At 34.3% G+C, this 140,170-nt stretch overlaps 16 protein-coding genes and 1 non-coding gene across 28 annotated transcripts in view; 9 read left to right on the top strand and 8 right to left on the bottom strand.

Moving 5' to 3' along the window:
• The window catches only part of LOC135139985 (protein takeout-like), a 959-nt gene extending 14 nt beyond the window's left edge, over positions 1-945 (bottom strand). Inside the window, exons 1-4 of the mRNA XM_064070359.1 lie at positions 838-945; positions 542-785; positions 347-486; positions 1-288 (exon numbers count right to left, since the gene is read on the bottom strand). The exon at positions 1-288 is cut by the window's left edge and continues 14 nt beyond it. Of these exons, the coding sequence (XP_063926429.1) occupies positions 1-288; positions 347-486; positions 542-785; positions 838-892 (727 nt within the window). The 5' untranslated portion in view covers positions 893-945. The remainder of the gene's footprint in view (positions 289-346; positions 487-541; positions 786-837) is intronic.
• A 10,685-nt stretch (positions 946-11,630) lies between these two features.
• Positions 11,631-12,108, bottom strand: LOC135139986 (protein takeout-like). Its single transcript, XM_064070360.1, has 2 exons — positions 12,009-12,108; positions 11,631-11,951 (listed from the first exon to the last, which is right to left on the bottom strand). The coding sequence occupies exons 1-2, from the start codon at positions 12,085-12,087 to the stop codon at positions 11,650-11,652; spliced, it is 381 nt and encodes a 126-aa protein (XP_063926430.1). The 5' UTR covers positions 12,088-12,108; the 3' UTR covers positions 11,631-11,649.
• Positions 12,109-16,413: 4,305 nt separating this feature from the next.
• On the bottom strand, positions 16,414-17,972 carry LOC135140101 (protein takeout-like). 2 transcript variants are annotated; one of them, XM_064070512.1, is made up of 5 exons: positions 17,582-17,972; positions 17,339-17,511; positions 17,045-17,288; positions 16,847-16,986; positions 16,414-16,789 (listed from the first exon to the last, which is right to left on the bottom strand). In XM_064070512.1, the coding sequence occupies exons 2-5, from the start codon at positions 17,391-17,393 to the stop codon at positions 16,488-16,490; spliced, it is 741 nt and encodes a 246-aa protein (XP_063926582.1). In that variant the 5' UTR covers positions 17,394-17,511; positions 17,582-17,972; the 3' UTR covers positions 16,414-16,487. The 2 variants fall into 2 exon arrangements, with proteins under 2 accessions (XP_063926582.1, XP_063926581.1); XM_064070511.1 differs by having other exon boundaries at positions 17,339-17,972.
• Positions 17,973-22,951: 4,979 nt separating this feature from the next.
• Positions 22,952-30,967, bottom strand: LOC135139980 (protein takeout-like). Of its 3 annotated transcripts, none has more exons than XM_064070353.1 (4): positions 30,900-30,967; positions 23,771-24,021; positions 23,575-23,714; positions 22,952-23,516 (listed from the first exon to the last, which is right to left on the bottom strand). In XM_064070353.1, exons 2-4 carry the CDS (start codon positions 23,938-23,940, stop codon positions 23,215-23,217), a joined length of 612 nt encoding a protein of 203 aa, XP_063926423.1. In that variant the 5' UTR covers positions 23,941-24,021; positions 30,900-30,967; the 3' UTR covers positions 22,952-23,214. The 3 variants fall into 3 exon arrangements, with proteins under 3 accessions (XP_063926423.1, XP_063926422.1, XP_063926421.1); XM_064070352.1 differs by lacking the exon at positions 30,900-30,967 and adding an exon at positions 24,066-24,644 and having other exon boundaries at positions 23,771-24,014; XM_064070351.1 differs by lacking the exon at positions 30,900-30,967 and having other exon boundaries at positions 23,771-24,644.
• Positions 26,194-27,457, bottom strand: LOC135139983 (protein takeout-like). Of its 2 annotated transcripts, XM_064070357.1 has the most exons (5): positions 27,348-27,457; positions 27,054-27,297; positions 26,858-26,997; positions 26,499-26,800; positions 26,194-26,444 (listed from the first exon to the last, which is right to left on the bottom strand). In XM_064070357.1, the coding sequence occupies exons 1-4, from the start codon at positions 27,400-27,402 to the stop codon at positions 26,499-26,501; spliced, it is 741 nt and encodes a 246-aa protein (XP_063926427.1). In that variant the 5' UTR covers positions 27,403-27,457; the 3' UTR covers positions 26,194-26,444. The 2 variants fall into 2 exon arrangements, with proteins under 2 accessions (XP_063926427.1, XP_063926426.1); XM_064070356.1 differs by having other exon boundaries at positions 26,376-26,800.
• Positions 30,968-31,035: 68 nt separating the features above from the next.
• Positions 31,036-32,203, top strand: LOC135139982 (protein takeout-like). The gene is made up of 4 exons (XM_064070355.1): positions 31,036-31,175; positions 31,229-31,472; positions 31,526-31,665; positions 31,807-32,203. The coding sequence occupies exons 1-4, from the start codon at positions 31,118-31,120 to the stop codon at positions 32,106-32,108; spliced, it is 744 nt and encodes a 247-aa protein (XP_063926425.1). The 5' UTR covers positions 31,036-31,117; the 3' UTR covers positions 32,109-32,203.
• A 480-nt stretch (positions 32,204-32,683) lies between these two features.
• On the top strand, positions 32,684-33,604 carry LOC135140117 (leucine-rich repeat transmembrane neuronal protein 2-like). The gene has a single exon (XM_064070531.1). It carries the CDS (start codon positions 32,684-32,686, stop codon positions 33,602-33,604), a length of 921 nt encoding a protein of 306 aa, XP_063926601.1.
• A 4,341-nt stretch (positions 33,605-37,945) lies between these two features.
• Positions 37,946-38,850, top strand: LOC135140116 (circadian clock-controlled protein daywake-like). The gene is made up of 4 exons (XM_064070530.1): positions 37,946-38,000; positions 38,051-38,294; positions 38,351-38,490; positions 38,549-38,850. The coding sequence occupies exons 1-4, from the start codon at positions 37,946-37,948 to the stop codon at positions 38,848-38,850; spliced, it is 741 nt and encodes a 246-aa protein (XP_063926600.1).
• Positions 38,851-41,773: 2,923 nt separating this feature from the next.
• On the top strand, positions 41,774-42,891 carry LOC135139984 (uncharacterized). Its single transcript, XM_064070358.1, has 4 exons — positions 41,774-41,874; positions 41,926-42,169; positions 42,225-42,364; positions 42,424-42,891. The coding sequence occupies exons 1-4, from the start codon at positions 41,820-41,822 to the stop codon at positions 42,723-42,725; spliced, it is 741 nt and encodes a 246-aa protein (XP_063926428.1). The 5' UTR covers positions 41,774-41,819; the 3' UTR covers positions 42,726-42,891.
• Positions 42,892-45,367: 2,476 nt separating this feature from the next.
• Positions 45,368-100,401, bottom strand: LOC135140217 (carboxypeptidase D-like). Of its 2 annotated transcripts, XM_064070669.1 has the most exons (14): positions 99,860-100,401; positions 92,884-92,986; positions 92,693-92,822; positions 92,117-92,596; positions 91,978-92,069; positions 85,779-86,012; positions 85,493-85,684; positions 85,353-85,438; positions 85,089-85,286; positions 84,357-85,034; positions 47,013-47,437; positions 46,701-46,963; positions 45,894-46,643; positions 45,368-45,840 (listed from the first exon to the last, which is right to left on the bottom strand). In XM_064070669.1, the coding sequence occupies exons 1-14, from the start codon at positions 100,298-100,300 to the stop codon at positions 45,737-45,739; spliced, it is 4,176 nt and encodes a 1,391-aa protein (XP_063926739.1). In that variant the 5' UTR covers positions 100,301-100,401; the 3' UTR covers positions 45,368-45,736. The 2 variants fall into 2 exon arrangements, with proteins under 2 accessions (XP_063926739.1, XP_063926740.1); XM_064070670.1 differs by lacking the exons at positions 45,368-45,840; positions 45,894-46,643; positions 46,701-46,963; ... (4 more) ...; positions 85,493-85,684; positions 85,779-86,012 and adding an exon at positions 86,279-86,597.
• Positions 53,225-54,191, top strand: LOC135140218 (protein takeout-like). Its single transcript, XM_064070671.1, has 4 exons — positions 53,225-53,328; positions 53,382-53,622; positions 53,674-53,807; positions 53,862-54,191. Exons 1-4 carry the CDS (start codon positions 53,265-53,267, stop codon positions 54,161-54,163), a joined length of 741 nt encoding a protein of 246 aa, XP_063926741.1. The 5' UTR covers positions 53,225-53,264; the 3' UTR covers positions 54,164-54,191.
• LOC135139904 (protein takeout-like) lies at positions 62,134-63,014 on the top strand. The gene is made up of 4 exons (XM_064070268.1): positions 62,134-62,194; positions 62,248-62,488; positions 62,537-62,670; positions 62,719-63,014. The coding sequence occupies exons 1-4, from the start codon at positions 62,134-62,136 to the stop codon at positions 63,012-63,014; spliced, it is 732 nt and encodes a 243-aa protein (XP_063926338.1).
• On the top strand, positions 69,983-70,873 carry LOC135140220 (protein takeout-like). The gene is made up of 4 exons (XM_064070672.1): positions 69,983-70,044; positions 70,097-70,337; positions 70,387-70,520; positions 70,572-70,873. Exons 1-4 carry the CDS (start codon positions 69,984-69,986, stop codon positions 70,871-70,873), a joined length of 738 nt encoding a protein of 245 aa, XP_063926742.1. The 5' UTR covers position 69,983.
• A 413-nt stretch (positions 100,402-100,814) lies between the features above and the next one.
• On the top strand, positions 100,815-120,285 carry LOC135140186 (phospholipase A2). Of its 6 annotated transcripts, none has more exons than XM_064070615.1 (4): positions 100,815-101,027; positions 108,557-108,681; positions 119,067-119,510; positions 119,634-119,887. In XM_064070615.1, the coding sequence occupies exons 1-4, from the start codon at positions 101,022-101,024 to the stop codon at positions 119,839-119,841; spliced, it is 783 nt and encodes a 260-aa protein (XP_063926685.1). In that variant the 5' UTR covers positions 100,815-101,021; the 3' UTR covers positions 119,842-119,887. The 6 variants fall into 6 exon arrangements, with proteins under 6 accessions (XP_063926685.1, XP_063926687.1, XP_063926683.1 ...); XM_064070617.1 differs by lacking the exons at positions 100,815-101,027; positions 119,634-119,887 and adding exons at positions 101,382-101,471; positions 119,910-120,285; XM_064070613.1 differs by lacking the exon at positions 100,815-101,027 and adding an exon at positions 101,382-101,471.
• Positions 120,286-125,735: 5,450 nt separating this feature from the next.
• On the bottom strand, positions 125,736-126,532 carry LOC135140115 (paired mesoderm homeobox protein 2-like). The gene is made up of 2 exons (XM_064070529.1): positions 126,421-126,532; positions 125,736-126,379 (listed from the first exon to the last, which is right to left on the bottom strand). The coding sequence occupies exons 1-2, from the start codon at positions 126,530-126,532 to the stop codon at positions 125,736-125,738; spliced, it is 756 nt and encodes a 251-aa protein (XP_063926599.1).
• A 6,195-nt stretch (positions 126,533-132,727) lies between these two features.
• On the bottom strand, positions 132,728-132,868 carry LOC135140272 (U4 spliceosomal RNA). The gene has a single exon (XR_010282244.1). It is a non-coding gene; the product is annotated as a U4 spliceosomal RNA (small nuclear RNA).
• A 292-nt stretch (positions 132,869-133,160) lies between these two features.
• Positions 133,161-135,509, top strand: LOC135140041 (vacuolar protein sorting-associated protein 33A-like). 2 transcript variants are annotated; one of them, XR_010282227.1, is made up of 3 exons: positions 133,161-134,497; positions 134,583-135,243; positions 135,375-135,509. XR_010282227.1 is itself a non-coding variant. In XM_064070424.1 (2 exons), the coding sequence occupies exons 1-2, from the start codon at positions 133,184-133,186 to the stop codon at positions 135,060-135,062; spliced, it is 1,794 nt and encodes a 597-aa protein (XP_063926494.1). In that variant the 5' UTR covers positions 133,161-133,183; the 3' UTR covers positions 135,063-135,509. The 2 variants fall into 2 exon arrangements, 1 of the variants encoding a protein (XP_063926494.1); XM_064070424.1 differs by having other exon boundaries at positions 134,583-135,509.
• Positions 135,510-140,170: the final 4,661 nt, after the last annotated feature.

The raw sequence follows: 140,170 nt of genomic DNA, 5'->3' as shown, positions 1-140,170 counted from the left end.
ACTCATCCTCTGGCACTCTCGAAAACACTCGATTGAAAACTTCCTTTTCGTACTTCCCTATGGCTTCATTGAAAGCTGGAGCCACATCTGCGTACACTTGCTCAGAATTTTCGTTGATCGTCTTTAGGACTTCGTTACTCAACTGTTCGTTCCCGTCAACCAAATTCTCGAAACCAAAAACGACTCTTTTTGGTTTTAGATTGAGCGTAAAATCAGTCACACGTATATGTTTTTGGTCCTTTTTTGTGTACTTTTCACATTTTATGTTGTAGACACCTTCGTATTCATCTGAAAATGACACGATTTTTCAGAGTCAGCTACGACTATAAATTTTGTTGAATCTTACACACGGTATTGTTACATTTCCCTTTGCCGTTTATGGGGAAAAGTAACAGTTTCCCAGTCATTTTATAATCAGCTTCCATTCGGACAAAGTCTGTGTGGCCTTTGAACCGCCAATAGCAGTTTTCATCACCGAAATCCGCCCTAAAATAGTGAGTAGATTTACCAACTTTGTATTATTGTATTACACAATACTCACTCGGAATCGGATATAGTAAAATTCGTTGCTCCAAACAGCTTCAAATTTTCGTACACCTGTCGTACACCAACTGCTCCACCACTTGAATCTCCAAATTCAATTTTTTCAATAACCAGAGGTTCTAGAGGAAAAATTCCCAGGTCCTTGTTACCTTGTTTAAGCCTTCCCGCTGCGTCAGGCACACTTTTAGCCAAACAGTCGCCTAGTTTTGGGTCAGATTTTCGGCATTTTTGGATTTCTGGTGCTGTGAATTGAAAATATTTTGGAAATGGGGAAAAAAGGGTTTCGGTACTAACGTAAACTTTTGCTAGAGACACCAACTAGGACAAGTGATAAAAGTACGATCAGCATTTTTACAAAACTGTCTGAAGAGTTTAGATAAAATGCCGGTTTAAGAAAGAGTTGTTTTATATATTTGTTTAACCATCGACTTTGTATTTTTTGTTCTTATTTGATGACGTACTTTAATGAAGCTGTAACCAAAAAACGTTTTTGTAAAACATGTTTTTGACAAGTCTATGGTAATAGTGCTAGTGGCCACGTGTTTACATTCTCATACAGGGTTCAAGGCGTATACCTATGGTATCTAATTAATTACACTGGTTAGGTAGTTTTCGCAATTCTTGTTTTGCCGGAAAAAGCACAGTCCATTTTTTATACTTCTTGAATAGCTGTGTTATCATTTTAAATTATTTCTTTGTTTTGTGTATTATTAACTTAGTTTTAATGTCCCTTGAACTACTTGTTTTTTTGTTCTTTAAACTCTTAACTAGTTTCTTTAGACGCATTCTTATTTCTATTTCATAAAATAGAGTTAGTCGGTCTGTTTTGTTACCTAGAAGAAATCGTATGCAGGGCCAAAAGCCCTATAAAAGCGAAAACACTGAGTCAAGTCCTGAGGTTGCACTTTGGGAAGTTTCCGAACCGAAACCATTTTGGTATGATCCCTTTACAATAAATAGTTTTTACCTTGAGTTTATCACCTCTCTATATTTACATTTTTTTTCCATCAATTGTTGGTCTGGCGTTTGTTGAACTACCGTACACTGACCTAATCTGACAGCGATCATTTGTTATTGAGTTTTTTATCAAACAATAAAATAATCGATGATTGATTTTCGTTGTTTTTTAGTCATTTATTGACAATCAGTACTATCACACATCTTACACTATCTAGTCTTAACACTTATCCGAAAACACCTGATCCACGTTCTTAATCTCTCTTATTCTCCTGAATCTTCTCCACCAAGGACTTCACCCTATCACACTCGAACAGCGTCAACTTGATCCCGATCCTCTCCAGCTTGGGCAAATTTTCCAAAATCCTCTCCACATTCAAAGAATTAATCTTATTCCGGATCAACTCCAACGGCTTCGAACTATTCAACCCATCAAACTCCCCTTCCGTAAAATTCCTAATACTATTCCCCAACAAATGCTACTCCTCCAACTTCTGCAACTTCTTGAACGTCCCGGGCTGGATCTTCTCCACCTGGTTCGTCGGAAGCTCCATCTTCACCAACCCCGGAAAATTGGGCAACGTATTGGGATCAATCTGCTTGATCTGGCAGTGCTGCAGCCTCAGATTCTTCAAATTCTTCAAACCCTTGAAGTAGTTGGCCTCCAGAGGCCCCAAATATTGCTTCTCGATCCACAGAAACTCACAGTTTTGGGTCAGGTTTTCTGCATTTATTCTGCAACTATTTCGGTACTTATGTAGACTTTTAGTAGAAACCCAAACAAGTGATAAAAGTACGATTAGCATTTCCACTAAATTGTGTAAACAGTTGAAATAGTGTACAGGTTTTAAGAATGAATAAGTCCTCGACCTTGGACTTTTTTTTATTTATTCTATTGACGTAACTTAATCCACATGTTAACAAAAATCAGATCAAATTATAATACTGCCAATAATCATGTTTTTACATTATTTTCGTATATTGTTCAAGGCCTGTTTCTATGGTAATTAAACTAATGCAGTTTTCAAAATTCTTGATTCAATGCAAAAAGTACAGAGTTAAGTACTCGTATTTGTATATCATTTATTTAAAGACGTGAGCATTTAAATATACTCTACACAAAAGGCTCATTATCACGCTAAATGAAATATGTTTTATGTTATACAGGGTTTCTATAAATGACTATAGGGTTTCAATAAATGAATATAGGTCGCAGTAGGTCATGGGAGGGTGCCGCCTAGTACTTTATCACAGCATAGATAACAATCAGTAGGGACAGCTCGTGTCGGCGCCTTTGTTCTTTCTGACCCGAATTTTAAGCCGTCATGGATGGTCGTTGCCTAAACTATTCCTAGATGTCGCCACCCAATTTAAAAAGTATCACTTCATTTAAAATTTCAAAAATTGATTCGTGTACGCAATATTGCAAACTGTGTAGTTTGCTCAAATCGTATAATCATGAATCGCAATAAGAAAAAAAAAGTCGATATTTAAATTATAAACACGATGATTTGTTACAGTTTTTATTTTATTACTTATACAATTTGACAATTCGCACATTCTTTCCCTGAATACTTGAGGTTTAATTATCATTGTAAAAATAATGCAATAAATACATCTAAAAAGAAAGAGGTTTATTTAAGAAAAAATAAATAAATAAAATAAAAATTAAATTACAAAAAGGAAAAAAGTTAATGCTGCCAAATTATTTTTTTTCTATTAATTTTTTCACCTTTGGCATTTGTAAATTTAAAGCTAACATTTACAAATTTTAGTGCATAAAATAATCTCATCCTAGCATACAAAGCAAGCAAATAATCGTATGGAAAGTTTTGGCATGGATGAACAAATGTAGCTTGCTTATATAAATTTAAAAATTTCAACATAGTAGTTGTTTGTAAAATTATATTTTCAAAATTTTCACTAAAAATTTGCTCTAATTCACAAATGTAAAAAAAGAAATTATCGTTTGGCATATATAATTTACCAAATAACTCGCAATTCTTCGTTTGGTAGGCTCTGAAATGTGAATATATGCTTGTGTTGTCTAAACTTTTATGTTCATTTGCATATTTTTCACATTCACTACAACTATGTACTAATAAACATTTCCGAATTAGGTAGCCACAGATATACCTAATTGCGTTTTGTTCAGCTGTGTGAAAGTGATAATCACAATCTTTTAAGGTGGTCTTCTGCATCGTGGTGACTGATTCTTCTTCATCAAAACGACGACCTACATTTAACTTTAAAATTTCTTCCAAATCAGGCTCGCAGTTTTGATTACCTGTGTTAGTTTCATCAAAATAATCTTGTATGATTAATTTTCTAAAAGCCATTTGAAATTGATTAGATGTGGGGTTAATAGAATTTCCATTTTGTTTCCTAATCCATCCAAAACAGTTTTCTAGTGCGTCTTGGCAAAGGCAATGTTAATCCGGAAATGGTACACTTTGTAATGGACCGTAGGTAAAGGAGTATTTTATGAGGACTAAATATTTTTCGAGAATAGACTCTTTTAGTTATTAAAGAAAGTATCCATATTATTTATATATGTAGAAAGCTAAAAAAAAGTAGAGAAATAAACAGACAGGCATGATAATGTAATTATGGTAATTACTTTATACAAGAATAAATATAAAAATAAGAACAGCACCTGTTAAATTGTTTAATAATTTCAAAAATTTTACGAAAAAAACGCATTTTACCTAACAACTTAACCCGTAAGCGTAATATCATATAAAGTAAAATTTTTATTAAAAAAAAAATATTACAAAAAAAAATACATATTTGTCGACTCGCATAAAGTGCAGGCAATTGGTATGGGTCGACGCAGGTAAGAATAATTAAGGAATTCATGAAACCGGAAGTCCATAGGGATTAAGCGAAAAAAGATATTTGACAAAATGTACGGCTTGGGTCATTTTTACCCACGCGCGACTGCTTATGGGTTAAGCAACGTCTCAAAATAAAACTCAAGATTGTGTAGGTCAAAAAAATATATATATATACATGATGAATAAAAAAATTGTTTATTGAGTGAAGGTCTGCTTATATAATTTTTTGTTACGTGTAGTTTGTTTCTTATTACTTTTATATTAAATTTTACCACAACAACGGAATCATATATAATAAATTTTTTATATTTATTTCATAACCACCGTTGTTGTTCGTTTGCGACGACTTTTTAAACAAAAAGTGTGTTATGTTTACTATCTTTTCCAAGAATTTCAAACACGAGGGAGAGAATAAGGCAGGCGCACAACAGGGATCCTGTATGAAAATTCATCGGACGAAGATTTTACCTTTTATTGTGAAAATTACATTTTTATACTATTTGTACAATTCTACTGGAAAAGCAGTCTTAAACAAGCAAAACCGGCAAAAATATTGTAACAAAACTGCCAAATTTCAAATATTTTAGACGTCAGTTGGGCGCCCTCATTCGGTCATAAAGCGAACGACCACCCACGAAAACGGGTCACGAAAAACGGCGAGCCGTCCCTACTGATTGTTATCTATGCTGTGACTTTATTATATGTGCTTTAATAAATGCTCGACGACAAATACCACACGCATCTGTATAACTGTTTGCCTAAGTGCTTCATACCTTATGTTTAGGCTTCGGATTTTAGGTCGTTAAAAATATTCAATATAAGAATGATAGTAAAAAACCATTTTATTTACCGACTAGTTTTAAACATCAAAGTGTTCTGCACAAAACAATTATATTTTCATAAAACACTTTCAAATTAGTACCAGTTTTAATCATGTATGAAGCACCATCTGATACAAACCATTTAACTTTTTTGTGTTCAGTTCCTTTGGCCACAATAAAGCTATAAATTAATAATTAAATAAATTATAATAATTTCAATGCCTAAAATTAACAATAGCACACCCAATGATTGTTTATAAATCTCGAGATTGTGTCGCTATTAGTTTTATCATGCTGCTTCAAAGCTAGTAGAAATGGACCGCCAGCTTCTTCAGAAGATAACTTTCCAATTACTAAAAATGGGCTATGTACCTTTCTAATCTGTCCGTTGTCTCATCGACGCTAATCCAAATATTATTATCGCCAATAGAATTTCTAATTTGTTTAATTACCTGTAAATTATAAAATTTATGTTAAACAGTTTTTAAATAAAAATCCTAGTGCTCACCATATCGTAATATTTCGGTAAATATTTCTTACTCGGAGTACTTTCTGAGGGTAAATGCCTTCCTATATATTTATGCATAAAATTTTTAAACTAGAACAACTAACTTTATTCAATGGAATATCTGCTGCGGTAAATAAACATAAATCGGTGCAAAATTTCGTAAAATCATTGTCGGAACTAATGTTTAATAAAGTCTGTTTACTGGATTTATTCCCGTTCTTTTTATGTGCATCGCCACTGCTGTGTTGTTCGAAGTGTGATTTTTTTTCGCACTTAAACTAGGGAACAAAATGTGAACATAATTCAAGCTTCGGTATTTTAAATGTTTACTTACAACTTTTCCAGACACTTTGCAGAATAACTCATTGTCTTTAGTTGAAGAAGGAAATTGAAAATTTGTGTCCAAATTATTCCCTAACCATAATTTGATTTTATCTTTCATTGATGATTTTACCTTAGGCATTTTGAGGATTCTTTACTGTATGCACAAAAATCAAAATTAGCCCCAGCACACTCACTAACACGCAAAGACACTCAGTATCACGAACAATAAACTTCTAAAATAAAATGCTTTTTCAGCCTCAGCTTCTTCAAATTCTTCAACCCCTTGAAGTAGTTGGCCTCCAGAGGACCCAAATACTGCTTCTCGATCCACAGAAACTCCAGCTTGTTCAGCTGCAGGAACACCTGGTTGTCGAAGAAGCGAAGAGTGGTGAGTTTACGGCAGCAGCCCTTAAACACCCTCGTCGCGATGTTGGGAAAACCGTGGTTGATCCAAATTGTCAAGATCTCCAAATTGGGGAAATTGTGGAAAAATTCGGGCTCGATGTCCGAGATGTTGCTGGATTGTATCACTATGTCCTTGGTTCCGAAACTCGGGTGGAACGTGTCGGCGAAGAATGTCAAAATATCAATTCTTTTGTGAACAATAATGTAAATTACAAAAATTGCCAATAAATTATCTACAAAAAAGATATGACAATGTGTTTATTTCTAACTACAATAATTGTTTAATTAAGACAGCAGCAATTAAATATAAGCATCAACACACGATTTTAAATTAATAAAAAAAAGAAGTTGTTCTAACCTTTTAATGTAATAATGGCTATTTAAATTATAATCCAAATGATGTTATTACAAGACACACTGTTCTTTCCCTTAAATAAAATTGAAAATAAAAACCTATGGCAAAAACAACTCATCCTCTGGCACTCTAGAAAACACTCGATTGATAATTTCCTTCTCGATCTTCGCTATGGCTTCATTAAAACTTGGACCCAGATCTGCATACACTTGCATCGAATTTTCGTTGAGCGTCTTCAGAACTTCATTACTCAACTGTTCATTCCCATCGATTAAATTCACAAAATCAAAAACAATCCTTTTTGGGTTTTAGTTTGATCACAATATCTGTCATGCGTATGTGTTTTTGATTCTTTTTGGTCTACTTTTCGCACTTCATGTTGTACACAATTTCACATTCATCTGAAAATTGTAAGATTTTCAGAATCAATTACGATGAACATTTTTTATTAAAGTTACACAAAGTATTGTTACATTTCCCGTGCCCATTTATAGGAAAAAGCAACAGTTTCCCACTCATTTTATAATTAGCTTCCATCCGGATAACATCTGTGTAGCTTTGGAACCGCCAATGGCAGTTTTCGTCGCTGAAATTCACCCTAAAATAGTAGAAAGGATTACCAACGATGAAAAAAATTGTATTATGCAACACACACTTGGAGTCGTATATAGTGAAATTTGTGAGTCCGAACAGCTTCAAATTTTCGTATACATGTTGTATAGCAAGTGCTCCAGCACTAGAATTTCCAAATTCCAGTTTTTTTATAACAAAAGGTTCCAGAGGAATAATTCCCAGTTCTCTGTTACCTTGTTTAAACTTCTGTATCGATGTCAACGACAGAATTGGCCAAACATTCGTCCGGTTTTGGGTCAGATTTTCGGCATTTTTGGATTTCTGGTGCTGTAAATTCAAATAATTTTTGAAAATGAACGCAATTATTTCGATACTTACGTAGACTTTTGGCAGAAACACAAACAAAGACAAGTGATAAAAGTACGATTAACATTTCTACTAATCTGTGTAAAGAGTTGAGATAAAATGCAGGCTTTCAGAAAGAATAAGTCGTTTTAAATATTTATTGAATGTTCGACCTTGGACTTTTTATTTATTTTATTGACGTAATCTAATGCACATGTAACAAAGATCAGGTTTTTTGAATGCACTTTTTGGACAACTCATTCATAATACTGCTACTAACCACGTTTTTGCGTTTTCGTATACAGTTCAAGATCCATTTCTATGCTAATTAATTGCATTGCTAATGTAGTTTTCCAAATTCTTGATTCAGCGCAAAAAATACAGAATGAACTACTCGTATTTGTACATTATTTATTTAAAAATGAGAGTATTTAAATATATTCTTCAAAAAAACCTTCATTATCATACTAAATGAATTTTGTTTTATGTTATATCGGGTTTCCATAAATGATTAAGGGTCGTTGTAAATCATGGAAGGGTGCCGCCTATCAATGTATATGTGCTTTACTAAAAGCCCAAGAACGCACGAGAAATACCACACGTATCTGTGTAGCTGCTTGCCTAAGCTCTTCATACCTTATGTTATTTAAAAATAGAATTTACAATTAAAATAAACAAATTCATTGTGATAAAACATCACAGTAAATGTTGACCATTTTGTTTAAGGCACTGTCTTTTTCTCATTTTCAAAAATGTTCTGTGACATCCTTTCGTCTGTGCTTTGGATTCATTGTTCAATTTGATGTTGCTACAGGAATTCTTATTGTCAAATAAAACTAACGATTAAGTTACATATGTATATGCATTTATTAACTATCACATATCTAACACCATATAGTCTTGACACTTTTTCAAAAACATTTGATCCACGTTCTTGATTTCAATGTCATTCTCCTGAACTTTTCCACCAAAGACTTCGCCCTATCACACTGGAACAATTAATCTTATTCCCAATCAACTCCAACCAGTTCAAATTATTCAACCCATCAAACTCCCCTCCCGTAAAATTCCTAATACTATTCCCCGACAAATGCAACTCCTCCAACTTCTGCAACTTCTTGAACGTCCCGGGCTGGATCTTCTCCACCTGGTTCGTCGGAAGCTCCATCTTGTTCAGCTGGAGGAACACCTGGTTGTCGAAAAAGCGACAGTCGTAGAGGCGAAGCGTGGTGAGTTTAGGGCAGCAGCCCTTAAACACCCTCGTCATGATGTTGGGGAAGTCGTAGTTGATTCTAATTGTCAAAATCTCCAAATTGTGTATCGAGTCAACGACAGAACTGGCCAAATATTCGCCGAGTTTTGGGTCAGGTTTTCTGCATTTTTGGATTTCTGGTGCTGTGAATTTAAATAATTCTGACTGCTAAGACAATCTTGTCAAGTAATAACTAACGATTAAGTTACATATACGCTGTGGTGACCAAAGTTGAATTAAAATTTCGCGCTGAAAAAAAAACAACGGCGCAAAATTAATGAAGAAAATCGTTAAACATAGGCAACCATATTGCTAATTTAATTCTTTTCAAGTGGCTTGTTTGTTAGAGGGATGAGAAGCGTCACTGTTGCTTGTTTGGTGGAAGTGAAAGCACGCGGTAAGGAAGCTAGATTAAGATTAGTTGGTTTGGTGGTTAATAAAAAGGGAGAGCCTTTGTTTAACGAAAATTAATCGTACCGATTACGACGCCACAGTTTCTTCAACAAGCGTAGCTAATTATTGCTGTTTTTCTAATCGGAAATAGGTGAATATTCGACCGAGGTTAACATTGTGTGTAAATTCACACTTGATGCTAGGAATTTAATCGTCACTGGTTCTTAACAATTTAACAGTCATGAGATTGTTCAGATAAAGGTCTTCCTAGAAGATTTCATGAGATTCACGAAGTCAGGAATCAGAACTCATCCTTGTTTATCAAGTTATAAATAAGGTTTCTGGATGCTTATACTTAAGTGTTACATCATAACACTTCTTAATTCTTAACACGAGTTTGCTAATAGTTCATTTATGGCAGTTAAATCAACCTAATCAAACTCTGGGAAAAGTACCGTGGAAAGTGCGGCAGAAATCATAATATCGTGGACTGAGGGACGTGGGGATAAATTTTTTTCTTCTTAGGATATTCTAACGATGCGCTCCAGGCCGGCAACCTAAGAGTGAGTGATCCCCTCCAGCCGGCGCACTAGTTGGGTTACCCCTCTTCTCACAGTCTGTCACGACTGACGTCGCTGACGTGGCAAGATAAGACCGGTTATAAATGCTCTCTCTGTACTTACGTTGTGTGTTTAATAAATATTTTCCTACCACTAGTGGTTTTCTTTGAAGTCCTGGAAGTGACAGTCTTCGACCGACTACCCCAGCACCGAAAAGGGAAAAAACTCGTTACAATATCATCATCACATCATCGAGACGTATCTCGCGCGACGTGGGAAATTAAATTATAACACCGAGACGTAATTATCGCGACGAGGGATGTACTTTTTGTTTATTTGTTATGCGTTTATTTGGGATAAGCTAGGAACAGTCCACGATATAAACCCCTAAAGCTAATTGTTTTAGATAATTTAACATTTAAATTTCACGAGAGCGTATGGCGAATCTAAATGTTGTTTATTGCTCTTCTTGAAACTTTTACACCTGTTCGATTGTAATTTAATAGCAGAGTCATAGAAATTGTACATTTAAAAGGAATTGAGGTAAATAACACAGGGACACGTGGCGGAAGCGGGGTGTGCGGTTCCTTGTCGAGCTGACGGTCGCGCCAATTGCACAAAAGACGCAGATCTTGAATAGAAGTTAGGGGATGACGTGACGCTGGCAGCTTGCCCCAATAGCCGGGATTTCCAACCATGAATTTACGACCATCACGGCGTGCTCGGACGGCACCTTTCTTCGTGATACAGTAGAATCACCGTCATGGTGGGAGAACAGCCATAACCAGGAGTTCCAAACTCCGCTCCTGAATCTTCTCCACCAAAGACTTCGCTCTATCACACTCGAACAGCTTCAACTTGATCCCGATCCTCTCCAGCTTGGGCAAATTCTCCAAAATCCTCTCCATTCAACGAATTAATCTTATTCTCGATCAACTCCAACCGCTTCAAACTATTCAACCCATCAAACTCCCCCCCAGTAAAATTCCTAACACTATTTCTCGACAAATGCAACTTCTCCAACTTCTGCAACTTCTTGAACGTCCCGGGCTGGATCTTCTCCACCTGGTTCGTCGGAAGCTCCATCTTCACCAACCCCGGCAAATCGTCAAACGCATTCGGGTCAATCTGCTTGATCTGGCAGTGCTGCAGCCTCAGCTTCTTCAAATTCTTCAAACCTTTGAAGTAGTTGGCCTCCAGAGGCCCCAAATACTGCTTCTCGATCCACAGAAACTCCAGCTTGTTCAGCTGCAGGAACACCTGGTTGTCGAAGAAGCGGAAGTTGTTGTCGTAGACGCGAAGCGTGCTGAGTTTAGGGCGGCAGCCCTTAAACACCCTCGTCGTGATGTTGGGAAAGCCGTGGTTGATCCGAATCGTCAGAATCTCCAAATTGGGGAAATTGTGGAAAAATCCGGGCTCGATGTCCGAGATGTTGCTGGATCGTATCACTATCTCCTTGGTTCCGAAACTCGGGTGGAACGTGTCGGCGAAGAGTGTCAAAATATCAATTCTTTTGTGAACAATAATGAAAATCACAAAAATTGCGAATAAATTATCTACAAAAAAGATATGACAACGTGTTTATTTCTAACAACAATAATTGTTTAATTAAGACAGCAGCAATTAAATATAAGTATCAACACACGATTGTAAATTAATAAAAAAAAGAAGTTGTTCTAACCTTTTAATGTAATAATGGCTATTTAAATTATAATCCAAATGATGTTATTACAAGACACACTGTTCTTTGCCTTAAATAAAATTGAAAATAAAAACCTATGGCAAAAACAACTCATCCTCTGGCACTCTAGAAAACACTCGATTGATAATTTCCTTCTCGATCTTCGCTATGGCTTCATTAAAACTAGGACCCAGATCTGCATACACTTGCATCGAATTTTCGTTGAGCGTCTTCAGAACTTCATTACTCAACTGTTCATTCCCATCGATTAAATTCACAAAATCAAAAACAATTCCTTGTGGTTTTAGTTTGATCACAATATCTGTCATGCGTATGTGTTTTTGATTCTTTTTTGTGTACTTTTCGCACCTCATGTTGTACACGGTTTCACATTCGTCTGAAAATTGTATGATTTTCAGAATCAATTACGATGCACATTTTTTGTTAAACTTACACAAAGTATTGTTACATTTCCCGTGCCCATTTATAGGAAAAAGCAACAGTTTCCCACTTATTTTATAATTAGCTTCCATCCGGATAACATCTTTGTAGCTTTGGAACCGCCAATGGCAGTTTTCGTCGCTGAAATTCACCCTAAAATAGTAGATAGGATTACCAACGATGAAAAAAATTGTGTTATGCAACACACATTTGGAGTCGTATATAGTGAAATTTGTGAGTCCGAACAGCTTCAAATTTTCGTATACATGTTGTATAGCAAGTGCTCCAGCACTAGAATTCCCAAATTCCAGTTTTTTTTATAACAAAAGGTTCCAGAGGAATAATTCCCAGTTCTCTGTTACCTTGTTTAAACTTCTGTATCGATGTCAACGACAGAATTGGCCAAACATTCGTCCAGTTTTGGGTCAGATTTTCGGCATTTTTGGATTTCTAGTGCTGTAAATTCAAATAATTTTTGAAAATGAACGCAAATATTTCGATACTTACGTAGACTTTTGGTAGAAACACAAACAAAGACAAGTGATAAAAGTACGATTAACATTTCTACTAATCTGTGCAAAGAGTTGAGATAAAGTGCAGGCTTTCAGAAAGAATAAGTCGTTTTAAATATTTATTGAATGATCGACCTTGGACTTTTTATTTATTTTATTGACGTAATCTAATGCACATGTAACAAAGATCAGGTTTTTTGAATGCACTTTTTGGACAACTCATTCATAATACTGCTACTAACCACGTTTTTGCGTTTTCGTATACAGTTAAAGATCCCATTTCTATGCTAATTAATTGCATTGCTAATGTAGTTTTCCAAATTCTTGATTCAGTGCAAAAAGTACAGAATGAAGTACTCGTATTTGTACATTATTTATTTAAAAATGCGAGTATTTAAATATATTCTTCAGAAAAACCTTCATTATCATACTAAATGAATTCTGTTTTATGTTATATCGGGTTTCCATAAATGATTAAGGGTCGTTGTAAATCATGGAAGGGTGCCGCCTATCAATTTATATGTGCTTTACTAAAAGCCCAAGGACGCACGAGAAATACCACACGTATCTGTGTAGCTGCTTGCCTAAGTGCTTCTACCTTATGTTATTTAAAAATAGAATTTACGATTAAAATAAACACATTCATTGTGATAAAACATCACAGTAAATGTTGAAAATGTTCACCATTTTGTTCAAGGCACTGTCTTTTTCTCATTTTCAAAAATGTTCTGTGACATCCTTTCGTCTGTGCTTTGGACTCATTGTTGTCAATTTGATGTTGCTACAGGAATTCTTATTGTCAAATAAAACTAACGATTAAGTTACATATGTATATGCATTTATTAACTATCACATATCTAACACCATATAGTCTTGACACTTTTTCAAAAACATTTGATCCACATTCTTGATTTAATGGCATTGCTAATGTAGTTTTCCAAATTCTCGATTCAATGCAAAAAGTACGAGTACTCATATTTGTATATTATTTTTTTAAAGATGAGAGCATTTAAATATATTCTACATAAAAACCTTCATTATCACACTAAATGTTTTATGTTATACAGGGTTTCTATAAATGACTATAGGGTGGCAGTAAGTCATGAGAGGGTGCCGCCCTCGGTGCCGCCTATTACTTTATATGTGCATTACTAAATGCTCAAGGACACAAGACAAATACCACACGCATCTGTATAACTGCTTGCCTAACTGCTTCATACCTTACGTTATTTAAATATAGAATTTACAATAAACACAATGAAATTTATTGTTCAATTTCATGTTGCAACAGGAATTCCTGACTGCTAAGACAATCTTGTCAAGTAAAAACTAACGATTAAGTTACATATACGCTGTGGTGACCAAATTTGAATTAAACTTTCGCGCTGAAAAAAAAACCAACGGCGCGAAATCGCATTTAAATAATTTGAATTTGAAAAAAAAATTAATTAAGAAAATCGTTAAACATAGGCAACCATATTGCTAATTTGATTCTTTTCTGATAGTTGGTAGCTCCTCTAGGGGAATTTCTGAAAAGTATCTAGTGAGAGGGTTGGTGGAAGTTGGCTTGCTTGTTAGAGGGGTGAGAAGCGTCACTGTTGCTTGTTTGGTGGAAGTGAAAGCACGCGGTAAGGAAGCTAGATTAAGTTTAGTAGGTTTGGTGGTTAATAAAAAGGGGGAGCCTTTGTTTAACGAAAATTAATCGTACCGATTACGACGCCACAGTTTCTTCAACAAGCGTAGCTAATTATTGCTGTTTTTCTAATCGGAAATAGGTGAATGTTCGACCGAGGTTAACATTGTTTGTAAATTCACACTTGATGCTAGGAATTTAATCGTCACTGGTTCTAACAATTTAACAGTCATGAGATTGTTCAGATAAAGGCCTTCCTAGGAGATTTTATGAGATTCATGTAGCCAGGAGTCAGGACTCATCCTTTGTTTATCAAGTTATAAATAAGGTTTCTCGATGCTTATATTTAAGTGTTACATCATAACACTTCTTAATTCTTAGCACAAGATTGCTAGTAGTTCATTTATGGCAGTTAAATCAACCTAATCAAACTCTGGGAAAAGTACCGTGGAAAGTGCGGTAGAAATCATAATATCGTGGACTGAGGGACGTGGGGATAAAATTTTTTCTCCTTAGGATATTCTAACGATGCGCTCCAGGCCGGCAACCTAAGAGCGAGTGATCCCCTCCAGCCGGGGCACTAGTTGGGTCACCCCTCTTCTCACAGGCTGTCACGACTGACGTCGCTGACGTGGCAAGATAAGACCCGTTATAAACGCTCTCTCTGTACTTACGTTGTGTGTTTAATAAATATTTTCCTACCACTAGTGGTTTTCTTTGAAGCTGGAAGTGACCGTCTTCGACCGACTACCCCAGCACCGAAAAGGGAAAAAACTCGTTACAATATCATCATCACATCATCGAGACGTATCTCTCGCGACGTGGGAAATTAAATTATACCACCCAGACGTAATTATCGCGACGAGGGATGTACTTTTTGTTTATTTGTTATGCGTTTATTTGGGATAAGCTAGGAACAGTCCACGATATAAACCCCTAAAGCTAATTGTTTTAAGTAACCAGTTACTTGGATTAAGACAATTTAACATTTAAATTTCACGAGAGCGTATGGCGAATCTAAATGTTGTTTATTGCTCTTCTTGAAACTTTTACACCTGTTCGATTGTAATTTAATAGCAGAGTCATAGAAATTGTAGATTTAAAAGGAATTGAGGTAAATAACACAGGAACACGTGGCGGAAGCGGGGTGCGCGGTTCCTTGTCGAGCTGGCGGTCGCGTCAATTGCACAAAAGACGCAGATCTTGAATAGAAGTTAGGGGATGACGTGACGCTGGTAGCTTGCCCCAATAGCCGGGATTTCCAACCATGAATTTACGACCGTCACGGCGTGCTCGGACGGCACCATTCTTCGTGATACAGTAGAATCACCGTCGTGGTGGGAGAACAGCCATAACCAGGAGTTCCAAACTCCGCTCCTGAATCTTCTCCACCAAAGACTTCGCTCTATCACACTCGAACAGCGTCAACTTGATCCCGATCCTCTCCAGCTTGGGCAAATTCTCCAAAATCCTCTCCATTCAACGAATTAATCTTATTCTCGATCAACTCCAACCGCTTCAAACTATTCAACCCATCAAACTCCCCCCCAGTAAAATTCCTAACACTATTTCTCGACAAATGCAACTCCTCCAACTTCTGCAACTTCTTGAACGTCCCGGGCTGGATCTTCTCCACCTGGTTCGTCGGCAGCGCCATCTTCACCAACCCCGGCAAATCGTCAAACGCATTCGGGTCAATCTGCTTGATCTGGCAGTGCTGCAGCCTCAGCTTCTTCAAATTCTTCAAACCCTTGAAGTAGTTGGCCTCCAGAGGCCCCAAATACTGCTTCTCGATCCACAGAAACTCCAGCTTGTTCAGCTGCAGGAACACCTGGTTGTCGAAGAAGCAGAAGTTGTTGTCGTAGACGCGAAGCGTGCTGAGTTTAGGGCGGCAGCCCTTAAACACCCTCGTCGTGATGTTGGGAAAGCCGTGGTTGATCCGAATCGTGACAATCTCCAAATTGGGGAAATTGTGGAAAAATCCGGGCTCGATGTCCGAGATGTTGCTGGATCGTATCACTATCTCCTTGGTTCCGAAACTTGGGTGGAACGTGTCGGCGAAGAGTGTCAAAATATCAATTCTTTTGTGAACAATAATGAAAATCACAAAAATTGCCAATAAATTATCTACAAAAAAGATATGACAACGTGTTTATTTCTAACTACAATAATTGTTTAATTAAGACAGCAGCAATTAAATATAAGTATCAAAACACGATTTTAAATGAATAAAAAAAAGAAGTTTTTCTAACCTTTTAATGTAATAATGGCTATTTAAATTATAATACGAATGATGTTATTACAAGATGCACTGTTCTTTCCCTTAAATAAAATTGAAAATAAAAACCTATGGCAAAAACAACTCATCCTCTGGCACTCTAGAAAACACTCGATTGATAATTTCCTTCTCAATCTTGGCTATGGCTTCATTAAAACTTGGACCCAGATCTGCATACACTTCCATCGAATTTTCGTTGAGCGTTTTTAGAACTTCATTACTCAACTGTTCATTCCCATCGATTAAATTCACAAAATCAAAAACAATCCTTTTTGGTTTTAGTTTGATGACAATATCTGTCATGCGTATGTGTTTGTGATTCTTTTTTGTGTACTTTTCGCAACTCATGTCGTAAACAGTTTCATATTCATCTGAAAATTGTACGATTTTCAGAATCAATTACAATGAACATTTTTTGTTAAACTTACACAGAGTATTGTTACATTTCCCGTGCCCATTTATAGGAAAAAGCAACAGCTTCCCGCTCATTTTATAATCAGCTTCCATCCGGATCAGATCTGTGTAGGTTTGAAACCGCCAATAGCAGTTTTCATCGCTGAAATTCACCCTAAAATAGTGAATAGGATTAGAAACGATGAAAAAAAATTGTATTATGCAACACACACTTGGAGTCGTATATAGTGAAATTTGTGAATCCGAACAGCTTCAAATTTTCGTATACATGTTGTATAGCAACTGCTCCAGTACTAGAATTTCCAAATTCCAGTTTTTGTATAACAAGTGGCTCCAGAGGAATAATTCCCAGTTCCTTGTTACCTTGTTTAAACTTCTGTATCGAGTCAACGACAGATTTGGCCAAACATTCGCCGAGTTTTGGGTCAGATTTTCGGCATTTTTGGATTTCTAGTGCTGCGAATTTAAATAATTTTGAAAATTAACGCAATTATTTCAATACTTACGTAGACTTTTGGCAGAAACACAAACAAAGACAAGTGATAAAAGTACGATTAACATTTCTACTAAATTGTCTAAAGAGTTGAAATAAAATGCAACCTTTGAGAAAGAATAAGTCGTCTTAAATATTTATTGAATTCTCGACCTTGGACTTTTTTATTTATTTTATTGACGTAATCTGATGCACATGTAACAGAAATCAGGTTTTTTAAATGCGCTTTTTTGAATGCGCTTTTTTGACAACTCACTTATAATACTGCCACAACTACGTTTTTACGTTTTCGTATATAGTTCAAGGCCTGTTTCTATGATAATTAATGGTACTGCTAATGTAGTTTTCCAAATTCTTGATTCGATGCAAAAAGTACAGAGTAAAGTACTCGTATCTGTACATTATTTATTTAAAAATGAGAGCATTTAAGTATATTCTTCATAATATCTTCATTATCATACTAAATGGATTCTATTTAATGTTATATAGGGTTTCTATAAATGATTATAGGGTCGCAGTAGGTTATAGAAGGGTGCCGCCTATCATTTTATATATGATAGACACAGCTGTACGTGATCGTGCTGTGTGTACACAGGTTTAACTAAAGTTTCTGATTGAAGTGGTATACAACAAAACATAATGCCTCAACCAGTTTGTAACACATGTAATATTGTTATTAAAGAAGAAGACAAAGTAGTTTGTGACATCTGTAAAGATGTATTACATGGAGCTTGTTATGGACTATCTCGTCAAGAAATTGGGTGTCTTCGTAGTGTTAATCGTAAAATACACTTTTTCTGCAAAAAGTGTAATATTGTGGAAGTTGTACATACGCTACAAGCCGAAATTACAGCTCTAAAAACAGAAATCGCCGAAATAAAACAGATACCAAAAAATGATAGTAAGTTGTTATCGCAAACTCTTATTGATGAAGAAATGCTGTTCAATGAACTCGAGGAGAGACAAACCCGTGCCAACAATATAATAATAAGCAACTTGCCTGAATCAGAGGAAAATTTAATGGATGACAAAGTAGCTGATGATCTTAATAAAATAAAAAAAGTACTTAACAACAACAGTATTGTTTCCTCTGATATTGTTAAGCATCATCGTATAGGTAAATTTTCGAATCAAAAAATACGTCCCATTCGTGTGGTTTTCTCATCGTCTAGTATTGCTCGTAATGTCATTGTTAAATATAGGACTTCTGATAAAATATTTATCAACAGAGATCTGACTCCGATGCAGCAAAAGAAGGCTTACAGCATTCGCAATGAATTCAAGAGAAGGATTGCAGCAGGAGAGAATGACATCACACTGAAATATCGCAACGGTATGCCTAATATAAAAAAAAACCAATAACATCCCAACGGATAATTATTGACCAAGTCACCTCAACTAATTTCAATATAATTTATCAAAATGTTCGAGGACTCAACTCAAAGGTAAATGAATTTTATATGAATATTTGTGCAAGTGATGCTGACATAGTTATGTTAAGTGAAACATGGTTGCATGAAGGAGTTGCTAATTCTGAGCTTTTTCCTATGGGATACAACGTATTTCGCTGCGATAGATTAACATCAAGAGGGGGAGGTGTTCTTATAGCTATTAAGGATAAATATTCGGCATGCTGTGTTATTTCTAAATCACCTATTCCGGAAATAGAGTTAGTTGCTGTAAAAATATCTAGCGGTTTACAGAGCTTCGTAATTGCATCGCTATATATCCCACCAGGACTTGTACATAATATATATGATCGTCTATTAGAATATTTGGAAGCAACTATTGCCTTTACGCACCCAGTACTTATAACAGGTGACTTTAATATCCCTGAATTTGTTGACTGTTTAAATGGTATGGGAATGTCGTATCTTTTCAATATTTTTAAACACTTTCTCAGCCTTAATGGCCTCACCCAGTGGAATACAATTCTGAATCACAATGCACGTTTACTTGATTTGGTTGTGTCAACCAAGGATGTTATCACTAACATTTCCAAAGAGGAGTTCCCATTAGTTCGTGAAGATTTACATCATCCCTGCTTAAGTATAAATATTACAGTTAAACTAGTTGAAAGCTCATATTTTCGGAATAACCCAAATTCGTTCTATTTTAATTTTAAGAAAGCTGATTTAGTTGGCCTCTATTCATCAATATCGACGTTTGAGTGGTCTAAAATAGAAGAAATTAAACATGTTGATACAGCTTGCAACTATTTTTATGATGTATTGTTTGATTTGTTCTCACAGTTTGTACCATTAAGTAGTGGCCATTCAAAACGACATAACTATCCTATATGGTTCACTAAATCTATAATCGATGCAATCAAACAAAGGCGATATCATTGGAATAAGTACAAGAAAACTGGTATAATTAATCACTTAGACAAACACAAAGAACTGAGGCGTAAAATTAAGTATGATATACGTAATGCATATTCTTCGTTTTTAAAAAATGCTGAACATTCCATTAAAGATAATCCAAAAAATTTTTGGACGTTTGTTAATAATAAGAAAAATCAAAGTAGGATCCCTGAAATATGATTTCTGATGGTAACACATTCACATCGTCGCAAGACATCGTTGACGCCTTTGGTCACCTATTTGCTGGGGTATTTAGTTCTAGTGATAATCATATATGTGATCAGTATTGTGATAATATTCGTTGTGAATTCTGTGATAAAAAGTGCTGCCCATCTTTACAATTGAAATCTAGCTGTGAATCTTCTTCTGTTCTACATCCTTTTAAAATAAATGAGTCTGACGTTGTTAAGGCCGTTAAAAGAATTAAGTCTAATAACATTGCAGGTCCTGACCGGGTTCCTGCATTTATTGTATCTGACTGTATTAGTTGTTTCGTAGTACCTCTTCTTCATATTTTTAATTTAATCATAAAAACATCTGTATATCCCAGTAGCTGGTTAATATCCAGAGTCTGTCCAGTTTTCAAAAATGGTGATAAGTTTGATATTAATAATTACAGACCTATAGCTATATTATCAAATTTTGCTAAATTGTTTGAAAGTATCTTGTCCAATGCCATATATGCACATGTAGTTAATCTTATTTCGAATGATCAACACGGCTTTATTAAGGGTAAATCAACATCAACTAATTTATTTGAATTTACTCAGTTGGTATCTCAAGCACTGGATAATAGGTTACAAGTTGATGTGATTTACACCGATTTAACTAAAGCTTTTGATAAGGTCCACCATTGTATTCTACTGAAAAAACTGCAGAGATTTGGTTTTTGTGCCAGCTTAGTTTCATTGTTAAAAGCCATGGTTATGAACAGATTCCAGTACGTGGAATATAATGGTTACAAATCGCGTGAATTTAGTTGTAATAGTGGAGTAGCGCAAGGGTCAAATCTAGGACCGCTTTTATTCATTATATTTTTTAACGACATTTCTGAATACATCAACTCCAAATTTTTTGTATACGCTGATGACTTGAAGCTCATTAAGTTTATAAACTCATCGTCTGACTGTTATGATTTGCAAGACAGCATTGACTCCTTTGTTAAATATTGCTCAATAAACTGTCTTGTCATTAATAAATCAAAATGTAAGATTATGTCGATAACCAGGAAAACAAACCTAATTAATTACAATTACAATATAAATGGTAATGTTTTGGAACGTTGTAATCAATTTAGGGATCTAGGTGTTATCATTGATACAAAATTATCATTTGTGCCGCACATTGAATATATTACAAATAGTGCTTTAAAATTGTTAGGTTTTATAATACGTAACAGTTCAGATTTTCGTAATATATTCTCCATAAGGTTATTGTTTAATAGCTTAGTTAGGACCAAACTTGAATATTGCAGTAGTATATGGAGTCCTGCACAACAAATGTATGTTACACTACTTGAAAACGTCTTACGCAAATATTGCAAATTTTTATTTTTTAAAATGTTCGGACAATATCCAGTTCTACATTGTAATCAAAATGTGCTTCTTAATTTAGTTAATGAAAGGTCTTTGGTGAGTAGAAGAAATGTGGCTAGTTTAGCGTTCATTCAAAAAATAGTTAACGGATCAATTAAGAGTGAATATTTACTTAATCAAATAAAAATAGTCGTCCCTAGGGCTGTAAGCAGATCGCCACTTACCTTCTTCTATAACATCCCAAACACTTTTCACCATTACAACTCGCCAATGTTAAATTCTTTCAAATTATGGAATTGTATTCAAAATAAAATTGACATTTTTCATGATGATTTGAGCAAACGTAAGGTTAAGGATCAATTACTTGACTACTATATGCAATGTTAATAGTATATTTTGTTTAGTTGTTATGAGGTTGGAAATTATGTTTATATTGTTATTATTATTATTATTATTAGTTTTAATTATTTTTTCTATTCATTTTTTTTTTTTGCCATTAGTTATCAATGTATGATTCTATCTCTATATGGACCTTGTGTCTGTTGGGAAAATAAAACCTATTATTATTATTATTATTATTATTATTATATGATTTACTAAATGCCCAAGGACGCACGACAAACAGCGCACGCATCTGTATAACTGCTTGCCTAAGCGCTTCATACCTACAACTGGTCGCAAAGATAACTCGTCGCAGTCCCAATTCATCGCAACATAATTCGTCGCAAGTACAACTGGTCGCATGCGACAGTTGATCGCAGGCGAAATTTGATAGCGTTTATAGAGAAAATAAATAATTGTTATGAATGAGAAAAATAAAATAAAGTTAAATTTCTTTTCTCAATTCTCAAAAATTTCAATATTTCTAAAAAAGTGTCAAAATAAATACATACGAGTTCCATAAAAACAGTAGCTATTAGGCTCATTTCCGACTAAACCAAAGTGCAAAAAAGTGAAAATATTGTAAAATAATGTTTTTAATGGTGACACATATTTCGTCGGTATGCTACTGTAATGTTCATTTGGATTTATTCGTCTTATTAATTAGACACTTAAGTAAGTGATTCATGCTTTTCTTCTCAGAAGTAGTTTTCTCGTGACTAACCCTGTATATGTATTTTTTACACCCACATATGATACAACTGAATTTTTCTTCAGTACAATACTAGTCACATAATAATAACTAAAAAGTAAGTTTTTAGTTGCATAAGTACCTACATTTCTTAGATTTCCCGGTAACACAAAATTATTCTTGACGCTCTAACAAAATTTTTTGCAATATATATTTACAATACACGTAAACCTTTCTCAAACCCTGTAAAAGATCCGCTGGAATTTACAAGGGATTAAAATAAGTATTATATCCGTCCAGTGGAATTTACATTCGCTGCACATGAATACTCTAGATGTACCATTAGTTCATAAATTTTATGTTTGGTGATATGTATAAAGACAAGAATAGACAATAGAGGCAATTCTGTATCAAAATGTGTTAAAATTTAAAGGTTGTTAAAAATATGATTTTTTAAATAATTGTATAATAAATCTAGTTAAGAACAATAAACACTTTTTTTTATGTTGAGTACTTATTATAATGAAGCTAGTTCCTATAATATAATAGGTAAAATAAGCAACGACATAAATAGTAACAATCTCTTAAAAAAAATAACCAAAATGACAATTTATGAATACAAAATCTTATGTAACAAGATGTTTACGCTCGTATTTTTTAATTTTTAAAGTGGATCTACAAACTTCGTCACTTATCTATATTCAAATTGTTTTTAATTCGATATTTACACCTTACCTGATTGCTAAATTTATTGCAACTTAAAATTCAGAATACAAAATATTTAGTTTTAATAAAAGAAAATACTTCCCGATGACTTTTACCTTGCGACCAATTGAGGCTGCGATCAATTTACGTGCGATCAATTGTCGCTGCGATCAGTTGTCGCAGTTGTGATAATTTATTGTACAGTGACAACTTATGACAAAAACAGCTCATCCTCTGGCACTCTGGAAAACACTTGATTAACAATTTCCTTTTCGATTTTCGCTATAGCTTCGTTAATAGCTGGAGCCACATCTGCGTACACTTGCTCAGAATTTTCGTTGATCGTCTTCAGAACTTCGTTACTAAACTGTTCATTCCCGTCAATCAGATTCTCAAAACCAAACACAATCCTTTTTGGCTTTAGTTTTAGCACAAAATCAGTCATACGAATGTGTTTTTGATTCCTTTTTGTGTACTTTTCACACCTTGTGTTGTACACAGCTTCGCATTCATCTAAAAATTATACGCTTTTTCAGAGTTAACTGCGATCACAAAATTTGTTGAATCTTACACAAAGTGTTGTTACTTTTCCCGTGGCCATTTATAGGGAAAAGTAACAATTGTCCACTCATTTTATAATCGGCTTCCATTCGGACAAGATTTCCGTAGCTTTTGAACCTCCAGTAGCAGTTTTCGTCACTGAAATTGGCCCTAAAATAGTGAGCAGAGTTACCACATTTGAAAAAATTGTATTATTCAATACGCACTCCGAGTCGTATATAGTGAAAGCTGTGATTCCAAACAGCTTCAAATTTTCGTATACCTGTTGTATAGCAACTGGTCCATCACCAGAATTTCCAAATTCCAATTTTTGTATAACAAGAGGTTCCAGAGGAACAATTCCCAGTTCCTTGTTACCTTGTTTAAACCTGTGCATTGAGTCAACGACTTTTTCGGCTAAACATTCTCCCAATTTTGGGTCAAATTTTCGACATTTTTGAATTTCTGGTGCTGTAAACTGAAAATATTTTGGAAATGAGGCAAAATGGTTTCGGTACTTACGTAAACTTTTGCTAGAGACACAAACTACAAGTGATACAAGTACGATTAGCATTTCTGCAAAAGTGTGTGAAGAGTTGAGATAAAATGCGGGTTTTGAGAAAGAGTAAGTTATTTTAAATGTATATTTAATTATCGACCTTGTTTTTCTTGTTGTTTTTATGTTATAGACGCAATGTAGCACCAGTGCTAGAAAATGTTTATTAAACATGTGTGTCAAGTTCATGTGGCTTATAAATCATGGGAAAAAAGCTTGGTCACGAACGACGAAGAAGCGAATTTTAATGTAAAATTTTGCCAGCCCTCACTAAAGCTCGGGCACAATCTACATCTCCTGTGACGGAACTAATTATTTTGTACTGTACTTTTTGACAATTACTCTCGTGTAATACTGCTAGTAGCCAAGTACGAGTATTTGCATCTTCGTTCTTTTAGTTCAAGGCGCAATCCTGTGTTAATTAAGTGCATTATTAATGCAGTGTTTGCGGTTCTTGTTTCAAGGCAAAAAGTGCATTATGTAATTATTTTATGGTCTTCTTCTAACAAATAGTTTCTCTGTTCTGTTTCTCCTTAACTTTTAACCGCTCATAATCACCCTATATATTATATATATATACACCCTGATTTAGAAAAAAAATGGATTTATTGCACTATGGTAAGATTATTTTAAATTAAATATAAATTGTTATACACGCCAGTGAATGGCACAGAACGACTACGGTTAAGAGCCAAAAAAGCGGCGTACTGATAAGCAACGTGAGAAAACACGAAAAGGGCTAGTCATGTATCAGTTGGTTTGCGTCGTATGTTCGGTTAACTTCTTGATCGGAACATTTTCAAGTGAACAAACTCACTAGAAATATAGGCGTAGACTTGCGCTTTGTCAATGTATTCACACTTTTGGACTAATATAAACAAATTTACAGAGTGGTCGAGGGTTACTTCCAAAGAACTTCCTTCGCCCTTGAAGTACAGTCCAACGAATTCCGCTTTTTTGAAAAATTATAAAAAAAATTGTTTTCTGATAACCTTTATATAGTAAAACCCGTGGTGTAAATGACAAATTCCAAGGAGGTGCCGTCCGCAGACATACGAACAATATAAAATATATTCAAAGCAAATAACCAACGGAAAAGAGTGTATTATTATCAGTGTACATGCTTAACTTCGCTTGTTTATGTTTAAACATCGAAAGAAGTTTGTCTTCTCAACACAGAGAACTAAAATTATTAATTAAACCAGAATCGAACAAAATGCAGTTTTAAACTTCGTACTTTTATTTTAAACAAGTTAATTAAATACTTTTTTAAAAACAACGTTTTCTGAAGTAAACAAATTTTTGTATTTCTTATTTTCTTGACAATCAGAAAACATTCGTACTCTGCAGATAAATAAATATTAAATACAAGATCAAATAAAAATAAAATTTATATGTTTAAAACTAACTATAACTAACAACACATTGGTAAACATGCTTGCTGAGCGTTATAGCTGTTACAGGGCAGTTGGGTCACCTTGAAACAATTCAGTTGTTTAAAGATAACATGATATAATTCGATTCAGTTCTCAAAATTAGTGAAAATCGTACGTGATTCCAAACAGCTTCAAATTTTCGTACATATGTTGCCTCCAACACTAGAATTTTCAAATTCCAATTTTTGTATATGTATAAAGAGGTTCCAAAGGAACAATTCCCAGCTCATCGTGACCTTGTTTAAACTGAGTCAAAGTGTGTTTTTGCCAAACATTCCCCGAGTTTTGGGTCAGATTTTCGCCTCTTTTGAATTTCTGCTGTTGTGAATTTAAATTATTTTGGAAATGAGATATACATAGTTATTTCGATACTTACGTAGAATTTTACCAGAAACACAAACAAGGACAAGTGATAAAAGCACGATTAGTATTTTTACGAAACTGTGTGAAGAGTTTAGATAAAATGCTAAAAGGTTTTGAGAAAGGGTTTATGTTTATGAATGTTTATTTAATCGTCGACCTTGTATTTCGCATTTATATGGTAATTATTAATTAATTACATTGCTACGGTAGTTTTCCAAACTTTTATTTCAACCCGAAAAGTGCTGGATGGAATATTTTTACATTATTTATTTAAAGGTGAGAATATTTAAATATATACTTTATAAAAATCTTTGTTATCATTATATATTTATCAATGGCACACTTAAGTTGCTTTACAACATATAAACTAAGAATCTTGAAGTGACTCACATTATTGGTGAGTTGGTTAGAATAAAAATCCGGGACGGCAGACAGACGGACAGACGGACAAACAGACAGACGGAAACGAAAGACCTATTTCAATGTGAAAAATTGTGTCGTTTTGTGAAAAATAATCAAACTCATAAAATATATACAATAAGTTATCTAAAATGCCATAATGTGATAATTTATTGTACAATGTAAACTGAAAATAAAAACCTAGGGCAAAAACAACTCATCCTCTGGCACTCTGGAAAACACTTGATTAACAATTTCCTTTTCGATCCTCGCTATAGCTTCGTCAAAAACTGGCCCCACATCTGCGTACACTTGCTCGGAATTTTCGTTAACCGTCTTTAGAACTTCGTTGCTCAACTGTTCATTCCCGTCGATCAGATTCTCATAATCAAAAACAATCCTTTTCGGCTTTATTTTCAGAATAAAATCAGTCACACGAATGTGTTTTTGATTCTTTTTTGCGTATTTTTCACACTTTGTGTCGTACACAGCTTCGCATTCATCTGAAAATTATATCTGTTCAGAGTTAACTGCGAATACAACATTTTGTGGAATCTTACACAAAGTAGTGTTACATTTCCCGTGCCCATTTATGGGGAAAAGTAACAGTTGCCCACTCATTTTATAATCAGCTTCCATTCGGACAACCTCTGCGTGGCTTTTGAACCGCCAGTAGCAGTTTGCATCACTGAAATTCGCCCTAAAACAGTGATTAGAATTATCAACTTTAGAAAAATGTTACTAAACGGTACACACTCGGAGTCGTATGAAGTAAAAGTTGATATTCCAAACAGCTTCAAGTTTTCGTACTCATGTTTTATAGCAACTGATCCACCACCAGAATTTCCAAACTCCAATTTTGGTACAACAAGAGGTTCCAGAGGAACAATTCCCAGTTCCTTGTTACCTTGTTTAAACTTGTGCAGTGCGTCACCGACTTTTTCAGCTAAACATTCGCCCAGTTTTGGGTCAAATTTTCGGCATTTTTGGATTTCTGGTGCTGTGAATTTAAAATATTTTGAAATTAGAAAAAATCGTTTCGGTACTTACGTAAACTTTTGCTAGAGACACAAACTAGAACAAGTGATAAAAGCACGATTAACATTTTTACAAAACTGTGTGAAGAGTTGAGATAAAATGCAGGTTTTGAGAAAGATTAAGCTGCTTAAATACATATTTAATTGTCGACCTTCTTTTTCTTTTTGTTTTATTTTATGGTAATTTAAAACCGGTGCCAGAAAATGTTTATTATACATGTGTGTTGTGTAGCTCGCTAAAGCTCGGCCACAATCTACATCCCTTGTAATGTAAATTATTATTTTATATGCACTTTTTGACAATAACTCTAGTGTAATAATGATAATGACCAAGTATTTGCATTTTCGTTCACAATTCAATAATATGGTAATTAATTGCATTATTAATGCAGTATTTGTGGTTCCTGTTGCAAGGCACAAATATAATATAAATTTTCCACATAAAAAAGTTACTACTATTAACTATATTTTTAATGATCAAATCAAGAACGCTACACCTTAATGTTTTATTTTTAGTACTACACTGCACGTGTTCGCACTGCCATACGTGCATTCGTATTTTTAGAGTAATTATTAATCCGTTTCCTATCATGCGAGGACAAGTGCACTCCAGACTAAATATAAACAAGTTTTCGTAATATAATGCGTTTGAATTCATAAAACAAGGTCTAGAAGAATCTTTAAAAAATAATTTTTGTTAATACTCTGGTTCCGTATGAGGAGATAAATACTGAGAATAAAACTAAATGATTCTAGCGATCATAAAAAGGATAGATCAAATTGGTAAACGTGCTAACGGCGCCTTGCGAACCTAAATTAAATTATTTCATTGCCACCGAAGGACGAATAGATTTATTATAATTCCTAGTTAGGGTAACCCCGAATAGACCGAAAGACATTTAGATCAGATCAAAATTTAGACGTATGTTATCCATTCACGGTCTTTATATAGTGTATGCCTTATTTCTTCAAAAACGTCTACACTTTTTTATTTTTTTTTTCTGTGGAGTGAAATTGGGAATTAATTAGAACCTAGGCTGTAAAAAAAAGTAAAAAAAAGTTCTAACGTAACTTGTTTTGTTGCACTACATATTTGCTATAAGATTAATTTTTTATTTATGAAGAAAAACAATGAGAGACCGGGTGGGTGGGCGGGGCTAATTTTGACTTTTTCCTAGTCTTCTATGGGCAAGCAATTAAAAAAATCACAAACAAATGTGGGATATGTGAAAATTTTACTTTTTTTGGACCACATCCAAAAATTATCTAATTTTTTTTTTATTTCGACCTCGAGAAGATAGTTTAGGCCCTATTTCTTCAAAAACTTCCACACTTTGTTCAAAAACTCCGAATAAATTAGGAGTAATTATTAAGATTATTGAAAAAAATTGACCACAAAACCAAATATTCCTAAAGTTTTACTCCAGAACCAGTAACACGTAATTTTTTCGATTCAGTACATCGAAAACTATATCCCAACCAGGTATATAAGGTGTTTTTCAAGCGAAACACCACTATTTGTTTAGAGAGTATGTCAATTGTCAATAAAAGATCTGCCAAAATCAGTAGAATCTTAGCAAGCACTAACCCCACCCACCCGCCCTCTTCTCATTCTAACGATAAGTTTTATGCCGGTTCAGTATAAGTTTCACCTTTCATTTGGAGCAGATACAATTAATCACTAAAATATAGGCGGGTGGGTGGGCGGGGTTAATTATTATTTCTTTTGTAGAGTGGAATTGGGAATTAATTAGAACCTAGGCTGTAAAAAAAAGTAAAAAAGAAAAGTTCTAACGTAACTTGTTTTGTTGTACTTCATATTTCCTATAAGATTAATTTTTTATTTCAGAAGTAAAACAATGAGAGACCGGGTGGGTGGGCGGGGCTAATTTTGACTTTTTCCTAGTCTTCTATGGGCTAGCAATAAAAAAATCACAAAAAAATCTGGGATATATGAAAATTTTACTTTTTTTGGACCACATCCAAAAATTACCTAAATTTGTTTTTATTTCGACCTCGAGAAGTTAGTTTAGACTTCATTTCTTCAAAAACTTCTACACTTTGTTCAAAAACTCCGAATAAATTAGGAGTAATTATTAAGATTATTGAAAAATTTTACTACAAAACCAAATATTTCTAAAGTTTCACTGCAGAACCAGTAACACATAAATTTTTCGAATCGGTACATCGAGAACTATAGCCCAACCCCGTGTATAAGGTGATTTTCAAGTGGAACACCACTATTTTTTTAGAGAGAATGTCATTTGTCAATAAAAAATCTGCCAAAATCAGTAGAATCTTAGCAAGTACTAACCCCACCCACCCGCCCTCTTCTCATTATAACGATAAGTTTGATGCCGGTTCAGTATAAGTTTCACCTTTCATTTAGAGCAGATACAATTAATCACTAAAATATAGGCGGGTGGGTGGGCGGGGTTAATTATTATTTCTTTTGTAGAGTGGAATTGGGAATTAATTAGAACCTAGGCTGTAGAAAAAAAGTAAAAAAGAAAAGTTCTAACGTAACTTGTTTTGTTGTACTACAATTTCCTATAAGATTAATTTTTTATTTCAGAAGTAAAACAATGAGAGACTGGGTGGGTGAGTGGGGCTAATTTTGACTTTTTCCTAGTCTTCTATGGGCAAGCAATAAAAAAACTCACAAAAAAATCTAGGATATATGAAAATTTTACTTTTTTTGAACCACATCCAAAAATTACTTATTTTTTTTTTATTTCGTCCTCGAAAAGTTAGTTTAGACCTCATTTCTTCAAAAACTTCTACACTTTGTTCAAAAACTCCGAATAAATTAGGAGTAATTATTAAGATTATTGAAAAAAATCGACTACAAAACCAAACATTTTTAAAATTTTACTCAAGAACAGGTAACACATAATTTTTTCTAATCAGTACATCGAGAACTATATCCCAACCCCGTATATAAGGTGTTTTTCAAGTGGAACACCACTATTTTTTTAGAGAGTATGTCATTTTTCAATAAAAGATCTGCCAAAATCAGTAGAATCTTAGCAAGTACTAACCCCACCCACCCGCCCTCTTCTCATTCTAACGATAAATTTTATGCCGGTTCAGTATAAGTTTCACCTTTCATTTAGAGCAGATATAATTAATCACTAAAATATAGGCGGGTGGGTGGGCGGGTTTAATTATTTTTTCTTCTGTAGAGTGGAATTGGGAATTAATTAGAACCTATGCTGTAAAAAAAAGTAAAACAAAGTTCTAACGTAACTTGTTTTGTTGTACTACATATTTGCTATAAGATTAATGTTTTATTTCAGAAGAAAAACAATGAGAGACCGGGTGGCTGGGCGGGGCTAATTTTTACTTTTTCCTAGTCTTCTATGGGCAAGCAATAAAAAAAATCAGAAAAAAATCTGTCCGTCTATAGTATGTCGTCTACGTCGATTTTTATTAACGAGATAAAACTACCTAACTGATTATTGTCAAATTTTATATGTATTTTATTACATTTAATTTAACGATTTTGAGAAAATTAATTGTTCAGAACTGTAGTTTTTTATTAAAAACCCAAATATTTACCTACGTTTATATTTCTACGCTCTCAGATGTGTATCATGCGTAAATCCGAACTGGTCTCTCGTAAACACAATTTTCACCCAACCTTCACCCGACTTCTGCCGGCAAGGACTTCGAGTTCAAATCCTCGCTTACCTGTAGATAGTGTATTATTTTTAGTTGTTCCACAACCACCAGTCGTTAACAACAATCTCTAGACATTCAGAATCCAACCGCTGACACAAAATGTTTTTTAAACTCGTTTTCTGTGTACTCTTACACGTTTCTTTATCAAAAATGTTACGTAAGCTGTATTAATTCAAAAATAAATAAATAAACAAATTTTTGGTTTTCCAGCTCCTTATATAGAAAAGTGCAGCAAATCCGACCCCAACTTGAACCAATGTCTTGATAGAAGGGCCACCGACGCTGCTGTTAAACTTCGAGATGGGAACAAAGATCTCGGGATTGTTCCTTTGGAGCCTTTCATCATTACTAAGGTAGATTTAGGCAACGTTACCTCTGGAGCGGTATCAATTCATCAGATTTACGAGAACATGAAGCTGTTCGGAATGACGAATTCCACCATGACAGACTCAGAGTGAGTGTTGATTAAGTGCGTCATTTGATACCTTGATCTAATTTGTATTCAAGTGCTAATTTCTCCGGAGATCAGTGCTACTGGAAATATACGTGTTTAACACCGGCCGTTCGCATGGAGTCTGACTATAGCATGAAGGGACGATTGCTGCTTTTTCCTATAAATGGATACGGGAAGTGCACAAATTATTTGTGTAAGTTTATAATTATTCATTTGGTTTGAGGAAAGACAATTACTAAAAATGGGTGTAGCACTGATGTTATCAGTTGAGGTCATCTTAAAGTCGTACCTGTTTTGCCTGTTTAATCACTTACTTTATCTTCTTTACTTCCAGATGACATAGAAGGTCGTTACGAGGCAACATGTGAACGCTACACAAAGAAAAACAAAACTTTCTTTCGAGTCAGTGACTTCAAATTTCAAATGAAACCCAAAAGGATCGTCTTCGATTTTGAAAATATCATCGACGGCAACGAACAGCTTAGCAAAGAAGTGGTTAAAACTCTTAATGAGAACGCTGAAAGTGTGTACGAGGATGTGGGACCGGCGTTTAACGAAGTGATGGGGACCGTCTGGAAGCAAACTCTCAATCAAGTGTTCAATAGAGTACCAGAAGACGAGTTATTTTTACCCTAGTTTTACCCAGTTTATTTGTGACTAAATTTAGTTTAGGTTTCTTATATCGGACTTCTTTATTGCCAAAGGACTTTCAATAAATTATAAGTAATGAATGGATGTTACTAAAAAAAATATTTAAGTAGGTCATGGCTAAAAATGGATCACTAGTATTATTATACATCAATCAAACATTTATTTGATGATCGTAAATCTACTTTCGTTGTTGACGAAATATGACGTACGTCTGCTATTTTACGCGACTTACTTCGATCGCATTTTTTTTAAATTTCATGGAAGCTACAAAAAGTTCAGGAAAGTTTTTGCGTCGAATGTCGCCAAGCGTTCGTCATATGGAAATTCCCACCAAAGTCCCCTCACAAACACTGTCATTACATTCATAGGGCACAAAGGACAAATTTGTTAAAGTCCTCTTACTTATGCAAATTGTCATTTGCAAAACGCGAATTCTATTACTTAATCATATAAGTACTTATCAAATAAAGAAAACACTTCAGTCCCCATTCGACACTCAAACCCATCTCAAGTAACACACATTCCCATCTCATTTGTCGCCGTTTAAATTTTTCCACAAAATGAAAACCGCCCTAGTCACCCTAATCTTCCTAGTGTTCACCACCCACTGCTGCGAGTACAACGGCTCCGTGGACGAGACCAAATGCAGCTCCATGGAGTTCGAGAAGGGTAAGCCCGTGTCCATGAAAAGATACGGCAAGAAGCTAGACCTGACCTTGATCCGTGGGACGCTCTTCGCCGACACGTTCCACCCGAGTCTCGGAACCAAGGAGATAGTGATACGATCCAGCAACATCTCGGACATCGAGCCCGGATTTTTCCACAATTTCCCCAATTTGGAGATTTTAACGATTCGGATCAACCACGGCTTTCCCAACATCACGACGAGGGTGTTTAAAGGTTGCTGCCCTAAACTCACCACGCTTCGCGTCTACGACAACAACTTTCGCTTCTTCGACAACCAGGTGTTCCTGCAGCTGAACAAGCTGGAGTTTCTGTGGATCGAGAAGCAGTATTTGGGGCCTCTGGAGGCCAACTACTTCAAGGGGTTGAAGAATTTGAAGAAGCTGAGGCTGCAGCACTGCCAGATCAAGCAGATTGACCCGAATGCGTTTGACGATTTACCGGGGTTGGTGAAGATGGAGCTGCCGACGAACCAGGTGGAGAAGATCCAGCCCGGGACGTTCAAGAAGTTGCAGAAGTTGGAGGAGTTGCATTTGTCGGGGAATAGTATCAGGAATTTTACGGGAGGGGAGTTTGATGGGTTGAATAATTTGAAGCGGTTGGAGTTGATCGGGAATAAGATTAATTCGTTGAATGTGGAGAGGATTTTGGAGAATTTGCCCAAGCTGGAGAGGATCGGGATCAAGTTGACGCTGTTCGAGTGTGATAGGGCGAAGTCTTTGGTGGAGAAGATTCAGGAGAATAACATCGAGATCAAGAATGTGGATCAGGTGTTTTCGGATAAGTGTCAAGACTAGATAGTGTTAGATGTGTGATAGTCAATAAATGTATATATGTAACTTAATCGTTAGTTTTATTTGACAAAAAGACTACGCTTACGATTTGAGAAAAATATATATTTTGTTAAAAACTTTTTTATATAAAAACTTTTTCTAAATTGTTAAACAACTGTGATATATGTATACCCGGAACGTTGTTTTTGAATCTACTAACATTTTTTGGGGTGATTATGAGCGGTTGGACGACACAATAGCAGGCTTAGTGAAAACTAGAAAATTAACATTCAATGAAAATATAGGGTTTGTATTTAGTACAACTTAAGTACCAAAAATATATATAAACTTAATAAAAAATACAATATAAACCGTAAAACATGTACAAATAAAAAAAATAACGAATTTTTTTTAGCATTAGAACATCCATAAATATATCTGCACCTAAACAAAAATAATTTTCACCTTATCTCGACCAAAGGTCGAATTTGCGAACGAACATATAAATATATATAAGATAAATCAGTTAAGAGTTTAAAGAATAGAAAAACAAGTAGTGCAAGGGACATTAAAACTGAGTTAAAAAAATTGGTCCAAGGTTACTTCGACAGAACTTCCCTAGCCCTTGAAGTACAACCCAAAGAATTCCGTTTCTTGGAAAAAATATAAAAAATGATTGTTTTCTGATATCGTTTATACAGGGTCTTTAGAATGTATGGAAACGGTTAAATAAGGTATCTTGAGAACCAGTTGTATAAATCAATTGAAATTAGGTACAGGGTACAAGAAGTTCTGCACTAATTATTCGCCACACAAACACATCAAATAAAATAATAACAGCTCTGCAAGCAGCACAACTCCACAAGTACAACTGATACATTTTTGTTGAGCAATTTTTCGAACACACTAAGTGTTACTGTTAAGTACGTGACAAATTGTAAACACATCTAGACAAACAAAGTCATAAAAATTCCTCGAGTCTTTTCGGTGAACGGATGAACCGGCGTCAATAGCACCCCCCAATCCCTGCGCCACGGGAACGCAAATTTCAATTATTATTTTATCCTTATTAAATATCGCCGGGCGCATTCTCTATTTTCAAGAAAATAGGGGCATGGCAAAAAATACAAAACTGGCCATTCGTCCGATGGACTCAATTACTATATTTCCGTACTTTACGCTCAAGAAGTAAAAATTGTTTTGATTTGAAAGAAAAATTTGGACGGTTAGGGAACAATTCAATTGAACCCTCATATTTTAAATAGCTGCCATCATTTTCTACGATGTAGCTTTTTGTCAGTATTTATACAATGTATTAAAGATAGTTGTCGACGCTTAAATCAACAAGATTTATTGCTATTCGTCCCAAAAACAGATTAAGTATTATAACTAGATGGAGACGGATGGGTAGGACTTCTCATTTAGTTTTCTTTTTTAATTAGTAGGTACATTTAGTACACTTTGTATTTTTTCTCGTAGAAAAATAAGGATTTTACAATTAAGCTCCGCCTCTCGTCTTACGATGAATACAAAAAATCATGAGAATTGAGATAGGGTGGGTGGGCGGGGCATATATTTTGCATCCTTTTTTCTTAATATACGTAGCCATCTTTTCACAACAAGAAACTTAGAACATGGCCAAAATGGTAAATTCTTGCAAGAAAATATGGATTTTGCAATTATAGGGCGGAACCTAATTGCGAAATTGATATTTCCTTATACAAATTGTCCATTTTAAACATGTTTTAAGATTCATGTTGTGAAAAGAAGTCTACACATATAAAAACGAAAAAGGAAAATGTAAGCCCACCCACCCGCCCTATCTCAATTGTAATGAACACGTATTGAGTACCAAATTGTTCAAAAAATACCATATATATTACGAAAGGCAAAATATAAACCCCGCCCACCCACCCCATCCCCATTGTGATGATTTTTTTATTCTTAGAATTTAAAACACGTTTAAGATGGTAAATTTTCGTGCGGAAATCTGGATTTTGCAGTTAAGCTCCGCCCCTCGACTTCCGACCAATAAAAAAGTCATCAGAATTGAGATAGGGTGGGTGGGCGGGGCTTATCTTCTACCTTTTTTTTCTTAATATACACAGCCATCTTTTCACAACAAGAAACTTAGAACATGGTCAAAATGGTACAGTTTTGCAAGAAAATATGGATTTTGCAATTATAGGGCCGAACTTAATTGCAAAATTAATATTTCCTTATACAAATTGTCCATTTTAAACATGTTTTAAGTTTAATGTTGTGAAAAGAAGTCTATATATATTAAAACGAAAAAATAAAATGTAAGCCCGCCCGCCCGCCCTATCTCAATTGTAATGATTTTTTTTATTCGCCGTAAACCAAGAGGGCGGAACTTAACTGCAAAATACTTATTTCTTTACTTATAAGAAATTAAAAACACGTATTGAGTATCATGTTGTTCAAAGAATACCATATATATTACGAAAGGCAAAATATAAACCCCGCCTACCCACCCCATCTCAATTATGATTATTTTTTTCATTCTTATAAACTTAAAACACGTTTCACATGATAAATTTTTGTGAGGAAATATGGTTTTTGCAGTTAAGCTTCGCCCCTCAGCTTACGACCAATAAAAACAAGTCATCAGAATTGCGATAGGGTGGGTGGGCGGGGCTTATATTCTGCCTTTTTTTTTCTTAATATACACAGCCATCTTTTGACAAGAAGAAACTTAGGACATGGTCAGAATGGTAGATTTTTGCAAGGGAATATGGATTTTGCAATTATAGGGCGGAGGTTAATTGCAAAATCGATATTTCCTTGTACACACATGTTGTGAAAAGAAATCGACACATATTAAAACAAAAAGGAAAAATCTAAGCCCGCCCACCCACCCTATCTCAATTGTAATGATTTTTTTTATTCGCCATGAACCAAGGGGGCGGAGCTTAACTGCAAAAAACGTATTTCTTTACAGGAAATTTAAAACATGTTTTTGAGAATCGTGTTGTTCAAAGAATATATTGTATATTAAGAAAAAAAGGCAAAATATTAACCCCGCCCACCCACCCAATCTCAATTGTGATGATTTTTTTATTCTTAAAAACCTAAATAACGCTTAAAATGGCAATTTTTTGTCGGGAAATATGGATTTTGCAATTAGACTTCAACCCTAGTTTTGCCAACGAATGAAAACTTCATTACTATTTAGATCAGGCCAGGTAAAGGTAGGACTTAATCTTTGGCTGTAATTTTTTCTTAATATATGTACATAGTATTTTTTTAATCGCACTATACCCAAAAATATGTCTTACATGGTAATTTCTTGTAGAGAAATAATAAGGATTTTACAATTAAATTTCGCCCCCTTGGCTCTCGACGATAAAAAAAAAATCATCACAGTTGATACAGGGCAGCTGGGTGGGGTTTATATTTTGTCTCTATTTTATTAATATTCGTAATCGTCTTTTCAGAACTTAAAACATGTTTAAAATGGTAAATTCTTGTAACAAATATGACAACGAATAAAAAATTTATCACAATTGAGGATTGAGGTTGGGGCAGGTATGGGTGGAGCCTAATTTTTGACTTTATTTTTTTCTTAATATACATAATATCTGTGATAATATTCTTTGAACAACACGATGCCCAAAAACATATTTATAATTTCTCGTAGAGAAATAAGGATTTTGCAGTTAAGCTCCGCCTTCTTGGCTCACAACGAATAAAAAAAATCATCACAATTGAGATAGGGCGGGTGGGCGGGGTTAATATTTTGCCTTTTTTTTCTTAATATGTGCAGACTTAATTTCGACAACAAGAAACTTTAAAATGGTAAATTTTTGTAGTAATCAACTGGGAATGGCAACTGCAACGGCAACTTCAACGTCGACAGCAAGTTTTTAAATCCCAAGTTACAAAATTTGACAACTCGGTCCAGCAGTTTCGGAGATTACGTATTTAATAAAAACAGCTACACACAGAGAGAGAGACGGAAACGGGAGACTACTTTTTTCGTACTGTATGGGTCATGAAACGTCGAGAAAACATAAAAGTGGCTATTCGTCCGATGGACTCAATTAGGTACTACTTACGCTCGGGAAGAAAAAACACGAAACAGATAAATAATTTACTTTGATAACACAGGTTTTTTGTGAAGTAGGCATATATTTAAATTTCCTCGCCTTTAAATAAATAATGTAAAAATATTTCGTCCAGCATTTTTTGCGTTGAAATAAAAAATTAAAAAACTACCTTAGCCATGTAATTAATTCCACAAAAACACGAAATACAAGGTCGACGATTAAATAAACGTTCATAAATATAAACTCTTTCTTAAAACCCTTATTTTATCTCAACTCTTCACACAGTTTCGTAGAAATGCTAATCGTGCTTTTATCACTTGTCCTTGGTTGTGTTTCTGCCAAAAGCCTAGGTAAGTATCGAAATAAACAATCTCATTTTCAAAATAATTTAAATTTATAGCACCAGAAATCCAAAAGTGCCGAAAATCAGACCCACAACTCGGCGAATGTTTGGCCAAAACGGTCTTTGACTCAATACTTAGGTTTAAACAAGGGTACAACGAACTGGGAATTGTTCCTCTGGAACCTCTTGTTATACAAAAACTGGAATTTGGAAATTCCAGTTCTGGAGCAGTTGCTGTACAACATGTGTACGAAAATTTGAAGCTGTTTGGAATCACGACTTTCACTATATACGACTCCGTGTTTGTATTGTGTACTACAATTTTTTCAAAGTTGGTAATTCTGCTCACTTTTTTAGGGCCAATTTCAGTGACGAAAACTGCTACTGGCGGCTCAAAAGCTACGGAAATCTTGTCCGGATGGAAGCTGACTATAAAATGAGTGGGAAACTGCTGCTTTTTCCTATAAATGGGCACGGAAAATGTAACAATACTCTGTGTAAGTTTCAACAAAAACTATCATCACAGTTGATTCTGAAAAATCGCGTAATTTTCAGATGAATGCGAAGCTATGTACAACACAAGGTGCGAAAAGTACACAAAAAACAATAAAAAATACATACGGATCACAGATTTTGTGTTCAAACTAAAACCAAAAAAGGTTGTTTTTGATTTTAAGAATCTGGTCGATGGGAATGAATACTTGAGTAATGAAGTTCTAAAGACTGCCAACGAAAATCCTATGCAAGTGTATGCAGATGTGGGTCCAGCTTTTGATGAAGCCATAGCGAAGATCGAAAAGGAAATTGTCAATCGAGTGTTTTCTAGAGTACCAGAGGATGAGTTGTTTTTGCCATAGGTTTTTATTTTGAATTTTATTTAAAGAAAAATGCAATTTGTCTTGTAGGAATAACTTTTCAAGTATGATTTAAACTGCCATTAAAGAAGAATGTTATTAAAAATTATAGCAACTACTTTCATGATGGTGCTGTTTTAATAAACCATTATTGTAATTAAAAATAAATTGTTCACAAAACAAAACAATCCATATTTTGACTGTTCACACCTTCAGCTTCTAGCCTGTAAACCAGCTTAGTAAGCCTGCAACTCGTCCTGACTTATCGTCCTAGTCACCCTAATTTTTCTAGTGTTCACCAATCACTGCTCTCTTTTTTTTTTGAGGGTATGTCGTTTACCAAAATCAGTCTTATCTTAGCAGGTACTAGCCCCGCCCACCTGCCCTTTCTTTTTCTTTTAGAGAATATGTCATTTGCCAAAATCAGTCTTATCTTAGCAGTAAACATAATACATATACTAAAAAATACAATATAAGTGATACCTGAATATAAGATATACATATGATCTAAAGTAACAAACGGCATTTTTAAACATTACAACATCTAATGCTAATTACCTGCGTCTAACTTACAAAATAACGAAAATCAATAATCGAATGTTTTATTGTTCGACAAAAAACTCATCAGCAAGTGATCAATGTCAAGGTATTAACACGTGTAGATTAGAATCCAGATCACCATTTACTAAGAGCAAAATTTACATTTTCTTATAAAATTAAGAATTCACTAATACGAGAAGAAAAATAAAATAAAAAACCGAAACAGAATTATGAAATATAATGTGAAATGATTTAAAAAAGAAAGTATGAGAAGATCAGTGTTGGGGACATATACTTTTAAAAGTATCTAGATACAGATATAGATATATGGAAGATAAAAGTATCTAGATACAGATTGTTTTCGATTTTTTCGAAATGTATCTAGATACAGATACAAGAAAACAGATACTTTTTGAAGCTTTGGCGAATAAAATAACTGAAAACATGTTTATGTATTTTTTTATCTATTGTTTAATCAGTTTTTTTTTTAAATTAACAACATTTCGAACGTATTGTCACCTAAATTATTTTTTCTTGGTGTCAGAATTTGGTTTCCGCTACTAAACACCCGTTCCACAGGTGCAGAAGAAGGGATTATGGTATTAAATTTAAAAAATAAACATTTTACTGTAGCATAGTTATTCAAGACTGAAAAATCTTTTCTTTTTTCCTGCAAATAGCTCATCGCTTCGCTGTTTGATATGTCGCAAATTGTGCAATATTTATTACGTACCTACGCTTAAAAAGAATATTTTTTTTGTTTTTATTCCCATACTACAGTGTCCAAATTGTGTTTGAGTATATCTAATAATTATCTCCAGCATTAAAATTAATATTTCAAAAGAATACGGGAAATGATAATTCTGTGCTGAAGGTCTGTTGTCGGCAACCTGTCATAAATTATTATTTTTCAATATCGGCTTACGATGTTTTTATGACCATGTCCGGTAATCGTCTATCCCGGTGCGGCAGGTATATACATATTAGGAAGAATTGCTGGTTCCGTTTAAGGCAAAACAAGTACAATTTCTTAGATAGGTATTTAAACCCCTTATAGGATCAAAGTCTGCCTGGCAGGCCGAAATCACCAGAGTGCAACTTTAAATTTTCAGATTTTTGTTGAAAATCATTTTATTTTAATCTCGTTTCACGATTTCTGAGAATATATCACGATAAATTATTCTATGGAGGGTTGTAAAAATATCAATTTTATTGCCCAAGATTTCCACTTAAACATAATCTGCACATTCTAGGGCAAAACGGACCTGCCAAGCCCGGCTCGCGTTAGGTCCAACAATGAAAAAGTGAAGAAATCACACATGTGGCAACAGGAAAAGATGCTACATTTGTCTGAAAAAGAAAGATATAAAACAGTAACAAATATACGATTTATGCGAGAGAAATGTATGTATTGAACATTCGATTAGTCGATTACAGAACTAATTTGTGCTAATTGAAAAAATTAATCATTATGTAACACGCAATTATTATTTTCTAAAAATAATGACATACCTTAAACAAATATTTTTACTATTAAAAATTACTCTTATTTAATAACACAAATACTCCGGACCCGAGTTACTCAGGTACAGAGATAAAATGCATTGCCCTGATAAGCGTAAAACGCAGTGAATAGTGAATTGTGGTTTATGGTTTTTAAAATACCATCTTACCATGGCTTAGATTTATTACCCCTCAGGAATATATTTAAAGATGTATAAGTACTGAAGGCTACAATATAGGAAATGATGGTATTTAAAATATGAAAATTTCCGTCACAGAACACTATTAGTGGACCTCTTACGTCTATTTTTGTTTATGTGGATAAAATACCAACATGAAGTATCAAAAATTACTACTAGTATAACTCAACTAATAACTACTGAAAAAAAAGTGAAATAAAAAAATGTATCTGTATCTGAGCCATTAATTTTGTATCTAGATACAGATATTTTGTGTTTAAATTCAATTTTATCTAGATACTGCCCAACACTGCCAACAATGCACTTTTTACCTTGAAACAAGAACCGCGAGAACAACGTTAATAATTGTAATTATAACTACCAAAGAAATAGGTAAGTACTCCTTGAACTGTGAATGAAAATGTAAACACATGAACATGACCCCTACCAATAATACAAGAAAGTTATTGTCGAAAAAAGTGTAGTATAAACTGGTTATTTATATTACAAGGAATGCAAGTGATCATTAATTTAATTAAATTTCTTCCTTCGTCGTTCGTGACTAAGCTTTTTCTCCCGTGATTTAGGCATAAACTACATAATTATGTTTACCTAATAAATTCTTTATAGTACCGGTATTAAATTACGTGTATAAAATAAAAACAAAAAAATACATATATATACATTAAAACAACTCACTCTTTCTCAAAACGTGCAGATTATCGCAACTCTTGACACAGTTCTGTAGAAATGTTAATCGTACTTATATCACTTGTCCTCGTTTGTGTTTCTGCCAAAAGTCTACGTAAGTATTGAAACAACTGTGTCCAATTTTTAAAGTAATTGAAATTTATAGCACCAGAAATCCAAAAATGTCGAAAATCTGACCCACAACTCGGCAAATGTTTGGCCAAAACTGTCGTCGATTCAGTGAACAAGCTTAAACAAGGTAGTAAAGAACTGGGAATTGTTCCTCTGGAACCGCTTGTTATACAAAAACTCGAATTTGGAAATTCTAGTGCTGGAGCAGTTGCTATACAACAAGTGTACGAAAATTTGAAGCTGTTTGGAATAACGAATTTTACTATATCCGACTCTGAGTGGGTCTTCTATAACACAATTTTACAAAGGTGGTAATTCTACTCACTATTTTAGGGCGAATTTCAGTGACGAAAACTGCTACTGGCGGTTTAAAACCCACACAGAGCTTATCAGAATGGAATCTGATTATAAAATGACCGGGCAACTACTACTTTTTCCCATAAATGGCCACGGAAAATGTAACAATACTCTGTGTAAGATTCAACAAGAAATTGTAATCGCTAGTAACTCAGAAAAATTCTATACTTTTCAGATGAGTGTGAAGCTATGTACAACTTAAGGTGTGAAAAGTACACAAAAAAGAAACAAAAACATATACGTGTAACTGACAGTGTGCTTAAATTAAAACCAAAAAGGGTTGTTTTCGATTTTCAGAATCTGATCGACGGAAATGAACAATTGAGTAACGAAGTACTGAAAACGATTAACGAAAATTCTGGGCAAGTGTACGCAGATGTGGGTCCAGCTTTTGACGAAGCCATAGCCAAGTACGAAAAGGAAATTATCAACCAAGTGTTTTCCAGAGTTGCAGAGAATGAGCTGTTTTTGTTATAGTTTGTGCCCGCAAAATAGTCATGACGTCATTTTAACATTTCTACCGAAAACATCCAGATTTTTAAGAAGCTAAAATTAAAATATGTATCTAGTATTTGAGTAAAGATAAAGAAACGTGCCAATCGTATTTTAAAAGTGAGTTTTTATATCAGTTTAGGTAGATGCATTGTAGTACTAATAATAAAAGTATTATTGTTATTCTTGAATCGTGATTTATAATAACCAATAAAATAACGAAACAATTTAACCACGTCTGCCGTATGTAATAACAGAGGTGCGACTGAAGACTGAACTAAAAATCATTTATGGTATTCATAATTTAAGACAAATAGCAATAACACTTATCAACTTGTAGACGTGAGAGTGAAAGAGAAACTAAACAAAAGAGGTTTTCTACGAATTGCCGACGGTCCAGACTTTTTTATTGCTCTGATTTCCGCTTATTGAATAAAACACTACATTTTTATTTTGATTTTCGGTGTTGTAATTCACATTTGGTTAATTATAACATGTCTAGATCTAGGAGAGGCTCAGCATCCCCTAGACTCCCCCTAGCTACAGCCTTGCCTAGGGGTTATGAAATATCGAGAAAATATGAACGTACCAAATTGCCCGATGGACTCCATTACTGTACGTCCTTAGGTTATCCTCGATAATAAAAACAACTCGAAAGTGTTTATGTTTATACATCCGAAGAATGTCACGTAGAAATTAGTTTGATTTGAATGAGTTCGTCCCCTCAAAACAGGCGATCAAAACTATTAAGTAGTAAACTGCAATCGACAAAATGTTCTGAATATCATTATTATAATTCTTATTAAATAAAGACATTTGTATTTTCACAGTTTCGGTAAAATGGTTTAACGCGTTCTTAATTTGATCAATAAAAAATATGAATGCAATACTGAATCAGAAATAAAACTCATCATATTTTGCGCATTTTGGATGGAAACTTATTCCGCAAAATTTTGAGATAACATCATTTTTTTGGGGCTAATAAACAGATTTATTTAAGATAAGACAGATTTTGGCAGCTGACATACTCCCTAAGAAAATAAGGGGCGGGTGGATGGGCCTAGTACTTGCTGAGATAGACTGATTTTGGCAAAGATATATTCTCTAAGAAAATAAAGGACGAGTAGGCGAAGTTAGTTTTGCTAAGATAAGACGGATTTTGGCAGATGACATACACCCGAAGAAAATAAAGGGTGGGTGGGCGGGGCTAGCACTTGCTAAGATAGACTGATTTTGGCAAATGGCATATCCTTTAAGAAACATGAGACTAATTTTGGCAAATGAACACTCTAAGAAAAAATTGGTCTAGAGAATTTAGACAGTACTTCCCTCGCTGTCGGAAACATGACAACGGCATGCCTATTATGTTTTTTTTTCTCATTACATACATAAATTTCGACCGCCCAACTTTATTTATAAACAACGACGTCATAGCAAAACGCACCTGTGCGAGATGTTCGACGTCCCGCATGCTGTTGAATGCGCCAAGGTCATCAAAAAAGCTTATGAGGGCAAAAAATGTATTTACAGCACATTATCAACGGGAATACATTACATCGGAAGAATGTCACGTAGACATTTGTTTGATTTGAATGAGTTTATCGCCCCAAAACAGATGACTAAAATTATTCATAAGCCTCCATTGAATAAAATATTATGAATATTATTATTATAATTCTTGCCTTATCATTATTTTATTATTATAAAGACGAGCGTATTCTCACATTTTCCAGAAAATGGGGTGGCTCATTCTTAATTTGATCAATAATAAATTGACTGATTCATTAATTTTTTTGAGTCACCTGTTTAAGCAAATCTAAGCAAATATATTTTGACCAAAAATTTACCATGCCTATGATAACTTTAAAACATCTCCAAGATTTCAAAGCATTCGGTTTTGTAGTTCCTGATTAAATCAATACAATAAATTTACGCATTCATTAATTTTTTTGGGTCACCCTGTATATGCAAATCCAAAAAATATGAATGGAATGATAAATCACAAGTATTGTCTCATCATATTTTCTACATTTTAGATAGGATTTATTCGGCAAAGTTTTGAGGTGACGTCATCAATTTTTTGGAGGGGACAAGTAAATATATTTTGAATAAAAACTTATCATGCTTATCATAACTGTAAACCATCTGCAAGATTTCAAGGCAATCGGTTTTGCAGATTCCAAATTAAATGTCAAAATGTTGTTTCCTAATTTTGATTTTTTTTTTCCAAAAATCTGGACGTTTCGGGTAAAATCTCAATTCGGAATCATAAATTACATGTGTAAGACTATGTTATTTGATACCATTTAAAACCTATTTACTATGTACAATTTTGAAGTGACTCATCACATTAGTGGTAGGGATAATTAGACAAATTTTGGTTAGCGTTTTATCATCTACATGATATACCTAATATAAATACAAAATTTGACAACAATCGGCCCAGTACTTTCGGGAATTATCTGTCTAATAAAAATGCGGGACGACAGACGGACAGACAGACGGAAACGGGGGACTTATTCAGAAAAGGTCGAAAAAATAATTGGGGTTATTTCAAATACAAGGAAATTAAACAACTTAAAAAAATCAGTCTGGTTATATCCGTATTTTGACAAAGAAAACCACTATTAAAATTGCACTGTTTATTATTTCTTTTTGACTACTTAAAACACTACTATAACGTTTAGGTAAAAGTAAATGTTATTATAAATATAAAATAATCATTCTAGTGATGTCAATTATAACACAAAACGGAATGTCGGACAAGATGCCCATCAGTTAACAACGACAAAGTTCCAAGCTACCAATGAATAGTCTAAATCCGTATATACAAAAATCTTCCTTATAAAAAATATAGTCAATTTTTAACGCTACGCGATCAAAAATACTACCGACAATAAATCTTTGCTCCGATTATTTAAATAAAATTTTAGTAGTATGGAGATCACAAACTACTTTTTGGTCCTACTGTCAATATCACTGAAAAATAAGGTACTCTATTGTTTCGATTGCAGCAACACAATGTCGTCCTCATCGTCCGAGCTCACATCAGCGTCCGAAAAATCGTCGTCGTCGAAATACGGCCTCGTCACTGGTTTCTCTACAAACAAAAAACAAACAATCTTGACTTGTTTCAACCCCAAACAAAACTACCTGGCAGCGGCCTACTGAACAACTCCTTCTCCTTCGACTCGTCGAAGTCCCTAAAATCCTCATAGAACGCATTCTGCGACAACAACCCATACTCGCTCCTCTTGCGACACCCCAGGTAACACAACAACCCCAACCCCAGCCCCATGAAACACACGAAGCCCATAAAAATAACAAAAACTAATCGCGGCATCCCCCACACGCTCGTATTCTTGACTAGAGTGAAGATCACGATGTGCGGATTGACGGAAACGTCGTCCACCGACATGTACTTGATTTCTTTGTGGTACCCGGAGGCGCTCACCTCCAACGTGTACGTTCCAGGGGGGACGGGAACGCCGTACTTGCCGTTATCGTCCGACAGTACGGTCACGTTTTGTTCGACTACGGTAACCAAGGCGGCTGGGATTGGGTGGTTGAGGTTGTCTTTGACGTAACCTCGAATACCCGAGGTCACAGCGCCGTCTACCACCAAGGGTTTGGTCAATTCCGTGTCGGTTTCCACGTTGATGGTGGTGGATTTTGTTAAGATGACACGGACGAATGACAGTTGGCCTTGGACGACGGTGACGCCAAGGGTGGTGGTGGTGTAGTAGTGGCAGGACACTTCGAAAGTGTACTGGCCAGGGGGCAACATGATTTTGAAGTGGGCGCTGGTTTTAGTGACATCAAAGGTGCGGTCAAGGCCGTTCACTTTGACAGTTGCGTTGCGCATAGGCGCCATCTTTTCGTCTTGGACGAACCCTTGGACTCCTGAAATTTTTTAATTTGACAGATCACTAGATCTACGACTTATTAAAATCAACCCACCTGTGGTTGTAAAGGTCAGAACTGTCATAAGCGGAGCCAGAGATTGTCGCCATATATACGGAATATCTCCGACGAATGGGTAGTCACAACAACTCACTTTAGCAGTGAGCACAGGCACATTATACTCTCGGTAGAGGGCGCTGGTGATCTCATCGTCCGTCCCTTTCACGTTCCTCTCACACTGAACCCCCCCTTTCGCCGACTTTAAGTACGCCTCCGCATACACCCCATACAATTCAAATTTGGCGCCAGTTTTCGGGTATCTACCACAAATCATTATCACACCTTACCAAACCGTCAATCTCTACTTACATTATCCCCCCGCTTCCCCCCTCAATGTTCAACACCAAGTCGAACTTCTCCTCCATCAACATGTGCTTAAACGCGGTGGCAACTGACTTAAGTCCTCCGTTGACGCGAACGCCACCTATGATCTGGTCACCGACTTGTTTGAAGTCGGCCGTGATGTTGTTGCAAGTGTAGAGGGTGGGTTTTTTCCAACCGGTGGTGAGTTCTTTGGGGTAGTCGCCCCATATTTGTTCGAAGGCCGTGTCTATTACGGGTATGACGTGTATGACTGTGTTGTTTAAGATGGTGAGGATTTGGGGGTCGCCGATGGAGTGGCCGTGGATCAGATGGCGCGCTAAGTCGATGGTGATTTCGCGACCGATGGGTTGGGTGGCGTAGAGGTTGCCCATGATGGCCACGTGGAATTTGGTTTCTTCAGATGAGTCAATCTTGAATGTAGAAAATAAAGTTTTTGTTTTATTATTGTTGTTAAAATGTCAAAAATTTCAGAAATGTAACTTTTAACTTAACGACGGTCAGGTCAGGTCAGGTCAAATTGTGCAAACGTGCCATTAATGAAAGAAGATACACCCAAAGAGCCATTAAAATACGATCAAAGACAGCTATGAGTTTTTGAGTGTTGAAAATTCAACGATCAAAGACAAATTTTCAAAAATTCATGGTTGTTTTTAACCCTATTTTTTACTGCTCTCTGTGTATTACATTTCATCACGAATCTCATAAAACTTATTAAGTTTGGTAAACTGGGACCTCACATAGTTTTGTTTAACTCTAGTAACAAAGATATTTATTGATTTGACGTGTGCAAGGATAAAATCTGTACAAACCACGTTAACGAAAGATGTTCGGTTAGACAGTTTTTTTACTTCTCGAGCGTAACCAAAATCTGTCTAATCATCTAGACCAGTGGTTCGCAAACTTTTATTATTGATGACACCCTAAAATTTTAAACAAAATTTGGCGGCACCCCACCAAGAACAGTTTTAATTGTAACTAATTTATTATCAAAAACACTTTATCACATGTTTGTATAATATGTAATTGATGTTAAGATTGTTTTATAAATATTTGTTAGCCATCTTACTTCAGTATGAAGAAAATTAACATGTTCAGAACACATTTTCCATTACTGAACAGTTGTACCATATTAATAAAATCAGATCATCAATTATTATTTTTTAAAGTTGGTTCTGTGCTTATATTTATAAACATCATTATAAAATTTTCGCGGCACCCTCTTGGGGGATCCGCGGCACCCTAGTGTGCCGCGGCACCCAGTTTGCGAACCACTGATCTAGACCAACAATCTTATGACGTAGGCTCAACATTTTGCGGAGTAAAAGATATTCAGTTTTATGAAATAATGTACATCTGTATTTGTGGTTTATAAATCCACCTTGATTTTGTTTATTATTTTTATGATTTTTATTGTCAATCTTTGTTGTGCGTTGGAAAATTTCATACCCACCAACAATTTGATGACGTCATTTCAAAGAATTCTATGTTTATTCGATTTAACTGTTATACAACAATATAGTCCTGTACGAATCCGCTTTGAGTTTTTCCCGAACCGTCCAAATTTTTGCAAAAACATAATGCACGGTATAATGACAGTTTACCATTATCGTAAGGCAAGGTCGTGGTGTAGTGGTTACGAGTCAGGATGCGAACCGGATGTCGCCCGTTCGATTCCAAACTTTTCGTGTTTTTTTTTCTTTTTCTCTCGCATTGTGTTATGTTTATGACATTATCACAATTTTTTTATTGATGAAATTACCCCACTTTCTCGAAAAAAAAATTCGCCCCTCTTTATTTAAAAATGTAAAACCTCGGGGGCGCCAAATGTGCAAACGTCTTTAATTAAGAATGTGAAAGCTTCTCGGAGGTCCCTATTATCTTTTCAAAAAATGTAAAACCTTCTCGAGTGCGCCAAATGTATTTTTTTTTTTTTTAATATGAAACCTCGGGGGTCTCAACTGTCTTTTTCAAAAATGTAAAACCTTCTCAGGGACGCCAATGTATTTTTTTATGTGAAACCTTCTCGGGGGTCCCAACTGTCTTTTTTAAAAATGTAAAACCTTCTCAGGGGTCCTAATTATCTTTTTTAAAAATGTAAAACCTTCTCCGGAGCCCCAAATGTATTTTTTTAAGAATGTTAATGAACCTTCTTAGGGGGTCCCAACTGCCCTTTTCAAAAATGTAAAACCTTCGCAGGGGTGCCAAATATACTTTTTTAGGTGGAACCTTCTCACGGGTCCCAATTGTCTATTTCAAAAATGTAAATCCTTCTCAAGGGCGCCAATGTATTTTTTTTTTTAAACCTTCTCAGAGCTCCCAACTGTCTTTTTCAAAAATGTAAAACATTCGCAGGGGTGTCAAATATATTTTTTTAGGTGGAACCTTCTCACGGGTCCCAATTGTCCACTTCAAAAATGTAAAACCTTCTCAGGGGTCCCAACTGTCTTTTTCAAAAATGTAAAACCTTATCGGGGACGCCAAATGATTTTTTTTTAGAATGTGAAACCTTCTCCGGAGTCCCAACCGTTTTTTTTTAATGTAAAACATTCTCAGGGCTCCCAACTGTCTTTTTCAAAAATGTAAAACCTTCTCGGGGACGGCAAATGTTTTTTTTTTTTTAGAATGTGAAACCTTCTCCGGAGTCCCAACCGTCTTTTTTAAAAATGTAAAACCTTCTCAGGGCTCCCAACTGACTTTTTCAAAAATGTAAAAGCTTCTCGGGGACGCCAAATGTTTTTTTTTTTTAGAATGTTAAACCTTCTCCGGGGTCACAACCGTCTTCTTTAAAAATGTAAAACCTTCTCAGGGGTCCCAACTGTTTTTTTTAAAAATGTAAAACCTTCTCGGGGACGCCTTTTTTTTAGAATGTGAAACCTTCTCCGGAGCCCCAACCGTCTTTTTTAAAAATGTAAAACCTTCTCAAGGCTCCCAACTGTCTTTTTCAAAAATGTACAAGCTTCTCGGGAGCGCCAAATGTATTTTTTTTTTTAATGTGAAACCTTCTCAGGAGTCTCAGTTGTCTTTTTTAAAAATGTAAAACCTTCTCGAGCGCGCCAAATGTTTTTTCTTTTTTTTTAGAATGTTAAACCTTCTCCGGGGTCACAACCGTCTTTTTTTAAAATCTAAAACCTTCTCAGGGGTCCCAACTGTTTTTTTCAAAAATGTAAAACCTCCTCGGGGACGTCAAATGTTTTTTCTTTAGAATGTGAAACCTTCTTCGGAATCCCAAACGTCTTTTTTAAAAATGTAAAACCTTCTCAGGGCTCCCAACTGTCTTTTTCAAAAATGTACAAGCTTCTCGGGAGTGCCAACTGTATTTTTTTTTAATGTGAAACCTTCTCAGGAGTCTCAGTTGTCTTTTTTAAAAATGTAAAACCTTCTCAGGGCTCCCAACTGTCTTTTTCAAAAATGAACAAGCTTCTCAGAGGCGTCAAATGTATTTTTTTTTAATGTGAAACCTTCTCCGGAGTCCCAACCGTCTTTTTTAAAAATGTAAAACCTTCTCAGGGCTCCCAACTGTCTTTTTCAAAAATGTACAAGCTTCTCAGGGGCGCCAAATGTATTTTTTTTTATGTGAAACCTTCTCAGGAGTCTCAGTTGTGTTTTTTAAAAATGTAAAACCTTCTCAGGGGTCCAACTGTCTTTTTCAAAAATGTACAAGCTTCTCGGGGACGCCAAATGTTTTTGTTTACAATGTGAAACCTTCTCCGGAGTCCCAACCGTCTTTTTTAAAAATGTAAAACCTTCTCAGGGCTCCCAACTGTCTTTTTCAAAAATGTACAAGCTTTTCGGGGGCGCCAAATGTTTTTTTTTTTTAATGTGAAACCTTCTCAGGAGTCCCAATTGTCTTTTTTAAAAATATAAAACCTTCCCGAGGACACCAAATGTTTTTTTTTTATAATGTGAAACCTTCTCCGGAGTCCCAACCTTCTTTTTTAAAAATGTAAAACCTTCTCAGGGCTCCCAACTGTCTTTTTCAAAAATGTACAAGCTTCTCAGGGGCGCCAAATGTATTTTTTTTAATGTGAAACCTTCTCAGGAGTCACAGTTGTCTTTTTTAAAAATGTAAAACCTTCTCAGGGGTCCCAACTGTCTTTTTCAAAAATGTACAAGCTTCTCGGGGACGCCAAATGTTTTTTTATTTTAGAATGTGAAATCTTCTCCGGAGTCCCAACCGTCTTTTTTAAAAATGTAAAACCTTCTCAGGGCTCCCAACTGTCTTTTTCAAAAATGTACAAGCTTCTCGGGGGCGCCAAATGTATTTTTTTTTAATGTGAAACCTTCTCAGGACCCCCAATTGTCTTTTTTAAACATGTAAAACTTTCTCGGAGACGGCAAATATTTTTTTTTAGAATGTGAAACCTTCTCCGGGGTCCCAACCGTCTTTTTTAAAAATGTGAAACCTTCTCAGGAGTCCCACTTATTGTTTTTTAAGTGTAAAACCTTCTCGGGGACGCCAAATGTATTTTTTTAAGAATGTGAAACCTTCTCAAGGGTCCCAACTGTCTTTTTCAAAAATGTAAAACCTCTTCTCAGGGGTGTGAAATGTATTTTTTTTTATGGGAAACCTTCTCATGGGTCCCAACCATCTTTTTCAAAAGTGCAAAACTTTCTCAGGGGTGCCAAATATATTTTTTTTAGGTGAAACCTTCTCAGCGGTCCCAACTGTCTTTTTCAAAAATGTAAAAGGTTCTCGGGGGCGCCAAGTGTAATTTTTTTTAATGTGAAACCTTCTCAGCGGTCCCAACTGTCTTATTCAAAAATGTAAAACCTTCTCAGAGGCGCCAAATGTATTTTTTTACTGTGAAACTGTCTTTTTTTAAAGGTTAAACATTTTTTTTTTATTACATTGTGAATAGCACATTCTATTTGGTTTTTACTACATACAAGTTATCACGAAACAAAATTCCCTAAAATCAAATTTCATAATTTTTCGAAGAAACAGGATTTCCTTTTAGGAGTGCTGTCGAAATAATAGTGGAGATTTTTTTCTTCTGAAGTAATTTTGAGATGAATTATTTTGACCCGAGCTTTTCCCTGAGGGTTACTTAATTGAGATCAAACTCAATACCAACAATATGGTACAAACTTTTTTCCACGACCATTTAACTAATAAAAATATCTATCAAAATTGGAAAGGAAATGTTACAGTTGCTGTTAAAAAAAATGCTTTGAGTTTATTTAGAGAACTTCCCTTGGCCCTGAAGCATAATACAACAAATCCACCTTTTTCGAAAAAAAGAAATATTTTTTTTAGTCGTTTATAAAATACAAAACGCTATTATTATGGTTATTGTTATGGTGATAAAAACTGCAATTATATTTTCGTTGTATAACATAGCATTATGTAACTTATTTATTCTATAACACGATTACTTGACACGCAAAAAAGTAATCCATCTGCTCAATATAATGTTAACAAATGCGTGTCTCGAAAAACGCGTTTTAATTGTCGAATGCTCATCACAATCAAACTATAGTTCGTTCACCAAACAGATGGAGTAATCACGTGCGCTTCACATACTTAAAAAATGAACGTCCACAAGCAAGATCACGCACTTTTACAACTCCATCTGTTCGGTGAACGGAATATACACTAAACATTTGGAAAACCGATCTCAAAACAGTGACTTTGTCGTGTCATTTTGCAATTTTTAGAAGGCCACAAAAACAAAAGACCTCCGATAAACCGTCCATTTCTCCGAATCGCCAAGCCTTAATTTAATTATAACGACGAAAATCTTAATTAAAATTTAATTACTGTTTAATCTGCGGTAACTAATTGCACCTGACTAAACCCTGGACTAGACAAACAAGTGAATAACCACTACATTACATAATGCTAATAATGGTCGTTTTTCTAAATTGCTACCTTCTTATTAATCATCGTTATTTCATCCATTCCGAACAAGATACTTATCTTATATGAGCACCTAAAAGACTGACAGTAATTGTTTTTAATTACACAAGCTTATTCTCTACGCGTAAAAATCACCCAACTTAAGTCACTTCCACTCATTAGCATGCAAGCTAAAAAGTAATTTGCTTTAAAACAATCGAACAAAAACAACAAAGAACAGTTTAACTTTAAACCCGTTCAACTTTGATTGACACTTAGTAAACATCGGAAGGACGCACCAGCAAATTAGTTCTTAACAATATGGGTTTTTTGTGACCCCTCTCCGCTATAAAAGAAAAGTTCCGCCGCCAGTGACCAGTAGAACCACCACCACCACCATGAACAACGCAACGAAATTAATTTGCTTAGTCGCATTGTCTGTATGCACTTGTACAAAGCTGCGTAAGTAATAGTTGCTCAATCAGACAAAATTAGGAACAATAACTCGCTTATAGCTCCATCTTTCAAAAAATGCAGCCGAAGCCAACCCGACCTCAGCGACTGCTTGTCCAAAGCCGTCGACGATGCCATCAAGCAGCTGGAACAACCCTTCAAAGAAGTCGGGCTGCCGACTCTGGAGCCCCTGGAAATCCCGGCATTGACCATAGGCGCCGGCACCGGCGCCGTGGGTTTAGTACAAAATTTCCAAAATGTGAAGATTTACGGCTTTACGAAGCCGGAGTTCACCAAATTTGAGTAAGTATAAAGATAAATAGTTCCAGAAAGTGTGAAAAATGGGGTTTGTAGGATGGACGTGGAGAAGAAAACGGCCCGAATCGAATGCACTTTCCCCAAAGTCAAAATTTTGGCTGATTACGATGTCAACGGGAAGATTTTGCTGCTGCCGGTGTACGGTAAAGGCCCGGCTACAATTACTATGGGTAGGGTAAATTTCGTGGAAAAAATCATCACCTAAAGTTTTTAATTTTTTGTAGAAAATGTGAATGGTTTTGAGACTTTTGCTTTTGAGGAGTTTGAGAAAAAAGGGAAGAAGCATTTCAAGTTGGTTGAAGGGAAATTGACGCTGACGCCGGGAGGGGTTACCTTCAATTTTGAGAATTTGTTCGACGGGGATAAGGCTTTAGGGGACAATATTAATAAGGTCTTGAATGAGAACTGGTTGGAAGTTTTCAGCGATGTGAAGACGAGCTATGAAGATGCGTTTGGGCAGATTATAATGAGGCTGTTCGATAATGTGTTGTCGAAGGTTTCGCTTGATGATTTTTTCGATGAATGATTTTTAACAATAAATTGTTTATATAATATTTTCAATTAATTAATTTTGTTGTTTGGGACTTAAAATTCTGGAAGAACAAAGTTGTATTCAAAGTTATTTAACACCATTACTGTACGTCCTTAGGTTATCCTCGATTAAAAAAAACTTGAAAGTGTTTATGTTTATACATCGGAAGAATGTCACGTAGAAATTAGCTTGATTTGCATGAGTTCGTCCCCTCAAAACAGAGAATTGAAACCATTAAGTAGTAAGCTACAATCGACAAAATGTTCTGAATATCATTATTATAATTATTCTTATTAAATAAAGACGTTGGTATTTTCACATTTTCGGGAAAATGGGGTGACTCGTTCTTAATTTGATCAATAAAAACTATGAATGCAATGATAAATCACAAGTAAAAACTCATCATATTTTGCACATTTTGGGTAGAATTTATTCGGCAAAATTTTGAGATGTCTTCAATTTTTTGAGGGGAAAAAACACATTTATTTTGATTATACTTACAACGACTTTAAAACGTCTGCAAAATGTCAAAGCAATCAGTTTTGCAATTCTTGATTTAAACAATAAAATAAATTGACACAATCATTAATTATTTTAAGACACCCTGTATAAGCAAATCTAAACAATATGAATGCAGTAATAAATCACAAGTAGAGACTCATCATACTTTGCACATTTAAGATAGGATTTGTTCAGCAAAATTTTGTTGTGACGTCAACAGTTTTTTAGGGGGGATGAGCAAATACATTTTGATCAAAAATGGTTAATTAACAATTTTCTTTAATCATGAACAAAAAAACTTAGGAGTGTATTTGAAGCCTTAACTTTTCAAATACATAGATAGTTACCTACAGCAAATTTTAGAAATGACAAATCAATGTAATTTGAGCAAATAAATTTAAATTTTCACGCCACAAAAATTAAAACAATTGTGACAGCAGTTGCTATGATAGACTGATTTTGGCCAATGATATATTCTCTAAGAAAATAAAGGGCGGGTGGGCGGAGCTATAGATCGTGCGGCCAAAGAATGACATGTTGGGCGGGCCTAGTACTTGCTAAGATAGACTGATTTTGGCAAATGATATAGTCCCTAAGAAAATAAAGGGCGTGTGGGCGGTGCGAGCACTTGCTAAGATAGACTGATTTTGGCAAATGACATCCTCTAAGAAAATAAAGGGCGGATAGGCGGAGCTAGCACTTGCTAAAATACACTGATTTTAGCAAATGGCATATCCTTTAAGAAAATATAGGGCGAGTGGGTGGGGCTAGTACTTGTCAAGATGAGACTAATTTTAGCAAATGAATACTCTAAGAAAAAAAGGGGAGTCTACCACTTCACATGTGCTCACTGCACTTCATACTCCTCAAGCTGATTAAATTTTAAATAAAAAATTAAATTTTTGATAAAAATGTATTTGCTCATCCCCCCTGAAAATTTGACGACGCTGCCCCAAAATTTTGCTGGAAAAATCGTATCTTAGATGTGCAAAGTATGATGAGTCTATGCTTGTGATCTAGCACTGCATTAATATTTTTTAGATTTGCTTATACGGGATGTCTGAAAAAATTTAATGACTGAGTTCATTTTTTTTTGTTGATTAAATCATTGATATGTACTTTGAAATCTCGACGTTGTGAAGTTATTGTAAGTATGTTAAGTTTTTAATCAAAATCTGTTTATCAACCCCAAAAAATTGATTACGTCATGTCAAAATTTTGCCGAATAAATTCTTTCGAAAATGTGCAAAATATGATCAGACTAGACTGTAAGTTATCATTGCATTCATATTTTTTAGATGTGCTTATACAGGGTGACCAAAAAAACTAATGAGTCAGTCAATTTATTAAAGAAGGTGAAATCTTCTCGGGGTCCCAATTGTCTTTTTTAAGAAGGTGAAACCTTTTTTCTATTAGACTGGACTAGTGCTTTCTATATTGTTTTACTTCAAAGTACAAAAAATTTAAATTCCTCAAAATCAAATTTTATATTTTTTCAGAGAAGCCAACTGTACTTCAGAAGCTAAAGAAGTTCTGTCGAAACATTTTTCGACCAATTTTTTTAAAAAGATGAAACCTTGGAGGCCCCACCTGTGTTTTTTTTTTTAAGAAGAAACCTTCTCGGGGGCCTCAAGTGTTTTTTTTTAAGAATGTGAGACCTTCAAACCCCCGATCGTAAGCTAAGGAAGTACAATAGTAATCGAGTCCATCGGACGAAGTGCCACTTTTATGTTTTCTGAATGCCCCTACAGTACGAAAAAAGTAGTCTCCCGTTTCCGTCTGTCTGTTTGTCTGGTGTCTGTATCCATTTTTATTAGACAAGTAATCTCCAAAACTGCTGGACCGATTGTTGTCAAATTTTGTGTGTACAGGGTGACTGCGAAATAAGTGCAAATATTTTAACCACAGCATCCCCCACCCTAGTTGAGCCGAAATATAGAAAAAATAAATTAAAAATCTAATGGGGCAAAACCCCCATGAACCACCCTCGATACGAAGGCACTGAGCCACCTTGTAAACAGAGTTGGAAAAACGTTCGAATAAAAACGACCTAAACACTTTCAGTTTCAATTAAAAGTAAAACCGACTTTTTGCTGCTTATCATTCGTTCATTCATTTACTCATTCATCGTTAAAGGTCAGTGTGAAAGTTTTTTAGTAATTTTGATTCTGACGGATGTTTGGTCCTTGTCACAACGATTTTACATTGTTTATTGGAACAGAAATAAGAGCAACTTAGAATGCTACTACCTTTTTACAAGAAATGTTGAAAATGTTGTCCTTGACTAGCAATACAGGCGTCAGAGCGTCGCAAGAGGTTTGTTGATAGGTAAAAAAACACCGGAGTAGCGGCTGCCACTTTCACTTGTTGAAGCTCTTCGATAATTTCTGGACACTGTTGATTTCCACAAACGAATTGTTTCATCCAACCAATACACGTTTCTCGAAAATCGTCTCTTGAAATCGTACTTGTTGACGACTATGTGGAGTTCCATCGGACAAAAAGTGAGTTACAAAACGTGGACAATCAGCGGGCTCCAAACCGTGCACTTTGTCAACATGGTATGGTTGTGACCGTGTACTTTTAATGTAGGATGCACTACAAGCTGCGAAAATCCAATTTCTTCTTTCTGTCCCATCACGACCACGATCGTGAGTTTGAGGTTGAAGGTACCATGATCTCGGAGATGCTGTACCACTGATGCAAATTACCATATCGACACACTCTGCATTGGAAAACTGGACCATACACCGATTTCAACGACCGCTCGATAATGACTGGCCCTTTTCGTATTTTTCACGTTGCGATTAAAAAAGTGCCTGATAAAGTTACTTTTTTGGTTCTTACTCCGAGTCCCCTACCCATTCATTGCAGTAATTATGTAGGTCACGAAACATTACCAGCGGCGCGTATAACAATTTACATTTAATTTCAAATAATTTTTTCTAGACACTGCTACCACTTAGGACCGTGAATTTTTGCCAGTGACATAATCATATTGTGAGCTATTCCCCATTTTTTTTTTTGCATGTATTTCGCAGTCAACCTGTATATTAGAAATATTATGTAGATGGTTACATACTACCCAAAATTTGGATAATCATCCCACCAACAATTTAATAACGTTATTTCATTGAATCATATCTTAAAATAATTTTAATGTTATATAAAAATATACTCCTATACTTGTAGTGTACGAATCCATTTTCAGTTTTTCGCTAAACGTTCATATTTTCGCAAAAATAATTCGAAGGTTACGCTTATATTACCAAGTATTATCCATGTTGATGACTTCATTACCAATTTTTTATTGGTCAAATTAATAACGAGTCACCTCATTTCCTCGAAAATGTGAAAAACTCGACTTTATTAATAATAATGATAAAATAAAAATTATAATAATCAGATCATTTTGCGCGATTGTGGTTTAATTCAAATCAAACTAATTTCTACGTGATATTCTTTCGATGTATAAATATTAGGGATGTACCGACTAGTGGCCGACCGGTCGGATAAGCCGACTATTCGGCCGTTTTTCATCGTCGGCTGCAGTCGGCGACTGGTCGGCTAAACAGCCGATCGGTCGGCTTTTTTTATTAAAATTAAAATAGTATATAAAACAATTAAACCCGGTTTACAGAACCTCAATTAAATATTCAATTGCGATTTAATTACTGAAAAAAAATTAAATGTTAAAATTATCCAAACAAATTTAACACATTTTTTGGAAAACAAAGTGTAGGAACAACCGTTCCCACAAAATCAGGTGTTCTACCTGAGCGCATTCATAATAATTGTAAAAATGTAAATACTTCCTATCCTTCGTCTACCTGCCCTCCTACATACTTTCTCTTTTCGCTTCTAGAATTTTCTAAACCCTTCTTTACCTACTTCCACCTCTTCGAAACCGAGCTTACCTGTGTACCATTTTAAACACCCTTCCTTCTTCTCCCTGGCACTCTCGAACAGTAAGGAACAAAATAAAATCTGAAAACCGTACCGTCGCTTTTAAATCACCAACAATACCCACAAAAGAAACTTTAGTTATTCCTTTTATTAAAATAAAACACATTTTTAAGGTAGTCAGAGAAATAGAAAAAAAAAACACACTGTCTGTCGCATTTATAAACCGGTTTTAGCAAAGCCGAACAGTCGGCCGACTAGTCGGTTTTTACTGGCCGAATAATCGGCTAGTCGGTTAGTCGGCCAGACCTACAGTCGGTACATCTCTAATAAATATAAATAAACACTCGGAAATGCTGCATATGTTCATTGTACCTACTTTAGGAGCGAGGGAAGTTCTGTCGAAACAACTTTCGACCATTTTTTTTTTAAGAATGTAAATCCTTCTCGGGGGCCCCAACTGATCTTTTTTTAAGCAGAAAAAACCTTCTCGAGGGTCCCGAGTGTCTTTTTTCGAGAAGGAGAAACCTTCCCGAGGATCCCAATTTTCTTTTATTTAAGAAGGAAAAATCTTATCGAGGGTCCCAAGTATCTATCTTTTTTTTTAAAGAAGGTGAAACCTACTGGGGGCTCCCAACTGTCTTATTTTCAAGAATGTAGAACTTTTTCGGGAATCCCAGCTATATGTTTTTTATAGAAAATAAAACCTGTATGGGGCCTCAAAGGGCTTTTTTTATGAAACTTTCTCGGAGCTCTCAACTGTCTTTTTTAAGCAGGAGAAACCTTCTCAAGGGTCCCAACGTCTTTTAAAACCTTCTGGGGGGGGGGGGGGTCTTTTTTTAAAAAAGGTTAAACCTTCTCGGGGGCTCCATCTGTCTGTTTTTTAAGAATGTAGAACCTTCTCGGGGGCATTAACTGTTTTTTTAACAAGGTTCAACCTTCTCAGAGGCTCTCTTGTAAAATTTCGCAGAATTAAATTTTATACTTTTTCAAAAAACAGGATTCGTTGGACTGTACTTTAAGGGCGAGGGAAGTTCCGTCAAAATAACTTTCGACCAATTTTTTAGATTTGCTCAAAAAAACAATGAATCAGTCAATTTATTTTATTGATTAAATCAGGAATAGCTTACTCCATTTTTCCGAAAATTTGGAGATACAGCACTGTTATTATTAGTATTACATTGCACCAACCCAATTTGATAGACACAAAATTTTGTAATGTAAAAACTCGTTTGAAACATACGCGTAGCACGCTTATTTACATTTACTTTAACATTACAGACGTGCATTTTGTTGCGCTGACTAGATTCCGTGAATGTGGTATACACAAGTGAATTACACCATCAAAAATTGGTCTAAAGAGTTTAGACAGTACTTCCCTCGCTGTCGGAAACGTGACGACTGCATGCCTATTATGTTTTTTTTTTCGCAGTGGATTTCAAAGAATTCGGTTTTATAGTTCCTGAGTAAATCAATAAAATTAATTTACGCATTCATTAATTTTTTTGAGTCACCCTGTATATGCAAATCCTAAAAATATGAATGGAGTGATAAATTACAAGTACAGACTCATCATATTTTGTACAGTTTAGATAGGATTTATTCGGCAAACTTTTGAGCTGACGTCATCAATTTTTTGGAGGGGATAAGCAAATGTATTTTGACTAAACACTTATTATGCTCTTTATAACCTTAAAACATCTTCAAGATTTCAAAGCATTCGGTTTTGTAGTTCCTGAGTAAATCAGTAAAATAAATTTACGCTTTCATTAATTTTTTTGAATCACCCTGTATATGCAAATCCAAAAAATATGGATGGAGTGATAGATCACAAGTACAGACTGATCATATTTTGTACATTTTAGATGTGATTTATTCGGCAAACTTTCGAGCTGACGTCATCAAGTTTTAGGAGGGGATAAGCAAATATATTTTGACTAAACATTTATGATGCTCTTTATAGCCTTAAAACATCTGCAACATTTCAAAGCATTCTGGTTAGCAGATTAAAAATTAAATTTCAAAATGTTGTTTTATAATTTTGATTTTTTTTCCAAAAATCTGGACGTTTCGGGTGAAAAGTCGATTCAGAGTTGTAAACTACATGTGTAGGACTATGTTATTTTATACAATTGAAAACCCATTTACTATGTACAATTTTGAAGTGACGTCATCGCATTAGTGGTGGGGATGATTAGACAAATTTTGGTTAGCGTTTTACCATCTACATGATATTCTTAATATAAGTACAAAATTTCACAACAATCGGTCGAGTACTTTCGGAGATTATCTGTCTAATAAAAATCCGGGACAACAGACGGACAGACGGACAGACGGACGGACAGACGGACAGACGGACAGACGGACGGACAGACGGACAGACGGACAGACGGACAGACGGACAGACAGACGGAAATGGGAGACCTATTTCTTCGTCTTCTAGGGGTCATGAAAGATCGAGAAAACGTAAAAGTAGAGAGTCGGCCGACGGACTCGATTACAATACTTCCTTTGCTTACGCTCGGGAAGTAAAAATTAAAATAAAATCCAATGTTTTATATAATAAGCGGAAGTCGAAGCAATAAAAAAGTCTGGACGACCATCGGTATTGTTTGCAGTTTCTCTGTTTGACGCTCACGTGTACAATCTCAACAAGTGTTACCGCTTGTTGTCTTAAATTAAGAATGCTTATACATAAATTATTTTGAGTCGCCTCTGCTAATACACGCGGCGTACTTGAGTAAACTGTTTCGTTATTTTATTGATTATAAATCAATATTCAAGACAACCAAATTCATTTTCTCGAAAATTTGGGAATACAGTACTTTTATTTCTAGTATTACACTACATCTATCCAAACTGATATACGAAATTTGCTTTAAAACTTTACTCACATCTTTTGGTGTGACACGTGTATTACTTGTACTCATTTTAATAGGAAAATATGAAAACACCGAGTTTTTTCAGTTTTCAACCTATTATAAGACCGAAAAATATAACTTTCAAACAAATCAATTCCATCAAATAAAATTTAACCATATGTATAGTACAATATGTCAATGTCAATACTGTAGGAATATATTTCAGCAAACACGTAGTTTGCAAACTTCAGTTTTTCTGATAATTACCCGTAGTAAATTTATTAAATAAAGATTCATTTTTATTTAAAAAAAAACACTCTCCTTTTTTTTTCAAACCACGAAATTTTGATGCTTGTCCACTTTATTCAATCTAACTGTTTACGGATTTTGAAAAAATTTCAATCGATACAAAAGTTATATTTTACTTCTGGAACAAATATTACATTATTTATACTACTTGTTTTCATTATCCTCATTATATAACGTAAAAAATTAATTAAATCAAAACAACATATCAAACAAAAAATAAAGTAATAAATATGGAAATAGAGGCCTCTACACACAAAGAAATTCCTAAAAACTAGTAGGCAATTTTAATTTCGACGGAAATCGAGACCAGTTTAACCTAAACAATTTTTTTGGTATGTATCTCTAAGGTTATAAAAGAAAATTTCCGCGCCAAAACAACAAAATACCACTATGAATCCAGCGATTTTCGGTTACCTACTCCTGCTCAGTGCCTGCACTTGCACTAAACTGCGTAAAACAATTTTTCACTTTATTTCTCACCTCACTAGTAATATTTTATTGCAGCCCCCACTTTCAAAAAGTGCAACAGAAGCCAAAAAGACCTCAACGAGTGCTTGTCCAAAGCCGTGAAAGACGCAATCCAACAACTGACTCGGCCTTTTCGAGAAGTGGGTTTGCCGTCTCTGGAACCGTTGGAGATTCCACAACTGACCATTGCGGCCGGAACGGGGGCCCTCGGATTGGCACAAAATTTCAAAAATATGAAAGTGTACGGATTCAGCAAACCGGAAGCTACCAAATTCGAGTAAGTTTGTCATTGCGTGGAAAATGAGTGTTAAAAGTTCGCTGTTAGGCTTGATTTAGACAAAAAAGTGGCGCTACTGCATTGCACTTTTGCCGAAGTCAAAATTGTGGCCGAGTATGACGTTAATGGGAAAATTTTGGTGCTGCCGGTGTATGGTAAAGGGACCAGCACGATACTTATGGGTATTTTTTTGAAACGAGGTTAACCAGTTGATGTTTTTTTTTTGTTAGAGAATGTTACAGCTTTGCAGACTTATATTATGGAAGAATACGAAAAGAAGGGTCAGAAATATCTAAAAGTGGTTGAGGGTAATTTGGTTTTTACGCCAGGTTTGGTCAGATTTAAATTGGAAAATTTGTTCGACGGCAATAAAAGGTTAGGTGATAACATCAACACGGTTATGAATGAAAACTGGCAAGAAGTTTACAACGACGTAAAGAGCAGTTATGCGGAAGCCTTCAGTCAAGTTCTGGAGATTGTATTTAATAATTTATTGGCAAAAATTCCTTTCGACGAACTATTGTAATCGAGCTATTAATAAAAATCTTTTTGATTTTTTCCTGGTTTTCTGAAAAAACTGATTTCCTGCACCAGCTCTCGACATTTCAGTAAAATGTCTCCCTAACTTTGGAAAGCGTCTTATTGATTCGAAAATGAGAACAGAACTCCCGTTATGAATTTCTCCAAGTACTTCACTGATATCATTGATAACTAATCCTGAATCCCACTTCTGGCACCAGTGTTACGATTTACGGAAAATGTTAAAATAAAAAATAGTTCAGTGTACCTGAAACATTGCAAATATCAGACGAACAGTTTTTTATTTAATTCAGAAAATTAACTGTTTCATTAATTTTTTAACACACTATACAGGGTTATGATAAAGTAATGCACAAAATTAGTCAACTTTCCTATAAAGTAATTGTAATTTTCGTTATTGAAGAAATTTTTGCAAAATTTAAAGTTTTCGAGGCTTTCTTTTTGGAATATTTTATTTCAAAATTGGAAACTTTATATCATTTCGAAATCTGTAAGTTCTTCACGGTTTTGTTTTAGGATGCACCGGCCGCATCAAAAAAGGTTATGAGTGCAAAAAATTTATTTACAGCACATTATCAACGGGAATACATTACATCGGAAGAATGTCACGTAGACATTTGTTTGATTTGAATGAGTTTATCGCCCCAAAACAGATGACTAAAATTATTCATAAGCCTCCATCGAACAAAATATTATGAATGTTATTATTATAATTCTTACCTTATCATTATTTTATTGTTATAAAAACCAGCGTATTCTCACATTTTCCAGAAAATGGGGTGGCTCGTTCTTAATTTGATCAGTAATAAACTGCCCGACTTATTATTTTTTTTGAGTCACCTGTTTAAGCAAATCTAAAAAATATGAATGCAATGATTAAAAGTCTGTTCATATTTTGCACATTGGCGAAAGAATTTATTCGGCAAAATTTTGAGATGACGTAATCAATTTTTTGGGGTTGATAAACAGATACATTTTCATTAAAAAGTTACCATGCTTACAATAACTTCAAAACGTCAAGATTTAAAAGTATTCAGTTTTGCAATTCTTGATTCTTCTTAATTTAATTCAGTGATAAATCACAATTGTAGACTCATCATATTTTGCGCAATGCACATTTAAGATAGCATTTTTTCGGAAAAATTTTGGGGTGGTGTGATCAGTTTTTTAGGGGGGGGGATGAGCAAATATAATTTGATCAAAAATTTATCATGCCTATAATAACTTTAAAAATCTCCAGAAGGTTTTACATTTTAAAAAAAGCTAATTGGGAGCTCCGACAAGGTTTCACATTGTTTAAAAAATACGTTTGGGGCCCCCGAGAAGATTTTACATTTTTAAAAAAGATAACTCGGAGCCCCGAGAAGGTTTTACATTTTTAAAATAGACAATTGGGATCACCGAGAAGGTTTCACATTTAAAAAAAAATACATTTCGGGCCCCCGAGAAGGTTTTCCATTAAAAACAACAGATGGGACCCCCGAGAAGGTTTCCCATAAAAAAAGAGACATTTGGGGCTCCCGAGAAGGTTTTACATTTTTGAAATAGACAATTGGGACCACCAAGAAGGTTTCACATTATTAAAAAAAATCCTTTGGAACCCCCGAGAAGGTTTTATATTTTTAAAAATGATAGCTAGAGACCCCCGAGAAGGTTTTACCTTTTAAAAAAAGGTAATTGGGACCCCCGGCAAGGTTTCACATTGTTTAAAAAATACGTTTGGGACCCCCGAGAAGGTTTTACATTTCTAAAAAAGATAATTGGGAGCCCCGAGGTTTCACATTCTTAAAAAAATACGTTTGCGGCCCCCGAGAAGGTTTTACATTTTTAAAATACACAATTGGGACCACCAAGAAGGTTTCACATTATTAAAAAAAATCTTTTGGGACCCACGAGAAGGTTTTATATTTTTAAAAAAGATAGCTAGAGACCCCCGAGAAGGTTTTACCTTTTAAAAAAAGATAATTGGGAGTCCCGGCAAGGTTTCACATTGTTTAAAAAATACGTTTGGGACCCCCGAGTAGGTTTTACATTTCTAAAAAAGATAATTGGGAGCCCCGAGGTTTCACATTCTTAAAAAAATACGTTTGGGGCCCCCGAGAAGGTTTTACATTTTTAAAATAGACAATTGGGATCACCGAGAAGGTTTCACATTTTTAAAAAAATACATTTCGGGCTCCCGAGAAGGTTTTCCATTAAAAACAACAGATGGGACCCCCGAGAAGGTTTCCCATAAAAAAAGAGACATTTGGGGCTCCCGAGAAGGTTTTACATTTTTGAAATAGACAATTGGGACCACCAAGAAAATTTCACATTATTAAAAAAAATCTTTTGGGACCCCCGAGAAGGTTTCATATTTTTAAAAAAGATAGCTCGAGACCCCCGAGAAGGTTTTACCTTTTAAAAAAAGATAATTGGGAGCCCCGGCAAGGTTTCACATTGTTTAAAAAATACGTTTGGGACCCCGAGAAGGTTTTGCATTTCTAAAAAAGATAATTGGGAGCCCCGAGGTTTCACATTCTTAAAAAAAATACGTTTGGGGCTCCCGAGAAGGTTTTACATTTTTAAAATAGACAATTGGGATCACCAAAAAGGTTTCACATTTAAAAAAAAATACATTTCGGGCCCCCGAGAAGGTTTTCCATTAAAAACAACAGATGGGACCCATGAGAAGGTTTCCCATAAAAAAAGAGACATTTGGGGCTCCCGAGAAGGTTTTACATTTTTGAAATAGACAATTGGGACCACCAAGAAGATTTCACATTATTAAAAAAAATCTTTTGGGACCCCCGAGAAGGTTTTATATTTTTAAAAAAGATAGCTAGAGACCCCCGAGAAGGTTTTACCTTTTAAAAAAAGATAATTGCGAGCCCCGGCAAGGTTTCACATTGTTTAAAAAATACGTTTGGGACCCCCGAGAAGGTTTTACATTTCTAAAAAATGGGAGACCTATTTCTTCGTCTTCTAGGAGTCATGAAAGATCGAGAAAACGTAAAAGTAGAGAGTCGGCCGACGGACTCGATTACAATACTTCCTTTGCTTACGCTCGGGAAGTAAAAAGATAATTGGGAGCCCCGAGGTTTCACGTTCTTAAAAAAATACGTTTGGGGCCCCCGAGAAGGTTTTACATTTTTAAAATAGACAATTGGGATCACCGAGAAGGTTTCACATTTTTAAAAAAATACATTTCGGGCTCCCGAGAAGGTTTTCCATTAAAAACAACAGATGGGACCCCCGAGAAGGTTTTCCATAAAAAAGGAGACATTGGGGGCTCCCGAGAAGGTTTTACATTTTTGAAATACACAATTGGGACCACCAAGAAGGTTTCACATTATTAAAAAAAATCTTTTGGGACCCACGAGAAGGTTTTATATTTTTAAAAAAGATAGCTAGAGACCCCCGAGAAGGTTTTACCTTTTAAAAAAAGATAATTGGGACCCCCGGCAAGGTTTCACATTGTTTAAAAAATACGTTTGGGACCCCGAGAAGGTTTTGCATTTCTAAAAAACATAACTGGGAGCCCCGAGGTTTCACATTCCCAAAAAAATACGTTTGGGGCCCCCGAGAAGGTTTTACATTTTTAAAATAGACAATTGGGATCACCGAGAAGGTTTCACATTTTTAAAAAAATACATTTCGGGCTCCCGAGAAGGTTTTCCATTAAAAACAACAGATGGGACCCCCGAGAAGGTTTCCCATAAAAAAGGAGACATTTGGGGCTCCCGAGAAGGTTTTACATTTTTGAAATACACAATTGGGACCACCAAGAAGGTTTCACATTATTAAAAAAAATCTTTTGGGACCCACGAGAAGGTTTTATATTTTTAAAAAAGATAGCCAGAGACCCCCGAGAAGGTTTTACCTTTTAAAAAAAGATAATTGGGAACCCCGGCAAGGTTTCACATTGTTTAAAAAATACGTTTGGGACCCCCGACAAGGTTTTACATTTCTAAAAAAGATAATTGGGAGCCCCGAGGTTTCACATTCCTAAAAAAATACGTTTGGGGCCCACGAGAAGGTTTTACATTTTTAAAATAGACAATTGGGATCACCGAGAAGGTTTCACATTTAAAAAAAAATACATTTCGGGCCCCCGAGAAGGTTTTCCATTAAAAACAACAGATTTGAGCCCCGACTCGTTCTTAATTTGATCAATAACAAATTGACTAATTCATTAATTTTTTTTGAGTCACCTGTTTAAGCAAATCTAAAAAATTTGAATGCAATGATTAAAAGTCTGTTCATATTTTGCACATTTGCGAAAGAATTTATTCGGCAAAATTTTGAGATGCCGTAATCAATTTTTCGGGATTGATAAACAGATACATTTTCATTAAAAAGTTACCATGCTTACAATAACTTCAAAACGTCAAAATTTCAAAGTATTCAGTTTTGCAATTCTTGATTTAATCAATAAATAAATTGACTCAGTCATTAATTTTTTTCACACACCCCGTATAAGCAAATCTAAAAAATATTTATGCAGTGATAAATCACAATTATAGACTCATCATACTTTGCACAATGCACATTTAAGATAGCATTTTTTCGAAAAAATTTTGGGGTGGCGTGATCGACTTTTTAGGGGAGGATGAGCAAATATATTTTTATCAAAAATTTACCATGGATGACTTTAAAACATCTCCAAGGTTTCAAAGCATTTGGTTTTGCAGTTCCTGATTAAATCAATAAAATAATTTTACGCATTCATTAATTTTTTTAACTCACCCTGTATATGCAAATCCAAAAAATATTAATGGAATCACACGTATTGCCTCATCATACTTTGCACATTTAAGATAGGATTTATTCAGCAAAATTTTGACGTGACGTCATCAATTTTTTAGGGGGGATGAGGAAATATATTTTGACTAAAAATTTACCATGTCTATGATAACTGTAAAACATCTCCAAGATTTTAAAGCAATAGATTTTGCAGATTCCAAATTAAATGTCAAAATGTTGTTTCCTAATTTTGATTTTTTTTTTCTAAAAAATCTGGACGTTTCGGGTAAAATCTCAATTCGGAGTAATAAACTACATGTGTAAGACTATGTTATTAGATACAATTTAAAATCCATTTACTATGTACAATTTTGAAGTGACGTCATCACATTAGTGGTGGGGATGATTAGACAAATTTTGGTTAGCGTTTTACCATCAGTACTTTCGGAGATTATCTGTCTAATAAAAATCAGTGACGGCTGACAAACAGACCGACAGGCAGACGGAAAAGGGAGACCTATTTCTTCATAGTCTAGGTGTCATGAAAGGTCTGGAAAACGTAAAAGTGGAGAGTCGGCCGACGGACTCGATTACTATACTTCCTGAGCGTAAGCGGATTTTTTCATTAACAGTTTTCTTTAGTCACAGAAAACTCAGAAGTGTATTTTAAGCCTTCACTTTTCAAATATATACTTTGGTGTTCTATTTTTGGAAAATTCTGACCTGACCTGTTTTTGAGTTAATTTTAAGACCCTTTTTTTTGAAAAATTTAAAACAATCAAGTTCTACTCCTGTTTGGAAAGAATTGGACAGTATTTTGGAGCCCCTAGTGTCTTTTCTTATAAAAAATTAATTAAATTTCTCAGAGAATATATCATTTGCCAAAATCAGTCTTAATAGGTACAAGCCCCACCCACCCGCCCTCTCTTTTCTTAGAGGGCGGGTGGGTCATTTGACAAAATCGAACTTATTACCTTTTTGAAACTTAAAACATGTTTAAAATGGAAAATTTGTATAAGGAAATATCGATTTTGCAATTAGACTCCGCCCCATAGTTTCAAAATCCATATTTCCTTGCAAAAACCATTTTAACCACGCTTTAAGTTTCTTGTTATGGAAAGATGGCTATGTACCTACATTTAGAAAAACATGGCCAAATATAAGCCCCGCCCACCCGCCCTGTCTCAATTCTGACGATTCTTTTTTACTCGTCGTACGCTGAGGGGTGGTGCTTAATTGTAAAATCCTTATTTTTCTACGAGTAGTTATCTACAGTAAATTTTACAAATGGCACGTCAATGCAAATACATTTAAATTTTCACGTCACAAAAGTTAAAACAATAGTGCCAAGATAGACTGATTTTGGCAAATGATATATTCTCTAAGAAAACAAAGGACGGGTGGGCGGAGCTAGTATTTGGTAAGATATGACGGATATTGGCAGATGACGTATTCCCTAAGAAAATAAAGGGCGGGTGGGTGGGGCTAGTTTTGCTAAAATAAGACGGATTTTGGCAGATGACGTATTCCCTAAGAAAATAAAGGGCGGGTGGACGGGGCTAGCACTTGCTAGGAAAGAACAATAAGATGGTAGAGTTTTCAAATTTGAAAACTTTATTTTTCATTTGTAACATCTTCACATTTCTTGTGACGATATTTTATTTTCCAATCTACAGAATTTCAATCGATACAAAAAGTTATCCTTTACTTCTGAAACAAATCTTGCATAATGTATACTACTTGTTTTTATTATCCTTTTTATATAACCTAAAAAATTAATTAAACAAAAACAACATATTAAAAAAGCAAAAAATTAAGTAATTAAAATGGAAATAGAATATATCATTGACATTTTAGACATACAGGGGGTTTCATACCAACCGTATGTCAGAATTGCTGGAAATTTTTACCTACGCACGTAATAAAGTGAGTCAAAATCGACAATCAACAGTCAACAGCACTGAAATTGAATGGTACTATTTATCGTTTAACATATACAATGTGTTTCATTTCAAGTGTCTATCTAAAAATTCGAGCCAAAATGCAAGTACAATGAAATGAAACACCCTGTACACATATAAAATGGGATAAATTTGCTAAAAACTAGAAGGACAATGTCAACTCTTACGCAATTCGAAACTAGTTCAACTTAAGTTGTTTTCTTGTTGTTTTGTCGGAATATATAAAAGAAAAATCCCGCAATACATAAAACTACAAAATATTTACAACGATGAATAGCGCTATTTTCGGTTACTTATTGCTGCTGAGTGCATGCGCTTGCACTAAATTGCGTAAAAAAATTTTCGCTTTCTTTGCCATTCGCTAGTAATACTATTATTGCAGCCCCCACTTTCAAAAAGTGCAACAGAAACCAAAATGACCTCAACGAGTGCCTGTCGAAAGCCGTGAAAGACGCAATCGAGCAATTGAATCGGCCTTTTCGGGACGTGGGTTTGCCATCTATGGAACCGCTGGAAATTCCAGAACTGACCGTCGGAGCCGGAACGGGAGCTGTGGGATTGGTGCAACATTTCAAAAACATGAAAGTGCACGGATTCAGTAAACCGGAAACCACAAAATTCGAGTAAGTTTGGCATTGTGGAAAAAGTGTGTGCTAAAAGTGTGCTATTTAGGTTCGATTTGGGTAAAAAAATTGCTCTACTACAATGCACTTTTGCCGAAGTCAAAACGGTGGCCGAGTATGACGTTAATGGGAAGATTTTGGTGCTGCCGGTGTACGGTAAAGGGACAAGCACGATAAAAATGGGTATTTTTAACGAATTTGACTAGATTATATACATAATATCTGTATTTTCAGAGAACGTAACAGGTACGGAAACGTTTATTATGGAAAAATACGAAAAGAAAGGTCAGAAATATTTAAAAGTGGTTGAGGGTAAATTGGTTTTAACACCCGGTTTGGTAAAATTTAAGTTGGAAAATTTGTTCGATGGCGATAAAACTTTGGGTGACAACATCAACTCGGTTATGAATGAAAATTGGAAAGAAGTTTTCGCTGATGTAAAGAGCAGTTACGAAGAGGCATACAGTCAAATTGTGGAGACTATATTTAACAATTTATTGGCAAAAGTTCCGTATGACGAACTTTTCGAAAAATAATTTCCCCATTATGGTAACTGATACTGTTAATAAAAATCTTTCAGAAAAAAATAATTTTGATTTTATCCTAAATTTTCTGTAAAAATTGAATGACAAGATTTAGGTTCTTCACGAAAAAATTGGTCCAAGGTTTTAAAGTTATGGTAAACATGGTAAATTTATTTTGTTGAGTAATAAGGGCCGGTTTATCAATGCGCAGTTAAGTTAAAGTAACTGGCAGTTAAAGCTTTTCTGTTAGTTAACCTGTTTGTCATTACCTGCTAGCTCAAAACTAGTGGTCAAAGTGCCTGATAAATTAACTGACAGTTCAAACTGTCAGTTAAAGCGGTATCCACCAGTTAGTGGCAACATAACCTAACAAATCCAAATAAGTCTGTTATTAATTTAACAATATTTTGATGAGGACTATGTTGCGGAACAAATTGACAGAGAAAAGATGAGAAAAAGACTTATTATTAGCTGATTATTTTACAGGTCTAATGTAGCTACCAAAAATTAAAAAACCTATCTAATAATACCGCGAGATAGAAAAAGAAATTAATCGAAGTTGGCCATGCACGATAAGCCGTTTGTCGTAATTTAAATTTTTTATTAAATGTCAAATTGACAGTTTAAAACACATAAAAATGAATCAAAATCACCGTTTTACAATTTTGTCCAAAATTTATCCCATTTCTGAAGTAAGATTCTAATAACAAAAAATTGGTCTAAAGAGTTTAGACAGTACTTCCCTCGCTGTCGGAAACTTGACGACTGCATGCCTATTGTGTTTTTTTTTCTCATTACATTTTTGTAGTGGGAATTTAAAAAAAAAATTGCGATGACGTCATCAACATTTTTGCAAGGACACGTATATCAGTTGGGATAGATGTAGTGTAATACTAAGAATAAAATTATTGTATTCCCAAATTTTCGGGAAAATGAATTGGGTCGTTTTGAATATTGATTTGTAATAATCTATAAAATAACGAAACAATTTACTCACGCATACGGCGTCGGCGTGTACTAGGAGAGGCAACTGAAAATCGTTTATGTATAAGCATTCTTAATTTAAGACGACAAGCGTAACATAGCATACGTGAGAGTCAAACAGAGAAACTGTAAACAAAACCGATGGTCGTCTAGAGATTTTTATTGCTTCGACTTCCGCTTATTATATAAAACATTGGCTTTTATTTTAACTTTTGACGGTGGAATTCACAATTGGTTGATTATAAACATGTCTATACTACATTCGCGGAACCTAGTCAGCGCACAAAACAAATGCACGTCTGTAATGTTAAAGTAAATATAAATAAGCGTGCTACCCTTATGTTTCAACCGAGTTTTTACTTTACAAAATTTTGTGTCTACCAAATTGGGTTGGTCCAATGTAATACTAATAATAAGTGTTGCCTTTAATTTAATCAATAAAATAAATTGACTTCATTAATTTTTTTGAGCCACCTCTTAAGCAAATCTAAAAAATATGAATGGAATGATAAATCACAAATACGAACTCATCCTATTTTTTGCATTTTAGATAGGATTTATTCAGCAAAATTTAGGGGTGACGTCATCAATTTTTTTAGGGGGGATGAACAAATACATTTTGAACAAAAGTTTACCATGCTTATGATAACTTTAAAAAATCTCCAAGATTTCAAAGCATTCAGTTTTGTAATTCCTGATTAAATCGATAAAATAAATTCACGCATTCATTAATTTTTTTGAGGCACCCTGTATATGCAAATCCAAAAATATGAATGGAATGATAAATCACAAGTACAGACTCATCATGTTTTTAACATTTTAGATAGGATTTATTCACCAAATTTTAGGGTGACGTCATCAATTTTTTTAGGGGGGATGAGCAAATAAATGTTGATAAAACATTTGCCATGCTTATGATAACTTTAAAACATCTCCAAGATTTCACAGCATTCGGTTCTGTAATTCTTGATTAAATCAATAAAATAAATTGACGCATTCATTAATTTTTTTCAGTCACCCTGTATATGCAAATCGAAAAAATTTGAATGGAATGATAAATCACAAGAAGAGACTCACCATATTTTGTACATTTTAGATAGGATTTATTCAGCAAAATTTTGTGGTGACGTCATAAATTTTTTAGGAGGGACGACCAAATACATTTTGATCAAAAATTTACCATGCTTATGATAATTTTAAAACATCTTCAAGATTTCAAAGCATTCGGTTTTGTAGTTCCTGAATAAATCAGCAAAATAAATTTTGCGCATTCATTAATTTTTTTGAGTCACCCTGTATATGCAAATCCAAAAAATATGAATGGAGTGATATATCACAAGTACAGACGCATCATATTTTGATAGGATTCATTCAGCAAAATGTTGTGGTGACGTCATAAATTTTTTAGGGGGGAGGACCAAATACATTTTGATCAAAAATTTACCATGCTTATGATAATTTTAAAACATCTTCAAGATTTCAAAGCATTCGGTTTTGTAGTTCCTGAGTAAATCAATAAAATAAATTTTGCGCATTCATTAATTTCTTTGAGTCACCGTGTATATGCAAACCCAAAAAATAAGAATGGAGTGATATATCACAAGTTCAGACGCATCATATTTTGTACATTTTAGATAGGATTTATTCGGAAAACTTTTGAGCTGACCTGGACGTTTCGGGTAAAAACTCAATTCGGAGTTGTAAACTACATGTATAGGACTATTTTATTTTATACAATTTAAGACCCATTTACTATGTACAATTTTAAAGTGACGTCATCGCATTAGTGGTGGGGATGATTAGACAAATTTTGGTTAGCGTTTTACCATCTACATGATATTCCTAAAATAAGTACAAAATTTCGTAACAATCGGTCCAGTACTTTCGGAGATTATCTGTCTAATAAAAATCCGGGACGGCAAACAGACGGACAGACGGACAAACGGACAGACGGGCAGACAGACGGACAGACGGAAATGGGAGACCTATTTCTTCGTCTTCTAGGGGTCATGAATGATCGAGAAAACGTAAAAGTAGAGAGTCAGCCGACGGGCTCAATTACAATACTTCCTTTGCTTACGCTCGGGAAGTAAAAAGCTTTCATTTCGTTTGATAACAGTGCAAATTACTTTTGTCAACGTGACGTTGAATAAAAAATTATTTTAAACTAAGACAAACGGCTTTTCGTGCATGGCCAACTTTGACTAATTTCTTTTTCGATCTCTGTGTATTTATTTATAGGTGTACCTACTTGTTTCATTTTTAATTTCCAATACTGTTTTTCTAATGCTAAATTTTGCTTTTTCATGATTGATCATGTGAAACGCGATATACAATCGTTGCATATCTGATGGAACTTTAAAGTTCGGGGTAGTTTTGAACTGACCAATCACAACTCATTTCCAGTGGGGTCAGCGTTACCAACTTAAGAGAGTAACAGCTAAACTTCGAGCTACGAAACTGGAAGAAACATCGCGCATTGATAAACACTTTACCTCCGTTAACTGCCAGTTATACTTATCTGACAGTTACTTAATAGATACTTTTAACTGAGCATTGATAAACCGGCCCTAAATCAGGAACGGCTCACTCCATTTTCCGAAAAAATTTTGGGGACTACAAATACTACAATACTGTTATTTTTCAATTCCCATTTTATACTAAATAAAATAAGTCAGTGAAATGGAGCAAGGACTCGGCGGGGCTAAATGTAGCTGTTTTCTAGTTTTATGAGCAAGCAGTAGCCCGGCCCACCCACCCCTTCTTCGTTCCAGTGATTACTCTTAATATTGTTGAGTCCTACTTTAGCAAATTTTAGCCCCGTCCCCCCACCCTTTTTTTTTCTTAGAAAATATGTCATTTGCAAAATCAATCTTATCTTAACAAGTACTAGCCCCGCCCACCCACCCCTTCCTCATTCCAGGGACTACTCTTAATATTGTTCAGTCCCACCTTAGCAAGTTTTATCCCCGCTCACCCACCTTTTTTTTCTTAGAAAATATGTCTACTAAAATCAATCTTATCTTAACAAGTACTAGCCCCGCCCACCCACCCCTTCTTCATTCCAGGTACTACTCTTAATATTGTTCAGTCCTACCTTAGCAAGTTTTAGCAACGCCCACCCATCCTTTTTCTCTTAGAAGATATATATACTAAAATAAATCTTATCTTGACAAGCAGTAGCTCCGCCCACCCACCCCTTTTTCATTCCAGTGATTACTCTTAATATTGTTCAGTCCTACCGTAGCAAATTTTAGCCCCGCTCACCCACCCTTTTTTTCTTAGAAGATATGTCTACTAAAATCAATCTTATCTTGACAAGCAGTAGCCCCGCCCACCCACCCCTTTTTCATTCCAGTTATTACTCTTAATATTGTTCAGTCCTACCGTAGCAAATTTTAGCCCCGCTCACCCACCCTTTTTTTCTTAGAAGATATGTTACTAAAATCAATCTTATCTTGACAAGCAGTAGCCCCGCCCACCCACCCCTCCTTCATTCCAGGAGCTACTCTTAATATTGTTCAGTTCTACCTTAACAAGTTTTATCCCCATCCACCCACCCTTTTTTCTTAGAAGATAAGTCTACTAAAATCAATCTTATCTTGACAAGCAGTAGCCCCGCCCACCCACCCCTTCTTCATTCCAGGAACTACTCTTAATATTGTTCAGTTCTACCTTAACAAGTTTTATCCCCACCTACCCACCCTTTTTTCTTAGAAGATAAGTCTACTAAAATCAATCTTATCTTGACAAGCAGTAGCCCCGCCCACCCACCCCTTTTTCGTTCCAGTGATTAGACTTAATATTGTCCAGTCCTACTGTAGCAAATTTTAGCCCCGCTCACCCACCCTTTTTTTTCTTAGAAAATGTCATTTACAAAATCAATCTTATCTTAACAAGTACTAGCCCCGCCCACCCACCCCTTCTTCATTCCAGGGACTACTCTTAATATTGTTCAGTCCTACCTTAGCAAGTTTTAACTCCGCCCCCCACCTTTTTTTCTTAGAAGATAAGTCTACTAAAATCAGTCTTATCGTGACAAGTATTAGCCCCGCCCACCCGCCCTCTATTTTTTTAGAAGATATGTCAATTACCAAAATCTATCTTATCTTAGCAGATACTAGCACCACCCACACACGCTGTACTATTCTCAATCCAACGCTTTCATCTCTCTTCAATTGAGATTCACCTTCCATCCGGACTTTATAAAATAAATCGCTGAAATGGAGGCGGGGTGGGTGGGCGGGGTAAATTATATGTTCTTTGTAAAGTGAGAATGGGAACTAATAGAACGTAATTTTTTTGTTATATTAGTTATTTGCTATAACATTTATTTCCTTATTCCTGAAGAAAAAAAAGAGAGGACGGGTGGGTGGGCGGGGCTAAGTTTAACTTGTTCATACAGAATCTCTTATAAGCAAGCAATAGCCCCGCCCACCCACCTCCTCTTCATTCCAGTGATTACTCTTAACGCCTTTTCCGTTCAATCATTTACCAAAATCATTCTTATCTTAACAAGAATTAGTAATGTAATTTTCCACAGTTAAAGTCTCTCTCGTAAAGTGTACTCGCCCTTAAGAACATGATTTGTTCCTTCAAATGCGTTGTTTGTGCTAGGACTTCCTAAGCAAGTTCTTCAAACCAGTTTTTTTTTGTTATACCATTTTGAAAATACTGTGTTGACATTTTTCTATTATGTCACATTTCACTCTAACCTCACATAACAATGAAAACTGCGCATGCGTGGTGCGAAGAAACTGTTCGAAGTTGCATTTGTTTGAATTTCTGCGCATTTACTTAATTTAATGCGTTGTTACTTACTGCCCATTCACAATGGACATAAGACATAAGAACGAGCGCATAACATAATTTACGTTTTTGGTTTGTGTCTGGCTTATGCTTATCTACGTTCACAATGGACAGAGTGAACTCTGTAAGAATTGTTAAACTGCGCAAACGCAGAACGGAATAACTCCCGGCCAAACATAGAAACTGCTAACCTCAAACTGAGTCAATCAAAATATCTAACCTACAATTCCATACGATATTCGAACTTGACAACTCGCAGTACAGAACAGACTCGCAGTGTGAAGCTTTGATTATAATTTATATAATTTAATCAAAGGTGTGAAGTGCCAAGTGCCAACTGTCAAAGGGAATTCAATAGCAGCATTCAAAAGTCCCTAGATTTTAACATAATTTTGACGTAATTCGTGCACAAAGTTGAACTTATTGTTTCAACTTTGTGTACGCACACAAGGATTACATAAAACGTTCATAAGCATAAGAATTACGTTCGTCCACTGTGAACAGGGGTACACGTTTTCCATCGTTTCAACTTTGTGTATTTATGTAAACTTTATGTACTTGTTATGCCTTATGTCCATTGTGAATGGGCAGTTAGACCATTGTTCAAGCCAACATATACATTTTTTTTATACACAAAACAGTTAAACTTATGAGTGACAAATTATCTGCTGTCGTTCTATGTTATTTGCGCACAATAAAGCATTTTGCATTGCCACTTTTACCAGTTAATGAATTATTTTAATGAACAAGTTACTTAATGGTGTAGATAGTACGCGACATATATGACGTGTTTTTTTTGCATACTTTTTGTGTAGTTTGATTAGAGATATTCACTCAAATGACGCACACGGGATTTAAAAAAGTTCATCTAAAAAGCGTTTGAGGTCGTTGTAACAATACCACATTAGGTGAATCACCTGTGTGATCTTAGACGTTATTATCCACTGAAATCTTATGGCGTGAGTAAGAGATTGTATCTCTCTTCAATTGAGATCCAGCTTTCATTCGGATTAGACAAAATGAATCACTGAAATGGAGGCGGGGTGGGTGGGCGTGGTGAATTATATGTCCTTTTGTATGTATGCGTTTAAAAAAAAGCGTTAATCGTAATTTTTTCGTTATACATACTACTTATTTGCTACAACATTTATTTCTTATTTCTGAAGAACAAAATGAGAGAACGGGTGGGTGGGCGGGGATAAGTTTAACTTTTTCATGCAGAATCTTTCATACGCAAGCAATAGCCCCGCCCACCCACCCTCTCTTCATTCCAGTGATTACTCTTAATATTGTTCAGTCATTTACCAAAATCAATCTTATTTTAACAAACACTGGCTATACCCACCCGCCCCCTATTTTCTTCCTTGCAAAATTGTGTCTGATAACCTCTATAAAGTAAAATCCAGTGGCGTAAACAACGGTCCCACAGCTTTTTTAACTTGAATTTTTCAGTTCTTCAATCTTTCATTTTTTCGATTTCAAATTTTTCGAGTTTTCAATTTTTGTAATTTTCAATTTATAGATTTCGCAATTTTTGGAATTGAGTTTTCGAGTTTCCAATTTTTAATTTCTCCATTTGCAATTTTTTGTTTCAGTTTTTTTATTTTATTTATTTTTCCAATTTTTCAATGTTCCAATTTTATATTTCTTAAATATACGCCTGAAGAGAGCCTTACGTTATTTTCGGCCGAAACACATGTCGCAATAAAATCAAATAAATAGGGTTCGAACGACAGGAATACTTTATTCTTCCATATTCCAATTTTATAATTTTTTGTTTTCTCAATTACACTTTTTTTCAATTTTTCGTTTCGTCAATTTTTCCAATTGCAATTTTTCAATTTTTTATTTTTCTTTTCTACAATTCTAAGATATCGAGTTTTCATTTTTAAATTTTCCAGTTTTCCGATTTGAAATTTCATGAGTTTTGAGTTGAGAATTAAATTTTACATTTTTCAGTTTTTCGAGAAAAACGAGAAAGTACAAGTTATTCTGGCTTACATTAGAAGCACAGCCCAAAATTATTGAATAATAAATTAACACTGTTTTTTATTATAATATCTCTTGTTCTTTGCGCCAAAAAATTATTGAAAGAAAACTATGTACATAAAGAAAAAAAACAAAGATTAAACAACGATGAATAAAAAATTCATCACAATCGAGATGGGGTGGGTGGGCGAGGCTTATATTTTCTCTATTTTTTCTTAATATATGAAGTCTTTTTTCCCAACAAGAAACTGAAAACATGTTAACCATCCTGTTGTTGAAAGAAAACCATACATATATTAAAAAAAAAATCATAACCATTTCAAAGCATTCGGTTTTGCAGATTCAAAATTAAATTGCAAAATGTTGTTTTATAATTTTAGGCAGATAGTCCTAATTAAAATCCAGAGACGGCAGACAAACGGACAGACAGACAGACAGACGGACAAAGAGACAGAGAGACGGAAACTGAAGACCTATCTCTTCGTATCCTAGGGGTCATGAAAGGTCGAGAAAACGTAAAAGTAGAGAGAAATGAACACCCGTTATCTTTATTTTAACTTACAAGGGTTATGAAAAAATAAAATCCGAAAATCAAATCTTATAATTTTGCAAAAAATTTGGATTTATTGTATCGCATTTCAGGTGCGAGGGCTAAATTGGGCGAAATAACCTTCGACCAATTTTTTTCAGTATATTTTAAATGTACTAATTAATAAAATTTCGTATAATTAAAGCGAATGTAGTTTTCATTATTCTGGAATTTTTTGTATAATTAAAAATTTCAAAGTTCACAGGAATATTTTATTTGAAAATCGAAAATTTTATTAATTTTCAAAATCTGTAAGTCCTTCACGTTTTTGATTAGGTTTTTGTGGAGACGTAATATTTTCTGTCCCACAAAATTCAAAAACCGTCCTTAAATTCTCACAAATGTACGTCATTTATCGTATTAGTTTCTCCTACCCATTCTAAATAAGTGCAAAAAATTAATTAACAAAACCAACACAAAAAAGCAAACAAATTAAAGTCATTAACATTGGAATTGAATGCACTGTTAATCGTTTAACATATACTGTGTTTTTATCACAACTCATCAGAATAAACAGAAATTAATGCTACGTCTCCTTTTTTTGTACTAAAAAGTTATTCAATAAATTTCCAATGCCACTAGCTTAAAAAAAAATCTAGGCGCAATCGGATGCAGATTCGCTAAAAACTACAAGGACAATTCCAACTCTTACGTAAATCGAAACCAGTTCAACTTTTGCTTTTTTTTTTGTTGTTTTGCCGAAATTTATAAAAGAAAAATCCCGCACTAAAGAAAACGACAAAATATTTACTACGATGAATCGTGCTATTTTCGGCTGCTTCCTGCTGCTCAGTGCATGCACTTGCACTAAACTGCGTAAAAAAAATTTCGCTTTCCTTCTCACCTCGCTAGTAATACTTAATTCCAGCCCCCACGTTCAAAAAGTGCAACAGAAACCAAAAAGACTTCAACGAGTGCTTGTCGAAAGCTGTGAAAGACGCAATCGAACAACTGAATCGTCCTTTTCGGGACGAGGGTTTGCCGTCACTGGAACCCCTGGAAATTCCAGAATTGACCGTCGGGGCCGGAACGGGAGCTGTGGAAATTAGGTGATAATCTCAACTCGGTTATAAATGAAAATTGGAAAGAAGTTTTCGGTGATATAAAGAGTAGTTACGAAGAAGTATTCAACCAAATTGTGCAGACTATATTTAATAATTTATTGGCGAAAGTGCCTTTGGACGAACTTTTCGAAAAATAATTCTCCTACCATTGAAATTGATATTGTTAATAAAAATCGTTTAGAAAAATTAATTTCGCTTTTTCCTCCAAGTTTCCTTTAAAAATCAAATTTAAAGGGGTTTATGTTTATACATCGGAAGAATGTCACGTAGAAATTAGTTTGAATTGAATGAGTTCGTCCCCTCAAAACAGAGGAACAAAACTATTACGTAGGAAGCTACAATCGACAAAACGTTCTGAATATCATTATTATAATTCTTAAAAATTGGTCTAAAGAGTTTAGACAGTACTTTTCTCTCACTGTCGGAAACGTGACGACGGTATGCCTATTATGTTTATTTTCTGGTTACATTTTTGTAGCGGAGCCTTTTAAAAAAAAATTGCGATGACGTCATCAACATTTTTCCAAGGACACGTATATCAGTTTGGATAAGCACAGCAAAACGCTCAAATGCTGTTGAATGCGCCAAGGTCATCAAAAAAGGTTATGAGTGCAAGAAATTTATTTACAGCACATTATCAACGGGAATACATTACATCGGAAGAATGTTACGTAGACATTAGTTTGATTTGAATGAGTTTATCGCCCCAAGACAGATGACTACAATTATTCATAAGCCTCCATTGAACAAAATATTCTGAATGTTATTATTATAATTCTTACCTTATCATTATTTTATTGTTATAAAGACGAGCGTATTCTCACATTTTCCAGAAAATGAGGTGGCTCGTTCTTAATTTGATCAATAATAAATTGACTGATTCATTAATTTTTTTGAGTCACCTGTTTAAGCAAATCTAAAAAATATGAATGCAATGATTAAAAGTCTGTTCATATTTTGCACATTTGCGAAAAATTTATTCGGCAAAATTTTGAGATGCCGTAATCAATTTTTTGGGGTTGATAAACAGATACATTTTCATTAAAAAGTTACCATGCTTACAATAACTTCAAAACGTCAAGATTTCAAAGTATTCAGTTTTGCAATTCTTGATTTAATCAATAAAATAAATTGACTCGGTCATTAATTTTTTTCACACACCGCGTATAAGCACATCTAAAAAATATTTATGCAGTGATAAATCACAATTGTAGATTCATCATACTTTGGACAATGCACGTTTAAGATAGCATTTTTTCGGAAAAATTTTGGGGTGGCGTGATCAATTTTTTAGGGGGGGATGAGCAAATATATTTTGATCAAAAATTTACCATGCCTATGATAACTTTAAAACATCTCCAGAAGGTTTTACATTTTTAAAAAAGATAACTGGGACCCCCGAGAAGGTTTCACATTCTTAAAAAAATACGTTTGCGGCCCCCGAGAAGGTTTTACATTTTTAAAAAAGACAGTTGGGACCCCCGAGAAGGTTTTACATTTTTAAAAGCACAGTTGGGACCCCCGGGAAAGTTTTACATTTTTAAAAAAGACAGTTGGGACCACCGAGAAGGTTATATATTTTTAAAAAACACAGTTGGGACCCTCGAGAAGGTTTTACATTTTAAAAAAAGATAATTGGGAGCCCCGAGAAGGTGTTACATTCTTAAAAAAATACGTTTGGGGCCCCCGAGAAGGTTTTACATTAAAAAAAAAAAGACAGTTGGGAACCCCGAGAAGGTTCCACATTAAAAAAAGGGACATTTGGGGCTCCCGAGAAGGTTTTACATTTTTAAAATACGACAATTGGGATCACCGAGAAGGTTTCACATTTTTAAAAAAATGCATTTCGGGCCCCCGAGAAGGTTTTCCATTAAAAAAAAAACAGATGGGACCCCCGGGAAGGTTTCCCATAAAAAAAAGAGACATTTGGGGCTCCCCAGAAGGTTTTACATTTTTGAAATAGACAATTGGGACCCCCAAGAAGGTTTCACATTGTTAAAAAAAATCTTTTGGAACCCCCGAGAAGGTTTTATATTTTTAAAAAAGATAGCTAGGGACTCCCGAGAAGGGTTCACATTTAAAAAAAAATTAAGTAAATCAAATTAAACATAGAATTTTTTGATATGACATCATCAAATTGTTGGTGGGGATGATTAGCAAAATTTTGGTTGGTATTTAACCATCTAGATGATGGAAGACTACTTTTTTCGTATTCTAGGGGTCATGAAACGTCCAGAAAATATAAAAGTATCCATTTGTGCGATGGACTCGATTACTATACTTCCTCGGGAAGTAAAATCAAAGTAATTATATTATTTTCATTCTTTTATATTATTGTTACTATATGACGGTAAACCTCGCCTACGGCTCGGTCTCAAAGCCATACGACAACCCGCACACATGCAAGAAACTCAAAAAGTCAATTTTGCAATGATATGAGAATAATTCGTTCCTTTGGAGACTGAAAACGTCGGGTAATTAAAAAAAAATGATTCTAAAGTCCTCAATATTTTTTCTCAAAAATTAAATCAATTCCATTGTTAGTTTCCGATATTTTTTTTCTTAAGAAGGAATCGTTTTACTGAATAGTAAATTTTGCCTGCAGCTCGATTTAAAAAAAAAATAGAATGAATATACTTTGAGAAGTTTACACCAATAGCGAGGTTCGTCATTATGCCGGGTGTCTGGAAAATGGCCAGTTGCTACGTTTTCCGAGTGGAACTTTCGGTCTATTTTCAGAATTTAATATCTCCGTTATTAACAAACTTATTGTTTTGAAATTTTAAATATATGTTGTCCATGAAATTTTTGGATTACGTATTTTTAAAAATCAATATCTCAATTATTAAAGGAAATTTCAGAGCACAGTTTTCAACACTGTTTTCAGCTTACAAAACTCCAGAAATCGTACTTTTCGACTTTTTTTGTTAGAATTGATACGCGTTGTCCTAGAAGTTGCTAACTTTTATTTTAACTATATCTCAGTCCCAGCAAATAAAGTAAAAATAGACCCGGTACGATTTCCAAAGTTTTGCAAACTGAAAACAGTGGTGAAAACCCCGTTCCAAAATTTCCATAAATAACTGAAATATAGATTTTTTTAAATTACATGATGCAAAAACTTCAACAGAATTTAAACAATATATGATAATAAATTGTTAAAAAAAAACTACCCTCACAGTTATGTAATGAAAGTTGTGGATAAGTTACATTTAAAATTTCATAACAATAAGTGTGTTAATAATATTATTATTTTTGAGTCAATTTTGGGACCCCGTTTTTTTTTTTTTGAAAAATGTAAAACAACCTCGAGGTTCTCGATATTCCTGTTTGGAAAGAATCTGAAAGTGCTTTGGTGCCTCTTGTGTCTTTCTTATAATAATTTAATTAAATTTTTTAGGATACTGTCGTTTAAGTCATATCTCATTTGCCAAAATCAGTCTTATTTTAGCAGCTACTAACCCCGCCCACCCACCCTCTCTTTCCTTAGCGGGTATGTGATTTGCCAAAATCAGTTTTATCTTAGCAGATACTACCCCCACCCACCTGCCCTCACTTTTCTTCGGGGTATATCATTTGCCAAAATCACTCTTATCTTATAAAGAACTACCCCGCCCACCCACCCTCTCTTTTCGTATGTCATTGGCCAAAATTAGTTTTATCTTAGCTAGTACTTGCTAAGATAAGACTGATTTTGGCAAATGAGATACCCTCTAAAAAAAAAGAGAGGGTGGGTGGGCGGGGCTAGTACTTGTTAATGTATGACTGATTTTGGTAAATGACTCGTTACAATTTATTATATTTAGGATTTATTCAGCAAAATTTTGAGGTAACGTCATAAATTTTTTAGGGAAATCAGCAAACTAAAAAAAATTACTTTCGCAAACAAAAAAGCCTGCGTTGCATATCGTTTACCCACGCTAGCTTGAAACTATATCCTCACATAACTTGAGCTGAACTGACATGACGTCACCAAAAACGACTTCAGTTGACTTGATATGACCTGACTTGACCGTACCCAACCCTAGCCCTCAAAACCCCAAACTAAAAAACTACTCACCTCGTGCGTGATCTTCAACGACCTCACCGTCATGGACACGAAATCATCCCCGCTCTGGAACGCTGCCACATCCGAGAACCTATTCTCCATCCCTGCCAAGATCTCGTACACCTCCGCATTACTGTGATATTTCGGCCTCAACACGTTCTCGGTGATGCCGAAGTCGTACCCATCCGCCCAGTGCATCGGGTCGTCCTTCATCAAGCTCACGTTGTAGTCCACGCTGCCCTCGCGCGGCACCACCACCTCGTTGGTGTAGCTCTCGTAGCCGGGCGCCTCGATGGTCACGTTGTACCTCCCCGGCAACAGGATCCTGTAGTAGTCGCCGCCCTTGTGCGACTTCACGTAGTGGCTCACCCCCGCGACCAGGATCTTGGCGCCCTCGATGGGCTGGCCGATGGTGCTGCGCACGAACCCGCGGATGCCGCGGTTGGTCTGCTCCATGTAGGTGAGCAGGGCGTCGCGGTTGTCGAGCCAGTACCTAGGGAGCTCCTTGGCGTACGGGTATTTATAGCACCCGATCTCGATGGTGAGCTCCATGCAGCCGGCCACGAGGTAGTTCCAGTCCTGCATGCCGCCGCTGACGGAGTACCACTTGGCGCCGTTGGTGATGCCGTCCTGGAAGCGCTCGTCGGGGAAGAGCGGACACGCGGCGCCCTGGTGCATGGACTTGTGCGCCTGGGTTTCAAGACGCATTCATAAACCACAAATACAGAAGCACTAGAAACTTACATCTGAATATGAGTGCGCTAGGAACTTAAAAACAACATCGTCTGGAGACAAATTCTCGCCTGCTTGTCCCGGTGGATTATCATCATATGGGTAATTAGCAACCAAAGCCCCATTGTGAAGGTTTGCCGATAAAACGAAAGGTTCCGACAATATCCAATCCATCACAGCCTTCGTTTCCGGTTGAAGAGCACGATTAAACTAAGATAATAATAACAATAATAACAGTAATAACACCACAAAATTTAATATAAATAAATAAAATACCTCATTAATATAATACTGATCTGGAAAATTCCTGTTCAAATCTACATTATTTGCATTACCCCTTCCTACGGCACTCGAATCATCCCCTAAAGCATTCAGTTCACTCACTAACATAAAGTTACATAAAATAGATAACGCACCTTCATGGCTCCTTTCGTACCCATCGGGGTTCATACTGGGCATTAAATGAATCCTTGTACCATCCAAAAGCCTGGTCACTCTATCGTCAACCCCGTAATGCTCGCACAAATACTTCATCAAATACAATAATAATTCTCGACCAACTATTTCATTCCCGTGCATATTCGCTATATACTTGAACTCAGGTTTACCTAAATAACCCCAAAAATTAATCATATTGAAGATCCACCAACGCCGCACTTTATTCCATTTACTTTTAATACGCGAAAGACAACAATGACTCACCTGGGGTGTGTTTCATAGGGGTGCTACTTATAACCATCACCCACAAATCCCTCCCCTGCACCGACTTTCCTACAGAGTGCAAATGGGTGATGTTGGGATAGGAGTCATTGATCTCCTTAAGGAACTCCACCATTTCGTGGTAGTGGTGGTGCTTGAACAAGTCACTATCACTCGACAAGAAACCGTAAACGTCGAAAGTCCGCTGGGTTTGATTTAGTAAAATTTTATAGTCATCTGCAACAGTCAACCACACAAATTTAGTTTGAGGGTTTTCACAAAAACAAGCATGGTTGGTTAGTGCGCAGAATGTGATGGTGCCAGTGCCCGGTGAAGAGAAGGCTGTTTATCCACACTAGCTTGAAACTGTGCGAAACTGACGACCGATGATTACGCTGGCACAACTCATTTCGGACCACAATTTAAAAACAATTTCAAACATACAGGGTGTTTTTGTAAGTCACGTAAAAAGATAAAATTGGTTGGGTAAATATTTCACACTCTCACAATTATCAGAGGATTTTATTTTGTCTTTTGTTACATCATAGCATTGGTATCCAATTCCACATTTTTTACGTTTGTTTTTAACAAGTTTTGGCTGAAATTTAATACTTTTACAGATAAAAATGACTCATTTTATTCGTGGTCACATAGTGTCGACGTTCTTCACTCTCCACTTATTAAGATGATATTTTTTCGTATTAAGTGCCTCAGAAAGACTGACAAAGCCAGTCCAGAGCCAAACGGGAAGTGAATCCACAGGCGAACCCGATGAATACACCCAAAAGGGAATGATGAGTAATCCCAAAAGAGAACAACCAGCTAAACAAAAGATAACACAATAATTAAAAAAGATTGTCTATAACAGTCTGGCGTTTCCAACAGTTACGAAGACAACTGGGGTAAAAAAAAGAAGCACAAAAGGAAAATACTAATTCTAACGACACTACATTAAAGGGAAAAATAAAATTCAAATAAAATGTCTCACTGGTAAAACAATGTCAATCGTATTAAAAACACAATAAATAAAAAATGCAACAAAAAACGCAAACAAATTAAAACCCAGACCCAAACACACATCAAACGGATTACGAAGCAGCTGGAACCAAAAACGACGAAAAAGAAGTTAATAAAACCATTCATTTATTTTTTTTTTGTATTATCTTTATTTTTCTACTGATTTCATTCTTTTAGTAGTGTGATCTTAATGTAGTGCTTATGGTTTATTGTGTTTAGCTGCCACACAGACCGTGAACAGGTTATGGGTCCAGCAAATCCACGGAAAAATCGTTACTGTTACCGATACTCTGGAGAACACCGTCTAGATCACTTTTCCGAAAACAGAAATGCAAAACAAGGAAAAAGAAGAAAACTATTAGAAAATATCCAGTTTTTTTACAGTCCAAGAAATGCCCCTTTTTTAAAAAATTACAATTTGATTTAACGACATTTTATTTGTGATAACCTCCATATATTAAAAATAAGAAATACCAGCGAGTGTGGACAATATGAAATGTAATTGAAATAGACAACCAACGGGAAAACAGGTTTTCTCAATGTTTCAGTACATGCCTAACTTCGACTGTTCATGTTCACATACTGAAAGAATTCGACAATTAGCACGTTCCGATAACAAACATCTGCGTTAAAAGAAAATGAAATTTGACTGATTTTGTCTTCACAAACAGAGGATAAGACTGATTTAATTACGCTACCTACAATGGAGAAAAACGGGCCGAACATAATTTTGGGCGAGCTGTGATCATAATTATTTTATTGTTATTCGTACATTTTCGAGACAAAGGGGTAAACCGTTTTTGATTTGACAAAAAAAAGTAGGAGCGCGAGCGTTTCCCATGACTCGAGGGGAAGTGTTGGAGCGTCACCTATGCGCCAACATGCGTGTCCCAAATATTTTATGTGTACTTGGTGCCGCCATACTGGTGCTCATTCCTTTCTCTCTGTGACCACCGTACGTTACAGACGTACTGAGCTGTGTCTGGGGGAATTTTAGACTTTACATTTCTATATTTGGCATTTTTTAAACTATGTTGATAAAGTAGTTACCATTATAATGACGGTAAGTAAAAGGAAAAATGGTGTACCTCCCAAATCCTGTGCCTGTCGAAAACGATGAAAGTCTAGATGGCGAAGAACAAGAGGCCGAAAACGAAAAAGCCGTCACAAATCCTCAACGAGAAATTGTCAAGAGAGGACCCGGAGACCCAAGTTAGTCAGAACAAGACAACGAGGTCGTCCACGAAAAGTGTACAACTAAATCCGCAAAGAAACGAACGTAGCTGAGTTAATTAATTATACGTGTGCAGCATATTCTGCCCTCGTTCTTCATCGACCGATCAAATGTACTTAACACTTACCAAAAGTTATGAGTGCAAAAAATTTAATTACAGCGCATTATCAACGGGAATACATTACATCGGAAGAATGTCACTTAGACATTTGTTGGATTTGAATGAGTTAATCCCCCCAAAACAGATGAGACAGATTCATACGCTTCCATTGAACAAAATATTCTGAATGTTATTATTATAATTCTTACCTATCAGTATTTGATTGTTATAAAGACGTATTCTCACATTTTCCAGAAAATGGGGTGGCTCATTCTTAATTTCATCAATAATAAATTGACTGATTCATTAATTTTTTTGAGTGACCTGTTTAAGCAAATCTAAAAAATATGAATGCAATGATTAAAAGTCTGTTCATATTTTGCACATTTGCGAAAGAATTTATTCGGCAAAATTTTGAGATGCCGTAATCAATTTTTTGGGGTTGATATACAGATACATTTTCATTAAAAAGTTACCATGCTTACAATGACTTCAAAACGTCAAGATTTCAAAGTATTCAGTTTTGTAATTCTTGATTTAATCGATAAAATAAATTGACTCAGTCATTAATTTTTTTCACACACCCCATATAATCAGATCTAAAAAATTTTTATGCAGTGATAAATCACAATTATAGACTCATCATACTTTGCAGAATGCACATTTAAGAAAAAATTTTGGGGTGGCGTGATCAATTTTTTAGGGGGGATGAGCAAATATATTTTGACTAAAAATTTACCATGCTACTAATATGTGATTTGCCAAAATCAGTTTTATCTTAGCAGATACTACCCCCACCCACCCGCCCTCACTTTTCTTCAGGATATATCATTTGCCAAAATCAGTCTTATCTTATAAAGAACTAGCCCCGCCCACCCAGCCTCTCTTTTCTTAGGGATACGTCATTTGCCAAAATCAGGCTTATCTTAACAAGTACTAGCTAAGATAAGCCTGATTTTGGCAAATGAGATACCATCTAAAAAAAGAGAGGGTGGGTGGGCGGGGCTAGTACTTGTTAACAGGCGCGGATCCAGGGGGGGGCAATGGATGCAATTGCCTGACACACGACCGAGGTCCTTTATTTTGACCAATTTCAAAATTTTGAAATCATATTTCATTTTGTAAATACAGTACAACCTCTATAATCCGAACTCACGATTGTCTCAACATCCAGTAATCCGAACAGAGGCTATTTGAAGTCGATGCCTCTTTAATCCGAACAAAAACTCTGCAATCCGATCTGAACTTGAAAACATGCATCTACTTCCAAAAATGACGCAAGATCTTTCTGCATATGTTGGATGGAATATTTTGAAATTTTTAAAAATTGCGATATTTCAAACCACTGAATTAATTAACTAATTCTGGAAAAACGGATGAAGTTATCGGAGACCCGAAATCTACAAGAGAAAGTATTTAGTTAAATTTCGAAAATCGTTGAAAATGAGTGAAAATTTGCATGAGAAAAATTTCATTTTCGAAAAAATTTTCTAAAAGTTCTCAAAAAATTCAGAGATATATATCCCGACGTGTTGATTCCAAAAATATACCATGTTTATGGTAACGGAGCAATATTTCCGGAAAATTCGCTGTGAAATTCGAATTTTTCGAAATTTTTAAAAATTGCCATATTTCAACGATTCTGGAAAAATGGTTTAAGTTATCGAAGAAATGAAGCCAGAAATGACTTCTGAGGTCCAAAATCTACTAGAAAATATATTTAGTTAAATTTCGAAAATCGTCGAGAATGGTTCGAAATTTGCATAATGGAGGTAATACGAATACATAATGGAAAATTTCATTTTTGAAAAATTCATTTAAAAATTCTGAAATATTTCAAGGTATAGATCCCGGGGTGTTTATTCCAAAAGATAGCGTGTTTATGGCCACGGAGTAATATTTTTACTTCCCGAGCGTAAGCAAAGGAAGTATTTTAGAATGTATCCATTATCCATTGTTGCTTAAGAATTCTTTAATTTTTGTTTAATAAAATTTAGGTTTATTTCTTGAAGTTTGTTTTCAGTTGTGTATGAAGTTGTTATTCAATTCCCTTTCAGAATTTTGGGAAAATTGCTGATCCAAACAAATCGTTAATCCGAACACAACTTTTTCCCAATTAATTAGGATTATCGAGGTTCTACTGTACACTATACGTGTAATGAAAAGAACCAAATGTCACCCATGTATACTAGCTAAAATTGTATAAATTTTCTTATTTAGAACGAATTTCTGTAGATAGGTAAAATTGCACAAAAATTGCCCCCCCCCCCCCCCCCCCCCAACGAAATCCTGTATCCGCGCCTGCTTGTTAATGTATGACTGATTTTGGTAAATGACATACTCGTTACAAAAATAAAAGGTGGGTGAGTGGCGCTAGTATTCGCTAAAAAGGATTTGGTTTTGTAGTTCCTGATTAAATCAATAAAATAAATTTACGCATTCATTAATTTTTTTGAGTCACCCTGTATATGCAAATCCAAAAAATATGAATGGAATGATAAATCACAAGTATTGGCTCATCATACTTTGCACATTTAAGATAGGATTTATTCAGCAAAATTTTGAGGTGACGTCATCATTTTTTTAGGGGGGGACGAGGAAATATATTTTGACTAAAAATTTACCATGCCTATGATAACTGTAAAATATCTCCAAGATTTTAAAGTATTCGGTTTTGTAGTTCCTGATTAAATCAATTAAATAAATTCACCCATTCATTAATTTTTTTGAGTCACCCTGTATATGAAAATTCAAAAACTATGAGTGGAATGATAAATCACAAGTACAGACTCATCATATTTTGTACATTTTAGTTAGGATTTATTCGGCAAACTGTTGAGGTGACGTAATCAATTTTTTGGAGGGGATAAGTAAATATATTTTGAATCAAAAGTTATTATGCTTATCATAACTGTAAACCATCTGCAAGATTTCAAAGCATTGGGTTTTGCAGAATCCAAATTAAATATCAAAATGTTGTTTCCTAATTTTGATTTTTTTCCAAAAATCTAGTCGTTTCGGGTAAAATCTCAATTCGGAGTCATAAACTACATGTGTAAGACTATGTTATTTAAATACAATTTAAAACCCATTTAATATGTACAATTTTGAAGTGACGTCATCACATTAGTGGTGGGGATGATTAGACAAATTTTGGTTGGCGTTTTACCATCTACATGATATTCCTAATATAAGTACAAAATTCCACAACAATCGGTCCAGTACTTTCGGAGATTATCTGTTTAATAAAAATCCGGGACGGCAGACAGATGGACAGACAGACGGAAACGGGAGACCTATTTCTTAGTCATGATAGGTCAAGAAAATGCGATCACCTTAAATTATTATTAGTGTTGTTCTTAATTAATTCTTAATTCTGACGGACCCATCATTAGTCGTGAATCACCCTGTATACTATATTGATCTAAACTTCAAACATGGTGTTTTCGATGTAAAGTAGCATAAAACTCGACTTTTTCCTATACACTTTTATAACACCTAAAATGTGGTTTTGCTTGAAAATACAAATTCCTCCTCGACAACTAGAAAATATTTCCGCAAGCTGAAAATATTCAAGCGTATTTACCCCTTGCTCCGCGTCGAAAAAGCTCCAGCGTTTCAACCTCACATAAAAAAAAAGTGATCAAGTCGGGCGTGTGGATTAGGCAAAAAATACACATGCTTATAAGCACTTCTTTATTTCGTCACACTTAAAACTAGTTTACACAACAAAGAACAGCATATAAACATATGTATTTGCACAAATTTAGTAAGCAACCCCAAGGACAAACAAAGCCAGTGCAACTACCACAACCACTGTGAATTAAAGCCATCAAACGAGCCCGCGTTACCTTTCTCTGCCGACGACCGCTCCATGCTGAAGTTCTGGATGGTGGTGCGGTCGGCCTCCACGACGACTTTGACTAGCTTCGACGGCTGAAACCTAGACAAACCGGTGAGCGGCGTTCAGACGAGCGCGCTGCGACTCACCCGTAGGCGGCGGCGTACATCTCGTACTCCCCCGGCAGCAGCAGCCGCCAGTACTCGCCCCGGTTGGAGGTGGTGATGTTGTGGCGGACGCCCACCACGACGACGTCGGCGTCGAGGACGGGTTCGCCGTTTCGGTCGGTCACCAGGCCCTTGACGCCCCAGTGGCTGGCCTCTATGAACTGCAATATCGACTCTTTGTTGTTGGCCCACTCCGTGGGGAGGGTTTCTGCTTTCGGGAATTTGCAGCAGCTGAGCTCGAAGGTCACTTCGAAGCAGTTGGAATGGACGTAGTTAAAGTCTTGCATGCCGCCTCTGACCTCGTACCAGAAGGCACCGTTGGTGATTCCTTGGTCGAATTGGTCGCTTCGGCACGCTCTACCGCCCTTCATGAGAGGGTGGTTCTGGGCGTAGGTGAGAGCGAGCTTTTTGAAGAGAGCGTCGTCGGGGGATTTGCTTTCGCGGCAGCATTGGCGCTTGGAACTGGAAAAAAGGGGTTCCATTTAAAGCGCGAATTGCCGCCTACCATTTATTTTGAACTCATTGATTAATAAAATAATAGTATATTTCTTTCCTTACCCTGAGTCGTCAAAGGGGTAACTTGCAACGACAGCGCCCCCATGTAGATTCCCCGATAAGACGAATGGCCTCGATATGATCCAGGTCATGAGAGCTATTGTTTCGGGCTGGCGTCCCGCCAATATGGTCCCTAAATTGCCAAAATAACCACATTTCAGACGTTAAAGTAACCAAAAATGTTGAGTTAATACCGGTACGGACAGAGTCGAACTGATCCGGAAAATCGCGATTCAGGTCCTTGCTATTCTCGTTTTCTCGACCTGTATAACCGGGTTTTGACTCGCACATGCCTTCCTGTGTATATAAAAAAAAAGATTAAAAAAGTGAACACAAAAAAAACACCAAATAGAAGAGGGTGTGTAAGGTTGTATTTTCTGCAAGTGCAGTGTCTACTTGCTACGTCTAGCTACTTTTTCTACTAACATTTGAAGTAAAAATTGTCAAAAATTTGCGTTATTTTATATATTGATGGAAAAATAAAGAAAAGTAAAAACAAGTGTGGCTTAAGTAATGTGGTGAACCACTTACTGCTATATAGTGTAAGCGCAGAATTAACTACAAGGTCGCAAAAATTGAGAAAACAAATTAAAGGTGTCTGAGAAAAAAAAATCAGTATTAGTCTGGTCGGAACGAATGTTTATACTGAATCTGAACATTGCAATTGATTTCAAAGGTCTCTTCAATCACATTTTTGTTGAAAGCACAGAATTTGCTTGTAATACAATACAGAGTGAAAAAAGCTGCAACAAAAAATTAGATTTGCAAAAAAAATTACATGACGTCATCAGTTTTTTGAAAGAGGTGAATACATAAAGTTTTATACACGTACTGTCAAAACACGAAGATATTTCTCAAGACTTTTAAAAATTTTTGAGTTGACGTCATTAAATTCCTGAAGAGAACAAATAAATGATAAAATTTCCAAAAAATTTATTTAAGACAAATTAAAATTTCATTTAAAAAATTTATTTTTTCTACGTTAACTTAGATGCGTAAAATTAAAGTTTGAATACATTAATACACCACAAATAAATTTCAAGAGAAATTTTTGGTGGAGATGGGTAAATAAATTTTTGTTGGAGTTTTACAATCTACACGAAAATGTTAAAAGTAGTTTGGAAGAAATACGGCTTTTGTAAGGAAACACGAAAATACGTTGGTTTTTGACGTTTATTCGACGTAAAGTAACGCGTGACAGGGTAACGAACAACATGTACATTGTCCTTAGTAACTTAAGGGAACTCGTTGTTACTTGATAATTATTGCTAAACTTTTAAAGTTGCTACGTTCTAGTAACGTTAAATTGACGTAAAAAAATTCTACTGATCTACGTTTAAGTTGAAACTAGCTTCTAGACTTTGTTCTTAGATGCAGTTTGAAAAAGAAATAGCTGAGTTACGTTTATTCAACGTAAATTTTAGTTTGATTTTTTCAAAGTGGAAAAATAATTCCTCTGGTTTTTGAAGCTCATTAATGGTTCAATTTAGAAAATAATACAATTTATTTGATATTATAAAAAAAGGTGTGAAGTTCGTATTTCTTGGTAATCATGAGATAGCTTCCAATTTTTATCCTTATGTGTGGTTTGAATAAGCAACACCTCTAGATAGAACAGACAAAGTTCTTTGATGTTTCAGGTCAGTTACAAATTTATTACGCTACTATTTAACGTTTACTCAATGTAAAATAATACGAACACAAATCATGCAACATTACAGAAAAACCATAATGTTGAATTTGTTGACTTCAAGAAAACTGAATTTTGTATTAGGCATTTTCGTTTCAACGAGTAACGTTTTTTCCTTATAATAACGTAAAATCAACGTCGATCAATTTTTCTCTTCTTTAACAAAAAACGGATTTTTATAAGTTTAAGTTTGGTTTCTTCCAAGTGGAAAAATAATTCTGTGACGAAACAAATCAGTAAAAAAGTTAATACGCTGATATTTGACGTTGACTCAACGTATATTAATACGTATATAAATGACGATTCACCACAGAAAAACAACAATGTTGAACTTATTAACTTAAAGAAAGCTCAGTTTTCTACTAAACATTCAATTCAAAAGTTACAATTTTCTCCTTATAACAACGTAAAATCAACGTCGGCAAATTTTTCTTTTATTTAATAACAAAGAGATTTGTAATATTTTGAGCTTGATTATTTTAAAGCGAAAAAATAATTCCCTGATTCTTAAAGTTTATTCATTGTAGTAAAGAATAGTTCAGTGTATAAAATATCAAAATTTATTAAAAAAAAAAAATAGGTTGTAAAGGTAGTCCTTTCTACCAATGATCAGCTAGCTTCCAATTTTTGTACTTATGTATAGTTCCCATAAGAAATAGCTGTATACAGAATCAGATAAAATTCTGTGACGAAACAGATGAGTAAAAAAGTTATTACGTTGATATTTGACGTTGACGCAACGTATATTAATACGTATATAAATGACGCTTCACCACAAAAAAACAACAATGTTGAACTTATTAACTTAAAGAAAGCTCAGTTTTCTACTAAACATTCAATTCAAAAGCTACAATTTTCTCCTTATAGCAACGTAAAATCAACGTCGGAAAATTTTTCTTTTATTTAATAACAAAGAGATTTGTATTAGTTTGAGTGTGATTAATTTCAAGCGAAAAAATAATTCCCCTGATTTTTGAAATTTATTCATTGTGGTAAAGAATACTTCCGTGTATAAAATATTACAATTTATTAAAAAAAAACATAGGTTGTAAAGCTAGTTCTTTCTACCAATGATCAACTAGCTTCCAATTTTTGTACTTATGTATAGTTCTCATAAGAAACAGCTGTATATAGAATCAGATAAAATTCTGTGACGAAATAGATAAGTAAAAAAAGTTAATACGTTGATATTTGACGTTGATTCAACGTATATTAATACGTATATAAATGAAGCTTCACCACAGAAAAACAGGAATGTTGAACTTGTTAACTTAAAGAAAGCTCAGTTTTCTACCAAACATTTAATTCAAAAGTTACAATTTTCTCCTTATAACAACGTAAAATCAACGTCGGCAAATTTTTCTTTTATTTAATAACAGAGAGATTTGTATTAGTTTGAGTGTGATTAATTTAAAGCGAAAAAATAATTCCCCTGATTTTTGAAGTTTATTCATTGTAGTAAAGAATAGTTCAGTGTAGACAATATTACAATTTATTAAAAAAAAAAAAATAGGTTGTAAAGCTAGTCCTTTCTACCAATGATCAATTAGCTTCCAATTTTTGTACTTATGTATAGTTCCCATAAGAAACAGCTGTATACAGAATCAAATAAAATTCTGTGACGAAACAGATCAATAAAAAAGTTAATACGTTGATATTTGACGTTGACTCAACGTATATAAATGACGATTCACCACAGAAAAACAACAATGTTGAACTTATTAACTTAAAGAAAGCTCAGTTTTCTACTAAACATTCAATTCAAAAGTTACGATTTTCTCCTTATAACAACGTAAAATCAACGTCGGTAAATTTTTCTTTTATTTAATAACAAACACATTTGTATTAGTTTGAGTGTGATTAATTTAAAGCGAAAAAATAATTCCCCTGATTTTTGAAGTTTATTCATTGTAGTAAAGATCACTTCACTGTATAAAATATTACAATTTATTAAAAAAAAAAAAAATAGGTTGTAAACCTAGTCCTTTCTACCAATGATCAGCTAGGTTCCAATTTTTGTACTTATGTATAGTTCCCATAAGAAACAGCTGTATACAGAATCAGATAAAATTCTGTGACGAAACAGATGAGTAACAAAGTTATTACGTTGATATTTGACGTTTATTCAACGTATATTAATGCGTACATAAATGACGTTTCACCACTGAAAAACAACAATGTTGAACCTATTAACTTAAAGAAAGCTCAGTTTTCTACCAAACATTCAATTCAAAAGTTACAATTTTCTCCTTATAACAACGTAAAATCAACGTCGGCAAATTTTTCTTTTATTTAATAACAAAGAGATTTGTATTAGTTTGAGTGTGATTAACTTAAAGCGAAAAAATATATCCCTTGATTTTTGAAGTTTATTCATTGTAGTAAAGAATAGTTCGATGCATAAAATTTTACAATTTATTAAAAAAAAAATAGGTTGTAAAGCTAGTCCTTTCTACCAATGATCAGCCAGCTTCCAATTTTTGTACTTATGTATAGTTCCCATAAGAAACAGCTGTATACAGAATCAGATAAAATTCTGTGACGAAACAGATCAGTAAAAAAGTTAATACGTTGATATTTGACGTTGACTCAACGTATATAAATGACGATTCGCCACAGAAAAACAACAATGTTGAACTTATTAACTTAAAGAAAGCTCAGTTTTCTACTAAACATTCAATTCAAAAGTTACAATTTTCTCGTTATAGCAACGTAAAATCAACGTCGGCAAATTTTTCTTTTATTTAATAACAAAGAGATTTGTATTAGTTTGAGTGTGATTAATTTAAAGCGAAAAAATAATTCCCCTGATTTTTGAAGTTTATTCAATGTAGTAAAGAATAGTTCAGTGTATAAAATATTACAACTTATTAAAAAAAAAAATAGGTTGTAAAGCTAGTCCTTTCTACCAATGATCAACTAGCTTCCAATTTTTGTACTTATGTATAGTTCCCATAAGAAACAGCTGTCTACAGAATCAGATAAAATTCTGTGACGAAACAGATCAGTAAAAAAGTTAATACGTTGATATTTGACGTTGACTCAACGTATATTAATACGTATATAAATGACGATTCACCACAGAAAAACAACAATGTTGAACTTATTAACTTAAAGAAACCTCAGTTTTCTACTAAACATTCAATTCAAAAGTTACAATTTTCTCGTTATAGCAACGTAAAATCAACTTCGGCAATTTTTTCTTTTATTTAATAACAAAGAGATTTGTATTAGTTTGAGTGTGATTAATTTGAAGCGAAAAAATAATTCCCCTGATTTTTGAAGTTTATTCATTGTAGTAAAGAATAGTTCAATGCATAAAATTTTACAATTTATTAAAAAAAAAATAGGTTGTAAAGCTAGTCCTTTCTACCAATGATCAGCTAGCTTCCAATTTTTGTACTTATGTATAGTTCCCATAAGAAACAGCTGTATACAGAATCAGATAAAATTCTGTGACGAAACAGATGAGTAAAAAAGTTATTACGTTGATATTTGACGTTGACTGAACGTATATTAATACGTACATAAATGACGCTTCACCACAGAAAAACAACAATGTTGAACCTATTAACTTAAAGAAAGCTCAGTTTTCTACCAAACATTCAATTCAAAAGTTACAATTTTCTCCTTATAACAACGTAAAATCAACGTCGGCAAATTTGTCTTTTATTTAATAACAAAGAGATTTGTATTAGTTTGAGTGTGATTAATTTAAAGCAAAAAAATAATTCCCCTGATTTTTGAAGTTTATTCATTGTAGTAAAGAATAGTTCAGTATATAAAATATTACAATTTATTAAAAAAAAAAGGTTGCAAAGCCTAGTCCTTTCTGCCAATGATCAGCTAGCTTCCAATTTTTGTACTTATGTATAGTTCCCATAAGAAATATCTGTATACAGAATCAGATAAAATTCTGTGACGAAACAGATGAGTAACAAAGTTACTACGTAGATATTTGACGTTTATTCAACGTATATTAATACGTACATAAATAATGCTTCACCACAGAAAAACAGCAAAGTTGAACTTATTAACTTAAAGAAAGCTCAGTTTTCTACTAAACATTCAATTCAAAAATTACAATTTTCTCCTTATAACAACGTAAAATCAACGTCGGCAAATTTTTCTTTTATTTAATAACAAAGAGATTTGTATTATTTTGAGCTAGATTACTTTAAAGCGGAAAAATAATTCCCCTGATACTTGAAGTTTATTCATTGTAGTAAAGAATAGTGCAGTGTATAAAATATCACAATTTATTAAAAAAAAAAATAGGTTATAAAGCTAGTCGTTTCTACCAATCATTAGCTAGCTTCCAATTTTTGTACTTATGTATAGTTCCCATAAGAACCAGCTGTATACAGAATCAGATAAAATTCTGTGACGAAACAGATGAGTAACAAAGTTATTACGTTGACATTTGACGTTTATTCAACGTACATTAATACATACATAAATAATGCTTCACCACAGAAAAACAGCAATGTTGAACTTATTAACTTAAAGAAAGGTCAGTTTTTTACCAAACATTAATTAAAAAAAAAAACAATTTTCTCGTTATCACAACGTCAAATCAACGTAGGCAAATTTTTCTTTAATTTAATTTATTTTTTTACGTTAGCTTACAAGCGTAAAATTAACGTTTGAATACATTTAATAAACCACAAATAAAAGAATATGTAGTAATATAAACTTCAAGGGACATTTACTTGACAAAATTTTAAGATGACGTCATCAAATTTTTGGTGGAGATGGGTAAATAAATTTTAGTTTGAGCTTAACAATCTACCCAAAAAGTCTAAAGTACACTAGAAATTAAACATATATTATCAAAACGCAAGCTTATTTTCAATAAACCTTTAATAATTTTTGACAACTTCCTAGATGGGGAAAAATAAATACGTATTAAATCAATGTCAGTATTTTGCCAAAATTACTCACTTAGCACACACTTAGGAAGTAAAAAAATATCATATTATATAAACACAAAAACACTGATAACTGCATCATCAACAAATATTTATTTTTGAAACCACAAGCTCATATCAAGGAATCCCACCAATTAAATTCCATCTAATCATTCCCTTGAAACCCAAAAAACCCCAATTTGTGAATAGCAACATGATAAAAAAAAATAAAACATCATTAAAATATAATTCAACGTTTATATTAACACAAAATCATTGGTAACTGCATCATAAACAAAGATTTCTTTGAAAACCACAATTTGATTTCAAAAAATCCCAACAAACAAATATGAACCTACTCATTCGTCAAAAACCTGGAAACCCCATAACCCCATGTCCATTAAAAAAAAAACAAAGCAAGAAAATAAGCCACGTTAAATGTACCGCGACCAACAATATGGGTTATTGTTTCCCACTTCCAATACCAGTATTTACCCAATCACTTATCGCCCACCATCACCACCTCAAGGCCACATTCATCTCCCATTTACCCAATCAATTACCACCAACCTCTGAGTTCTCGTACCCATCCGGATTCATAGAAGGCATGAGATAGATATCCGTGCTGTTCACCAGCTTGGTCACCCTCTCGTCCTTCCCGTAGTTGTCAATCAAATACTGCGCTAAATATACCATCAACTGCCGCCCCACGGTCTCGTCCCCGTGCATATTCGCCACAAATTTGAACATGGGTGTAAGCAACGTCCTGTTTGCCACATTGCTGTTGATTTCGAGCGCCCACAAATCGCGGTTCTTCACAGATTTGCCCACACTTCTCAATTTGGCGATTTCCGGGTGTTCCGCCTCTAACTGTTTAAACAAATTCGTCAATTCGTCGTAATTGAGGTAACGAGGGTTATTGAGGAAGGATTCGTCGGCGGGATTCGAACGAATCCTGTGAGATTCACTAGACACTATCACTAAAACGAGGAATATTGCTTTCAGATACATTATTGCGTGGTTTGTGCGGGAAATTAACTAATAATTAGAGCATTTTCGCGATATTGATATGACGACAATGACGTTTGTTTGGAAACGTCAACGCGAAATGTCAAGCAATGATTGCCAACAGTGGACAAAAATCCCCAGATTTTCGAAATTTTCCAACAATAAATTATTAATTTTAATAATCTTGCAAACATTAACAACAAAACGCGAACCCACAACGAACAAATAAACAAGTTCAAGTAAATCTCCCAAAGGAATGTCAATAAATGCCATAGTGTGTCACTTCGTGAAAACATGTTTCCAAGAAGCTCAAATTTTAATAAAAGCGAGATTATTCATTCTGCGAATGCTTCATTTGCATTTTATCTCCCTATTTAGCATATTCGAATCAATAAAACCCCATTTTTTTCGCATACGGTTGCGCATTACCAGCCCTTCGCTTGTGGCGTATTGCTGGTTGCCTACCCCTCCCCGTAAATCAATGCCACTGTTTCATTGAAGAATTTTCAGTTTCAGGTGGTGGGGTCCGGGTAATTTTATTCAAATTTGCTTGAGTGAGCACCGCATTTAAAAAATCTGTGATTTCAGTGCTCAATCATGTTCGAATCAACCGAAAATTCTGAGTGATTTCCCGACGGTTTTTCCTTTTTCGGTCGAGATAGAGTTTGCGGTTTTTTATCTTCCAGAAGTTGTTCGAGAAAGAAGACTTAATTGAAGAGGAATCATGAAAGTGAGTATAATTGCGTTATTTTGGTGTAGTTATGTCGATTGTTACTTAATTTTCGAGATTTGCATAAATTAGAGTGGTGTCAGATTGCGGATTTGGAGTTTTGACGAGAGGTTTAATTAGTAAAGTTTTCCTTCACCTTGGCTCTTTTCTTTTTTCGAGAAGGTTGTGTTTGATTCGGTAATAGATAATGATAGGTGTTTAGGCTGCCGGTGTTTGCTGAGTGGTAATCAAAAATTGCTAATTATAATTAGCGATTTTTTTGTGATGAAATTGTGTACAGATGCATTAATCGAAGGTAAATATTGAAACCTAGTTTTTATTATAACTATAAGTGTTATCCATGACTTTAATGATGGAACAGTGTACTCAGTGATTTGTAATTGACTTTGTACGTACAGTGTAATTAACTACTTGTGTACCTACAGGATGTTTAAAAGCGTAAAGGTTGAATTTATTTTAATTTATTTATTTATTGGTGTTTTTCCAAAAAAATTTAATAAAGTTTAGCTCAAGTCACTAATTTTTTGAGGTAAACAGACAAAATTTAACCGATATTTTGTGAACTGTGAAATTTTGCAAAATTTCGAAAAAAACAAATGTAATGCAATTAATTTTAAAAATAATTTTGAAGCTTAATAATTACATCTTTTAAAATACTCCTATCTGGTATCAGCAGGGATTAAATTGACTTAAGATTTATCCAACACAAGTTAAATTGATCTCAGTTTTCCGGAATTTTTGAAATATCTGGCCAATAAAATCGCCAACAGATAGAAGCAAACGGCAAACCCGCGTTTTCGTATTCTGCAAGCTACAAAAAAACGCTAAAAAAACGTTTTTATCAAAATGGCCATATCACAATACTTACTGTATCTATCACTTGGTAAGTAAAAAACTTTTTTTTTTTTAAATTGGCATAGTGATCATTATAACCACTATAATGAAGACAAAAAATAAAAAAAAGAGTGGATATAAAGAAAAATAAAACCGAAATCACTGAATCGACATTATTAAAAAACACAGGAACAAATTTAAACAAGTTTGTTCCAAGAATTTCCCTATTTTTCACCGAAATTATTCAATAATTTTGTTTTATTTTGCAACTTTAAGATCCAAATGAAAAGAAAAATAAAGACAAAGAACAAATAACAAAAACTATTATTAAAATGAAAAAAAATAAGAAAAAAAGAGAAAAAAAAAAGAAAAAACAAATAATAAAATATATGATAAACAGAAACAACATAAATTTAAAATAAATAACGTTCTAAGGAGTCCCATTATAATAAAGGCATATTTTAAGTTATCTACCATATGATCGCAAAAAATCCTCTATAGTGGGCTATAAAATTTATTTTTACAATAATGATATTTGACACTTTATTTGACCATAACTGTCAAACTAAACAAAGAACCCGTTGCCAACATAATTATTTTGAAAATAAATTTCATACCCTACTATAGTACTTTTTTTGATCATATGGTATTGTCACATATTTTTTTATTCTATTTAGACTAATTTAGAGTGCACTGTGTTGTCGAAATAAGTCTACACATATTCAGAAAAAAGGGCAAAATGTTGCCCCGCCCACCCGCCCTACCTCAATTGTGATGACTTTGTTTTATTCGTCGTGAGCCAAAGGGGTGGAGCTTAACTGCAAAAACCTTATTTCTCTACGAGAAATTAAAAACATGTTTTTGGGTATGGTATTGTTCAAAGAATTGTATGTATATTAAGAAAAAAATAAAGCCAAAGATTAGGTCTCATCTATACCCGCCCCCATCTCAATTCACAATTGCGATGAATTTTTCATTCGTTGTCAGATCGAGGGGTGGGGCTTAATTGCAAGATCCACATTTGTCTACAAGAATTTACCATTTTAAACATGTATTAAGTTTCTTGTTCTGAAAAGATGACTACGTATATTGCGAAAAAAGGCAAAATATAAGCCCCGCCCACCCACCCTGTCTCAGTTCTGATGATTTTTTTTATTCGTCGTGAGCCAAGAAGGTGGAGCCTAACTGCAAAATCCTTATTTCTCTACGAGAAATTAAAAAGATGATTTTAAGTATCGTATTATTCAAAGATTACAATGTATATTAAGAAAAAATTAAAGCGAAAGATTAAGCTCCACCCATACCTGCCCTGATCTAAATAGTAATGAAGTTTTCATTCGTTAGCACAACTAAGGGCGGAGCCTGATTGCAATTTTACCATTTTAAACGTATTTTAAGTTTTTAAAAATAAAAAATCATCACAATCGAGATGGGGGTGGGTGGGCGGGGTTTATATTTGGTCTTTTTTACTTAATATACACAGTATTCTTTGAATAACATGATACTCAAAAATATATTTTTGATTTCTTCTAAAGAAATAAGTATTTTTCAGTTAACTTCCGCCCCTTTGCTTAACGGCGAATAAAAAAATCATCACAATTGAGACAGGGCGGGTGGGCGGGCTTACATCTTGCCTTTTTGTTTTAATATGTGTAGACTTCTTTTCACAACATGAAACTTAAAACATGTTTAAAATGGAAAATTTGTATAAAGAGATATCGATTTTGCAATTACGCTCCGCCCCATAACTGCAAAATCCATATTTTCTTGAAAAATGTACCATTTTAACAATATTTTCAGTTTCTTGTTGTAAAGAGATATGTATATTTAGAAAAAAAGATGCAAAATATAAGCCCCGCCCACCCGCCCTATCTTAATTCTGATGATTTTTTTTATTCGTCGTGAGCCAAGGGGACAGAGCTTAACTCCAAAATCCTTATTTCTCTAGGAAAAATGAAAAACATTTTTTTTAATATCGTGTTGTTCAAAGAATTCTATGTATATTAAGAAAAAATAGAGTCAAAGTTTAGGCCCCACCCATACCCGCCCCAACTCAATTCTCAATTTTTCATTCGTTGCCATATCGAGGGGCGGAGCCTGATTGCAAGATCCATTTGTGTCAACAAGAATTTACCATTTTAAATATGTATGTCTAAAATTTCTAAGAATAAAAAAATCATCACAATTGAAATGGGGTGGGTGCGCGGGGTTTATATTTGACCTTTTTTTCTTAATATAAACAGTATTCTTTAAACAACACGATACTAAAAACATATTTTTAATTTCTTCTAAAGAAATAGGTATTTTGCAGTTAAGCTCCGCCCCCTTGGTTCACAGCGAATAAAAAAAATCATCACAATTGAGATAGGGGAGGGGGGGTCTTAGATTTTGCCTTTTTGTTTTAATATGTGACTTCTTTTCACAATACGAAACTTAAAACATGTTTAAAGAAATATCGATTTGCAATTAGGTTCCGCTCCATAAAAATGTACCATTTTAACCATGTTTTAAGTTTCTTGTTGTGGAAAGATGGCTATGTATATTAAGAAAAAAGGGACAAAATATAAGCCCCGCCCACCCGCTCTATCTCAATTCTGATGATTTTTTTTATTCGTCGTAAGCCGAGGGGCGGAGCTTAAATGTAAAATCCTTATTTTTCTACGAGAAATTACCATACTATGTTCTTAAGTAATCATGTTATACAAAAAAAAAAACTAAATTATTAATTAAAAAAGAAAACCAAAAATGAAGACCCACCCACTTCAATCGTGATGAATTTTTCATTCGTTGCCAGACCGAGGGGCGGAGCGTAATTGCAAAATTAATATTTCCCTACACAAATTTACCATTTACTTGTTTTAAGTTTTTTGTTGTGAAAAGACGACTAACTACATTAAGGAAACAAGACAAACTGTAGCCCCGCCCACCCACCCTGTCTCAATTGTGACGACTTTTTTTTTATTCATAGTGAGCCAAGGGGGCGGAGCTTAACTGCAAAATCCTTATTCTTCTACAAGAAACAAAAAACATGTTTTTGAGTATCGTATTGTTCAAAAAATACTATGTATACTAGGAAAAAAAACAATCCCAAAATTAAGCCCCGCCCCTATCCATCCCAAGCTCAACTGTGTGCATTTGTTGTCAAACCGAGGGGCGGAGCCTAATTGCAAAATCGATACTTTCCTACAAAAATTTACCATTTTAAACATGTTTTAGCTTTCTTGTTATGAAAAGAAGACTACACATGTTAAAAAATATTTAAAAAATATATATAAGAAAACGGAAAAAGAAAACATTTTTTTTAATAATTAAAATTATGACAAAAATATTGAACTTGAATAATTGGCTATAAATATTTAAAAAATAAATAATAAGAAATTTACGACTTCTGTATTCCCAAATTTTCGGAAAAATGGCGTGAGTTCAATAAAATAAATTGTCTCAGTCATTAATTTTTTGAGTCACCTTGTATAAGTAATTCTAAAAACTACGAGTGCACTGATAAACGTCATCAATTTTTTGGAGGGATATATTTCGATTAACGATGTACCATGCTTACGATAACTTTAAAACGTTTGCAAGATTTCAAAGCATTTGGTTTTGAAATTTCAAAGATAAATACCAAAATGTTATTTTACAGTCCCGATTTTTTTTTTCTCAAAAATCCGGATTTCTAGGGTAAAACTGAAGACGGATTCATAAACCGCCGCTGTATGTTACAAATTTTAAATAAAATTTGGTGGTGGTGATGATAAAATAACAAAATAAAAAAAATATTTCTTGTGAGAGAAAAAAAATTGAGAAACAGCATAAATTTAAAATAAATAATGTTTCATAACAAAGGCACTTTTTAAGGTACCATCTGATCGATCTAGCGGGTCATGAAATTTATTTTTAAAATAACCATCGCAGTTATTTGACACTTTATTTGACAGTTATTTGACTGCCAAACTATGCATAGAACACGTTGGTGTTGCCAACATTATTATTTTAAAAATAAATTCATGGCCCACTGGAGGATTTTTTTTAGATCAGATGGCATTATCAGAATGCAAGAAACATTTGAAAAGAATAAAAATTACAAGTATGTTAAATCTACTTTTACTATTATTAAAATGAAAAGGTTCTAATCTAAGGACAAGTTTTAAAGATATCAGCAGAATGTAAAAAATATATATAAGGAATCCCTTTTTAATTATTATAGAAGAATAAATAATGTCAAAAAAAGATGTATTTAATATTTTTTTTAAGTGACGTCATCCATTTTTTGGCAGGCAACACCAAATAAAAATAAACCAAGCTTTTGGTATTACAGTTGTAAAATAAAAATTCAATGAATAAATTTCAACATCCACATTCGAATGAGAGAGAAAAAGATATATCGCACTGTGAGAGCAATACCCACGTAAGTCAAAATTTGCCGAATTCTGAAATTTATCATTAATGCATAAAAAAGTTAATGTAGTTTTAGTATATAAAAGTATAAATGGTTTTTAATAGTTACGCAATGCTCAAATTCATCAAAATGTTTGTATTGCATTTCCGAACATTACGTGTGCGCTTAATGCAAGACTGCCGTATCTCAAAACTAAGTGAAATGCACGTAAGCTATGAAGCTATGAGATTTCCGTCGATGTTGATAATCTGATACTCCTACTAATTTAGGTACAAATTGAACACAACAAATGCACAATGTCTTCTGATATAGTTAAAAATTGACCGAAAACATGGAAATCAATTTTTCTTTGAATAGGAAAGGTAGGAAAGTTAATTAGAGCGAAATGAAAAAATTAAAATTTGTGAAAAACTCCGTTGGAATTTTGTAACTTCGTATAGAAAGGAAGTATAAAATATATCAGGAAATAATAGTCAATCAATTCCCGAACATTACGACAATGGCGCATCAGACTTAAATGAAAATGATTAAACAATATGTATGAAGGTCCTTGAGCAATACGTAAAAAAATTCGATGGACTGAATCAATTATGTATAAAAAAACGAAATAAATAAAATTATAACACATTTTATAACAATTTAGCCATAATACACTGACCGGCAAAAAAACCGGCCACCCTGAAAATTTCGCAAAACGAAGCTTTAAAAATTATTAATTTAACTAGTGATCGTTATTTTATTAAAGAACCATTCACTATTGACATATAAGGTATAAATTAGCAAAAAAAGACGCCAATTAAACGCAGAATTAAATTTAATTTAACAAAATAACAGAAACAGAGCGACGAAAGAAGTCTGTAAGAGTTAACGGAATTATTTTCACGTGAAAACGTTTATTAATTGCCAAATTTATAATCAAACGATGAAAAACACTATTTACAACAACAGCCTCCTTTATTGTTTTTTTTTTTTTTTTAAGAAAATATCGTACTTGGTCTGTTTCTGTTATTTTGTTAAATTAAATTTAATTCTGCGTTTAATTGTCTTCTTTTTTGTGCTAATTTGTACATCATGTGTCAATAGTGAATGATCCTTTAATAAAATAACGATCACTAGTTGAATTAAGTTTTAAAGTGGTTTTGCGAAATTTTTCAGGGTGGCCGGTTTTTTTTGCCGGTCAGTGTAGATGTTGAATTAATTAATACTGTGATTGTTTTGTGTTTTGTTACATTTTTTTCATTACAATGTGTTGCTAGTTTGCTCTTGTCTTAAATTTATTAACACGCAAGCCAAAATATTTGATATGGTGTAGCAGTGCAATAGTCACGTAAGTCAAAATTTCTTGTTTTCTATAACGAGTAGAAGGGTCTACTCTAAAGGAATAAAAACACGATTAATAATAGATTGACAATACGACTATAATGTATTTCGAAGCCATTGGTATTTAAGATACAAATAATATATAATAACTTGGGAATTTTAAATCATCATTACTCGAAACACGCTGGTTTTGAGTTACGTGAGTATTGCTCTCACAGTGCGATATATTATAATATAACGTTGAAATAAAACAAATGTCCCTGAAGACGAACTGGAAATTATACACACCTATGTACCTATACAATGTTCCAACAAAGAAAAACCAGCAATAAATAACAAAATCGTGAAAAAAATGCAAACATTCAACTAAAAAAACAAAGTCCACCTAGACCTTGACAGCTTCCTGTTAAATTTTTTCGACATTTGCGAATAATTTCCGTAAATGTCTTCCTACGGCTACCAGAATACAAACGACTTCATTTCTACCGGTACTAAACCAACTTCCTCAACTACGCTCCTAAAACCCATTGATGGTTCACTGACTTTCGATAGACACATCCCTTGCAATAAAATCGCACCCAACCCATCAAAACAAAACCCCGACGTGGGTGCGGAGGTTATCGAACTTCAAACATTTTCAAACGAAAGTAAAAGCCTCTGAACATTTAGAGTAACCTTTCATCACCGACCTCCTTAAGATTGCAGCTAATGTGTGCCAAGTTTATCCAAATACTGGTCGCCTGTGGACCAAAAGGAGGCCAGGAGCACCGCCGAAATTGTTTCTGAAAGCTGTGTGCAAACACCTATGCGCTTACCTTTTCGAACAATATTATAAATAATGAGTGAAAATATCTAAATTACACACCTTCATACGTACAACATAGCATTAACCGAAGTTAACTTGTTAGCCAAGACCGCGTTTTGTGTTTCTTCATTAAAACGGGTTTTATCACATTACTTGCATAATTGTCTTGTTTAGGTTCCAATCGCCGTTTTGCTCTTCGTGGGCCACGTCACGGCGACGGTGCTTATCGCTGATAACACGATGTCGAAGATGCTGGAGTTGACCACGAGGAGGCCTTTTTGTCACGTGCATACAGACAGGTGTGTAGTGTAAATAATAACTTAGGGTAATCCGGGAGGAATAATGAGTGAAGATGCAACCCAAAATACATTTGTAATGTACAATATAAATCCATACTACTGTATACATTGTAAATACGATTTATCCTGAAAAATTTTGAGGTGACGTCATCAAAATGTTGGTGGGGAGTCATGAATCGTCAATTGAACTAAAATTAACCATTACTTACGTTCGAGACTTGAAAAATGGAAATATCAGCAAGTACAAGATGCTTTCGCATGTGAGGATTGAAATTTATTGTTAAAAGAAGGATCTGCGAAACAACTAATTTAGGGGAGATTTTTAATCTTCGTCACCTAATTCGAAATAACTTTCAAACATCGTGAAATGTCAAATTCGTGTATATAATCTCATATTTTGTATGTACATGATAATTATTCAGATTGTGTCGACTGAAGTATTTTTAACGTTCGTTTTCATTATTATTCCACGTGGAATTAATGTATGGCATTATAGTGCTAAAATCGCGCATATAATGCATATTTTATTTATTTTGTGGTATTTAAATTAAGAGGGATTTTCTGCAAAATTTTAGTTACAAAAAAAAAACTACAAACAGTTCCAAGAAAATAAATTCATAGCTTTTCAAAACTCTACAACTTATTTATTTTTTGTTTTTTTATTTATCAAAACCGGCACAAAACTCTGTCTTTGGAAGTTCCACTAATTATGAATTCAGTAACCGCAGCATTTCCATTGGAAATAAATTTCTTACCACGCATGGGTTTTTATTAGTTTAACAGTGGTAAACACAAAGATTATTTCAAATACCGGCTGATTTATTAACGATTGAAGCAAATTTTTGAGTTGGCAATTCTGAATTATTGGCAGCATGTCTGTTAACAGTTGTCAATTTTGACATGATGCTTAAAAACCATTGAGAAGTTTGCAGCTACTGAATTGATGCCCATAATTTGATTTCGAGTGGGGTATTTCATCATAAAATTTTAAATGTGTTACCAACCTGACAAAAAAATGACAAGATTAAAAGTCACTATTTTCTCTGAATATTTTCCGATGCCTTACTTTTTTTCCACACTTAAGTAATTTCTGTTGTCGTATCAGCTTTTTTCATTGTTCTGCTAATGTGGAATATGCTACGAAAAATAAAGCTAGGCACTTAATTAAGTTTTCACTTCTTTTTTTCTTTCTCTATTTTCCGAAAATTTGAAGGCGGATTCATAAACCACAAGTGCAGGAGTATTTCTAAAAAATGTACAAAACTTTGAGGTGACGTCATAAAAAGTTATCTCCACCAACTTATAAACATCACCTCAAAATTTTGCATGATAAATGTTATGTAAATTTTATAAAATAGCGTAATCTTATAGTTGTGGTTTATGATTCCGCCTGGAATGTTTACTATACGATTTCAGTTTTTCCCAAAAAAAATACATTGTGTAAAAAGATTTTATACCAGAATAAAATAATCACAGGTTAGTAAAAATGCTTTCCACCTTTTTTTCTAAATTCTAGTTGAAGTTTTGTTTTATCTTCACCTATTGTGTATATTTACGCTTATTATCTGTTCCCGATATAATACACAGTTTTCTTGTTTCACTCAAATACATCGGCTACCTGGAAAGACATATTTGAAATTTGAAAATGTCAATTAACACAAGAAAAAATTTGGTCTCATATTATTAGACACAGCATAAAACATATTAAATCTGATAACAATCAATCCGATAGTTTCGGAGATGAGCTATTTAATAAAAATCGCACACAGTCGACAGACGATAGAAAGACGGACAGACGGAAACGGGAGACCTATTTTTTCATTCTCTAGCGGTCGTCAAACGTTGTGGAAACATAAAAGTAGCCGTTCGCCCGATGGATTCTATTGTAATATGCTTTCATTGCTTACACTCAGGAAGTAAAAACGATAAAATGAATACATCATCTGTGCTTTCGCCGAAAATGACATAAACTGTTTTCAAAAAAAAAACAGAAATTATTGTACTAGAATCCACAAGAAATGGCGAATACAAAAGTGATAAAAATAAACACCAAAAGTAGCTACAAAAAGCGACAAATAAAGTCACAAAAAAGGAAACTGAAAAATGATAAAAACACAAAAAGTCCACAAAAAGGCGCCAGAAAATGTGAAAACAGAAGACAAAAAATACATATCTACAAATAAGAAAAAACCGGTACAAAAAGTCACTAATAAAGGGGCTCAAAAAACGACATAAAAAAATGTAAAAAAGTGTCAAAAAAATATATACACAAAAAACAACAAAAAGTCCATGAAAAGACTGCAAAATAGTAGACAAAAAATTCAAATGGAAACAACACAAAACTAGAGCAACAAAAAATCACAAAAAAGAAAAACACTGGACAAAAACTTGACAAAAAAAGCGCCAAAAAGTCCGGAAGAAGACTACAAAATCAAAGGATAAAAAAATTCAAGAAGAAGGGCGAAAAGGCGACTCCAAAGAGTGAGAAAGAAAGTCGATAAAAAAGACCAAAAACGCAACAAAAAGGAACTAAAACGCAACAAAATTCGGTCGAAGGTTGTTTCGACAGAACTTCCCTCGTCCTTGAAGTAAAGCCCAATAAATCACCTGACGTGGAAAAAGTAGTTATGGAATTTGATTTTGAGATTTTTGTTTTTTACCGCTATAAAGTAAAAACTTAGGGAGTAAATAGAAAACTCCGAAAAATCTAAAAACAGAAACATTGATAAATCAAGTATCGAAAATAAAAAAAATGTCGAATTCGACTTTTTCTGGATCTTTTAATGTTTCGATTTCTCGATGGTTTAATTTTCAGTTGTTAGCTGTTTTGAGTATTCTTGGTTTTTAGATTTTTCGACTTCGATTTTTCGATTTTCCAATTTTTTGATGTTTCAATTTTTCAATTTCTCGATTTTTCAGTTGATTGATTCCTCAATATTTCGATTATTCGATTCGTTTTTTTTTTTAATTTCAGATCTTACGACTTCTCGATTTCTCGTTTTTTGATTATTCAGTTTTTCAATTTTTCAGATTTTCGTTTTTTTAAATTCCCCATTTATCGATTTTCAATTTTTCCATTTTACCATTTTTTAATTTGTTTAAATTTCCGTTTTTCGATTTTTCAAGTTTTTCGTTTCTATATTTTTCAGTTTATTGATATTTTAATTTTACATTTTTCGGTTTATCGATTCCTCAAATTTTCGACTTTTCGATTTCTCGATCTTTTGATGTTTCGATTTCTCGACGTTTCAATTTTTCGATGATTCGGTTTCTCGATTTGGAGTTATTTCCATTTTTCGACTTTTCGGCCTTTCGATATTGCAAATTTCCAATTTTCAAAATTTCGAATTTTAGATTTTTCTATTTACCAAGTTTTCGGTCATTCAATATTCGTATTTTTTTAGTTTCGACCTGACCTGATTCGTTGAATTTTCGATTTTTCAATATTGGAATTTTCCTTTTCGATTTTTCGACTTTTAGTTTTTCAATTCATCTATTTTCCAAACTTTCGAATTTTCGCATTCCCGATTTTTCAATTTTTCCATTCTAGTTCTTTGACTTTTCAATTTCTTTGCTTTTCGATTTTTGGATGTTCCAATATTCAATTTTTTTACTTTTCGACATCGCAATTTGGATCATTCGAAAAATCGAAAAATGATAAAACTGAAAAATTTAAAAATTTAAAAACCAAGAATTGAAACATCGAAAAACCGAAAAATCAAAAAACGAGAAATCGAGAAATCGAAGAAATTAACATAACAAAAAATTGAAGAATCATGATTGAAAATTCCCAAAAATCGACCTCCAAAAATTGATCAATCAATAAATCGAAAAATTGATAAATCCCAAAATTGAAAAAGAAAAACCGATATATCGAAAAATTGCAAAATCGAGAAATCGAAAAGTCGAGGAAGAATCGAAAATATGAAAATGGAAAAATCGGTAAATCGTTAAATTGAAAAGCTGAGATGCTGAAACATCGAAAAATTGAGCAGTGGAGAAACAGCAGAATCAAAATATCCAAAAATCAAAAAAATTATTTATCAAAAGGTCGAGAAGTCGAAAAAACCGAAAAATCAGAAAGCCTAAAAATTGAGCAGCCGAGGAATGGGAAGATCAAAATATCTAAAAATCCGAAAGTCGAAAAAGTCAGAAATGGAAAATTAGAAAAATCACAAAATCGAAAAATCGAAAATTTAGAAACGCCAAAAACTGGGATATTATAAATCGAAAAAGTGAAGACTCGAAAATTTAAAAATCCTACAACTCGAATATCGAAAAATGTCTAAATCGAAGTAAAATTGAAGAATAAAACTGAGAAATCGAAAAGTCGAAAAACAATTGAAAATTCAAAATATCGAAAAATCAAAACATCTAATAGTCGAAAAGTACAGAAGTCGAAAAATCGATGAATCGGAAAGTCGAAAAATCAAAAAATCCAAAAACCCGATTAATAGAAAATTAGAAAATTTAGAAACACTGGAATATTAAACAATCGAAAAATTTAAAAATCGAGAAATTGAAGAATCGAAAAATTAAGAAATCGTAAAACTGAATTATGGGAAAATAGAGAAATCTAAAAATAAAATCATCGAAAAATGAAAAATTGGAAAAATCGAAAAATTTAATAGTCAAAAAATTGGTCGAAAGTTGTAAATTTTGACTAAAAGGTTACCATGCTTACAATAACTTCAAAACGTCTGCAAGATTTCAAAGTAATTTTTCTGCGATTCTTGATATTGAATCAATAAAATAAATTGATTCAGTCATTATTTTTTTTTTGAGACACCCTGTAAAATCAAATCTCACCATATTTTGCACATTTAAGAAAAAGTCCACAAAAAATGCGAAAACGGAAGACAAAAAAATGCGAAAAAAAGACACTCCAAAAACAAGGGAGCCAAAAACGGGACAAAAAAGAGGATACAAAACTCGACAAAAATTTCACAAAAGGAGCGCCAAAAAGTCCGAAAAAAGACTACAAAATCGGAGGACAAAAAAAAATCAAGAAGAAAAGCGAAAAGGCGACTACAGAAAGTAACAAAGTAAGTCGAAGAAAAAACAAAAACACAACAAAAAGGAACTAAAACACAACAAAAACATGTGACTAAAAAAGGTAGTCAAAAAAATAGTTATCCAAAAAGCGACAAAAAAAGGATTAAACAACTACAAAAAACGCCACAAATTTTACACAGAATGCAAAAATGGCAAACTCTTAAAAAAAAGACAACAAATGCGAAAACAAAGGATAAAAAAATGACCAAAAAAAAAAAAGAAAACAAGAAACGCCAAAAAAAAAACAACGAATAGTCCATGAAAATATTAGAAAAAACTCAAACAGAAACAACACAAAACTAGAGAAACCAATAAAAAATTACAAAATTACAATTTTTCCATTCATTAGTTCTTAGACTTCAATTTCTTTGCTTTTCGATTTTTCGATGTTCGAATTTTCAATTTTTTTACTTTGAGATCTTCAGTTTTTCCGTTTTTGAGTTTTTGAAATTTGGATAATTCGAAAAATCGAAAAATGATAAAAAGAAAAAATTGACAAATTCAAAAACCAAAAAATTGAAACATCGAAAAACCGAAATATCAAAATATGAGAAATCGAAAAATCTAAAATTTAAGAAACCAAAAAACTGAAATATCAAAAAACCGAAAAATCAAAAAACGAGAAATCGAAGAAATTAACATAAGAAAAAATTGAAGAATCATAATAATTGAAAAATCCCAAAATTCGATCTCAAAAAATTGATCGATCAATCGATAAATCGAAAAATTGAAAAATCCCAAAACTGAAAAAGAAAAACTGAGATATCGAAAAATTGCAAAATCGAGGAAGAATCGAAAATATGAAAATGAAAAAATCGAGAAATCCCGAAATTGAGAAGCCGGACGCTGAAACAGAAAAATTGGGCAATGGAGAAATGGGAGAATCAAAATATCCAAAAATCGAAAAATCTAATAGTCAAAAGGTCGAGAAGTCGAAAAACTGAAAAATCGAAGAACCAAAAAATTGGGCAATCGATGAATGGGAAGATCAAAATATCGAAAAAGCGAAAAGTCGAGAGAAGTTGGAAAAGTCGAAAAATCACAAAATCGAAAAATCGAAAATTTAGAAACACGAAAAACTGGAATACTTACAAAAAAATCGAAAAATTGAAGATTCGAAAATTAAAAAATCCTAAAACTCGAATATCGAAAAATTGAAAAATAGAAAACTGAAAAATTTCAAAACTCGGACATCGAAAAACTGAGATAGAGGAAAATTAAAAAATCGAAAAGTCGAGAAACAATCGAAAATATGGAAATCGAAAAACTGAGGAGTGGAGACACCGAAACACGGAAAAATTGAGCAATCGAGAAATGAGAAATTCAAAATAACGAAAAATCAAAACATCCAATAGTCAAAAAGTCGAAAAATCGATCGATAGAAAATTTAGTAACACCAAACAGTGGAATATTAAACAATAGGAAAATTTATTATTAAAAGAAATTGAAGAATCGAAAAATTGAAAAATCGGAAAACTGAAATATCGGAAAATAGAGAAATCGAAAAATAAAATAAACGAGAAATTTAATAATCGAAAAATTGAAAAATCCCAAAACCCAAATCGATCCCACAGTTTCGAAGATACGCTGTCTAATAAAAATCGCACACAATTGACAAACGATAGAAAGATGAACAGACGGAAACGGGAGATCTATTTTTTCATTCTCTAGAGATCGTTAAACGTTGTGGAAACATGAAAGTAGCCGTTCGCCGGATGGATCCTATTACAACGAGTAGCTACATCACTGTGCTTTCGCCGAAAGTGACATCAATTTTTTTGACAAAAAACACGATCAAAAATGGGCCAAAAAAACGCAACAAAAAATGTCTACAAAAATGTAGTTAAACAAGGCGACCAAAAAATGTGACAAAAAACACCAAAAAGAGAGCTACAAAAAGCGACAAATAAATTCACAAAAAATGAAACTGGAAAATGATAAAAACAACAAAAAGACGCCAAAAAATGCGAAAATAGAGGACAAAAAATACATACAAATAAGAAAAAACGGTGAAAAAACAAAAGGGGTCAAAAAACGAGACTATAAAAATGTAAAAAAAGTCGACCAGAAAAAGAAAACAGAAAACAAAAATTTGATACAATACACAACTAGAAAAAGAGACAAAAAATCACAAAAAAAAAGAAAGTAAAAAGGATAAAAATTCCACAAAAATGCGAAAAAAGGACACTCCAAAAACTGAGTAAAAAAAGGGAGCCAAAAAGAGGACAAAAAAAAACCGACAAAAATTTCACAAAAGGAGCGCCAAACACCTTGCAAGAAATCTACAAAAATGACAAAAAAATACGATAAAAAACACCAAAAACAACTACAAAAAGCGACAAATAAAGTCAAAAAAAAGGAACTGAGAAATGACAAAAACAACAAGAATTCAAAAAAATACGAAAAAAAGGACACAACAAAAAATGAGTAAAAAAGAGAGCCAAAAACGCAACAAAAAAATGCGATTAAAAAAAGGGAGAAAATAAACGACAAAATAATGGTCACAAAGAATGCGACAAGAAACAAGATAAAAACAACTCGACAAAAATTTTACAAAAGGAGCGTCAAAAAGTCCGGAAAAAGACTACAAAATCAGAGGACAAAAAAAATCAAGAAGAAAAGCAAAACGTAACAAAATAAGTCGATAAAAAAAACAAAAACAACAAAATTGAAATAAAACACATCAAAAACAAGTGAATAACAAAGGTAGTCAAAAAAATAGTCATCAAAAATGCGACAAAAAGAGGATTAAAAAAACACAAAAAACGTCAAAAATTTTACACAGAATCCAAAAACGACAACAAATGCGAAAGCAAAGGATAAAAGATCTCACAAAAAAACACCTTGCAAGAAATCTACATAAATGACAAAAAATACAATTAAAAACACCAAAAACAACTACAAAAAGCGACAAATAAAGTCACAAAAAAGGAACTGAAAAATGACAAAAACAACATGCGAAAATAGAGGGAAAAAAATACATGCAAATAAGAAAAAACCACTACAAAAAGTCACTAACAAAGGGGGTCAAAAAACGAGACAAAAAATTTTTAAAAAAATGACAAAAAAAAACAAAAACCGCCAGAAAAAAAACAACGAAAAGTACAAGAAAATATTACAAAAGATTCAAGTAGAAACAACACAAAACTAGAGAAAGCAACAAAAAGTCACAAAAAAGAAAATAAAAAGGACAAAAAAGTCCACAAAAAAGAAAATAAAAAGGATAAAAAGTCCCCAAAAAAGTAATAAAAAATGCGAAAACGGAAGTCAAAAAATACGAAAACAAGGACACAACAAAAAATGAGTAAAAAAGAGAGCCAAAAACGCAACAAAAAAATGCGATTAAAAAAAAGGAGAAAATAAACGACAAAATAATGGTCACAAATAATGCGACAAGAAACAAGATAAAAACAACTCGACAAAAATTTCACAAAAGGAGCGTCAAAAAGTCCGGAAAAAGACTACAAAATCAGAGGACAAAAAAAAATCAAGAAGAAAAGCAAAAAGTAACAAAGTAAGTCGATAAAAAAAAACAAAAACACAACAAAATTGAACTAAAACACATCAAAAACAAGTGAATAACAAAGGTAGTCAAAAAAATTGTCATCAAAAATGCGACAAAAAGAGGATTAAAAACTACAAAAAACGTCAAAAATTTTACACAGAATCCAAAAGAGACAACAAATGCGAAAGCAAAGGATAAAAAATTTCACAAAAAAAACGAATAAAAACACCTTGCAAGAAATCTACAAAAATGACAAAAAATACGATAAAAAACACCAAAAACAACTACAAAAAGCGACAAATAAAGTCACAAAGAAGGAACTGAAAAATGACAAAAACAACATGCGAAAATAGAGAGCAAAAAATGTAAAAAAAAAAGACCAAAAATAAGAAAGCAAAAAACGCCAGAAAAAAAAAACAACGAAAAGTACATGAAAATATTACAAAAGGTTCAAGTAGAAACAACACAAAACTAGAGAAAACAACAAAAAGTTCACAAAAAAGCAATAAAAAATGCGAAAACAGAAGTCAACAAAATACGAAAAAAAAGGACACAACAAAAAATGGGTAAAAAAGAGAGCCAAAAACACGACAAAAAATACGACAAAAAAATCAAAAAGAAAGACGACTACAAAAAGGAATAAAGAAAGTCGATACAAAAAGACCAAAAACGCAACAAAAAGAAACCAAAATGCAACAAAAATATGCGACCAAAATGGGAGTAAAAAAAATGGTCATAAAAACGGGACAAAAAGAGGATTAAAAAATTACAAAAAATGACAAAAATTTCACACAAAACGATAAAAATTCCACAAAAAAAAAACAAAAACATGGGACAAAAAATTCAAGAGACAAAAAGACGACGACAAAATGCGAAAAAAAAGTCTTGTAATAGAATCCATCCGACGAATGACTACTTTCATGTTTTCTCGACGCTTCACGACTCCTAGAATGCGGAAATGTGGGTCTGCCTATTTTCTCTCTGTATCGATATGTATTAATGATGATAATAATAATAATAATAATAATTTTATATTTATGTTAAAAATATCGTGCAGAGCATAAAATGCTAAGCACAATTTGTGTACTCATCCCCACCAACAATTTTTTGTACATGTTATATAAATTCTATGAAATAACATACTCGTGGTTTATGAATCCACCTTGACTATTGACCCTAGGCATTAAAATTTTATAATAAGATTTTATAACAGTATATCGGAAATGTAGACCTGCGACAAATAAAGAAATATTAGACAATTAGATAATTGAATTTTACGTTTCCTTTTATATTTCTTTTATTCTATAAGTAATTGTTATCGGTTTATGCATTTTTTTCGTTTTTCCTTCTTTTCATGTGTGTTCTTCTTCTTTCTGTTCTAATTCTGATCTCATACTTACTTCTTTCCTAATTTTGCAAACGATAATTTCTTTAACACTCTTCTATTATTTTACCTCATATTTCAAATTCCATATTTTCAAGTAGTTGTCTCTTTATACTCCCTGTTTTTCATATTTTTTCATATTTATCGCTACCAAAAGTCTTTTTCTCTTTATTTTTTTTATTTCAATTTTACTACTTGTACAAAAGTGTCAATCTACCATTTCCATGATGACTAAAACTAAGTTTGTTCATCCCCACCAACAGTTTGTTGACGTCATCTCCAAAGTTTGCTAAGCAAATCCTTTGTAATTTTATATAATGTAAAAGTCTACGCTTGTAGTTTATTAGTCCACCCTTAATTTTACTTTAGAGAGTAAGAATTTTGTAAAAAGGTTCAAAATTTTACAATTTATCTATATATCAACTGTCATTGTAACTTCAGAGGCAAAATCCGCAACATGCTACTCAGCTCCGACCCCCGCCGAGTCCGCCAGATCTCCGACGAGTCCATCTCCAAACTAGTGGAAATGTGCCAGAACAACCAAGTCCACTCATCCCACCAAGGCGGCTTCATCTACCCCGGAACCAAATGGTGCGGCCCCGGAACCATCGCCAGGAACTTCACCGACCTGGGCTACCACACCAAAGAGGACATGTGCTGCAGAGACCACGACAACTGCCCCAACAACCTCCTGCGAGGCGAATGCAGGCAAGGAATCTGCAACGACTCGCCCTTCACCAGGTCCCACTGCGACTGTGATGCCACCTTCAGAAGGTGTTTGCAAAACGTCAACACGGAAAGTGCAAACACCATCGGCGCCATTTTCTTCAACATCGTCCAGGTGATTTGTTTCAAGGAGAGGAGTCCGTGCTCACAGCTGCAGAGGTAAGAGCGAGCGACAATAACAACTAACGTCAGGCGGCGATTTATGTTGGCTAAAAAAAAAAGTCCCTAGACACTTTGACGTTTATTTATTTAGTTTTTGTTTTTCTTTTATTTTGTTTTTAGTAATAACACGTCCAAAGACTATCCCGACATCGACGTTCGCTTTCAAGCTGAAGAAAACGGCGACGGCGAAACCAAAACTAGTATCAACTGTACGCTAGAATTCGTGGTTTTTGGTCGGTACATAGGTAGTCGTTTCCCTCGTTTCGACTGGAGGAGCAAACACGAGTTCTTCTTCAACATAATACTGAGAAAACTAAGACTGTTGTAGTATTTTTCCACTTTTTTACTTTTGTAGTAAATAAATTTTGACCGAATTTTTTGTTTGTTTCTTTCCAGAAATGGGTACACTCAAGCAGAAAGTGATGAACTGTGTTCGCAGTGGAAGTACAGACCGTCGGAAAAGTACGTTCCCCTGATGTCTCGGTCTTTCGAATAATAATATACAGCGTGATTGCATTGCCAATAATTTTCGAAAATTATCAACGATTTGGTACAATAATGGTAGATTATAGTAAACAAAGACCAACGAGCTAGCGATTTAATAAATAGCTTCTAGTTTACGATTACCAACAATAAGTACAATTTGTGATATTTTATTATCGTAGCTTGGAAAAGATTTAGCAATATTTTCAAATATTTAGAATTTTAGAAAGTAAAGCCAGGGTCTAGTCGTTTTAGCTTTACCCATATCAGATTAATATACTTTCTTTCAATAAAGTTTCTTATTGCAAACAAATGGGTTTGTTTTATTTTTCTCCTTCCTGTAGGTGCTTGTTTAGAACATGACAAATCAGATATTAACAACAAAGCAATTGTACAAAAATGCAAAAAAAACGACTAAGAAAGGAGAGTCAAAAGCTACAAAAAGGTGACTACAAAGTGACCAAAAAAAAAGTGAAAAACGCGACAAAAAGAAGTAACAAACAAGACATTAAAAAAATGGCAGAAACTCCACAAAAAACAGCGACAACAAATGCGAAAACAGAGAATAAAAATCCATGAAAATAGACAAAAACCATTACAAAAAGTGCGAATAAAAAAACCCAACTAAGTGATAAAAAATCTTACAAAAAAGGAACCAAAACACCCTTAAAAAAATTGACAAAAATCAACAAAAAAGGCGACTCCAAAACTGATAAAAAAGACGCAACAGAAAAAATCCACAAAAATGCACAAAAAAAAAGTGTCAAAAATAAACACCAAAAACGACTACAAAAAGCGACAAAGTCACAAAAAAACTAAAAATGACAAAACAATAAAAAGTCCACAAAACGGCACTAGAAAATGTGAAAACAGTAGACAAAAAAAAACATAGATATAAGAAAAAAGCCGGTGCACAAAGTTACTAACAAAGGGGACCAAAAATGAGGCAAAAATGTAAGAAAAGCGACAAAAAAGAGAACAAAAAACGCTACAAAAAAAGCAACAAAAAAAAATTCTAGTAAAAACAACCCAAAACTAGAAAAAGCGAAAAACGACAACAATTTCACAAAAGAAGCCCAAAAAGTCCGAAAAAAGACTACAAAAACAGAGGACAAAAAAATCAAGAAAAAGGCGACTTCAAAAAGTGTTAACCAAACAACATAAAACTAGAAAAACATAACAGAAAGGGTAAAAATAAATGAAAAAGGAAAACATTTCTCAAAAAAACAAAAAAGACGAAAAGAGGGGACAAAAAAAATGCTAAAAAAATGCCCATGAGAAAAAGTGAGTAACAAAAAAAGCGCCAAAATGGAAAAAAGGGGTGCAAAAATAGTCATAAAAATGCGACAAAATAGAAGATTAGAAGACTACAAAAAAGTCAAAAAATTCACTAAAGAAAACGCTAAAAATTACTTACAAAAAATCTACAAAACGCAGGACAAAAAAATTCAAGAAAAATGCGAAAAAAAGGGAACACAAAAAGTGAGTAAAAAAAACAAACCAAAACTCAACAAAAAGAAGGGAGTCAAAAAAATTCCGCCAAAAAAATGGTCATAAAAAAAGCGACAAAAAAAAAAGGATTAAAAAAAATCTCCAAAAAAATCACAAAAAGTTCCAGAAAATAAACTACAAAAAGGGGACAAGAAAATCAAGTACGAAAGGCGAGTATAAAAATTGACAAAAAAAGGACCAAAAAAACGCAAAAAGAAAGTCCACAAAAAATGCGACAAAAAGACGACTAGTGAAAGTGATGAATAAACAACACAAAACTTGAAAAATGACAAAAAAACACAAAAAAAGGGAAAATTAAAAGAGAAAAAACAACAAAAAAGGCCAAGAAGAAAAAAGTAAATAACAAAAACAGGGTCAAAAAAATATTCATAAAAAATACAGCAAAAAGGAGCATTAAAAGATTACAAAAAATGTCAAAAATTTCACAAGAAAAAACGCTAAAAATGACAAAAAGACTACAAACAAAAAAAATTCAAGAGAAATGCCAAAAAAGGCAAAAGTGAATATAAAAAAAGAACCAAAAACGCAACAAAAAGAAAGGATTCCGCCAAAAAAGAACATAAAAGAGGCGACAAAAAAAGATTATTATTATTTAAAAAATCTCTACAAAAAAAAACAAAACGACAAAAAAAATCACAAAAAAAGCCGCAGAACGTTCAGAAAATAAACTACAAAAACAGAACAAGAAAATCAAGTACGAAAGACGACTACAAAAAGTGACAAAAAAACGACAAAAAAAAAAGGATAGAAAAAGTACAAAAAAGGCACAAAAAAGAAAATAAAAAAAAATGAAAAAAATGAGAAAAAAGCCCAAGAGAAAAAGGGGACGAAAAAATATTCATGAAAAATACAACAAAATAAAAGACTACAAAAAACGTCAAAAATTTCACAAAAGAAACGCTAAAAATTACGCAAAAAACTACAAAAACGCAGGACAAAAAACTTCAAGAGAAATGCAAAAAAAGGGCACGACAAAAAAATGAGTAAAAAAAACGAATCAAAAACGCAACAAAAAGGAAGTCAAAAAAATGCCACCAAAAAAATGGTCATAAAAAAGCGACAAAAAATTCACAAAGAAGCTGCAGAACGTCAAAAAAATAGACAACAAAAACAGGACAAGAAACTCAAGTGCGAAAGGCGAATACCAAAAATGACAAAAATACGACACAAAAAAAGGACAAAAAACGTAGGAAGAAGTCCACAAAAAATAAAAAGAGATAAATAAACAACACAAAACTAGAAAAAAAATTACAAAAACGCACAAAAAAAGAAAATAAAACAAGGAAAAATGAGAAAAAAGGGAGTCAAAAAAAGAAACGTCAAAGATTGCACAAAAGAAAACCCTAAAAATTACGCAAAAAAAAACTACAAAAAGGTAGGACAAAAAAATTCAAGAGAAATGCGAAAAAAGGGCAGGACAAAAAATGATTTAAAAAAACGCGCGAAAAACGCAACAAAAAGAAGGGAGTCAAAAAAAATCCGCCCAAAAAATGATCATAAAAAAGCGACCAAATAAAAGAGATTAAAAAAAATCTTTACAAAAAAAACGACAAAAGATTCAAAATAAGCTCCAGAAGCTCAAGAAAATAGACTACGAAAACAGGACAAGAAAATCAAGTATGAAAGGTGAGTACAAAAAGTGAGAAAAATATCATTAAAAAAAACAAAAAGACGACTATAAAAAGTGATAAATAAACAACACAAAACTAGAAAAAAATGACAAAAAACCACAAAAAAAGAAAATTAAAAAAAATGAGAAAAAAAGGCGAAAAGAAAAAGTGTATAAAAAAGGTGGTCAAAAAAATATCCATAAAATAATACGACAAAAAGTCAAAAATATTACAAAAGAAAACGCTAAAAATTACACAAACACTATAAAAACGCAGGACAAAAATAACCAAGAAAAATGCGAGAAAAAGGGCACGACAAAAAATTAGTAAAAAAACAGACCAAAAACGCGACAAAAAGAAGAGAATCAAAAAAATTCCGAAAAAAAATTGTCATAAAAAGCGACAAAAAATTCACAAAAAAGCTGCAGAACGTCCAGAAAATAGACAACAAAAACAGGACAAAAACCACAGCAAGAAAGTCCATAAAAAACACGACAAAAAGGATGACTATAAAAAGGCTAAATAAACAACATAAAACTAGAAAAAAATTACAAAAGGGTACAAAGAAAAATAAAGAAAGGAAAAAATGAGAAAAAAGCCAAAAGAAAAAGTGAATAAAAAAAGAGGATCAAACAATGCGACAAAACGACAATCGACACAAAAAGTGACAAAAAAAACATATAAAAAGCGAGAAAGCAGACGTTAAAAATTCAACAAAGCACGACTACAAAAAGTTACAAGAAAAGGGCAAAAACCCAACAAAAAAGTTCATAAAAAGTGATTACAAAAAGTGACAAAAAAAAACAACAAAAAATGGCTACAAAAAGAAAAAAATTAAATACAGAAGTATGTTATTTTAGAAAATTCAAATATCAAGTACTACGCAAAATGTTAATACGACGTCATCAAATTGTTGGAGGAGCGGACAAATTTTAGTTAGCATGTTTCCATCTACAGGATATCCGTAATATACGTCCAAAATTTGACAATCAGCTCAGAAGTTTCGGAGACTATTGTCTGTCTAAAAAAAAACGACAGATAGGACAAACCGAAACGGGGGAAAAGTAGGCATTATTTGGAAGACTCCTGTTACAATATTTCTCTACCTTACGCTCGGGAAGCAAAAATAAAAATTTTTCTCGTACTTACCGGACAGTCTGTATGTTATACCAACACTTTTTGTGCTTAATTTTTATAAGTTTCGCTAGGATACAGAATTTTTATTGTTTTTATAATTCATAATGCGATACAGAATAAAGTAAAAATAGTAATGTAACTACAGTTATTTAGACAGAACTTTCCTCTCCCTGAAATACACTCAAACAAATCTACCTTTTGCGAATATTTTTTTTGTGATAAGTTAAACGTATGTTTCAAGTGAATTATTCATAACAAAATTTTGTACTTACTACGACCAAGTAATAATATCCAGTAAAATTAGTTACATTACTTAAATTATTATTAATTATATTACTGCTAATGCAATAATATAAATGATAATAATTTAAATTTTGAGATGACGTGAGGATGAACAGACAAGTTTTGTTTGTTTTGTACCATCAATAGGTACACATAAAATTTCGTAACACGTAGATTATCTGACTAATAAAATTGCCAATGGACTAGCTTACGCTCGCCTATTTACCCGTATTTACCTATTTACTTTCTTTATGTAGTTTACTTTTACCGATTTGTCAACGTTGACAAAGAGATAAGTTACATAAATCGCATGCTGTAGAAGATGTTATAAAGAGTACATAAAATAGCCTGATACAACAATAATGTGTCTTGTAAAAGTAACAAAAGACCATTTAGAGATACTTAAACTTAGGTGATTTTAGCGTTTTAATATCTACACGATATCTGTCTAATATATAATTACGACACAAACAACAGGCAGGCGGAAATGGAAAACCCATTTGTTCATACTCTAGGGATTATGAAACGTCGAATACTATTACAATACTTGCTTAGCTTACGCTTGGAAAGTAAAAATAGATCCAGGAGTTTATTGTGAACATCGAAAATATTAAATTGTCTTAACTTAAGCAAGCACATGGATGAAGTGTGTAAAACAAAACAAACAATAATGTAATTTTAATCCAATTGTTAATTTGGAAGGAATTTTTATTGCGTGCTAATCATTTTAAGTGCTTTGTAATTCTTACAAAAAAAAAAAAAAACATTTTCATTTTCGATTTGCTCGATATCTCTCTTTTTTCTATTACGACACACAGGTAAAACACAGCGTCCCAAAATTACTCACAAGTGTATATTTTTCACACCATAGATAACAAACCTTTGAGTAAAAACCTATCTAATCACCAACGTAACAAACAAACACACCCCGCCCCTTAAAAAAACCACCATTACATCACTTACAGATACTTAGATAACAAACAACCAAAGATTAACAACTTCACCAAAATTAGGCTAACCTTAACAAAATAACAAAATTTCCAGTTATTTCACAAAGTGCACTTGCATCATTTTCTCGTTCCGAATGCACTTTATTAATAAATGCACGCCCATTCGGCATTATTAAATACTGCTCCAAAAAACCGAAACTCGTCAGACTTAACAATAAAGGATATGTAGGTACTATAATTGGTATCAATTAACATTCATCACCGCGGACACTCCTTGATGGTTTCAGAGTCAATAAATCTGGATCAATGCTGATCTCGTTGTGTGGACCTTGAATCAGATCCAGGTTAGCTTCGTCCCCCAGCAGAATAGCATCCCCGATGACGCTGGTCTGAAGACCTGCCACCCTGTCAGCGATCTGAACAGCCGTGTTGATGTCAACGGGTTGCTCCAGGCCGTTAGAAAACGGGACTTGCGGGGGCACCGAAGGCCACTCCATACCCAGGAAGAGGTTCGTGGGGCTCTGCTCGGGCGCGAAGTTGAGCAAAGGGCTTTCCATGGGGGCTGCACACGCTGTATTGATATTCAACGCCGTTTGCACCCCTTTGGCGCCCTTCTCCTGCTTCCTCCACTTGGCCCTCCTATTCTGAAACCACACCTGCACCCTCGCCTCCGTCAGATCAATCCTCAGCGCCAGCTCCTCCCGGAAAAAAACGTCCGGATAGTGCGTCTTGTGGAAAGCCCGCTCCAGCTCCTCCAACTGGTAGTTGGAGAACGTGGTCCTGTACCTCCTCTGCTTCCGCTTGGCCCCGGCGCCCCCTTCATCCCCCTCGCACTGATAAGCGTGCCCCGTTTCGCCCTGATAATCTGCATTCAAACTCAATAAGCACAAATCTAATTAACAACAAATTCGAACTAATTCGATTTGGACTCACCAGACTCCTCTTTCTCTAAATTTAAGTTGGTCAGGAAGGCGTTGAGGGTGTAGGAGGTGCCGGCGGCGTCCAGGGACGACAGCTCTGGGTGATGGTCGGGCTTGTCGTCCATGGGTTTAGGGCGCTTTTTTAATAACTGGACTTTTCATCGCGAGTGCGGGGTTGGAATTAGAGCGCGTGTTACGTGGGGATGAAGCCATACGACGGTGGAAGCGTTTTCGTGTGGAGGTTTTTGTAAGTTTTAGGGCTTCGGGCGGGTCGAAAGCTGTGTTTTATGCGTTTGATGCGGGTTTTGAGTTGGAATAATGGGCACGTACCTGGCAGGTGCATGTATATAATATTTCAGAAACGTCATTTATAAATCAGCTTGTCAGAGCAATTAGTTTTGTTGTTTCTACATTCATAAGGTTACAAACAGGCGTGGGTTAATAATAAATTGCAAGTATAAAAGTATATTGTTTGAAATCTAGGCGATATTCTTAATAAACATCTAAAATTTAACAACAATCAGTCCAGTAGTTTCGGAGTTTTTCGTTATTATTAAAGAGCAGTGATTGGAACTACTTTTAAAAAATGATTCATTACAGGGAAGGTTTCACATTCTTAAAAAATCTTAATATGTTAAGAAAAAAGGCAAAATATAAATGAATAAATTTCGACCACCAGCTTTATTTATAAACGACGTCATAGTAAAACGCATCTGTGCGTGATGTTCGACGTCCCGCATGCTGTTGAATTCGCCAAGGTCATCAAAAAAGGTTATGAGTGCAAAAAATCTATTTACAGCACATTACCAAGGGGAATACATTACATCGGAAGAATGTCACGTGGACATTTGTTTGATTTGAATGAATTTATCGCGCCAAAACAGATGACTAAAATTATTCATAAGCCTCCATTGAACAAAATATTATGAATGTTATTATTATAATTCTTACCGTATCATTATTTTATTGTTATAAAGACGAGCGTATTCTCACATTTTCCAGAAAGTGGGGTGGCTCGTTCTTAATTTGATCAATAATAAATTAACTGATTCATTAATTTTTTTGAGTCACCTGTCTAAGCAAATCTAAAAAATACTAATGCAATGATTAAAAGTCTGTTCATATTTTGCACATTTGCGAAAGAATTTATTCGGCAAAATTTTGAGATGCCGTAATAAATTTTTTGGGGTTGATAAACAGATACATTTTCATTACAAAGTTACCATGCTTACAATAACTTCAAAACGTCAAGATTTCAAAATGTTCAGTTTTGCAATTCTTGATTTTATCAATAAAATAAATTGACTCAGTCATTAATTTTTTTCACACACCCCGTATAAGCAAATCTAAAAAATATTTATGCAGTGATAAATCACAATTATAGACTCATCGTACTTTGCACAATGCACATTTAAGATGCCATTTATTCAGCAAAATTTTGAGGTGACGTCATCAATTTTTTAGGGAGGGGGGATGAGGAAATGTATTTTGACTAAAAATTTACCATGCTTATGATAACTGTAAAACATCTCCAAGATTTCAAAACATTCGATTTTGTAGTTCAAATAAATAAAATATATTCACGCATTCATTATTTTTTTTTAGTCACCCTGTATATGCAAATCCAAAAAATATGAATGGAATGATAAATTACAAGTACAAATTCATCATATTTTCTACATTTTAGATAGGATTTATTCGGCAAACTTTTCAGGTGATGTCATCAATTTTTTGGAGGGGGCAAGTAAATATATTTTGAATAAAAACTTATCATGCTTATCATACCAGTAAACCATTTGCAAGATTTTAAAGCATTCGGTTTGCAGATTCCAAAATAAATGTCAAAATGTTGTTTCCTAATTTTGATTTTTTTCCAAAAATCTGAACGTTTCTGGTAAAATCTCAATTCTGAGTCATAAACTACATGTGTAAGACTATATTATTTGATACAATTTAAAACCCATTTACTACGTACAATTTTGAAGTGTCGTCATCACATTAGTGGTGGGGATGATTAGACAAATTTTGGTAAAACATGTTTAAAATGGTAAATTTTTGTAGGAAAGTATCGCTTTTTTAATTAGGCTCCACCCCTCGGTATGACAACGAATGAAAAATTCATCACAATTGAGCTTGGGATGAAAATGGGTGGGGCTTAATTTTTGGCTATACATAGTATTCTTTGAACAATACAATACCTACTCAAAAACATATTTTTATTTCTTGTAGAGAAATAAGAATTTTGCAATTAAGCTCCTCCCCTTGGTTCACGACGAATGAAAAAATCATCTTACATTTTGCTTTTTTTCTTAATATGGGTAGTCATCTTTTCACAACAAGAAATTTAAAACATGTTTATAATAGTAAATTTGTATAGGTAAATACGGATTTTGCAATTACGCTCCGCCCCTCGGTTTGATAACGAATGAAAAATCCATCATCGTTGAGATCGAGAGGGTTTTGCTTTTCGATTTTAATTAATACAATATTAGGGAAATATGAAAATTCATCACGATTGAGATCGAGACGGATGGGTGGGGCTTCCCTTTTGGTTTTCTTTTTTTAATTAGTACATTCGTTTTCTTTGTATAACACGATTACTTGAAAACATATTTAACAAGGTAATTTCTCGTAGAAAAATAAGGATTTTACAATTAAGCTCCGTCCCTCGGCTTACGGTCAATAAAAAAATCATCAGAATTGAAATAGGGCGGGTGGGCGTAAGTTATAATTTGCCTTTTTTTTTTTAATATACATGGGCATCTTTTTATAGCAAGAAACTTAAAACATGATTAAAATCGTTTTCGCAGGGAAATATGAATTTTGCAATTATGGGGCGGAGCCTATTGCAAAATCCAAATTTCCTTATACAAATTTTCCATTTTAAATATTTTTTTTAGTTTCTTGTTGTGAAAAGAAGTTTACACATACCTATCAAAAAAAGCAAAATGTCAGCCCGCCCACCCGCCCTGTCTCTATTGTGATGATTTTTTTTATTCGCCGTGAACCAAGGGGACGGAGCTTAACTGCAAAATACTTATTTCTTTACAAGAATTTAAAAACATGTTTTTCAGTATCGTGTTGTTCAACAAATACGATGTATATTAAGGAAAAAGGCAAAATATAAACCCCGCCCATACATACACCCCATCTCAATTGTGATAATTTTTTTCTTCTTATTATTAGAAACTCAAAAACACGTTTAAAATGGTAAACTTTTGTAAACAAATATGGATTTTGCAATTAGGCTCCGCCCCTAAGTCTGCCAACGGATGATAATTTCTTGTAGAGAAATAATAAAAATTTTGCATTTAAATTCCGCTCCTTTGGCTCTCGACGATTAAAAAAATCATCACAATTGAGACAGGGCGGGTGGACGGGGCTTATATTTTGCCTTTTTTCTTAATATGTGTAGTCGTCTTTTCAGAACAAGAAACTTAAAACATGTTCGAAATGGTAAATTTTTGTAGGAAAGTATCATTTTGCAATTAGGCTTCGCCCGTCGGTCTGATAACGAATGAAAAATTCATCATCGGTGAGATCGAGACGGATGGGTGGGGCTTTTCTTTTGGTTTTCGTTTTTAAATATTACATTTAGTTTTCTTTGTATAACACGACTACTTAAGAACATATTTCACATGGTAATTTCTCGTAGAAAAACAAGGACTTTACAATTAAGTTCTCCCCTTGACTTACGTCGAATAAAAAAATCATCAGAATAGAGATAGGGTGGGTGGGCGGGGCTTATATTTTGCCTTTTTTTCTTAGTACACAAAGCTATATTTTTATAACAAGAAACTTGAAATATGGTTAAAATGGTTTTCGCAAGGAAATATGGATTTTGCAATTTTAGGGCGGAGCCTATTATAAAATCGATATTTCCTTATACAAATTTTCCATTTTAAGCATGTTTTACGTTTCATGTTATGAAAAGAAGTCTACACATATTTAAAAAAAGGCAAAATGTAAGCCCGCCCACCCGCCCTGTCTCAATTGTGATGATTTTTTTTATTCTTAGAAACTTAAAACACGTTTAAGATGGTAAATTTTTGTGAGGAAGTATGACTTTTGCAGTTAGGCTCCGCCCCTCCGCTTACGACCAATAAAAACAAGTCATCAGAATTGGGATAGGGTGGGTGGGCGGGGCTTATATTCTGCCTTTTTTTTCTTAATATACATAGCCATCTTTTCACAACAAGAAACTTAAAACATGGTCAACTTTTGCAAGGAAATACGGATTTTGCAATTATAGGGCGGAGCTTAATTTTAAACATGTTTTAAGTTTCATGTTGTGAAAAGAAGTCTACACATAGTAAAACAAAAAGGAAAAATCCAAGCCCGCCCACCCGCCCTCTCTCAATTGTAATGATTTTTTTTTATTCTCCGTAAAAAACGGGGCGCAGCTGAAGTGCAAAATACGTATTTCTTCACAAGAAATTAAGAACATGTTTTTGAGTACGTGTTGTTCAAAGAACACAATGTATATTAAAAAAAAAATTCAAAATATTAACCCCACCCGCCCACCCAATCTCAATTGTGATGATTTTTTTTATTCTTAGAAACCTAAATAACGCTTAAAATGGTAAATTTTTGTCGGGAAATATGGATTTTGCAATTAGACTTCGCCCCTAGTTTTACCAAGGAATGAAAACTTCGTTACTATTTAGATCAGGGCAGGTAAGGGTAGGACTTAATCTTTGGCTGTAATTTTTTCTTAATATATGTACATAGTATTTTTTGAATCACACTAAACTCAAAAACATGTCTTCCATGGTAATTTCTTGTAGAGAAATAATAAGGATTTTACAATTAAATTCCGCCCCCTTGGCTCTCTACGATTAAAAAAAATCATCACAATTGATACAGGGCGGGTGGGAGGGGTTTATATTTTGTCTCTATTTTATTAATATTCGTAATCGTACTTACGTCGAATGAAAACATCATCAGAATAGAGATAGGGCGGGTGGGCGGGGCTTATATTTTGCCTTTTTTTCTTAGTACACATTATTTTTATAACAAGAAACTTGGAATATGGTTAAAATGGTTTTGTGGTGATTTTTTTTATTCACCGTGAACCAAGGGGACGGAGCTTAACTGCAAAATACTTATTTCTTTATATGACATTAAAACATATTTTTAATTTCTCGAAGAGAAATAAGAATTTTGCAATTAAGCTCACGACGAATAAAAAAAATCATTACAATTGAGATAGGGGTGGTAGGCGGGGCTTGATTCATGTAACATGTTTAGCTCAAGCCTTAAGTTTAGTAGCTGAAGTTATCCGGGATCAATATGAACATGTCAATGGTTTAATTTCCCAGCTAAATAAAATATATATTTCTTAAAACTTAGGAGTATTTGACAGCCAAGCCTCCTCCAGAACTGATTGTAACAAGATGGGGTTCATGGATTGAAGCAGAAATATATTATTGCGATCATTTTGAAAATATAAAAAAGGTTCGGTGATTGCTATTGATAATTTCGTTGTGTAATTCTAAATTAAATGAAACATTTTAGATTATTATGAAATTTGACTCAACAGTCGAAATGCATCGCCGATGACTAATACGATTTCCAACAAAGACATCTCAAACGTAATTTAGCTTATATAAAAACCCAATTTACCACCTTAAAAACAAATACAACTAGATTGGAAACCAGTGGGCTGACCTTAAGTCAGTTTGTGGATATACTTAGTACAGCAATTGTATAAAAACGATTGGAAGATAACCCGGGGACAGTACGTGAAATGACATTTAAATATCTGCAAGATACTACTTTACAAAAAAATACAGGCTACCAAGAACTAAAAATTGTCAGCAAAGAAAATGTAGATTTAAAAATGAAACCCTGAAATTTCTTATTTTAAATACTTCCCTTTAACATCGTGAGATCCTTCTCTAGGTATAAAAATATCCTAACAGACAAAAAGAAATTTTTTTCTGCCGAAAATTTAGAAATATATCCAATTTGTTATGCAAATTTTAACGAAAATTAATACAACCGCCTAAATCCCCGTTTTTGTCGCCCATTTTGGCCTATAATCAGCTTCTTAATCAATACTATTAGATAGAAACTCAGAAACCATGCAAGATCAACGTTCAAGAAAAACATTGATCATCAGAATCAACAAATTATATCCCAGATCAACGTTTAAAAAATTAATTGATTTTAAAGTCAAAAACCATTCAAACGATTTCAAACATCAACTATTGAACTTGAAAATCAACGTCATCGCAGTAAACGTTTACTAAACCGTTGTTCAAGTTCATCAATCGATTTGATTGAAGTTGAAAATTATGTTTTTATTTATTAACAAGCCCCCGTAGAGGCTTCCAAAAATTGCCTTAGCGCACGGTATTTCACGTGCACATGGCGGGGTATTGGTTAAAGTTTTCAACTAGCAATAATCGCACCTCGGATGAACCTCATCGGTTACGATACTGCCACTGCGCAAAGCTGACGACCATTTGTCCTTATTGTCCTATATGATCCAACAGAACCGCAATCGCTGGTAACTCGTAGGAACCGACGCCATCTCTTAAACTCTTATGTAATCACAATTTGTAAACAAACGAATCACACCTGTCATCCTTGTCAAAATCTGATGAAGTGATGACATACTCATAAAACCTAATACGTAAGGAGTACTTTTTGCGTTATCAATAAATAAATAAAAAAAACGACTTCATGATTACGTGATTATCATAACTGCGTCACCACCACAATCCCTATAAATATCATCTCCGGCTGTCACCGTGACAGTTAACCTCAAAATGTCATCACATTCCTGTCATTTAAAAGGTGGCCGCCTAGATTTCTCCCTCGTACAAACCGAAGCTCAAGACAACCTCATTAGCCTCCTGAAAAAATGCCCAGGTCCCAAAGCCATAGTTTGGGACAACTCCCTCATTGGTCCGGTCGATCTCGTCGCCCAAAACAAAGTCCTGAAGGAACATTCAGTCATGAAAATGTTCCCTCTGCAACCAGAACCGTTCCCTGAAGTCGACGTCGCCCACGTTATATTCATAACACGTCCCAAGTTACACCTAATGGACTACGTCGGCCAGAATGTGCGAGCGGACGCCAGGACCAAAACCGAAAAACAATATCACGTGTTTTTTGTACCCAAGAAGAATCTTTTGTGTATAGAGAGACTAAAACACATTGGGGTCTTCGACAGCATTAATCTCGTGGAGGAGTTTCGGTGTGAGTTGTTCCCTTTTGACGCAGATGTAGTGTCAATGGAAATTTCAGACGTCTTCAAGGAGTACGCGCTTGAAAATGACCCGACGTATTTATACCAAACCGCACAAGCTATAATTTCTTTGCAAAAATTGTACGGCCCCATTCCGAAAGTCTGGGGTAAGGGGGCTGCCGCACAGCAGGTGTGGGACGTCATCACGCGTCTCCAGCGCGAAAAGAACAACAACGTGACCACCAAACCCAACCAAACTTCCACTATAGATCAGATTCTCTTGATAGATCGGACTGTGGATCTCATCACGCCTTTGGCCACCCAGTTGACGTACGAAGGCCTGATTGACGAAATTTTCGGCATCAACAACTCGACGGCGCACTTCCCCATCGACAATTTCCTGAGTAGCGAAGAACGCACGTCTGAGTCGTTGTCGGAAGATAAAAAACAAATTATTTTGAATTCGGCCGATAAGTTATTTGCTGACATCAGAGACAAGAATTTTAATGCAGTGGGCGCTTTTTTGTCCAAACAAGCCAAAACTATAAGTACTCAGTTGGACAATACACAGGAAAGGTCAGTGCAAGAAATGAAGTTGTACGTGCAAAAACTGCCACAGATTTTGGTAAAAAAGAAAGCTCTGTCACATCATACAGCCATCGCGGAGTGTATTAAAGAAGTGACTGACAGTTACGATTTTTTGGACACTTTACAGACTGAACAGGGATTTTTAAATTGCATTGAAGATGATAAAGCAAGTCCTTACATTGAGGATTTGATAGCACAAGAAAAGCCGTTAGTGAAAGTCTTGAGACTGATTTGTTTGCAGTGTATCACCAGCTCGAAGCTGAAGCCTAAAGTGCTGGAGCACTACAAGGAGGAATTAGTACAGGTATTTATTTTGGCAAAGTTGGCATCTGAGCAGGTGTCGCTTGTCACAAACGTCATTTACACCAACTTGATTTATTTTTTTCCAGGTTTACGGCATCCAAGTTCTTCAAGCTATAACCAAATTGGAAAAAGTGGGGCTGCTTAAAGCCCAGTCTCCCACTTGCCAATATGCAAATCTACGCAAAGCGCTTTGCCTCACCATGGAAGACACCTCTGAAATTAACCCAACTGACATCAGCTACGTTCACAGTTTTTATGCCCCTCTGAGTGTGCGTTTAGCCCATAAAGTGACGAAAACTGGGGGCTCCAAGCTACTAAAAAAGGTTTTGAAGTTGCTGCCGGGCCCAACGTTGAACGAGTCTCCTGCGGTTCCCAAAACTTTGGCTAAAAGCGACCCAGACGCCCCACAAGTTGTTCTAGTTTTCTTCATAGGGGGCTGCACTTTCGCAGAGATCTCAGCGCTGAGGTTCTTGTCACAACAAGAGGACACAAATGTGGAGTTTGTCATTGCTACCACTAAACTCATAAATGGGACAAGTTTTCTCGAATCCATTATAGGGCTGTGATAATTTCTAGTAAAATATGTAAGGTTGATTAGTGAGGTTAGGTTTGCGTGACATGCGCAAAGATATTGTATTGCTAGATGTTCCACGTGCTCGTTCTTATGTGACTTCTAGGGATAAGCGTTTCTGTGATGAGCCAGTGGCGTACCTAAACGTTTTTATTTGTAGGTTTTACAGTATTCCAGTAGCCCAGGTAAATCACCGGCTCTTTTTAAATTTATACAAATAATAATTACCCAAAAATTGAATACCGTGAACACAACAAATCGACTTTCTCAAAAAAACAAGTATACATTGAAGTCTGAATGGAAATAGCTGAAACTACGTCGTCAAATGTCATTGAAAACCCATCATTCAGTATAATTAATTTATTGTATTTATTTTTGTACCAGTCAAATTGAAACTGTTCACGATGTGCATAATCAGTTTAAATAAAATGATGATGTTTTATTTTTGAATTTGTATTCATTGTGCCCCCCACAAGTTCGCCACTGCGTGTATACTCAACTCGTGTTGTAAGTGTCCACCTTGCAGTCAACTTTAAAAATTTTAGCTAACAAAACATATGTGAATTACCTTCAATCAAATATCGGGCCACCATTAATGAACGGAGCAAATTTTTGTGTTGGTAATTCTGAATTATGTGAACTACCCTCGATTTAAGGCACAGGGGGATTGGAATGTAGATGGTCGTTTTGTGCTGTTAATAAAATGATGTAAAAATTAGAAGGTTAAGTTGCCGTTGATAGTAACTTTGATGCTCAACTTTTGCCGTATTTAAAGAGGTTGTAGAAGAAAAGTGGAGAATTTAAGTGGATTACTACAAAAATTTACCACTTTAGACATGTTTTAAGTTTCTTATTGTCGAAATAGGTCTACACATGTTGAGAAAAAAAAGGCAAAATGTAAGCTCGCCCACCCGCCCTATCTCAATTGTGATGATTTTTTTATTCGTGGTGAGCCAAGAGGGCGGAGCTTAACTGCAAAATCCTTATTTCTCTACGAGAACTTAAAAACATGTTTTTGAGCATCGTGTTGTTCAAAAAATACTATGTATATTAAGAAAAAAACAAAGCCAAAGTTTAGGCCCCACCCATTCTCGTACCGATCTCAATTGTGATGAATTTTTCATTCGTTGTCAGATCGAGAGGCGGGGCTTAAATGCAAGATCCATATTTGTCTACAAGAATTTACCATGTTTTTGAGCACCGTGTGATTCAAAAAATACTATGTACGTATATTAACAAAAAAATTAAAGCCAAAGATTAAACCCCACCCATAGTCATTTTGGTGTTCTGAGGATCTGAGGATTATGGAGATTTGAAAATTTAAGGATTTTTCTGTTCTGAGGATTTAAGGATTATGGTGTTTTGAGGATTATGGAGTTCTGAAGATTTCAGAATTTTGGTGTTTTGGAGATTTGAGGATCATCGAGTTCTGAGAATTTGAGGATTTTCTTAGTTTCTTGATTTACCGATTTCTTTATTTTTTTATTTCTCAATTTCTCGATTCGTCAATTTTTCAACATTCGGATTTCTCGACTTTTCGATTCTTCTACCTTTCGATTTTCCCATTTCTCAATTTTTCGAGTTTCGATTTTTCAATCTTTCCAATTGTCGATTTTTCAGTTTATCGATTTCTGGATTTTTCAATTTTCCGAACTATCAGTTTTTTGACTTTGCAAGTTTTTGATATTTCGATTTAACGACTTTTCGGGTTCTCGATATCTCGATTTTTCGATTAAGGGAAAAAGCCGCAAAAAATGGCGTGGAAAAAATGTAGAAAACAATTGGAAAAGGTGAAAAACGGACAAAATAGTCACCACAAGAAAGGAGATAAAAAGGTAGAAAAACGCGATTAAAAAAAAGGCGGTGAAAAAAGATGATACAAAAGCGCACACAAAAATATATAAAAAAAAACAAAACAGGCAAAAAGAGATGACTTAAAAAAAGAGAAAAAACGACAAAAATAGGTAAGAAAAAGATTTATAAAAAGTGGGCTAAAAAAGGCAACAAAATAAAGAAAGGTGACAAAAATACAACAAATAAGGAAAAAAATGCGACAAAAGTCACAAAAAAGGTGCTTAAAAAGAGCGACAAAAACAAATGGTAATTAAAGTCCACAAAAAAACGCCATAAAAGTAAACAAAAAATGGCAAAAAAGGTAAAAAAAAGCTAAAATAAGGTAACAAAATAAGCAACACAAGAAATGTTATAAAAAGGAGGTAAAAACGCAAAAAAGGCATATAAGAGAGTCCATAAAAACTCAAAAAAACGGTAATAAAAAACAGCACAAAAGAAGCAAAACCGCCAGAAAACCTAGCGTGTAAAAAATCAAGAAAAAATAGGGAAAAAAGACGAAAAAAATAAACAAATTAGGCATCACAAGAAAGGCGATGAAAAAGTCGAAAAAATGCGTTAAAAAAAGGCGGAAAAAATGGCAATAAAAAAGAGCAAAAAAAATGCAAAAAAAAACACAAAAACGCAAAAACTGGTGATTAAAATAAGGCAAAAAAATAAGTTAAAAAGGGAAGAAACAGCGAAAAAAGATGACAAAAAAGTCACGAAAAAGACGTGAAGAAGGCGGAAATCAAGGCCCTCAAAAAAGAACGAGAAAAACAAGCGGAAAAAGAGCGATAAAAAAAGAGAAACACAAAAAGGGCAATTGCAGTTCAGAAAAAATTGCCGCACAAAAGACAGCAATAAAAAATGTCATGAAGGCTATTTTAACCACACTTTTGACATAGGATATTTTCAGTTAGAGGCCAAAACGATAGTCTATTTCAGAGCTCCGTTCGCCTAAGCCATAAACCGGGGTGGTTGTAAATCAACAATAATTACCCACTAATATCATTTCTACCGAGCTTTTTGGTTAAAGAATGCACTGTTCCCGTTAGTATAGGGCAAATGAGTTGAAGCAAGAAAACCATAGTGCACTTTCAGCATGATTGTAAGATATAGCGTGCTGAAAAAAAATTAACAGCGGCGCGAAATCACATTCGAATGATTTGAATTTGAAAAAAATCAATCAAAAATGATAGTTGAACATAGGCAACCATCACCAGAGTTGGTTGGTAGAAAAGATGGCCGCTTTGTGGATGAAGGAATCTTTGCTAGTTTTTTTTGTTTTGTAAATATTTTGTTGATAAATGCTTCCATCACACAAATTATCTGATGTCCAATTTTAATCTCAAAAAGAATTATTTGCTGTTTAAATTTCGCAAGAGTGTATGGCGAATTTAAATGTTGTTTATTGCTCTTTTGTTGGAACTTTAACACTTGTTCGGTTATAGTTTAATATTAGAGTTATTGAAAGTGAACATTTAAAATGAAATTGAGGTAAATGACGCAATAAGACGTAGCAGAAGCGGAGGACGCGGTTCCTAGTCGAGCTAGCGGGATTTATCGCGCCATCTGCACAAGGGATGCAGGCTTACCTATAGCCGTGACTTCCAACCACGAGTTTTCGACCGTAACGGCCTGGGTAGCACGACATGTTCGTCATGGAGGTGTGCTGTGCGGTAAGTTTGTGATAGATAGAATCACCGTCGTGCCACGACCAGGAGCCCCAAACTCCGCTCTTGCTACAATGCCCCTTTGAGTATTTTTGTTGTGCTCTAGAATGAAATTGAGATAGTTCGGTCGCCACTCTTATAGCGCTCTGGTGCTGCTGTATAATTTGTTTATTTTAATTTTGTTCTCTTGTTGACTGCCATAATTTTAAATTTGCCGCCACACGTCTGTAATAACTTGTGTATTTGCAAAGACTTCAAATATATATAGACTGGCTGTCACCCTAAATTCTATTGTATTTCGTGAAGCAGTTCTGTCAACAGAAATCGCCGCCATTGCTGGTCCCTTTCTGTCAATCCTGACCCAACTTAACCTTTAAACGGAACTATCGTTCTCAGTTTTCGAGTTTTCGTTAATGGAAGTAGGAAAGTCTGTTTGTTGGGTGCTGAGTGTGGCTGTTATTTGTTGTTTTTTTTTGTTTATTGGACCTAGCTCCTGGTCAATGGTGTCGCGTTTGTTACGACATATTTAATAAATTAAGTGAACTTTGAACGAAAATGCCAGTAAGCTGCGGTGTACGGTGGTATCGTAATTCGAAACAAAAAAGTAGTGGTCAAAAAGGTATTTTATTTCATCGGCAACACCTTACTATTCCAAATAAACTTGTTAAGATCGTGTTTTAATAACTTTGAAATTGTTGACATTTTAAATTCGGCGCGATTTTGGGACTAAGCAATATGGCGACTGCCGGCTTCAAGTTTTAGGCCACCGGTCTATACATATTTAAAGTCTCTGTGTATTTGCATCCAGTTACTTTAATTCAGATTTTTATTTGTTATTTTTTTATTAAATTTGTGATATTCAAATATTAGCATTGATTCAAAACGTTTAATTTGATATCATTTAAAATTAATTCAAAGTTTTTTTTGGAGCTGGGCATTAAAGCGTGTCCTTACCCGTCACAACTTAATCGCAACTTTTTTTGTCAGTGGAGGAATAAATAGTTAAAACTACTTTGTTACTTTTTACTTTACTGGGGAGATTAGAGTCAACCATCATGGGTGATAGGTGCGTCCGGTGCGTGATTGTGCGATCCCCGCTTTCACCTGGTTGGTGAGTCCTTTCCAATTGTTAACTTGCGAATTGAGATTATTGATGTTCCTGGTTCTTGGTATACATATTTTTGTATTGATATCGGTGGGTTTTCGGTCGTTTTCAGGGAATTCAGTACATGTTTTCCCAGTAACAAGGTTTGGATATCAATTCAAGTCTTATCGTAATTTTTTTGCGCTGATAACGGATCTTTTTGAGGAGGTGAAGTATTTTAGGTACTCGCCGCAGCTTCGGTAGTTAGAAAACAGTCCTCAAATTAACCATGGATCAACAAACAGATTCTCAAACTAATTGGAAAAAAAGGGCATTGTGGCATACAGAGTGTTTTCAAACAAAGTTTCTGCTGAAATGTTTTGATAAATACGTGCGTTCTTCGCAAATTGGGCCTCTGTAAAGACTCCTCACCTAAGAGACGCTAGTGGACGTGTCACCGAGGATAGTCAGTTAGTCGCTAATTTGTTTGCAGACACGTTTGCTAAAGTTTTT

The sequence above is a fragment of the Zophobas morio genome, unplaced genomic scaffold (genome assembly GCF_036711695.1).
Source record: "Zophobas morio isolate AGI-343-1 ecotype UQ-CSIRO unplaced genomic scaffold, CSIRO_AGI_Zmor_V1 ptg000038l, whole genome shotgun sequence".
NCBI classification, from domain to species: domain Eukaryota; kingdom Metazoa; phylum Arthropoda; class Insecta; order Coleoptera; family Tenebrionidae; genus Zophobas; species Zophobas morio.
The sequence above is the reverse complement of the archived record's forward strand: the minus strand, read 5'-3'. Positions and strand labels throughout refer to the sequence as shown.

Bases quoted from the DNA above. Each gene is read 5' to 3' on its own strand.
- LOC135139986 (XM_064070360.1), bottom strand. From the start codon at position 12,087: ATGGAAGCTAATTATAAAATAAGTGGGAAACTGTTGCTTTTTCCTATA. The intron at 11,952-12,008 runs GTAAGTTTAACA...TACAATTTTCAG, and splicing joins GAAATGTAACAATACTTTGT to ACGAATGTGAAACCGTGTAC.
- LOC135140101 (XM_064070511.1), bottom strand. From the start codon at position 17,393: ATGTTAATCGTACTTTTATCACTTGTCTTTGTTTGTGTTTCTGCCAAA. The intron at 17,289-17,338 runs GTAAGTATTGAA...TTAAATTCGCAG, and splicing joins TGTTTCTGCCAAAAGTCTAC to CACTAGAAATCCAAAAATGC. The intron at 16,790-16,846 runs GTAAGTTTAACA...TACAATTTTCAG, and splicing joins GAAATGTAACAATACTCTGT to ATGAATATGAAACTGTTTAC.
- LOC135139980 (XM_064070351.1), bottom strand. From the start codon at position 24,288: ATGAACTTGACACACATGTTTAATAAACATTTTCTAGCACTGGTGCTA. The intron at 23,715-23,770 runs GTGCGTATTGAA...TCACTATTTTAG, and splicing joins TTCACTATATACGACTCGGA to GGCCAATTTCAGTGACGAAA. The intron at 23,517-23,574 runs GTAAGATTCAAC...TATAATTTTTAG, and splicing joins GAAAAGTAACAACACTTTGT to ATGAATGCGAAGCTGTGTAC.
- LOC135139983 (XM_064070357.1), bottom strand. From the start codon at position 27,402: ATGTTAATCGTGCTTTTATCACTTGTTCTAGTTTGTGTCTCTAGCAAA. The intron at 27,298-27,347 runs GTAAGTACCGAA...TTAAATTCACAG, and splicing joins TGTCTCTAGCAAAAGTTTAC to CACCAGAAATCCAAAAATGC. The intron at 26,998-27,053 runs GTGTGTACCGTT...TCACTGTTTTAG, and splicing joins TTTACTTCATACGACTCCGA to GGCGAATTTCAGTGATGCAA.
- LOC135139982 (XM_064070355.1), top strand. From the start codon at position 31,118: ATGTTTTTTAAACTCGTTTTCTGTGTACTCTTACACGTTTCTTTATCA. The intron at 31,176-31,228 runs GTAAGCTGTATT...TTGGTTTTCCAG, and splicing joins TTCTTTATCAAAAATGTTAC to CTCCTTATATAGAAAAGTGC. The intron at 31,666-31,806 runs GTAAGTTTATAA...CTTTACTTCCAG, and splicing joins GAAGTGCACAAATTATTTGT to ATGACATAGAAGGTCGTTAC.
- LOC135140117 (XM_064070531.1), top strand. From the start codon at position 32,684: ATGAAAACCGCCCTAGTCACCCTAATCTTCCTAGTGTTCACCACCCAC.
- LOC135140116 (XM_064070530.1), top strand. From the start codon at position 37,946: ATGCTAATCGTGCTTTTATCACTTGTCCTTGGTTGTGTTTCTGCCAAA. The intron at 38,001-38,050 runs GTAAGTATCGAA...TTAAATTTATAG, and splicing joins TGTTTCTGCCAAAAGCCTAG to CACCAGAAATCCAAAAGTGC. The intron at 38,491-38,548 runs GTAAGTTTCAAC...CGTAATTTTCAG, and splicing joins AAAATGTAACAATACTCTGT to ATGAATGCGAAGCTATGTAC.
- LOC135139984 (XM_064070358.1), top strand. From the start codon at position 41,820: ATGTTAATCGTACTTATATCACTTGTCCTCGTTTGTGTTTCTGCCAAA. The intron at 42,170-42,224 runs GTGGGTCTTCTA...TCACTATTTTAG, and splicing joins TTTACTATATCCGACTCTGA to GGCGAATTTCAGTGACGAAA. The intron at 42,365-42,423 runs GTAAGATTCAAC...TATACTTTTCAG, and splicing joins AAAATGTAACAATACTCTGT to ATGAGTGTGAAGCTATGTAC.
- LOC135140218 (XM_064070671.1), top strand. From the start codon at position 53,265: ATGAACAACGCAACGAAATTAATTTGCTTAGTCGCATTGTCTGTATGC. The intron at 53,623-53,673 runs GTAAGTATAAAG...TGGGGTTTGTAG, and splicing joins CCGGAGTTCACCAAATTTGA to GATGGACGTGGAGAAGAAAA. The intron at 53,808-53,861 runs GTAGGGTAAATT...AATTTTTTGTAG, and splicing joins CCCGGCTACAATTACTATGG to AAAATGTGAATGGTTTTGAG.
- LOC135139904 (XM_064070268.1), top strand. From the start codon at position 62,134: ATGAATCCAGCGATTTTCGGTTACCTACTCCTGCTCAGTGCCTGCACT. The intron at 62,195-62,247 runs GTAAAACAATTT...ATTTTATTGCAG, and splicing joins CTGCACTTGCACTAAACTGC to CCCCCACTTTCAAAAAGTGC. The intron at 62,489-62,536 runs GTAAGTTTGTCA...GTTCGCTGTTAG, and splicing joins CCGGAAGCTACCAAATTCGA to GCTTGATTTAGACAAAAAAG.
- LOC135140220 (XM_064070672.1), top strand. From the start codon at position 69,984: ATGAATAGCGCTATTTTCGGTTACTTATTGCTGCTGAGTGCATGCGCT. The intron at 70,045-70,096 runs GTAAAAAAATTT...CTATTATTGCAG, and splicing joins ATGCGCTTGCACTAAATTGC to CCCCCACTTTCAAAAAGTGC. The intron at 70,521-70,571 runs GTATTTTTAACG...CTGTATTTTCAG, and splicing joins GACAAGCACGATAAAAATGG to AGAACGTAACAGGTACGGAA.
- LOC135140217 (XM_064070669.1), bottom strand. From the start codon at position 100,300: ATGTATCTGAAAGCAATATTCCTCGTTTTAGTGATAGTGTCTAGTGAA. The intron at 92,070-92,116 runs GTGAGTCGCAGC...CGGTTTGTCTAG, and splicing joins ATGTACGCCGCCGCCTACGG to GTTTCAGCCGTCGAAGCTAG. The intron at 85,439-85,492 runs GTGCGTTATCTA...TGAATGCTTTAG, and splicing joins GTACGAAAGGAGCCATGAAG to GGGATGATTCGAGTGCCGTA.
- LOC135140186 (XM_064070613.1), top strand. The intron at 108,682-119,066 runs GTGTGTAGTGTA...TTGTAACTTCAG, and splicing joins TGTCACGTGCATACAGACAG to AGGCAAAATCCGCAACATGC. The intron at 119,511-119,633 runs GTAAGAGCGAGC...TTTTGTTTTTAG, and splicing joins CCGTGCTCACAGCTGCAGAG to TAATAACACGTCCAAAGACT.
- LOC135140115 (XM_064070529.1), bottom strand. From the start codon at position 126,532: ATGGACGACAAGCCCGACCATCACCCAGAGCTGTCGTCCCTGGACGCC. The intron at 126,380-126,420 runs GTGAGTCCAAAT...GTTGTTAATTAG, and splicing joins TTTAGAGAAAGAGGAGTCTG to ATTTGTGCTTATTGAGTTTG.
- LOC135140041 (XM_064070424.1), top strand. From the start codon at position 133,184: ATGTCATCACATTCCTGTCATTTAAAAGGTGGCCGCCTAGATTTCTCC. The intron at 134,498-134,582 runs GTATTTATTTTG...ATTTTTTTCCAG, and splicing joins ACAAGGAGGAATTAGTACAG to GTTTACGGCATCCAAGTTCT.